This window comes from Schistocerca gregaria, chromosome 7, assembly GCF_023897955.1.
Source record: "Schistocerca gregaria isolate iqSchGreg1 chromosome 7, iqSchGreg1.2, whole genome shotgun sequence".
In the NCBI taxonomy this organism is placed as follows: domain Eukaryota; kingdom Metazoa; phylum Arthropoda; class Insecta; order Orthoptera; family Acrididae; genus Schistocerca; species Schistocerca gregaria.
The window spans coordinates 322,501,776-322,645,954 of NC_064926.1; the positions used below are offsets into that span (position 1 = coordinate 322,501,776).

General features: G+C 39.2%; 1 protein-coding gene across 2 annotated transcripts; it reads right to left on the bottom strand.

The window, feature by feature from the left end:
• Window positions 1-26,387: 26,387 nt before the first annotated feature.
• On the bottom strand, window positions 26,388-100,879 carry LOC126281414 (BTB/POZ domain-containing protein 2-like). Of its 2 annotated transcripts, none has more exons than XM_049980350.1 (7): window positions 100,395-100,879; window positions 99,710-100,285; window positions 83,793-84,128; window positions 71,630-71,789; window positions 52,816-52,973; window positions 42,052-42,286; window positions 26,388-28,460 (listed from the first exon to the last, which is right to left on the bottom strand). In XM_049980350.1, exons 2-7 carry the CDS (start codon window positions 100,282-100,284, stop codon window positions 28,302-28,304), a joined length of 1,623 nt encoding a protein of 540 aa, XP_049836307.1. In that variant the 5' UTR covers window position 100,285; window positions 100,395-100,879; the 3' UTR covers window positions 26,388-28,301. The 2 variants fall into 2 exon arrangements, with proteins under 2 accessions (XP_049836307.1, XP_049836308.1); XM_049980351.1 differs by having other exon boundaries at window positions 99,710-100,304; window positions 100,395-100,814.
• Window positions 100,880-144,179: the final 43,300 nt, after the last annotated feature.

A 144,179-nucleotide genomic window follows, 5' to 3' on the forward strand; every position in this document is an offset into this window, starting at 1 on the left:
CATCTTATGCCTGGGACACAGCGTGAGAATAATGACAGTAGGTATCGACAAATTACTGGAAATTTATCTGCGGTGCCAACATTGGCACATATAAAACACGAGGAATCTTTAATAAAACTCTGCCTGTTCCAAACCTTCTTGAAGAGAAAAAACTTTGCATCCCATGATATTTATTAAGATTTTCCAGAATGTACTGTCTACATCATGGACTGAAAGACAAAAGATCCTCATTTAGAGCTGGTGATGCAGCTCTGTGGGCAATGAAGATTGCTCATAGCTGCCAAACATTTTTCCAATTTGAGAAGGCATTCTTGGGTCACCTCTGGTCAATGTGTGTACAATAATGCTTAAGAAAGCAAGTTCATAATCCTGAGCATTTTGTACAATGATGCTTAAGAACACAAGTTCATAATCCTGAGCCGCAAAACCCAAAGCAAGGAAACATGTGCAATTACTTTAAGAGTAATTCAACAAAACGTGGTACTGGGATAAACTCATGTCTTTGCACGATGTGTTAAGAATTTTAAAAGGTAGATTACTGACTACTATGTGTGAGAAAATAGTCCATGTCCCTGACACAGACTTTAAATTGTTTATGTCCACAGTTGACTTGCTTGTTCTTATCCAAGAGGATGCAAATTAGAGTGAAGCAGTGAACAGTGGTCAAAACAACTACAATAAAATAAACACCAGAATGGCCACAGTCCACATAAGAATGCTCAAAGGGGACATAATGATTATGATGCATGGAATAACAACAATCAATCAATCAAATGGACTTGTAAATCAGCCTAATTATAACAACAATCATAGCAACCAATCAAACGGTACGCATTTCCACAATTGAAATGGTAATATTAACAGAAAAAGGTGGAATGAAGATGGTTATAATGTCCAGTTTCAACGTAAAAACATGCATGAGATGTATGCCCCAAGACAAAGAACAGGTCCAGCCTGTAAACTGACAGTTGACTACACTTTGGGATAGAAACCGCCTGGTAAATAATGTCAATGTAATACCAATGCCACCTCCTAACCAGCAATGACAGTGGATACCACCTGTAAACATGATGCCACCGCAAATGCAGCAGCAGTCTCAAACTGTTAGGATTGTTGAAGCTGTTGACAGACCCCCGCCCAGCATGTCACAAGTGTCAAACTCCACCTACCCATGTGAGCTCCCTGCATGTGATCATAGGGACATGTGGGGGAGAGAGGGGGGGAGGGGGCGGCCAATTGTCAAATAAATGTATCCACACTCAGATACAATAAGGGGTTGGCCCTGGAGGAGGATTTGTGCACTAATACATGCAAATGTGGTCAGTGGAACATTGAACTGGTGCAAGCTGTACTTAAGGGAACTACTCATGGAATGCCTGTGAATATCATTATTGACACTGGTGCAAGTGTATCCTGAAAGATTATGACTTATTCAAGTGCATAAATCAGTTACATAAGTTACTGTGACTGGTGGTGCAGAACAGCAAAATTGTCAGTGGTGTACGTGGATGAATGCAATGAATCCAGAACCAGGTACAGGCTGTTATACAACTAAAAAAGAAGCAATTAAATGCTCACTCGTAGTTGTACAAAACTGGCAGTCCCCTGTATCCTGGGATGGGAATATTTGAGAGAGAGATGCAAAACTAGACCTTTCTCAGGCTGTCTGTTCACTGAAGTATGAATGCAGAATTCTAGAACTGGCAATGATGAAGGCAATCACACTACACAGACAATATTGTAGGGGGTTAAAGGTTACTTATGACCGACCAAAGTTAGTGCAAATCACCTGCAAGTATATGTGGGAAGACTACCTACATATATGTAGGAACGGCGAGAGTGAGATAGAAGTCATAATAAAGGATTCGACACAAGTCGGCAGCACCAACTCGCATAACCGCTAAATCATTATACAGTGGAATCCTCAAAGAAACAGGGCATAATAAAAGGATACATTTATGACATGCAAGTTAAACTGCATGAGACATACTGCCAAGCTACATAATCTGTTCCTTGGAGCAAGAAAGAGGTTGCATCCAAAGAGATACAACAAATGATAAAATGGTGGAAAATAGAGACCTTCTTATCTTCTTTATAGCAGCTACTTGGTCACAGTCCCCAAGTTGGATGGTAGCATTCGTCTTGTGCTTGACATAAACAAGATAATCATTCCTGTGCAAACATGACTGGAAAGTGTGGAGGAACAAACACAGATGTTCCAGGGAGTGAGATACCTTATGAGATTGGAGATAACAAGGCAGGTGGTGACAGAAGGAAAGACTGAGCAAGCTTTAATGTCACTAGGCAAATAGGCACAAAACAGAAGTCCCCAACATAACAAACAACAGGGGACTATTCATGACTAGTGAGAGGGTCATCTTGTCTTGCTGAAAACTCTCCCAAAAGCCTCTAGTCTAAAAAAGAGTCAATAAAAAGTGGCAATTGTTATACACAGGTCCACACTTGATTGTAACAATACCACATGAAGCTTGCTGCCTTCTTGCACACCCAAGTACTTTTAATGGTGAAATGATTATACCCATGCCATGATTTGAAACCTTTCATTACTGCAGAATGAATGAATATTAATATGCCATGTTGTATGACAGAATAAACAAAATTTTTACTCTCAATGGTATTGAAACTGTATCAACAATTTTAAGTTAAAATGAGCCCTCAGTAAGCAACTACTGCATGCTCCAGAAGCACTTTTTGCTTTTATGATTTCGACTTACTAATCGGATCATTCTGATTCTTACCTTGCTTATAATAATGTCTCATCCAGGATAAGACTTGTCCTGATTGTGGACATCTGTATGCTCTATGCAATGTTCTTAACTGTTCACTCATGCATGCGAGTTTTCTGCACATTATAGCGAAGTTTGGCAGGATCCAGCCATTTCCTATATGTGACAGTATTTTGTGGAATGGATCAGTGTGAATGAATATGAAACCACAAGAATTAGTCCAGAACGACCAAATGGTCAAGTTTTCAGCATAAAGGGATGCTACATTACTTCTGATGTGATCAAAAGTAATGAAAGTTTAAAGCATCTTAAATGAAAAAATGTAACATGCAAATGGAAGACACATTTTGCGTATATGCTCATGAACTGCAGGAACTTATATACTTATAGTGCTGCTTTTTCATCAAGTACAATGTACAGACTGAATGATGTGGAAGACATCTTAAGTATGAATTTGTGAATATAAATTGTGCTTTAAGTGCAAGAACACTCTAGTCGAGTGCCAAACTGTGTGTGATGCAGACAGACAAAAACTGCGTAATCACAGAAATCAAGTGACTGATATAATTATCAGTGAGTTCAATTATTCAGTTAAGTATTTACTGGAGAAATGCTTCACCAAACACGTCTATACCTCCAGAATTGTGCATTACAAAAAAGCAACTGGAACTGTGTCACGCAAGTGGAAACCAGCTATGTTAACTCATAAAGCAGACAGTGTCAGTTAAAAATAATGCATCTCACTGCTGCAATGCCAGGTGCACCAACCACGCACTAAAAGCACTACAACCCTACAAGCCTGTTACGAATGCTCACCACAGTGTCCACAGACAGTGCAGGATGTCAGAAGTGATGCCCAAAAATAAAAAGTGCTGCTTTGTGTATGTTCTTGAAAATAATGATTTCCTACGACCCAAATGTGTACAAAACCTGGACTGAAATTCTTCTTCATATTACATACAAGAAAATTTATTCACACACAAGAATAACTGTGGAATGAATGCAGAGAAACAGAACTTCTTTACAGCTAAATTACCATTTCCGATAAAATATTAATCCAGTATTTGGTGCTATTTCATGTACTTGTGGCAGCGTTCACAGCAAAAAACTAGGTGTGTGGAACCAGACTAGCTGACTGTCTCTGGGGGCAGAGCCAGCTGCAACAGCTGATTTACCGAGAGGGGTGTGATCCTGAACTTGAGCTGTCACACCACACCAGCCAGCCATACATCAAACCATGGACTTCTATTCCACACCACCGATATCAATGCAACTAATGAAGAATTATTTATGTATCTGCAAAATAAGACTGTAAAAACTTCATACTTCTGCAAAAATTATCAGCATGAACTGTTTACAAAAGCTTTTTCGACAAAGAATTTTGAATTCATTCACATTCCTGGTATATATAAGACAATCTTGCAAATGACTGTTGTAAAGTTCTTTATATAACAAGTATACTTTTATAAATTTCATAACCATAATGAAATAATTTTTATTTCTCTCTGCATTCTTAATAATTGGAATAACATAACCTGTAAAGGACTTGGTAATTATTATGTAAAGTTCAGTCATTCACAGTCTGAAGACTACGGGCAGTGTTGTTAGTAGTACCTGGTTTTTCATGTTGCCTATGGGGAAGTCAGTCAATACCTTTCCACCGAATGTAAATTTGTCAGACTGTTTTCGTTAACTGTGAAGTATAAGGAGGCCAAAAGTCAAGAATATAGTGCCCATGTAAACTCAAATAATTAAGCAAAGAATGTATATAACAAGTAATATCCAGCATCATCCAATATTTAAAAACTTTGAACACCCGATAAATGTAATCATTCTAAACTAATGATGAACATTCGGAAAAGGAAATGATACACACTCTAATAATGAACTCAAACTAATGTAAAGTGTCTCTTTCACAAGTACGAACAAGGTGATCAATTGTGACAGTGCAGAACCAGCACTAGTGGAATTACTGTCCACAAAAATTATGTGAATTCATGGCACTGGTTGCCTTGGGGAAAACAATATTTATTCATATCAAATTACAGTGCAGTGAATGAAGACTTTTATCATTATTGAAAGACATGGGTAAAAATGTACAGAAAAAAATATCACTAATTCAACATAATTGCACTGAAAAACAATAGTAATTTATTTCATATGTTATTCTTTGTTCTACATTAAAAATATTAATAACTGTGAAACAGTTGAATGATTTTATGTGATTAACTGCTCTGGTCTTGATCTTGGATGTGGATAGACGTCACTCATTGTAAGTGTACTTATGTTGCATTTTTGGTTAAATGTATGTATTCTTTTGCTCTTAAAACCTTTATTAGGTATTTAGCATACCTACATGCCAGGAAACTAATAATTTACTTGTTCAGAGTATCAGGACATGCACTACAGTGTGAGCCTATGATTGATTGTTGTCGGCCAGTTGCACGGCCGCAGTGTTTTATTTGAATATTGCCAATATTGAGCAGCACATAGCTGCAGAAATAACTTACAAATTTGCATTTTAATTATATTATTTAACTTCAGTGTCATTTTAATTTATTTGCAAAGATTAATAGCAGTTTTTCTTAAATTCTTGTGGTTGCTGCATAACAGCTATCTTTTATCTCAGCTACGTACATTCACAGAAATTAATTTACTCAGAAATGATTACTAATAAACATGCCACACAGTAATATTTCTCTGCACGAACACATGACATTAAAGCAGCATTAATTTCAATGAAATTGTTATGCAAAAAGAACCTGAGCTATTTTGTTGATTTAAGAGCTAGTACTGTGCCTCACACCATTCTTTACATGTTTCACATTTCCATAAAACAAAAGGCTGTGTAATTTGCCCATGATAAGTTGTGTTTTCACTTTAGTGTTTGCGGCATCATTTGATGTTTAATATACATATATGTGCCTATAGAGCATATAGTTTAATGAATTGCACATGTAAACACAATTAAAGCGCACCACTTGAAGGAACAGAATGGAACACAACAACTTACATATTATAAACAACACAAGACATTTGATGGTACAAAATCTGGATTAAATGAGCTTGTAAATAATGTGGACATAGCTTTGAACTAATGCATAAAGCAGACAATCCAATATTATAATGGTTTTAAAAACCCGTACTCAGTGTCCCACATGAAGTAAACTGCTCTTCCATAAGAAGTAAGAAATTTCTTGGAAAATTAAGCACATGAGTGTGCTTTTGACTTCTATGCATGTAAAATTTTTCTAGTAGGTGATCACTGGGAAAACTGATTGCAGACTGGATCAGTAAAGTAGATTCACTTCAACATAAATTTCCTGTGGTTGTCCATCAGGGCTGGTGGTATCTTTGTCATTAATAATAGTAAAAAAAAAAAGCAGAGCAGTATTCATTCAGAGGATCTATGATGAAAGCATACAGATAATTGTGCTTGCAAAGGAGCAAAAACATCACCCTGATGGAGGCTGTTCAGGTAGCTTCAGTAGAAGAGGCAGCAGTTATGTCCACCAAAGAAAATGGATTTGGTGAAAAAATCATCAGGGTAAAACAGGAAAGATTACCCTTAAGTTTATCTCACATGGAAGTACAGGATTGGAGAAGTAAAGTTAAGTGTAAAACTTGTAACAAATCAGCATATTTAATGAGGGACTGCAGAGTTGAGAAAAGAATTCATAAAGTAGAATCAGCTCAATCGTGTTGAGCGTTGGAGGCCAAAAACCAGCAGGCGAGAAAGTCGCAATTTTGTTGAAATGCAGACATCCCTGTAAGAAATGAAGCCAGCTGTGTGTTTCGCTTGTCATAGCCCAGGGCATATGGCTAGAGAGTGTACTGAGAATGCAGTGTATTCGGTGAAAAACGAAAAGGTGGGAAATTGAAAAACATAACATTATAGTCACCTTTATACTGAATTGGAAAATATATTTTAAGCTGACTGTGAAAGTAAAAATGAGTTTGTAGACTTGAACTCCTCACAGAATACAGAAAGTCTATTTAAATTGCTTTTAGGTAATGGAAAACAGATTAGCTTGTTCAGTACGAAGTACCTTTCAAGCCAGAACATGAACAGACCTGAAGAAAGTATAAAGATTAAAGGTATTACAAGTCTGGTCATACGCACGTATGGGAAAACAGTTTTAGATGTTAGAATAGATCAGAAATCAAGAGAGAAACGTAAGTTTCATCTGGTAGGAGGGGAATTGGGTGTTCCCTATGGTTATTTATTTTGTAGAGGCTTCTTTATAAAGCATGGTGCAGCAACTGATTATGCCAAGGGAACCCTGTGAATCTGGGGCAGGCACATTAAATTATGTATGGAGACAGAAGCACAAGGCACAACTACACAGGAGCAGGAGCTTAGAAAATCAGGTTTTGAAACTGCAAAATGTGAATACAGTAGAGTTCATAGTTCTCTGAGTAACTCAGAGAAGCCAGCAGACCAAAGTATGTGAAATAAATGGCGAAGTACTGGTAGACAGAAGTGTCCCTGACAGGAAACAACACTACAAAGCCTATGGTAGGCCAGATGACTATAATAAAGTTAGGTCCTCGTGAGGAGAGTATTTTTAAGATAAAGATTTTGCATACTGCTAGCCCAAGAGAAGGAACTGTTGAAAAAAAGAGTTGCAGGAAGGTATGTACCTACTAAAGCACTGGTGGGAGTACAAAAAAGCCCTTGTTTAATACTGTGTTAAACACACAAGAGAAGGTGGTTTCTACTGAGATGCCTTGCATTAGGATGGCAGAAGTTGTGCAGTTTAACCCAAGTCCAACGCAGGATGCATGCAAGGTAGACAAGGTCTCAAGTGAGTAAAAATTGAGTGTCTGTTCATTAAATGAAAATTTGCAGTTAGGTCATTTAAATTCCATAGAAAAACAATCCACAATATAAATGTGTTCTGTGCATAATGATATCTTTCTTTTGCCAGGAGATAAGTTGAATATACAGACATAATTTGGCATCAAATAAAACTGATTCCTGAAGCAGAGGGACAAGTAATTTGCTCTCATCCTTACAGAATACCAGAGGTGAAGAAGGAAACATTACAGCAGGAGATAAATCACACGTTGGAGGATGATATAAGAGTTCCTTCAAAAATCACTTGGAATTTCCTGTTAATCATTATTTCCAAAAACATGGATGCATCTGGTAAAAAGAAATAGAGAGTGGTAGCCGATTACAAAAAACTAAAGACATTCCTGTCAACAGTCTTCCCACTCCTATATATACCAAAAAAAATTTGGATACATTAGGCAAGGCAAAGTATTTTTAACACTTGATTTGGCCAAAGGCATCGCATCAGGTGTTATTAGATGAAAAGGACTGAGAACTTACAGTTTTTAGTACACCATATGCCCATGGCTAAAGACTGCCAATGTAACTCCATTCTGCACTTTCCACATTCCAAAAATTGATGAGTTCAGTTCCAATGGGTTTCCAGGGTTCTTTATTTAAACAATGTAGTAATTTTGGTCCATCACTGGAAGAACACAATGTCCATTTCGGCGAGGCTTTTGAGAGGCTATGGCAACACAATTTGAAATTACAGGTGGATAAATGTGAATTTTTAAGGAAAGAGGGCACACATATATTGGACGTGGCTTAACTGAGTATGGATTAAAGTCAGATCCAAACAAGTTAAAGCAGTGTTGGAATATTCCCAGCCCAATACAATATATGCATTTCCTAAGTGACTTTAGTAAAGTGACAAAACCACTTCATGAGTTGTTGAAGAAAGGTGTTAAATGTGAGTGAGGCACCAAGCAAGAAGATGCATTTCAAATTCTAAAAGAGAGGTACTCAATCCCCCTACATTGTGGTACACAGACTTTTTTAAAAAAGTTTATGATCAAGACTGATATGAGCCAGGATGCTATTGGCGCAGTTTTTAGCCAAGGGGAGGTAGGTAAAGACCTTCCAGTTGCACATGCATCCCAAACTCTGAACAAGGCAGAGCAAAATTATATCACAAGACGAGAGAGTTTGGGCAGTTACATAACGTGTGTTTGGTTCTAAGTTTACCATTTGTACAAATCAAAAACCATTGCAGTGGGTCAGAAATAATAGCAATCTGTCCTCAAATTTAATGATGTTCAGACTGAAATTAGACGAGTATTATTATGAAATTGTATACAAAAAGAACATGAACAACAGTGTAGCAGAGACACTGTTCACGATAATGGAAAAACAATCAGTTGATATCAAAACTGGGACAAATGAAAGTGGGGAATGGCTGATAGTCAAGGAAGATGAACAGCAGGAGATAACTGCTGAAGAAAAGGTGGATATTTTGCAGGAATTATATGATGCACCCATAGGTGGTCATCAGGGAAAAGTGAGAATTTACAATCAAATTAGGAAATACCAAATGCGGTTCAGTACGAAGAAGGCTGTTGAGGACTACATCACAAAATGTATTAGGTGTCAAAAAGAAGATAAAGCAAATATTTAAAAAAAGGTTTTGGTTAGAACACCAACACTAGATGGGTGTTTAAAAGGTGCAATATTGATATAGTAAGTCCCCTGGCTGTATCAGACAGAAATAAGAGACATATATTAACATTCCAGGATGTTTTAACAAAGTTCACTGTAGCATAACCAACAGAAAAGCAAGCCAAAGATACAGTGGCACATGGCCTAGTGAACAGAATTATTCTAAAGTTTGAAATACCCTCATTAACACTCAGTGACAATGGTAGAAATTTTTTGAATGACACACTAAAGACAGCGTGCAGATTGTTAAGGATTGACATGTTACAGGCCTCCTACCACCACCACCACCACCACCACCACCACCACCACCACCTATCAAATGGAGAATTGGAACTATCACAGCAAACTATTACAGAATTCCTGAGACACTATATTAACAGGGCTCAATTAAACTGGGATGAATGGTTCCATTCATAGATTTGTGTATAATACCACACCCCATAGCGCCATAAATTATACACCACGAGTTATTTTTGTTACAGCATGTAATATACCAGGGATATTGCAAAGAGATCCTCAGATGTTACATACAATGATGATGATTATGTACTCAAATTAAAGAAGAAATGAGATAGATGCACCATTGTAACAGAGATTATAATAAACAGTGTAAGGGGAAGAACAAACAGTACTATGTTAGAGACCAGAATGTGAAAGATTTTAAAATGATGATGATGATGAAGATGATGTGATTCTTCAAGCTTTCCCAGTGGATGTGTTGTAAATAGTCTTCACGGGTTTGCCACTGGTGGCAAGCCTTGAAGACTATTTACGATGATGATGATGATGATGTTGGTTTGTGGGGCACTCAACATTGTGGCCATCACCACCCATACAAGTTCCCAATCTTTCCAGTTCCTATCTTATCATTTCCCAAATGATGATGAGACAATGAGGGCAACACAAACATATTGTCCCCGAGGAGAGAAAATTCCCGACCCGGCTGAGAATCAAACCCAGGACACCTTGATGCAGAGGTATCAATGCTAGCCACTAGACCACAAGCTGTGGATGATCTTAGAAAAGATGCAAGTTCTGTTGTATGATGGGAGCATTGAAAGGGGCAGAAGCCATAAGCTAGACATGCAGTGGCATGGTCCATACACTGTTATAAGGACAAAAGGCCCAAATGTGGTCATTTGTTTAAAGAGAAACAAATTTTTTAATAATGAATGCCAATAGGTTATAGTAGTTCTACTGAAAAAGAACTTTTTCTTGAGTTTCAGATGTGGAAACTGACATGACTGTTGCACCCAGTGAGCTGTACTGTAGCAGTGTACACACATGAACAATTTCAAGTCTTATATAATGATACTACTAGCTAGGTACAAATCTATGCTATATTAATTTGGGAGAACTTCAAGGAACAGCTGATGAGACTAAAAGATTGTTTGGGATAAGCAATAAGGAGTGTACTGCTGCAGAGCAAGCTTTAGAATGGCATTTCAAGAAGATCCGGAAATTGCAAGGTTTAATTGGACAAGTAACAAGACATGAGAGCTGTAGGAAAAGATGTGTCTTAAATTTTGTGGGTGAAATTAGTAAAATATTGTTCGGGATGCCTCCTATTTCAAATCAATAATTGATTCAATTGAAAATGAACAGAAGCAATTGCTTAAGTTGATCAAAGAGCAAGCAAAATAACTAAAAGAGCTTTGAAAAGTTTCAGTCACACAGTAGTTAGCCTTTCACATAAAGAGGATGACACTTAAAAACATGGAAAATCTCCATAGATACATGAATAAATATGCTAAAAGCACTGATCAGAAGATACAGCACTTAGCTGTGATCACTACTGTTAATGAACAGTTAATACAGTTGGTATCGATTTACACTGAGTTTTAAAGACAATATGATATGTTAATTTCTGCTATAGTAAATGCACAAAAAGGAATACAGTGGAGCTTTGAGTTTTCCTTCTCTGATTTTACATTTTTCACAATGCTACATCGTAAATTCATAGCCCCTCTGAAAAACCCATAAGACCAATACTAAACATTCTCTGTTTTTATATTTCTTCCTAGTAATGTTTACTCGGTTATACTTTCTTACTCAAAATCTGACCTGACTTTGTTCCATTTTCTTCCTATTGACATTTGAGGTGACTGAATGAGTTATAAGTGACAAAACACAGACAGTTCACATCATGGGTGATGGGGGAGTTAAGGAAATATTTTAGGCTGTTGTGAGGGGGAGGGGGGGGGGCAGACCTCAACAGCAGCAAAGGCAGAGAAGATGGACTTCGGTATGGCAGAGCTGGTGATGGAGAGACACCTTTCCTCTTTGGGTACAAAAAAGTACAAGTAGCGACTGAAACCCAGAGGGGTAGCTACAGACTGTGTCTGACTCATGGCGAGCGGCTGACTTTAGGCTGGGCATCCTCCTGCCTATGTGTAAAGTAATGGGAAACTACCACGTTACATTCCCAAGCAGCACATGGTATGTCTCTCCATGTGAAAGACTCCGGAGTTAAAACTTCCCCTCATTCAGATCTCCGGGAGGGGAACACATTGAGAGTAGATGTATTTTAAAGGAAGAAAGGGACAGTGAAGGGAGGAAAGATAAGGACTGGAACATGGAATGTGAGGACACTACTGCAAGCAGGAAAGCTAGAGAATGCAAAACAGGAGATGAAAAGGAACAGATTAGATGCTCTCAGTTTGTGTGAAATGAGATGGGGAGATAAAAGTGGAGATTATAAGCTCTTTTACTCAGGGGAAATCAAGAGTGGTGAAAATGGAGTGGGAATATCGATAGGGAAAAAGTTGAAAAATAAGGTAACGAAGGTACAATATATTGATGGAAGACTGATGATGATATTACTGAAGGGTAGTTAAAAAGATTTGGTTTTAATACAGGTATATATGCCAACCAGGCAGCATAGAGATGAGGAAGTGGAAGAATATTATGAGAAAATACAAGAACTCATCGAGAAAGAAAATAGAAATGCCTGTGTTATCATCATGGGGGACTGGAATGCAGTGGTGGGTGAAGGAAGAGATGAAGATGCAGTAGGAAAATTTGGATTAGGAATAAGAAATGAGAGAGGTGAATGACTAATTAGTTTCTGTAAAGAAAATGCATTAGCAGTGAGTAAACACATTATTTGAACAGCACAAATGGAGACGTTACACATGGATATCAAATTAGAATAGGGAAAGATATCAGTTGGACTACATCCTGACACAAGAAAGGTTTAGGGACTGTTTGAAGAATGCTAAAGCTTATCCAGGAGTGGATATAAATTCAGATCACAACCTAGTAATGGGAGAAATACAAGTGAAGTTGAAAAAGTCTGGAGAGATAAAGCAAAGGAAAGACTAAATATAGAAAGACTCAAAGAGGTAGGAAAGGCAACAGATCTGGAGAACAGATTTATGGCGAAGAGGTAGTGTTGATGAAAGTGTTAATGACAAATGGATAAAAATGAGGGAAGGACTCATGGACTCTGACAAAGAAGGTCCAGGAAACTGAATAATGAGTTAAGAAGAGAAACTGAAGAAGCAAGAGAAAATGGACGAAACTGAAATGCGACGAAATAGAGAAAATGGAGAAAGAGGGAAAGTATGAAATGATATATAGACTGCCTAGTGAGATAGTTTTTGAACATAAAAGAAAGAGGAATAACATGGAAATAGAAAGAGTGGATGGTACTCTAGCAGAAGAACCACAGGAGGTTTTGAACAGATGGCAAGAATATATTGAATGTCTGTTAAAGGGGTATCAAATGGAAAGCAAAATTAAGGTCGAAAAGGAGCAATATGTGCCAGAAGATGGAAGCAGAAGCAGAAGTAGAAAAGGCTCTGAAGGAGATGAAGAATAGGAAGGCATTTGGAATTGATGATTTGCCAGCAGAACTGTTGAAGAGTCTGGGAAACAAGGCAAGAAAAGAAAAGAAATAGTCTACCTCTGTAATGAGTTATACGACAAAGGGGAGTGGCCGGAGGACTTCTTTGCAACAGTTATGGTACCAATAGAGAAAAAGAGAAACACTAAAAAATGTGAAGAGCATCGGACCATCAGTCTAATTTCTCATGCAGCTAAAGTCTTGCTGAGAGTGTTGAATAGAATTCTATATGGCAAGCTAGATAGAGGGATTGCAGAGGAGCAATTCGGATTTAGAAGAGGAAAAGGAACAAGAGATGCTATTGGCCTGTTAAGAACTACAGGGGAAAGATATATGGAAAAAGGTACATAAATCTTAGCTGTTTTTATTGATTTAGAAAAGGCTTTTGACAGAGTTCAGTGGAACAAGCTGATGGATATTTTGAAGAGGAAAGGAGTAGACCGGAAAGAGAGACGACTGATACAGAATCTATATTTACACCAGAAAGTAAGGAGAATGATTGGAAATGAAAAGTCAGAAGGAAGCAGCATTGGACGAGGTGTTAGACAAGGCTGTTGCCTTTCCCCGCTGTTGTTTATCGTATACCTTGAAGAGATTATTGCGAAAACTTAGATGGGAAAAGAGGAATATGTATTGGTGGAAAGAGAATAGAAAGTATAAGATTTGATGATGACATGGTATCAAGTGGCAGAAAGTGAGTGGACAGTGAACAACATGCTGAAAGATCTGAATGAAGCTTGTGTGAAATATGGGATGCAAATAAACACAGCAAAAACAAACAGTATGGTCATCAGTACAAGACGCAGACTGCCCAACATTAAAATAGGACAATCTACCATTAGCCAAGTACATGCATTTAAATATCTTGGAAGCACAATAACTGAAGATGTCAGATGCCACCAGGAGGTGAAAACTCGAATTGCCATATTGAAGGAGGCATTCAACAGAAAGAGGAGACTCTTACGTGGCAAATTAGATAAAGAACTAAGGAAAAGGCTTGGCAAATGTTTTGTCTGGAGTGTGGCACTATATGGAGCAGAAACATGGATGCTGAGATGAGAGGATGAAAAAAGGTAAAAAGCATTTGTGTGGATGTGGAGGAGACTGGAGAGAATAAGCTGCATGGAAAGAGTGAGTAATGAAAGAGTATTGGAAAGGGTTGGTGAGAGAAGATGTCTGCTGAAGGTTGTAATAGAAAGGAAAAAGAACTGGTTGGGACATTCGTGGAGAAGGGAGTGCTTGCTAGCAGATGCTTTGGAAGGATTGGTTTGTGGGAGAGGAAGAAGGAGATACAAGATGATAGACGACATAAAGGGAAGAGGAAATTATGCAGACCTGGAGAGGACAGCAGAAGACCAGACAGCCTGGATAACTACCATGTGAAAACCTGCCTTTTGGCAGAACACTGATGATGACGATGATAATGGGGGAGGGGGGGGGGGGGGTGGACGTGAGAGAGGAAATGCTGACATAATCCACAGCTGCCGTTGGCAACACAACTTGCAATGTTTAGCTTCGTCGCTCAATGAGGAAGGATTGAGTATGTTTGTATGTTTCACACTACTTTTTGCAGGAACCGACATAATCATGACGTGGTGGTGCTGTGAAGGTGACCAGGAATGAGACTATTGATTTGTCGATCGCTATAGCGTCAAGTTGATATATATTATGGATGTGTTAGTGAGAGGAGAAACTTAGTTGTAGCAAGTACTATTTAGGGGAATATGTCTGTGGTTGTACAAAGTGCGAAATATTTGTGACAAGGAAGAATATGAGCATTATTGCTCATCGTTTCACTTGCAGCAATTTAAGCGGTTGTCTTAGGTTAGCTGCCTAACCACACACTAGGAAACCACGACACATTCAGAAATAAATAGTGAAGTATTTGTGACAAGGAAGACTGTGAATTTTATTGCTGCTCATTTCACTTGCATAAATTTACCTAATCACACAGTCTGAAATGACCACACATTCAGAAATAAACAGGCAAATATTTATTTCATCCTTCATTCTGTAACCAGACAGAGATGTTTAGCAACATCGAATATTGCAGTACATATTGTGTTATAATCATACTGAATGTGATAGCAATGCTAAGAAGGGGAGGGGGGGGGGGAGGGGATAGATAAAAGTTGGCATGCATTGATTTGTGCACCTGTAGCCTCTAACTCAGGTAATCATGACATTATCCACTACATTACAGCTTACTCCTGTGAATCAGGCATTGTGCATTAGCTACCATAAAATCTCCTGAAGCCTCACATCATTAATGCTTTTAAGATTGACGTTTAATGATAGTGTGATGTTTGTGATATATTCAACATTGTTTTGAAATGGCATACTGCACATACTACGAAAGAAATGAATAATTGAAATGCACAAAGTTCACACAGGGGTCATTACCAAGCACTGGCAAAAGTTGATAGTCAAAAGCCTACTAGTGACATCACCACTGCAGAAAGCAGTGTGAAGCCACCTCAACACTGATGATGAAAACATGTTTCTGTTAGAAACATTATTCCCTACAGTGTTTTGCATTTGTTTACTACTTAGTTTTTTGTCTTTATTTCTGTCCATGCTGGCAGCAAACATTTCTCAGTGTATTCACATTGTTTGCAAAAACTATTTGCTGTATTGTTTTGGTACTGTGTCATGTCATGCCTAGAGAAGAGGAAACTGTAATATGTGCTGCTCCCTTATTAAAACTTGAAGGCTCACTCAAACAAAATGAAAGACATCATTGTCCATTTTTAAAAAAAAAATATATTTGTACTGACTTGTGACCTGAAGGTCATAAGCATCTTTCATTGTTTTATAGTTTCATTGCGTAAGGTTGTGTTTATCAAAAAATTTCAGAATAGGTTTAAAAACCATGATATTATTTTGATGGAGAGTTTGTAGAGCAGCTGGTGACCCATGATAAAATCAGATTAGTTGTAGTATGAAACTGATTTGTTGGTTTCCATATAGTCGTCTTTGGTGAGTGAAAACATACTGTAAAACAACTAGGGGGAAAAACTTGCTACATGTAGAAACTGAATATGGAAGACAGCTCCAGTGCCCGTATTATGACTTGGATATCATCTAATGAATTTGAATTTCTGGCAAATACTGGCAATCACTGTCTCTTTAAAAAGAAAAGATAGGCATTTCAGGAAAGCAATCACAACATGACATGCTGTTAGCCTGACTTTTTTGTCAATTCCAGAGCCTTGAGTATTTATTTCACCTTTCAAAGCAATCTACAAGAAACTACTTTATTTTTCTTTTCTATGCTGTCTTTCTCAGTATTCTACTAAATGTAGTGGCAGTTTTCTGCAGAGCGTCTTGTTCTATTACTGTTCTTGTACTACTTGCTTCATATATTCCGCAAGCAGCTGTCAGGTTGGTACAATGATAACAACTCGACAGTCTGCTGCCTCTTCCACTGCACTTTTTATCCCAGAAAAACTTAATACAACATACGAAAACAAAACACCTAAAGACCTCTATATTACAGATGACACAACGCAACACACATACATACACTTGCACTATGCAGTGGTGACATGTTGTAGCTGGCCTGAAACATAGTTTCCTTTGACCTACACGTACACTGCTAGGGATATATGTTTCCAAGTTTTAAAAGATATTTCCAAATGGTGTCCACATCAAGAAGACAGACATATGTTTGGAAAACATGTTTCAAGCCTAGTGTGTATGTGGCTTGACGTATACCCAACCCAATTAAACTGGCATTGGCTACTGAAGGAAAACACACACTCCACATGATAGATGACGCTTTTCATCATACTTCTCAGTTTTCAGTTTAATCCACCATCTTCATCAATTATTGTTTTTTGTTTTTTTTGGATTAACACAAAGGAAAGATATCTAAGACGCATGTTTGGATGTATAATTTGTGTCCATAACACGCCGTAAAAAAAGCTTCATTACCTTGCACCCAGATAACAATTTCAATTTTTTGACGAGTTTTTACTTTGTGTTACACATCTGTGATTTTTTAAGAACTGCGAAATTCATTACCACAAATTATTGTATTAACTTTGTATTTGACATTTAATTTCCTTCACTTGTACAGATTTTATACAGTGTATTGGTCAAGATTATGATTTTTTCTCATATTTTGGGGGTTTTAACATTTAGCGCAATTCTACATTTTACTCAATTTTGCAGTTTTTAAGTCAGGACCTCACACAAACATAAAATAGGGGTTTCACTGTACTGGAAATTCATATAGTTAATCCAGTGCACAAACTTAAATACTTGCATTTAATTTGGGATGATATTAAAGACAAGAAGTTCCAACTGCTCTCACAGAACAGTGCAGATATCGGTTGTTATGCATAACTGATTCTGATGTGTTTATGACTGGCCATATATTATGCTATGTTTTGAATGTCACATCAGTAGAAAATGAGCTGTTTAATTTAACCTTCCAAAGATGATGGAAATCAAAGGTCATTTTTGTACACACAACCACAGAAAGATTATTTGTTAACTGATTAATCGTAGTGGCACTATGCAAAACTGAGTAATGAACAACTGTTGTGAAAAGAAATAAATCGCGTTGACAAAATTTGTAAACAAAAGTTTGTTTTAATTTCTCCATATGATCACAAAATGTGTGAAGCTATGATGTTGTACACCATATGGGAAATTTCCAAGAATTGTTTTGAGAGATTTGTGAAACTAAATAATAGTTTCTAGACTCCACTGAGTCAGGAACAATGGTTATTCATTGTTCCAAAGGTGGAAGGCTTGACAACTTAGTGTTACGAAAACAAGCCAACAGACATATTGGTCACAGGTACAGGAAAACTAATATTTATGGAAGATGTAAATGGTGTGAAACAAAGGCGTTCATTCAATCCGAACAAATAATAAGAATTAATGTGACCAGTAAGACATAGTGCAAGCTTCAAACAAGGAGATTAATTGTTGTATCATAAATCGGGAAAAGAGGAACATTTCTCAGTTACAGTTAGACCTACCATTGGAACATGTAACATAACTTTTAGATGACCTAAAGTAGCAGGTCATAAAATAGCAGAAATAGAAGATTATATAACTTTCCAAGAGCAGCATACACTATGTGATCAAAAGTATCCAGACACCTGGCTGAAAATAACTTACAAGCCCCTGGCGCTCTACATCAGTGATGCTGGAATTCAATATGATGTTGGCCCACCCTTAACTTTCACTCTTGCAGGAATACCTTCAGTCAGGTGCTAGAACGTTTCTTGGGGAATGGCAGCCCATTCTTCACGGAGTGCTGCACTGAATAAAGGTATCGATGTCGGTCAGTGAGGCCTGGCACGAAGACGGTATTCCAAAACATCCCAAAAGTGTTCTATAGGATTCAGGCCAGGACTCCGTGCAGGCCAGTCCATTACATGGATGTTATTGTTATGCAACTACTGTGCCACAGGCCGTGCCTTATTAATAGGAGTTCAATAATGTTGAAAGATGCAATCGTCATTCCCAAGCTGCTTAAAACATAAATGTAGGCCTATGCTGTGATAGTGGCATGCAAAACAACAAAGGGTGCAAGCCCCCTCCATGGATAACATGGCCACACCATATAACCACCACCTCCAAATTTTACTGTTGGCACTACACACAGTGGCAGACAAAGTTCACCGGGCACTTGCCATACCCACACCCTGCCATCTGATCACTACATTGGGTACCGTGATTTGTCACTCCACACGTTTTTCCGCTGTTCAGTCATCCAATGTTTACACTCCTTACACCAAAATGCTTGGCATTTACTGGCAAGATGGGTGGCTTATGAGCACCTGCTCTGTGACATTTGCCTGCTTTATTTCATCGTTGATTGTCCTCGGTGTCGATGTACTGTGTTGCTATACTTGCTTAAAAATGCGGGGTGGGGGTGGACGTTCAACACTGACTATTTTAAATGATGTAGCCGACAGGTGCACATTTGCGTTTCACAGTTCTTTACTTTCACTGTTCACCTGTGTAGGGTTGGTGATGACATGTATTTGTAGCAGGTGGCCTCTTCAGTCAAGCAGAGGAAATAGTGAAGAGTGAGATGAAAGTTACATCATGTTTGAACACAATGAGGAAAGAGCCCCATTGTAAGTGAACTGTCATATCGCTGGTTTAGTTGTGGAGTACCTTTGCGGGCAGCCGCGTCTAGAGAGTCGAGTGCGGGACACGGAACTGTTATATTGTGTAGTGTGTAGCTCTGCATGTGAGAGGCATTGTTTGTATGGAATTTGAAGTGATGCTATTACAGTAAAGTGATAAAATAAGCAAATGATTCAGAGGATAGTGCGTCAATAAGTAATTTAAAAATGAGCAGTGCTCCTGCTAATGTATTTGTGTATTCTCTTGTTGCGTGTCGTACCGTACAGTATCAATCATTCACGCCATGTTCGGTCTCCAAGAATGAACTGAATCAGTAATACTATTTACCACAAAAGAGAGCATTTAAGTGCCAGTGTCTTGTAGCAAGCGTGAGAACGTGCGTTCGATCATCGCGTTCCGCATCATAACAATCAGCCATGCCGCGACGGTTACGTGCATCCTCATACAAGTGAGAACTAAAAAAGTAACTTTACAAACAGTGCCATATAATTACTAGTGTCTGGAAGCACTGGTACCATATATCTGTGTATGCGTGACAAGCGTAAGACCTTTCGTGCGATCAATCGGCTTCCACATCGTCAACAATCACCTGCGTCGTGTTGGTTACGTGTCCGCTTGTCCGAATGAAATTGTGGACTGTTAATCAACCATTAATTGGGATAACACTTCTGAATTAGAATGTAAACAGTGCAACCTGCGACTTTCTTTTATCATCTCAGAATATAGTTGTTCATTCCAGACGTTGGTCTGTGTTGTGTTTTTACGTTGAGTGGCTCCGCTAAACCCGCTTGCGTATTTCGACAGATAATTTCAGGCAAGCAAGCAGCAGTGTGGAGCAGAACAGTATGACTGCTGTGCTATTACCAGGTACGTGGTGTGGACAGGGTGCACGGTCAAGCAGTGACAAACAGTATAAAGTACCCCCCCCCCCCCCCCCCCACCATTAGTACTCCAGGCGTGTTACACTGTTACCTGTGCCAGCTCCACACAGAGATCAAAGATAATCCAAGGCACTGCAAAAGTCCCTACTAGGTAGCAAATTACTATTGCGAATCACATAAGGAAAATGTAAACAAGGATCTTATGCACTCTTTCTCCGATTTATTACTGTAATGACGATATGTAAGGTTCTGTGCTGAAGTGTTTATGTACCTGTAATGTGAAGAAAAATAAATAAATAAATAAATAAATAAATAAATATTGATGTGTGTACGAAATGTGAAAAAAAGAGAGAAAAAATATTTTACCTTTGATGTGTATGAGGTGGGACAATAAAATAATGAGACTGATTTTCTTTGCAAGATGTGGCAATCCTGCAGGCTTGCATAGGCACAACATCTTTGACCTTGGTCTATAAGCAGATACTAGTCCAAGCGGCACAGTGATGCAACTGCTCAGTCATGAGTTGTGCTGTAATAAGTTAACATGTCTTTGTGTCTCTCATCACAGAAATGGAACCCCATAATATCGCGCAATGGTACACCATTTCTTTTTGCATTAAATTGGGTGAAAATGGGATGACAACTTACGGTAAGCTTCAGAAGGCTTTTGGAGGGGCGGTTATGTCAAGAGCTCAAGTTTTTCATTAGCATAAAATGTTTAGTGAAGGCAGAACAAATGTTGAAGATGAAGACCACAGTGGACGACCTCACAGACGGATGTCAACTTGGTCAGGTTACGTGAATTCGTACGATCAGATCAAAGATTATCCATCAAAATGATTGCAGAAGAACTGAACATCAGTTAAGAAACAGTTCGTCTAATCATAACTGAATATCTTGCTATGAGAAAGATTTGTGCGAAAATAGTCCCTAAAAATCCCACACCACAACAGCAAGAAACACTGAAAAATATGGCAGCCAATCTGTTAGAGCAAATGGAAATCAATCCAGAATTGTCGAGCTGTGTTATCACTAGTGATGAAAGTTGGTTTTTTCAGTACAATCCAGAGACAAAATGCCAAAGTTCCCAATGGTGCTCAAACACCCAGACCAAAAAAAGCTCACATGCCAAAGATACAAGTGAAATGTGTGCTTGTGTGCTTCTTTGATTCCAAGGGAATCGCTCATAAAGAGTGCATGCTTCCTGGACAAACAGTTAACCAATATTACTACAAAGAAATTTTATGAAGACTTCCTAGAGTTCTTTGCGTCCGTGCCAACATTGCTGACAATTGGATTCTGCATCACAATAATGTGCCATCCCATACTGCTCTGTCAGTACAGCAATTTTTAACCTCAAAATAAATTTCAGTACTACCACAGCCACCTTATTCACCAGATATCACTCTGTGCGACTTTTTTCTATTTCCAAAAGTCAAAACGGCAGTCAAGGGACACAATTTTCAAACAACACAAGATATCCAAAAAGCTGTGCTGAGGGTCTTGGAGGATATCACAGAAGATGAGTTTCAGAATTGTTACCATCAATGGAAGAAGCACTGGAAAAAGTGTGTGCAATCAGGAGGGAACTACTTTGAAGGAGACAACACTAAACTTGACTAAACCAGTAAGCAACATTTTTTTTTTCAGATCAGTCTCATTACCTTATTGTAACACCTCGTATATTATGCATCTGTGATACGAAGAAACAAGTTATTTAGCCAATGATTTAAATTGAGGTTTCAATGTATTTGTGAAATAAAGAGAAAAATGAAAATGTTTTATACTGATGTATACATGATGTGTGCAAAAGGGCAGTGAAAAATTAACTTTGGGAAGTGCAAAATGTAAAAGTGACTAAAGTGATTAACCAAGAATGTATATAATATTTTAGAACCAAACAATGCAAAATCCAGGATACCTTTTAACAATGTTATAAAAAGGGAAGTTGTTGGAAAGACATCTTAGTTTTAAAAATATTATGAAAAAGAAAGTTGCCACTCACCATATAGCGGAGATGCTTAGTGGCAGGCAGCCGCAACAAAAAGATTGTCACAAGTATGGCCTTCGTCAAAAATAGACCAACAAACACACACGCACATGCACGCAATTGCGCACACGCGTGCATATAAATGCAAATCACACAGACATGACTGCAGTCTCTGGTAATTGAAGCCTGGCAATGTATTGATGCCTGGATTCAGTTGCCAGAGACTGCAATCGTGTGTGTGTGTGTGTGTGTGTGTGTGTGTGTGTGTGTGTGTGTGTGTGTGTGTGTGTTGTCTATTTTTGACAAAGACCATACTGGCCGGAAGATAATTTGTGATAGTCTTTTTGGGGGGCTTACCTGCCACTCAGCATCTCCACTATATGGTGAGTGGCAACTTTCTTTTCCATAATATTTTTAGAACTAATATGTCATTCCCACAACAGAAGCCAGATTAAAAATTTGTTCCCACGTAACTGTCACTAAATTTTTCACATAGGGGAGATATATATTGCCAATGTAATAACTTGCACAGTGTGAAGATTGCTGGAAGCAACCAACAACATTCCAAGGTAAAGTACAGATCAGCCAAAAGTGGTAGGTTATTGGAGATCAACAATTACTGCAAATTGCAGACATTCTGGGCAGCTGTCCCAGGGGAGAAATTTCTCTTCAAATAATTACTCTTTAACTCTTTCCACCGCCTAGATGCTGTTGTAGAGCGCTACAGTAGCAGTCCCCACTGACAAAAGGCCACTGGACAGTGCCAAGAGATGTGAAACACAGTTGTTTCTGGCCATGAGAGTAAGGACAGTGATACTAAAGTTGACAATGTAACACTATATAGTTGGTAACTCCTAAAACACAAATATAAATTTCAAACTCTTGGCAGTGTAAAACTGATTATAGGGAAAACCTTCTTAGAGTGGATACTTAAAAAAATTACTTATTACTACCATTATAGGTATGGACTAGGAGGGTAAATGATGCCTACATGATCCACGAGTAGTAAAATAGAATCTTAGAACTACTTTCTGATTTTTATCATGTGTGAACAGAAAGACACAATAGTCACAACAGTCTCTGCTGTTACCTAGTGTGCCTCACATAAATAAATTTGCTACGTCATAAGGGAGTTTTGCAGTGTTTTTCATCTCTGTGTGGAGCTGGCAGAGGTAATCGAGGCTCTTTCCTCACTGTGTTCAAACACAATGGTGCTTTCATCTCACTCTTTACTATTTCCTGTGAAAATGCTTGGCACTACTGCAAACAATCAACGTGCATTCACTAGACGTTTGTCTTTCTGAATTTTCTCCTAACCACTAGGAAACCGCAGATTAACTTGGAACCCCATCTTCCCTCTCTCCTGAATTATAACATGACATTGCTTAAAATACCTCTTGGCAAACCAAATCATTAGCTATGCTGCGAAGAGCACAGAAAGTTGCAGCAAATTTGGTGGAGCATGTACTCCCAATTCTTTTATAGTCACTGCAGTGCTGTAGTTGTCAAAAAAGTATTTTCTACTTACTGTTACACTCAGATAAATAGTTTATTACTTTGAGATGCATTGGGGCTGCGCTCCCTTGGTTCAGCTTTACTTTAGCCTTAAGTTACTTTTGTGTAATATAGGCTGGGGACTGTCTCTATTGTTCATTACCATATACTTGTACTCCATGACAACTGATTTCATTCTTCCAATACTTAGCTCCTGCTGGAGACGAAATAGTACATGATCAGTTAAAAAATCCTGGTCAAGGGATAGCATTCTAGGGTGGAATTACTAAGTTAATATCCCCCTATAGTGTTATAAGGCCTTGACACATTTCTATAGCAAACAAATACCGTATTTTCTCTAAATCAATGGTTAAACACCATTTCTGATATTCTCTATGCACCTTTCTACTAATTTAGTTTGTGTTCTCCTCAATGTCAAATGACTTTGTCATGAGAAAATGCTAACTGAATAGCTTATTATTTATAGACACATTCATACTACAACAGGAATGTTTCCATAACCTTAAGGCAGAGTTCAAGCATATTTTAAATACTGAAGGTGCTACTGCACATCCTTGGCATTACACATCAGTCACTGAAATCTCTCTAGATAGCTATATAAAGTCTGTCAGCTTGAACATAAGCAACTCATTCACACACTAACATTGTAGCCCACAATTTACGAAGGGGAGAGTTATCATAAGCCTTGTTAAAGTCAGTGGAAACCTTGTGGGTCTCCAGATTCCTGGTCAGTCTTTTTTTCCACTAGCTGTTTTACACAAAATACTTTGAAATTTTAAGCATTTTGTTTCACATCTGGAAGTCCTCTGTTACCAAGACAGGTGAAGTGTGATAAGTCTCATAACGTATTAATTACGAAAAACATACAGGAAAATTTGACACTATACAGTTTTGACTGTGAGGAATATTTGCCAAGTTCCATCACACTCCACTTCCGTAGTCAAATACACACTCTAATAGGGGGTGTGCTGAGGTTATCTGTGTGTCTAGCGATGCGTATTGCCAAAGTTTTATTAAAATTGTCTTTATGGTGATGGTGAGGCACACTAGGTAACAACAAAGACTGTTACGACTATCATGTCTTTCTGTTCAGACATGATAAAGAGACATCATAACAGACCTGAAAGTAGTTCTAAGATTCTATTTTACTACTCATGGTGATGGTGAGCCACACTAGGTAACAACAAAGACTGTTACGACTATCATGTCTTTCTGTTCAGACATGATAAAGAGACATCATAACAGACCTGAAAGTAGTTCTAAGATTCTATTTTACTACTCATCGACCACATTTACGCATAGGGATCATTTACCCCCTAGTCCACACTACAATGATGGTAATAATTTTTTTTTTAGTTTTTTAACAGTTGTTAACTTTATATTGTTACATTGTCAACTTTAGCCTTCAGTTCCAAGAAACAGAATACAGTTACATTTTTACACTGGGAATACCTTTCAAGGCCTCTTCAGTTGACCATTTACTATGTAACATATTCAAGTATGTGTAATTGTGCATATAAGTTAACTTAATTTGTAATTAAGTTTTCTAGTCTTTAATTATGCCCCTTTTCTTTCTTTTCTAAAAGATTACCTTATGACAACTTGCTAATGAGGTGAAATCTGTAATTATGCCACTTAGGTGACCTGAGGCTGAAATAATAATAATAATAATAATAATAATAATAATAATAATAATAATAATAATAATAATAATAATAATAATAATAATAATTTATTATTATTATTACTAATAGTATTAATTACACAACAGTCACAGTATTTCCTTACGGCAGTGGGCCTAGTTGGTTCAAAGATTAAAACATTAATACAAGATAGGAACTGTACCATGATCATGTCTTTAACAGTGACCTAATGCAAAACTAGTGACACGTTTAATGGTACTTGACACTGACATTACACATCTACTGTTTACAACAATGAAATAATGTTATCTTTAAAACAGACCTAAAATTATTTTTAGTCAAACTGATGAAGCTTGTTAGTCAAACTGATGAAGCTTGTTAGTCAAACTGATGAAGCTTGTTAGTCAAACTGATGAAGCTTGTTAGTCAAACTGATGAAGCTTGTTAGTCAAACTGATGAAGCTTGTTAGTCAAACTGATGAAGCTTGTTAGTCAAACTGATGAAGCTTGTTAGTCAAACTGATGAAGCTTGTTAGTCAAACTGATGAAGCTTGTTAGTCAAACTGATGAAGCTTGTTAGTCAAACTGATGAAGCTTGTTAGTCAAACTGATGAAGCTTGTTAGTCAAACTGATGAAGCTTGTTAGTCAAACTGATGAAGCTTGTTAGTCAAACTGATGAAGCTTGTTAGTCAAACTGATGAAGCTTGTTAGTCAAACTGATGAAGCTTGTTAGTCAAACTGATGAAGCTTGTTAGTCAAAGTGATGAAGCTTGTTAGTCAAAGTGATGAAGCTTGTTAGTCAAAGTGATGAAGCTTGTTAGTCAAAGTGATGAAGCTTGTTAGTCAAACTGATGAAGCTTGTTAGTCAAACTGATGAAGCTTGTTAGTCAAAGTGATGAAGCTTGTTAGTCAAAGTGATGAAGCTTGTTAGTCAAAGTGATGAAGCTTGTTAGTCAAAGTGATGAAGCTTGTTAGTCAAAGTGATGAAGCTTGTTAGTCAAAGTGATGAAGCTTGTTAGTCAAAGTGATGAAGCTTGTTAGTCAAAGTGATGAAGCTTGTTAGTCAAAGTGATGAAGCTTGTTAGTCAAAGTGATGAAGCTTGTTAATCAAGATTTACAAAATTTGGTCTCTAAGAAAAGCAAGCAACAATTCTTTTTCTGTGCTATTTATTGAGCAATGTAAATACAGCTCTGATTACAGAAAGCAAGTGCTCTTTCCTCGATAAATCTTTTTAAATACATTATTTCTGTCTAAATCTACAATGCACTCAAAAAATACTGGACAATTGTACACAATCATATGCGTGAATCACCTCTGTACTAAAGAATAACTGAAGTAATAATACTAGGAAATGACGCAGATTTCAATGGCTAAAAATTAAATGTGGAGAGTAGACACCAATTTTAGCTCACTAGTAGAGTAAGTCTTGATTGGCTAGCTAATACTACAAGATACTGAGCCATGTTTGTCAGCCATATACAAACTTTCACTGTCAAGTGAGTTATGACTAAATTCTCCTTTCCACAGTTATGATACTAATGTAACATAATACTTCATACCTCAAACAACTAATTAACAGCCATCATGAGTAAAACAGATATTAATGTAAAAAGATCAGCCTTATGCATGAAAAGTTTTAAAGAAAGTAATTTACAAATACATATATTTTATATACATCTTTTTTTACACATTACTGCTGAATTGTCAGGGAAAGCTTTAAAAGCTAGACAAAATTGAGAATGACTGGTACAAGTAGAAATAGCAATTAAGAGAAGAATTTAACCCAAACAGGCTCCTTAAAAGTGGGCAGAGTTCATTGGATCAGGAACAACTAGAGCAGCACATGTTAAATTTCTAGCTATTGGAAGTTTCTAAAATTCTTTCATTGAATAAAGATGAAAAACAGGAAATAAAAGAGTATTTGCAGAGATGTTGAAGTCAAAAGTAACTTTAAACTGTGGCTGTGCTGCTTTTGATGCACAATTAATGGTGGTTAAATGTGGAAAAAACCTGACAGATTTAATTTGTTGTCTGTGTGGATTCATTCTAATACCATCTTGTAAAGCACAGATCTATTTGGGCAATTTGCTCACAATGTGTTGCACAGAGTTGAACGGAAAAACTGGAAAACTGATGTCTCAACCATTTTCCACAATGCCTTGATTTCAAAACATGATATATTAGACTAAAACAAAATGCCCATTCATGTTTAAAAAAAAAATCAAACTGTAAATAAAAGAACATCACACAATTGGATGACGAAACTATGCTCAATAAACAGCAAGATCAAGATAAACATACTGACTAATGTCTGTTCTTAGAGTGCTTTACAAGAAAGAGGAGTCATGCAGAAGCAACTGACTCTAGTAAGATGCACTTAGATTGTTTATACATGAATCATGGTCGAATGGACTTTTATTTAACATGGGCTATGCACCTGCAATCGCACCATTTCACATTTACAAAAGTCCCACAACTTTGATCTCTTTATGGCTTCTTGACAAAATTATGTGTCATATTTTACGGACTCATGCTCTAGTTTTTCCAACATTCAATCTCCTAACAACCATGTAAGCACATTCCCCCATCCAGACACAAATTACAACCTTTCTTTACATTTAGGTTGTTAAGTTCTTTTATAATTATTTTCTTCTTTCAACTTGCATGTCATCTACTCCAATTTGTTCCTTTTCTTTTAACAGACAAAGTTTGAACAAATAAGTATGCACCAGCCAACATCAAACCTTAGTTTGACATAATTTGAAAAATTTTATACTAACATGTCATATCACAGTTACGTCTCTACTAATTACTCTTCCATTTATTGCTCGGATGTTTTTTTTCTTTTAGTGTGCCCAGCACAATGCACCATTAAATTAGAACACATTTAATGGACAGAATTATATAATAATGATGAACATTCCTATTATTTTACAAAGAGAATACTAATATTTATCACAAGAAGTAGGATATTTACCCTTTAATCTGAGAGAGGAAACTTCCTACTAAAAATACAGTCACACACTTTCAGTCACAGCATCAAAAACTATTTGAAAAGTGATCTTATGTATAAAATATTATTTCTGGAATCTGGCCATCTTCAACTGAAGTTCCATTATTGTTCCCAGCAGCATAGGAAAACTGAAATGTAACTTTGCCGCCACTTGGACAGTCAAGCACCAGCTTCCTCAAACCTTTTGTGCCGTAGTGAGATTCTGGACCCTGGAAAATTGAAGTAATTATGGTAAACACATAGAGAAAATACAAAGAAATAGTTCAGATGACAACTATATCAGCAGGTGGAGTTTTTCCGATACTTTGGTAATTCCTGGCAACTACATGGAACTGTCTATGGCTCAAATCAATAACCGAGTGATTGACAGATTGCAGTAGCTGGAGGCAGTGTTACTGGTGTGCAGCCAGCTACATCTTGGAATGGCTCTGAAGATACCTACCAAACAGGCAACCGGATGAACACATTGCACTTGGCTGGCAGTTTGCTGGTGGCTGACCTCTATCACTCTGATGTCAATCACAAAGTTATTTATTACATCCATTAATGTAGCTTTTACACCCATCAACAATATTACAGAGTCACATTTCTGTTTTGCGTCATAGGATGCAAATGTAATGTATCACACACACATCTGTGTAATTTCACTGCCTGGTTTTCCAGAGTGTTTATGTCTTGTTCCCCTGGTGCTTCAATATGACTTAGCCTAAAACTGGATCACTGTTGCTGTCTTCATTATCTGTCAACTGCCTTGGTTCTTCTCACTGAAGACACAAGTAAATCACAGACATAATGTTATCAGCTAGTATCTGTTGACCTTCCTCCATAACAAAATGAAACATTGTGAAACTACTTTAAGGAAGTGCAAGTGTATCCACTTGACAATCAAATTCTACAATATTGTGCCATGAATCTACCTTAATTACCACTTTTTTTCCTTGTCCATGCACCACCACAGCAAAACTGTTTAGGAAATTAATCAGAAAATACATCTGGTTAACAGTATCTATTTGTACAATGTAAAAAGGATAGACTGCTGCACACCATAAAGACAACACATTGCATTTGAGACAGGCACAACAAAGAAGACTGTTACACATTGATCTTATGGCCAAAGCCTTCTTTGGAAAGCAGAACACACCCACACCAACACCCACACACAACTAGGCACACCTCACGCATACATGACCACTATATCCGCTACTCCAACCAGAATGCAACTGCAGCTTGTTGAATAGAAGCAGCAATATGGAGTGGGGTGCAGAGGGGCAGAGATAGCTGGGTATTGAGGGAGGGGGGGGGGGGGGACAGAAAAGGAGGGGAGAAGGGAGCAGGAAAGGAGAGGAGAGGAGAGGAGAGGAGAGGAGAGGAGAGGAGAGGAGCAGAGCAGTGAAACAGACTGGTGGGAGAAATAGCAGAGAACAGTGCACAACAAGGGTGACAGGTACAGACTGCGAGGAGGTGATAAGGGTTTGGAGGGTGTGGTGTCAATATGTTACCATAGGTTGAGGTCAGAATGTACTGTAAGAGTAACTCGTATCTGTGCAGTTCAGGAATGCTGGTGCTTGAGGGGAGGATCCAGATGGCTCAGGTTGTGGAGCAGCCATTCAAATCAAGCATGATATGGTGCCCTCTTGCCCCTCCAACCCAACAACCTCACTCGCAGCCTCCCAACTCTTTGCCTGGGAGCCTTGTTCTGCCACCATCTACTTCCTGCACACACACTGCTAGGCAATGCCGACTCCTCTCCCCCCCCCCCCCCCCCCCCCCTACCTGTACCCCACTATCCCTCCCCTTTCTCTGCCCTATTTAGGACTGCTGCTCCCGTTTGACACAACACAGTTGTATTCTGGCCAGAGCAGAGTGTGTGTGTGTGTGTGTGTGTGTGTGTGTGTGTGTGTGTGTGTGTGTGTGCGCGCCTTTCTACAATGAAATTTTCACTTTGCAACAGTGGGAAAAATCCTTTTATTAACCTGTTCACAGTGACTCAGTATCTGCCGCACCTTCCTACTCATAGTGAATCCTACTGCTGTTGTACCAATTTCCACTGCTGTTATTACCATATATTCCTACGGCCAGATAGATTTATCTTCTTTCCATTTTGCATCACTGTCCCATACTATATCTACACTGAGACTTGGAATTTCCCTTTTCATATTTTCTAGTTTCTTTATGATGTTCAAACTTCTGACATTCCCCACTTCAACTCAAGTTATAATACCCTTTTGTTACTTATTCAATCTTTTTCTCATGATTCCTCCTCCTTGGTAGTCCACTATGGAGATATAAATGGGGGCTTATTCCTAATCTTCATGGCACTTTTGAACTACATGTGACAAGTCTTTTGGATAGACATGATGTCCTTTTAATGCCATGGTTTGCACCATCTTCTATATCCTCACTGATCACTGCTGATTCTTAAACCTTTTAGGGGCAGTTCCTCACCCCTAGGGCATGAGATTGCTCTGAAATTCCATCCCCTCCTCTATGCTCTTGAACAGGGCTGTAGGCAGAACCAGAGTGACTCCTTATACCGTAAGTCTAAGCAATGGCCGAGTTCAAAGGTGGGAACCAGAATGTTTTTAATATTACTCAGAGACACTATCACACAATCAGCATAACAGCTAATTCATCCAAGCTGCTGACAAGAATAATATACACAAGAATGGAAAAGATAATTGAGGATTTGTTACACAACAATCAGTCTAGCTTTAGACAAAGAAAAAGCACCAGACGAGCAGTTCTGACACTGTGCTTGTTAAAGCAAGATCGATGGAAAACTAACACACCGTCATTGGCTTCGTTGAGCTACAAAAACCTTTTGACAGTGTGAAATGATGCAAGATGTTCAAATTCTGAGAGACATGAGAGTAAGCGGTAGGGAGAGACAGATAACATACAACGTGTACTAGAGGCAAGAAGGAACAACAAGACTGGAAGAACAAAGTGTTCAGATTAAAAAGGGGCTGATATAGAAATGGAGTCTTTCGTTCCTACTGATCAGTCTCTACGCTGAAGAAGTTAAGTTGGAAATACAAGAAAGGTTCAACAGTGGGATTAAAATTCACGGTTAAAGGCTATAATAATATAATTCACTAACAACATTGCTATGCTCAGTGAAAGGGGACAAGTACAGAAGCTGTTGAATGAAATGAAAAGTTTAATTAGTGCAGAATATGGATTGAATGTAGACAAGGAAAAGATAAAAGTAGTGAGAAATAGAAGAAACAAGAATAGTGAGAAACTGAACATCAAAATTGGTGATTACGAAGAAGAAGTAGTGAAGGAACTCTGCTAATGTGAAATGAAAATAACACATGACGGATGAAGCAAGGATGACACAAAAGATGGACTACAATGGCATTCCTAGCAAAGAAATGTGTACTGGTACAGAAATAACACTTAATTTGATGGAGAAATTTCTGAGAATGTACATTTGCAGCGTAGAATTGTATGGGTAATAAATCATGGACAGTGAGGACACTGGTACAGAAGAGAATTGAAGCATTTGAGATATGGTGCTACAAAAGAACACTGAAAATTAGGTGGACTGCTAAGATAAGGACTGAAGAGGTCGTTGCAGACTCAGGGAAGAAAGAACCATGTGGAAAATGCTTACAAGAAGAAGGGACAGGATGATACAACATGTGTTAAAGACATTAAAGAAAAGCCTCCGTGATACTAGAGGGAGCTGGAGAAGGTTAAAAACTGGAGGTGAAAGAGACAGAGAGAGAGAGAGAGAGAGAGAGAGAGAGAGAGAGAGAGAGAGAGAGAGAGAGAGAGGGGGGGGGGGGGGATAAATCCAGCAAATAACTGAGGAGGTAGGGTGCAACTGCTACTTGGAGGTGAAGAGGTTAGCACATTAAAGAAATTCGTGGCACGCCAGAAATGTGACTTGGTACCTCACTGTTCCTACATTTCTGTATGATGATCATCCGGATCATAAACCCTGCACCCATATCAATCAGTCTCACATCTACATCTATGTAATTACTCTGCTATTCACAATAAAGTGCCTGGCAGAGGTTTCAATGAACCACCTTCAAGATGCCTCTCTACCGTTCCACTCATGAATGGCGCGCAGGAAAAATGAGCACTTTTCTCTGTGCAAGCCCTGATTTCTTTTATTTTATCGTAATCACCATTTCTCCCTATGTAGGTGGGTGCCAACAGAATGTTTTCGCAACTGAAGGAGAAAATTGGTGATTGAAATTTCATTCATTTGCTGTCCTGCAATGATTTCCATACGGCAAACAGGCATTTTCTTCTTAGGTGATGATGGAACTCAAGTTCCAGCATTTCCTCTTCATTTATGCCTGACTACAGTGCAATGCTGGTTCTTCGTTTTCAGTCAGGATGACCAAAGTGAAGTATTTTGTCATTGTTAGACAATGTCTCTAGGACAGGCTGTTCCAACACCCACGCCTGCCCCTCAACACACCTGCAGACAGCAGCAGATAATTTAGGCTAACTGCTAGACAACCCAATTGCATGTGTTCTATACATGTGCAATTTGTTTGGTCACCCCTACCAAAATTGCACAACCAGTGTTGTATGGCCTCGAATGCTATGGCCCAGCTGCAAGACTGCCCACACATCAGCAGTTTGCACTCTCCTGCAGCCAATTCCTGGTGGTGTGTGGAGACAGCAGTTATTGATGACCCATATTTGCCAGAACCCCACCTACTTACTTCCCACACATTTATAGTGTCAATGGCATGATTCAGAGTATCTAAAAACACTTGCCATGACTTTCTTTCTTTCTCAAATTGTTATTCATGAACTGCTCTTAATGCTTAACACTTTGGAGACCAGCCACTTAGAGGAATATTGGGCCTATGAAATTGGTCATTTATGCCATTTGTAAGAGGGTGTTTTATCAAATATCCTGGTTCGCTATGGGTATTTGTACCGGATAAAGATGATCATGAGTGTGGATATTTGATAAGCGGTGTACAAGGAAAAAGCAGATACTATGCAACCTCGTCTAGGTGCACTGTAACAACAAGGGCAGCAGCAAGCAGCTGTGTGATGCATGGCATTCACTTATTGCACAGGTCTATACATATGCTTTGGCACTTCAATTTGTCAGTGTCGTCAACAGCTCAGAGTAAGAGGGCCATTGACATTGTCAATGGGGACCCAAAACAAATGAACCACATTTATGTTATAAGGAGCTTTGGTGTTCAGCCTAAGTGTCAGACGTTGTAAGTCAGAATGTGCTATTCTGCATGTCAATCATTGGGCTCTGTCATTGTGAGTTTTGAGGACTTTAAATACATAGAAATGGAAATGAAGGTTCAGAGTTTATTTAGTAGTAGTCATGATCTAACATTTCATCACCACCCACCAACTACAGAAGAAAAGAGAGTTTGTACACAGTGGGGGGGGGGGGGGGGGGGGGGGGGGGGACAGAGTAGCTGGACCACCAGAACAATTTCTAAAGATGATCATTCATCAGCAACCTTTATAACAGATAACTGACAGATCTTACACCATGAAAATATATGAAGCACAGACACCAGCTGATGTATGCCACTGCAAACCCATCTCTTTCACTTCACATTATTTAAAGTGTTTCTGGCACATAAGTAATTGATGTACCTTCAAGAGCAATACATACTAAAAAATGTCCACACACCAAATTTTATTTTTCATATTCATTTCAGTTCTTTGAGAGACTACAATTTTTTTAAAAAAATAATGACCACAGATAGTATAATTATTCACCCAAGAAAGAAGTACAAGTTATTGAGCAATTTCTTCCTCTCGAGCTTCCAAAATTTCACACTCACTCAACTAAGCGACATATTTGTAGCAGAATTACAGCAAACTGGGAAACCTAATGAGTACTTGCATGAAATTATATCAATGTGATTGTGCTGGCTTTGTAATTCACAATAGCAGCTTTAATATTCACTAATGTTTCTTTCAAAATAATTTTAGCAACTGACGACAGAAGGCAGCACCAGTCACAGAGTGTGATACGATACATTGTTCTCATACGAAATGAGTCCAGTTTTCGAGTGACAGATCAGATGGCTTGCACATTGAGAAAGTCATGGCTTGACCTATACTCAGGCGAGGTCTTTTTAACACAAAATTGTGGATAGAGCTATGATCAGGCTTGGTCTACAAAGTGTTAATAGTCTATTAGGTTGGAACACTGGTGGTGTTCGACTCAATCCAAAGCTGGTTCCCTGGCTCTGATTGTGGGATGACTTTTTTCATCAACAGCTGCACTGCTTCTAAAGCTGGCTGTAGGACTCTAGGATAGATGCACCATTGCACTTCAGGTCTTACTATCGCCTAACTCTGTATGATCAGTTGAGAAATAACCAGTTAACTATTTAGTGCCCAGCTCACTCTGGAAAGTGGATCCAGATGGGAAAGTGAATGAATGTCAATTCCCAATGATGTGACTCACTCGACATTAAAGGAATTTGTGGATCAATATGTAGTTGGCACAGTACAATGGCTGAGAAGCTTGGAGTAAAATTTGCCATGCTTTGAAGGTCCCCTTGATAACTCTCAGCTTGCTGAGGATTAAGGTAGCCTACTGACCCATATCTCAGGTTTCCAAAATCTGATTTAACAATTGCAATCTTAGGTCTGTACTCCAAAGTCAAGTTTGTCCCCTGTGTTTGCTCCTTTAGCTAATGTGTCAGTGAGTTCATTTTACAGAATACCGACATAACGCAGTGTCCACATTAATGTTAGAGTGTTTCTGGAGCCATGGAGGTCAACTAACGGAACTTGGATGTCGGCAACCAAAAATTTTCTGGAGCAGCACTGAGATAAGCTGTGTAAGCAGCTCATGGAACTGCTTTAAACCAAGTCCTTTGTAGAGAGAATTTTAAGGTATTGTAAGATATGGTAAGCACCTTCGCAGTCAATACACTGCCTGTAATTTGCGTGTAACACTTGTCATGTTTCCTTGGGCGTTCAAAAGCATAACCAACTCTGTCACTGACTTTTGATCCAACTGTGTAAATGGATGTCAAATTGGGATAGTCATGAAGAACCGAATATAAAATGTGCTTGACAATAGTGGGGTCAGCATTTTCCTTATGGCCATGGAAGAGGTCCACCCAAATCAAGTAACTGGGTACACATCATGAGGAGTGCTGAGAGGGTACTCAATGAACACAGACAAAAGAGTCAACTAACAGGGATAGGCAGGCATCTCACAATGTGACTGCACCAGGAGTTGCTGGCACCTGACCCTCAGAGGTGGTATACCAGATTCCACCAAGAGGCCATCTAGAGTGCTAATATGGAAAACTCAAGGCTGCACATCACTGAGGTGGACACGGTCTAACAAGCTCAGTACTGATAATACTGTTGACCCATAGGTAACACATCCGTAGTACAGGCGGGATAAAATCAAGCTTTTTAGAATCTCAGAACTGTATGGTGCGTGCCCCTGAGAAATCTGTGTGTTAAGTATCCCTGTGCAATATGCCTTGAGCTGGCATACATGGGGTAACAATGTTGACTTATTGTCAAATAAAATGCCTGAAAGTTTGAACCTCTAAATGACTTCAAGTAAATGGTTGCTGACAAAGTTCTGGGTGGTGATGCACAGTCCCTAGTTTATAAAAGCACATCACCTGAGTTTTCATGATAGAAAACTGATATTCAAGATTCAGGTCGAGTCAGATATTTTTTGTGTGACTCTCTGAAGTTTGCATTTTGCCAAGGACAATGATGTAGATCTGCAATACAGACACAAGTTATCCATATACAGTCATGGCGGGACATGGGTCCCACTGCAGTCAAGATACCACAACTGTGATGGCATAGAAGGTTACACTCAGAAATGATCTATGAGGAACGCTAGTTTCCTGTACATATTGGGTTCTGAGGATTGAACCTATCCTGACCCGTAAGATTTGGAGGAATAGGAAATGGTTAAGCACCCACCAGAGACAAACACTGTGATCAGGCATTGGTGATGTATGGAAGCAATGTGCTCTGCTGATTCCAGTCAAATCATTTGGGGGTGCCCAAAACCCATTTCAAAGTTGTGCAAATGCACTCTGGCTTCCCAGCACAAACAATTGCTGAGTGATTATTCTTTCAAATAATTTACACAGGCTATCCATTAGAGAGCTTGGTTGATAATTAGTAAAAATTTGAGTGTATTTTCATAGTTTCAGGATAGAAATAATAATATCCTCCCATCATCTGGATGGAAATTCCCTTCCTGCCAAATGTGATCTGTGTGTTTTATGCTGTCATTGCCAAGATGTTTAAGCATTTAGTTGTGGATTGTATCAGTTTCAAGAGCTGTGTCTCAACACACTGGTGAAACACTGTGAATTCCCATTCACTAAATGGAACATTCTATGATTCAAAGCCTTGGATGAGGATGGATAAGTAGTTTCAACCCACCAGGCATTTTCAGGTCAGGAAATAAGGATGGTAGTTACCGCATGTGGAAAATTTGGCAAAGTGCACCACAAAACATTCATGAGTGCCTGTGGGATCAGTACAGATACCACCACTGAGGGAGATGCCTGCATCTATTGTGAATGGTTGGTGGCTGCAAATGTTGCAGAGTTCGGTCCATACATGAGATGATGGGTTGAAGCCTCTTACAGAAGATACATGATGTTCCTAACACTCTTGTTTTCTCTTTTATTTAAAAAAAAAAATTAAAACCCCTGCCTGAGGCTGAAGTCTCTTGAATACTATTAAATTTTCAGTAGACATCTGGTATTCATGTTATGGATGTCCCTTTTGACACTCTGGATAGCTGGAGCCTTTTCTTCAGACAACCATGGCATGGGTTTCTGGCAGGGAGGTCCCGAAGTATAGGGTATTGCTGCCTCTGCAGCACAAATAATTTGTCAATACTATCTAAAACCACCCTTTGCATATCCTTCTCTTGACTGGCTTCAAAAGTTACTTTGGAGGTGAAAGCTAACCGGTTGGCTTTCTGAAGTGGCCAACATCATGCATATACCATTGATAAGTTATTTGAGAAAAAAAAAAGGTGACAGGAAACTGCTCGCAATCACAGAGGTCACAATGGACATCCCACTGGATTAAGGGGAAGATGCTCAGCTGCAGACTGTGATTTCTATGGCTGAATATGTTCCATGCTGTACTGCAATGTGTTGCAGCTCTAGTGTTATGTAGGCAGACATCCACTTGTGAAATTAATAGCTCTATTATATTGCCCCTACTAGATGCATTTTTGGTGCCACACACAAGATTATGGACACTGAAGTCCACTAGTACCAGTAGCCAGTAGAAGGAAGGGTGGAGGCATCTGCTCTACTAGCTCCTGACATGGACAGACCTATCTGGTTGTAGATGAATATTACACACAGTTACCCTAAGTGACTGGTGAACATGAATAGCCACAACTTCTAAAACAGTGTTTACAACTTCTAATGCAGTGTTCAGTGGCACCTGTTCACTGAAAACAACAGAGTTATGAGTGAGCAGACTCCTCCTCCACATTACCTCCCGATGTTAATGAAATTTTTGCTACAGGATTCGTAATTTTTAAGTTGGGAATTGGGTTTCTGTGAACTGTGTCTGCTGGCGACACACCAACTGCAGAGTAAGTGGCTACAGCTGCCCAAGTTCAGCCAGGTGGCAATGGTTAACTGTCACAATTCCACTGAAGGAACATCAGATTGGGATCTGAGAAAGCAGTAAAGGGTAAACAGGAATGACAATGTGCTGATAACTCATACTCCACTCAATGGTATTCCTATGTTCAACCTTAGGGGGATGGAGGCTGGATTGACCGGAGCAGCAGAATTCAGTTTGAGTTTCTATTTTTCCTTCTTGTCCTTTTGATTTTTGCAAAGATTTTCTTGCTTTGACTTTTGAGACAGGAGAGGACTATTCTTTTCTATGACATGCAGCCTTTTGCTCCTTCCGCCACTGGTCTGTTTCATTGTAAGAGGGAGCACTTCAGTAGTAGTTGTCCTCGTTCCCTGGTTATGTTGGAGAGGGCTGCTGCTTCTTGAGCTGTGCCATTGGTGTGTTACCACTACAGCTGTGGGTTTTGGGGGGGGGGGGGGGGGGGCAAGGAAACTGATGTCCCCTACCCTAACTGAAAAACTGGCATCAACATGTGTCTGGGGCTAGGAGTTTCTTAGCATCTAGATAACACAGATGGTCAATTTTTTATATTCCTGGATTTTTTCTCCCTCTTGTAAACTGAACATTTTGGTGATGAGGGGATGATGATGTGGGCAATTCACACTTGTAGGATGTTGTTTGCAAGGTCTGCCCTTGTGTTTTCCCCATCTACATGCCCAGCAAGTAATCTCATTAGTACAGTGAGAGAACATGTATCCAAATCCCTAGCACCTGACTCAACTCGTAGGAGGAAGAAAACAGGATCTGAGATCACATCTATAAACCATGGCCTTCAATTATTCAAATAAAACATTTCCATTAAAGGCTAGGATAGAAGCTCCAGTGTCCACCATATTATCCTTAGGTCCTCTCTGAATGCTAGTACCACACCACTATGTTAGTGTGAAGTTCTTCAAATCTTGTGTCAGGTCCCAATGGAAGATGACACCTCTAACTCTGTTGAGTTTGTTATGAGGATAGATGATAACTGGTGTATAAACAAAATTGTCACATGTCAGAAGTGCCCATGATTGGATCACAGTCAAAGTTTTGATTCAAAGAGATACATTTCCCAATTTCTGCATTGCAGGAACTTCTCTGAACCTATCCTCAATATTTTCAATGAAAAACAGTGGGTTTATTGTCATGAAACATTCTAATTCAATTCTGGAGCACACCAAGAACTGCGTGAATCCTGTTTACTGTGTGCAAGAGATGGCCTTCTTGGCAAGGCCACCAGTACAATGAGTTTGAAATGTTTCATTGCAGCTCGCCCTTCCTGATGCCACTCACCCCATCTTGGTGTTCTCCCCGTGTGCATCACACCACCATGACAAAGCTGTTGCATAGTGTCTTGGTGCCCCAGACTGGGCAACACCTACTCCTCAGCATATAGCAGGTTACAGCTTGGTTATCAGCGATGTGAGCCTAGGGGATTACAGCTGTAATGGTATTTGATGACACCCCACCCCCACAAAAAAACCATTGGCTGCCATGCTGGATTTCTGATGCAAAAATAATTTCTACCTCCCACAGTTCTGTGAAATTTAGGAAAGGTGAGGTCACACCCTACAAGGGGACCAAAAGTAATTAAACCCAAAAGGTTGTGAAATGAGCTAAGATTGAGAGGTGTCCTAATAATAGTAGAGTTGTCAATGTAAAATGTTGACTAGGTATGAGACTCCATTTAGCCACCTCTAACAGAAGGCGGGGAATTGCAGTGTGTCCATTATAGCCCGCAACCCAAAAGGTGGGATTTCAAAATACAGAAGAGCTCTATTGCTCAGTTCTTTCTGAAGCTTCATTCTGACATTACATGTCTTGTTCTACTCTTCAGTTCTCAACTATGGAAGTGAGGAAAAAATTGAACTACTGGCATTTCTGACTCAAAAATAATCTGACAAATTTCACCAAAGAAAATTGTAAAACATGACAACAAAACTGAAATTTCATTGAGATATACTTCAGTACATGATAATTTAAGGGTGGAATAGATGAAATAGATCCCCTATTCACTTAGACAAGCATGGAAAAGTATAGACCATACTGAGTGATTTAAACACTTCGACACCTCAAAAGTCGCAGCTGTTTGTTTATGTTCAGAAGAGCAATGCGTAATGTACACAATTAAATCAACAAGCTGTCAAGTGTGTCAAAGTGTGGTATGCACCGAATAATTTGTCAAGTATTAGCTGTTAATTCATGTATGAAGAGGAACCCAAAAGTAAAGAGAATTTCTCTCTGCCAGTTGGTAGAACATTAGCTCTGAAGTCTCCTTCAACACACCATTTTTGTATCACTTGCCAGAGCAGCATTTGTCTGCAAATAGTATTGTGGTCAGTGTGACTGTTTCTGCAAACGCTGTTCTAATGTGTTCAATAATTTTTCACATACTGACATGCCAACATTGGGTTCTGTTTCCAGTTAGGGAAATCAACAGCAGAAACTACTTTAATGCTTTCGAGGAAGCTTGGAGTCAGGCTATTGAAGATGAATCAAGACTGAAACGTTCCTCGACTTCCAGAATAGACAAAAACTTTGAAAAAATCATGCTTGATCATTGCAGAACAATTGATTGATGGAAATGACAGGGATATCTTACAGCCCATGCCAGTGAATTCTGACTGAAGGTCTGAAGACAAAACATGTTGCAGCAACCTTTGTTCTGTGTACTCTTTCTGATGCTCAGAGAGCCAATCATTCATGCATGTGCTGAGAACTGAAGCCACAAAACCACAGACAAAAATTGATATGATGTTTGATGCAAAAGTTATCACTGCTGACAAATCGTGGTGTGATGGATAGAACCCACAAACTAAGCAACAATCCTGCCAGTGGGCGGATTCATCATCAAGAAAGCAAAGCAGGTGAGATCCCTTGTGAAGACAATGTTGGTTGGTTTTGTTCAACATCAAAGCGAAACGTCCACCATTAATTCATTCCACCTCCTCAGGGGACACCACCTTAACGTAGCACTGTCCGTGCGGGTGAAGTGGTCTGTGTGCTCTGGATCCAGAGGGCTATGCCTGCGGTAGCGTAGCTACCAGCAGGGTCACCCCTGCCAGACAGGTTGAAGGGGTGGAGCCAGAACAAGTGTGTCCCTCAAGGACCAAATGAAAACCAGTCTCCTATCCTTTTCCCATCCCTAGCCCATCCTTTTTATTTTCCTTCCCATTTCCCCTACATAACCAATGAAGGCAGTTAAACCATGCATAGGGGTGTGGAGGAAATGACAAGCCCATATACCAAACATCAACCAAACTGTCAGTGCCTCGGCGATAAGGTTGCAGCCCCACCAAGGCAATCCGAAGTGGTGGGCCAATCACCCGCCCTTCTTAAATAACCTGATTACTGAAACCGAGATGAGAATACAAAACCGGATGGATAAACTGGTACTGACCTTTGGCATGAAAAGGAATAAGAAAATTGGCTTTTGGAATATAAAAACCTTGAGGGAGAGTAGCAAGCTGAAACAAGTGAAGATGGCTTTGGATTGGAACCCTCAAGGAGTTAGAAAATGTGGTCATGCCAGACAGACATGGAAAAGGATGATTGAGAGAGAAGCTGCAGAGGATGGGAAAAACCTGGAGTGAAGTGAAGAGACTTGCTAGAAATCGTACCAGGCCCTATGTTTCAGAAGGAACGACAGGGACTAAGCAAGCAATTCATTCCACAGAGCACCACAGCTAATTGGCTTTTGCATCACAACACTACTGTTTTCACACAGAACCTTTTGGCCAAAACCCAACTGAAAATGGCTTTTCCCCCACCCTCCTCACCTTACATGGTCTCCAGTGACTTTCCTTTATTAAGAAGAATAAAAATAAACCCAATGAAGATGCATTCTCAAGACAACAAATGCTGCTGGAGGCACTAAATAGTATAACTTACACTAATGTTAAAAATGCTAGGATAAGTGTATTATGTCTTATGGACAATATTTTGGTGTTTTAAGTTTTAAAAATGTTCCATCAATACATAGAATTACACAGTTCTCATTATTTTTGGGTTTTCCCTCACATCCAGAGACTTCATGGGCCACTGGTTTTAGAATTATGACATTGTTATTTTTAAAGCAATCTGTAAATGAAATATATCTGTCTTAAGATAGAACTCCCATCCCCAAACAACATACAATTTTTATAAAATAAAAATTGTTTCTGCATTTTATTTAAATATTTTTGATATACATACCTTTAATGTGACGGATGCAATGTAACTTGTATTGGGAAGTATTTCAATAGGTTCTTTGAACATTACTCTGAAAGTCGAACTGGATCCATCTGAACTAAAACTGGTAGTATTAGTGCCCAGAAGATCACCAGAACCAGTATGTATTATCTGTATATTAACACTGTATTCTGTTGGATTACGAATTGAGCCATAAAGACCAAATCCAACAACAAATATTTGACGATCAACTGTGAACCTGGAAAAATGTACAGAATTATAATTTCAGTGAACTGCTCATATATCAAAAGGTAGTGACATAAGAAAAACATCTTGTTGCTCAAAACACTAAATGCAATAGTAACATTGTGTAATGGGGTTTAAGGCATGACTAACACATTTTTATCTGTGGAGAACGTAAGAGCACATTCCGCCTCATTCACAGTGATGTACCAGACAGAGATAAAGAGCAGGCGAGGGGGAGGAGAGGGGAGTCGGCGCAGAGGGGGGGAGGGGAGCCGGCGCATGGGAGCCGGCGCATGGGAGCCGGGGGAGGGGAGGGGAGGGCAGGGGAGTCGGGGGCGGGGAGGGCAGGGCAGGGAAGTCGGGGGAGGGGAGTCGGGGGAGGGGAGGGCAGGGCAGGGAAGTCGGGGGAGGGGAGGGCAGGGGAGTCTGGGGAGGGGAGGGCAGGGGAGTCTGGGGAGGGGAGGGCAGGGGAGTCTGGGGAGGGGAGGGCAGGGGAGTCTGGGGAGGGGAGGGCAGGGGAGTCTGGGGAGGGGAGGGCAGGGGAGTCTGGGGAGGGGAGGGCAGGGGAGTCTGGGGAGGGGAGGGCAGGGGAGTCTGGGGAGGGGAGGGCAGGGGAGTCTGGGGAGGGGAGGGCAGGGGAGTCTGGGGAGGGGAGGGCAGGGGAGTCTGGGGAGGGGAGGGCAGGGGAGTCTGGGGAGGGGAGGGCAGGGGGGTCTGGGGAGGGGAGGGCAGGGGGGTCTGGGGAGGGGAGGGCAGGGGGGTCTGGGGAGGGGAGGGCAGGGGGGTCGGGGGAGGGGAGGGCAGGGGAGTCTGGGGAGGGGAGGGCAGGGGAGTCTGGGGAGGGGAGGGCAGGGGAGTCTGGGGAGGGGAGGGCAGGGGAGTCTGGGGAGGGGAGGGCAGGGGAGTCTGGGGAGGGGAGGGCAGGGGAGTCTGGGGAGGGGAGGGCAGGGGAGTCTGGGGAGGGGAGGGCAGGGGAGTCTGGGGAGGGGAGGGCAGGGGAGTCTGGGGAGGGGAGGGCAGGGGAGTCTGGGGAGGGGAGGGCAGGGGAGTCTGGGGAGGGGAGGGCAGGGGAGTCGGGGAAGGGGAGGGCAGGGGAGTCGGGGGAGGGGAGGGCAGGGGAGTCGGGGGAGGGGAGGGCAGGGGAGTCGGGGGAGGGGAGGGCAGGGGAGTCGGGGGAGGGGAGGGCAGGGGAGTCGGGGGAGGGGAGGGCAGGGGAGTCGGGGGAGGGGAGGGCAGGGGAGTCGGGGGAGGGGAGGGCAGGGGAGTCGGGGGAGGGGAGGGCAGGGGAGTCGGGGGAGGGGAGGGCAGGGGAGTCGGGGGAGGGGAGGGCAGGGGAGTCGGGGGAGGGGAGGGCAGGGGAGTCGGGGGAGGGGAGGGCACGGGAGTCGGGGGAGGGGAGGGCACGGGAGTCGGGGGAGGGGAGGGCAGGGGAGTCGGGGGAGGGGAGGGGAGTCAGAGTAGGGGAGGGGAGGGGAGTCAGAGTAGGGGAGGGGAGGGTAGTCAGAGTAGGGGAGGGGAGGGTAGTCAGAGCAGGGGAGGGGAGGTGAGTCAGAGCAGGGGAGGGGCTGGGAGGTTTTGACATAGTCTCTTTTTAGCCTTATACACTTCGTCCAATGCTGTTCTCATTTGTTGATCCCTTCCAAATAAGCTATAAGTTACTACAATCATCTCCTCGTTTGAATAAAACCTTTGTCCCACCAGCCATTGCTTCAAATTGCGGAACAAGTAGTAGTCCGAGGGAGCCAAGTCTGGAAAATAGGGAGATGTGAAATGAGTTGGAATCCTATTTCCATTAATTCTGTGACCACAACTGCTGAGATGTGTGCTGGTGCATTGTCGTGATAGAAAAGGACTTTTTTGTGGTTCAATCTCCGGGGTTTTTCTTGCAGCTCAGTTTTCAAACGGTCCAATAACAATGAATAATATGCACCTGCAATAGTTACACCTTTTCCAGATAGTCGATGAGGATTATCTCTTGCAAATCCCAAAAGAAAGTTGCCATAACCTTTCCAGCTGAATGAATGGTCTTCACCTTTTTTTGTGCAGATTCTCCCTTGGTAACCCATTGTTTAGATTTTGTTTGGTCTCAGGAGTATAGTAATGTATCCATGTTTCATCCACAGTGACGAAACAATGCTTGAAGTCCTACAGATTCTTCCTGAACAGCTGCAAACCATGCTTGCAATACTTCACATGATTCCATTTTTGGTCAAGCGTGAGCAATTGCAGAATCCTTCTTGTGGATAGCTTTCTCATTTCCAAATGTTTATGCAAAATATTATGCACCAATTCATTCGACACGCCCACAGCACTAGCAATCCCACACACCCTGACACTTCTGTCATCCATCACCATATCATGGATTTTATCAATGATTTCTAAAGTTGTAATCTTCACATGGCATCCAGAACGTTCAGCATCACATGTGCCCTTATGGCCACTCTGAAAATTTTGAAATCTCTTATAAACTGTTGTATTCAACGATGCAGGGTCAGCGTGATGTTTATCAAGCTTCTCTTTAGTCTCCTAAGGCGTTTTGCCTTTCATAAAGTAATGTTTAATCACCACACAAAATTCTTTATCGACCATTTTTTGAGAATCACTTGCCTTCCTTGATTCACACGAATGCCAAAACAATGAAATAGACCAATATGGCTGAAACTTGGTGTGCATTCCTTGTCCCACCAATATGGCTGAAACTTGGTGTGCATTCCTTTCAAAGATACTATTAATTGAACATGACCTCGATATAAGCCGGTGGTGCCATCTCTTGGACTTTGCACAGACTTATCGAACGCCCCTTGTAATGCACAATTTATTCATTTTTCTGTGGTTTAGAACATAATATGAAAACTCAGAAGTAAGTCAGCAATAAAGATCACTTGGGGACTAAAATCAACCTGATAGCCAAGGAAGCAGAAACAGAGACTAATAACACACAAACGTGAATAATGGAAACAACAGCAAGGCTTACAATTGGAGAAGTGGAAAGTGCCATATAGGCAAATACATTATGAACCAAGCAGAAACCACTGTTGCATAAAGAGGAAAGAATGCAATGAAAAAGTAAATGTTACTGAGGATTTTTCCACTTCTCAAGCTCAATGATCCATCCCAAGACAAACTAGCTGACCATCGCATATTGAAGTTATTGTTAAGTCAAGAAAGTTTGATGTGAATATTATAGGAGAGTGTTCAGTGATGATACCTGATATAAAGTAATTACCACAAGATCTCTCTCTAATTTAGCAGGCAGACTTCAAAGTATTAAAATAAGGAGGAAAATGGAACTAGGAAGCCATTCAAGCTCACTCCTAAAATGTCTAACAACACACAATCTGATGTCCAGAAATGAGTGACGGTCAGCCAAAGCAGAGTCACTGCGCGGTCAGTTTGAATACAAGGCCTTTCTGTTATAAACAGGAGCAAAGCAACGAAGAGTAAGAAGTTAACAAAGGTAAAGAATTGGAAAGATAAAACCCTTACAGTAGCAATTTTATCCAGTTAACAACCTAAGAAATACTCAAGAAAACTGCGACATCTCCATACAATATGTGGCGTTTGTTTGTGTGAAGCAAAACGAGACACTCAGAATTTTGAGACCTGAGGTGAAATATGAACCTAAATTTAACACAACAGAAAAATAATGATCTTAATGGTAAAAGTAACAATACCAGTAGTAATAATAATAATTTCTTCTTTTAACTGTCAAGTCTAGCGGATCAGAGTAGTCCAAAAAGTCTAAGGCCACCATGCATGAACAATCCAGCAAGCCAAATACTACTCTGCCAAACCAAATTTTGCTGTGTGTAAGGAAACACATGGACTTTGGTGGCTCAGCCAGTCCAGTTGATTTCCGGCAGGTTCAAAAACTCTGCACCTTTCTAGTGTGAAAAAATCTGCTGCAGTGAGGTAAGGCAGTTCACCTAAGATTCCCTCACACATGGCACGTTCTTGCTCGCTGTGATGCCATTTGGCAAATTTGAAGTCATGTCTGGCAATCTACAGTAGTGATGTCCAGTGGAAGCACAAACTTACGTTTTTTTTGGCAATTTCATTTTAGGCCATATTTTTTAAGTCACTAGTAATTTTGTATAGGTTTCTGAATGAAGGGAATACTAGAACATTTTATGTTTTTGGCACTTGTTTTCTACCAAGGTTGTAATTTCAATTTTTTGTTGTTTATTAGTTGTGATAAAGTACACAGTCATTTATGGATGGTAAGTAACTGTTATTTGTGGTCACATATTTTATTAATGTACTTTAATCTACAAGATGTACTTGTGCCTAGGCCATGTTTATTTAAGTGCTGGTCTCGCTTATATTTGCTGCTCGTTAGATGTTATGAAACGGAAGGAGCAGGCAAGAAACAGACACAACCATTCACATGATTTGATTTAATACTGCCTTGATTGGAACAGTGTCCTACAAATAGCCATGTGATTTAAATAAAATTAAATTTATTAAAATTTGACAATATTTTGGAGAAGTGAAATTCTGAATTGCAATTTGTTCCTGGTTTCATGGGGTAGCTAGCAGAGTTTCTGTTTCCTGCTGTGTCAATGTCTAATCTTTCTCCTGTCCATTTCTGTCATAAGCAGCAATAATGGTCATCATAATCACAAATACTGGTTCCGTAGTAGTTTACCTTTTTTTTAGGCGTGTTACATATAAATTTAGTATTCAGAGACCTATTTTTTCTTGATTGCCAGATTTACAAATGTTTTGTACTCAATGTGTCTTGCAACTTTCAAATGGTTCACAAACAGTCTTATAGAAGATACATAAAAATAACGTATGGCAATATTATGAAAAGTTGCAGATAGAAACAACAAAACGACTTTCAAACAAAGCTTTTTCTGCCCTGAATTTTCCATTGTTTAAAAAATAATACACGATATGTGCTATATAGGTGATACGTTACAGAAGTTGGCATATGTTTATAAGCAGAAATGTTTCAGGAAGAAGAGGAAGAAGAAGATCATGAAGAATCAAAAACGTAACAAACAATGCAATAACAAACTTCCTGGCAGATTAAAACCTTATGCCAGACCAAGATTCGAACTCGGGTCCTTTACCTCTCATGGACAAATGCTCTACCGGAAGCATACTCTGCTGCAGAGTGAAAATCTCATTCTGGAAACATCTCCCATGCTGTGGCTAAGCCATGTCTGTGCAATAACCTTTCTTTTAGGTGTGCTGGCCTTTCAGTTTCAGCACGAGAGCTTCTGTGAAGTTTAGAAGGTAAGAGATGAGGTACTGATGGAAGTACAGCTGTGAGGACGGGTCGTAAGTTGCGCTTGGGTAGCTCAATCAGTAGTGCACTTGCCTGCAAAAGGCAAAGGTTCTGAGTCCAAGTCTCGATCTTCCAGGAAGTTTTGTGTCAGTGCACACTCCACTGCAAAGTGGAAAGCTCATTCTAGAATACAGTAACAGTCCTCGAACCAGTGAAACTGAAACCATAAACGCTATTAATGAGAAAACAAAAAAGAACAATGCTTCTACAAGCAGACAAAGGAAACGCTGTCATACTAAACAGAAAACAAGAATACATTAATAAAACATTAGAACTTCTAGTGAGAACAAAATGAAATGTACTGGCAAGAAACACCAATAGACAGATTTCAGCACTTATTTAAAAAGCTTCAAACAAGACTGGCACCCAATTCAACAAAACTGTTAAGCAATGATGTGTAACAAAGATGGGTTCACTCCTAAATTATGAGCACAAATAAGAGAGAGAGAGAGAGAGAGGAAAAAACATACTGACCAAGTCTCTCTCTCTCTCTCTCTCTCTCTCTCTCTCTCTCTCTCTCTCTCTCTCTCTCTCTCTCTCTCTCTCTCTCGCTCACACACACATTTGTTTCAGTGTGCATAATTTATGAGTAGGGGGTTAATGGACAAGTGATGCCATTTTGCAGCATGCGGTAAGTTGGAAATTTGGGTCGGTCACGGGCAGTGTTCAGATGGCTGAAGTGGTTAAGTCAACTGCTCATGAGAAAGGGTAAACCTAGGTTTGAGTGCCAGTGTGACACAAATTTTCAACTGTCATCAACGCATTTCCAAAATGCCCTGTGTGACTGGAAGCCACTGTTTCCCAACCACCGTTTCCCATTCCTTTATTTCGTATACAAAATTATGTTTGTGACAAACAATAAACAATCAAAAGTTCAACAGACTTTATTCATCAAATAAAAGACATAAAAACACAGAAAATTCTAAATTATTTTCTTTAGACATTACCAAACAATCCATGTCTCAGTCAATGAAACTATTCACAACACTGAAAAAAACTTTTGTGGGAGGGCCAAGCTAGATGAATTTGGAGGCAGGGCCAAGGTAGATGAATTTATCTCACTACTTAAACTTAGTTGATTTTATTTTTACCACCCAATGAATGCAACAGATAAGACAAAGAACTTACAATCGGAAACTATCTTGCTGGCACTCTAGCAAATATATTCCTTGACAAAATTGAAAATGCTATCTTGAACAGCCACGCAGAAAGGTACAATTGTATACAGTACTACTGAAGATATGTTGATAACACTAGTCACAATAAGTGGAACTAAACAAGAAAGATACACATTCAGTTTGTAATTCAGTTACCTACACTCCAAATCACGTTCGCAATAGAACACGAGAGCAACAAAATATATTTCCTAGAGCTAGAAACACACAAAGAAAATTCAGCAAATACCTTCAACATTTTCAAAAAAGCTATAATTGCACATACAGTTACAAACCACTTAGCTGTTTGTAGATGACAATCTGTAGATTGTGTAGAAGATTTAAAGCTACCAGCACAAACAACCAACCATGTCAGGCATCTATATAAATGTATACATCCACTTCATTTCCAAATCTATTATGAAACTAGTACCTTTACACATATCACAAATAAACAACACAGAATGCCTCAATTCAGTGATACATGTCTCAATTCTGTGCTGAATGCAAATGAATGTAAGATATTTGTCAACCATTGCTCATTTCACCAATGTAAATATTTTGAACCAAAAGTTTCCTTAGAGGTTAACATGTGGCAACGAAGAAAGTAAACTAATAAACTCACTGACGATAGTGCAAAAAGTTCTTAAACATATTTGGGTGAAAACAAAACTACAAAACTGTCTCTTTCATGAAGCAGAATTCCTCCTCATTTTTTCTTAGCTAGCACAGAAGTAAGAATTGCAGCAGTCATAAGATAATCATTTCTATGCCAGGTCCTTTCTTCGCAGCTCTTCAACAAATTCCACAATATATCAATCAAATTTCAGAAAACTATACTTAACCCTTTCACTGCTGTGGATGTATACGCATATCCTGCTCTGGCATTTCCCAGGTGCTGTGGAAGTGTATATGCGTGCCGTTTGGGATTTCCTACTGTACAACTGACAGTGGTATGCACCCTGAGCCACTGTCCACTCAATGCTGTGGATGACTTACATCCATATCTTGGTGAATAAAAAGATTCAAATATTTATCACACAACATATGTCCCTCTTTGCATGCTATCAGTTGCAAAAATATTAATTTCAATATCTCCAACGGTTAATGAAATATGATAACTGTTATGACCACATAATTCCTGACCAGCAGGGATGGTAATGGATTTCTTGTGCACAACTGTTCATTGGATATAAAAATCAACAACTGGAGCATGAAATGAGATATTGTTCTGCTCTGAATTTTAAATAAAATTTAGATATCTTATCTACATGCTGCAATGATGTGGCAAAAGCAACAAAGCAAAGTTTAAGGAATGTGTTTTTACCTCTGTAAACTCTTTAAAATAACATTAATGTTTTACTTAATTTGATGGAATACAGTAACTAAGAAGAATAACAAAAAGAAATTCAATCCTTTACTGAGCAAAGTAATCAGAGTGTAAGATGTACAAAAATCAATTTTTTCAGCAAACAGTTTACTTAATATTGGGTGATAAGTACTTCATACGAGCCGGGATGCCATCTCTCACCACATTTCACTATGTGGCAAGCAAAACAGCCACAACAAAGCTGCACTCAGCATGGAATGCAGACAGTGTGTCTGTAGTAGCCAATGGGTTGGTATAACATTCAGAAAAGTATGTTTGGCCTAAAAGTAATACCCAGTTATGTAATCACAACTGTAAACAACATGCCATCTGCAGCACAACAGACAAGACATAAAGCTGAAATCATATGGATAAAGCAAGAAGTCCGGTCTCTGTATTCCGAAGAACAAGCATTTAACACTGAACTATACATACTGCTTATAGGAGCTAGCAACTCATATAAAGTATACACCAGTTTTGATGAATTAATGCACAGGTTTAGAACAGACACAGATACTGTAATAGAAAGAAAACAAATAATCCCGCAAAAGAAACACCAAAATTCACACAATTAGTCATCAATCAAAACATCAATATAACAAACACACTTTTCACAAAAGAGTGATTAATCTAACAGATAAATTTCTCTGAACAAGAAAGCAGTCCGACTGAAAAGGATCCCAAAAATAACAAACACAATGGTCCCATAGAACAACACAGAATCTCATAACAGAAACTGAACACATCATAAAGCAACAATGACTGAACACACCTGAATTAAATGCAAATGTAACAAAAGAACTAGTCGCTGAGGAAATAAAACACAAAGACAACATAATCACCGTAGCAGAAAATGCAATGACAAAAAACCTACAGAAAAAAATTAATACAGGAAAACGCCATTACCCCAAAATCTGTCACGGGTAATTAAATTTTATTTTACAAGAAAAGGAACACACTAACAAAACATTAGAATTCATCCAAAGCAACAACATCACAGAATTAACAAGTGACCCAACAAAGCAACACCAAATAAATTTGCCAAAAACTTTGAAAAACAAAAACAATTTTCAAAGACACAGAGATTAAAAGAATGATACAGAAACATCCCAAGGCCCCCACTCTAAAATCATTGCCTAAAATTCACGAACCAGATACACCACTATGCCCAATAATAAACTTTCCCAATGCACCAATATACTACTTAGCCAAACAGACACGTTGCTACAAACAATATGCAAACACACTGAAAACAGATGCCTAAAGAACTCAAATGACTTAACAGAAAATAATAAGAAATGAAAAAATACCAAACACAGCAACATTAATTTCATTTGACATAATTACCATGTACACACACATTCCAACAGGAGAAACCATCAACATCATAGAAATCTGCAACTACAAGGAAACATACCTGCAACAAACATACAAGAAATATCAGCCATACTGAAGCTCATCATAGAGCAAAACTATTTCACATTCAGCAAGAAGTTTTACTCTCAAGAAGGACTACCTATGGGATGACTAATCAGTGGCCTCTTAGCTGACATTTCCATCAATCACATAGAAAATCAAATCTTCGACAAAATAGTTAAACCAAAGCAGTACAAAATAAAATACTGGTACAGATATGCAGATGATATAATTTGTCTAACAGATGAATCACAGCTTCGTATTAAAGAAGGTCAGGAGGACATAACACTATCCAACCATAAATACAGTTAACTATTAAAACACAAACAGATGAAAAACTAAATTTCTTGGATCTCACCATATATGAGAGAAACCTCAAACATGACTCCATGATTTCTAGGAATGACAAGCACCAACATTCGTAAGTCATAAGTTATGGATAATGACCAATCCAATCAGCCCATAAATCATAAGGAGGCCAGTTTCAGACAGTTCCTACACAAACTGGACATAACACCTATGAATAAACATGACTACACACAGAACTGAAAACTACAAAATGAATTTCATAGGAAAATAGATATGGTGCAAATACAGTAAAAATAAACAATAAAATACAAAAGCAGGCAACATTTAACCAGGAAACACACACACACACACACACAATAAATCAGCAGACAGTAATTTTTACTCACATGACAAAATATCCAAGTGGTAATATAAATGAACAAATAGACCTAAAAACTAAACATTTTATAAAAAAAATTACAAATATCTTCATCCAATAATGAAGCAATCTTTTAAACAAAACAGACTTTATACAATTTATGCTGAGACAATTTATTTTTACACTACCTATATTTTTATATATTTGTTAGCAATGGGCAAAACACAGGTCACATACATAACCAAAACAAAGATGAAGTACACAAGAATTGTTACCATCAACAACAAAATGTCACTGATATAAAGTACAATGAGGCTCATTTGAGCTCACATGATAATGTGGTAGAAACTGTATAATATTCATAGACGATCAGCAAAAAATAATACGAAGAATTAAAAGCAAAATATAAGTAAGTACTACACCATCTAACATAACATTATAAACACACTCCAATTCTCATAGCATATATCCTACAACATGTATTACATACTATTTTTATGTATCTTCTACTGGTCTGGTAAGTGTATGCTGGATACTGGTCCAAAAAATTATATAATAATATACAAAAAAATGTCGTAGGCCTTCTCAATATAACAAAGTGTATCAATAATAATGTGACCTTAATTAATCTTTGACTCACCTGATGCGGTCACTTGTGCCACTGTAGCCCCAACGACTCTCAACCACCTGGAAACGATTGACTACCTGCTCCTTGCCTGTCATGCAGCAGCGAGGTGCTTCAAGGAATCCAACTGCTGGTTTTGGGTTAAGCGTAAAATAAAGGAATAGTGATACCACCTGAGAAAAACAGTGATCAAAATCACACACTTCACAGAAAACTATGTTAATATGGTCTATTAACCTAATCATACTTTTCATCTTCAATAAATGTTGAATACACTATTTCCTGGAATTACAAACACTGAAGATGTACACACTGAGACAGGAGATTCAAATACATGAAAGTAAATAGTACAAGCTGTACCATATCATTTGCAACCTGTTACCATCATTACATCAAAGAACAAGCAAATGAGGGCATTTAGGTTTTGCCTCGAGAATTGGAAGCCAAAATATCAATAATGCCAAATAGTATAAGGTGTGATCAGAAAGTTTCCATTTGAAGTCTTTACAGTATAGGATCATTATGCCAAGCAGGAAAATCACCGTGAGCACTGAGGCAATAATCCTACCAATGCCCCAGGTTGAAGATACCCATTTGCTGTAACGCTGTATCCTTCTGGATGAAGAAGTCCATAACTGCCTGCTGCACATCCTTGTCTAACAGGAATTGTTGAGCCTTCAAGGCCTTTTGTAATGGCCCGAAGGCACGATAATCACATGGGGAGAGATCAGGAATTTAGGGCAAGGGCTCGACTGTCTCCTAGTTGAGTTAGTGTAACTTCTGCATTATGAAATTTGTGGTATGGTGACATGCATTATCATGAAGCACCAGCACCACTTGTCACAGTTTTCCCAGATATTTCAGCCTAATTGTACACAATGATTATGCCAGCTTTACATATCCCTGTTCCCCAGTAAGAAGAAACAGGTTCCCTGAAATCAATATGCAATGGGTACTAGTAATCAAAGAACAGGGTGAGTGTCACGCGTTTCCAGCAGGTGGCTGTCTTTTGGGAGGGTGGGAAAGGGGGGGGGGGGGGAGGGGGATGATGGATGACACAACTGCATCTTCAAAGCTTATGACTCCAGTTCTCAGTGGTGGCACCAGCTTTCACTGCTGCAATAATTCGCTCACTCAGGAAATGTGTTGCCTTCAACACAGCTGCAGCTACTGAACAACTTAAGTTTTCCAGATATTATATTTGATGGGTGGTTTTAAGTAACTGGCTTTTCAGGCTTGCCCTGTCTTGTGAGCTAGTGTAACAAACCTACGAATCTATCTTCTGTGCTCGAGTTTAAAAACATTTACTATGCTTAAGTTTTCAAATGTTTAAATTCCATCGTTAATTCACTGATTGCTCACTTCTTTTAACTCTTTGGGAGATTATCAAACTTAAATTCGCCTTCTTTATTTGAGGACTCATTCTTGTTCTTGGTTGTTGTGCAATTTAATTTACGAACCTTTACTTAATTCCACTGTTATACTTGTGTGTGCTTTATTTAAGGGCCTTACAGACATTTAAATTTTGGGTTACTTTAACTTGTTGTCTACAGAGTCTTAAGAGTGGCCTCTGCAGGGGTAATGGTGGCTTCAGCCTGCTTATTGTGATAAACAGTAGTTATTTCTATTATTGTTCCTCCCTTTTAAATTTGCCAGGGTAAGTGAAGCATGTCATTTAAATTGATATTTGTCTTGCTTTAAAGGACTGCTTAAGAAAGAGAAACTTTCTGTTCATTATTATAAATCAGGTTCAAGAGAAGACAGTGGTTTGAATTCTTATTCTGACCATTGGCATATTTTGAAACTAATTTGTAATTTCTTAAGGAAAAATGATGTGCTCAACCTGGGTTTGCCCTTCCACATTTCCTATCCTTTGTCCCTCTTATGTTTGGACATTTCAGTAACCATTACAATTCCACTGGAGAAGGGTAGTACAAGATGTGGGTGGATGTCAAATGGGCCAAAATCGATCATTGTGCTGAGTCACTGTCCATCACCGGTAAGGATGGAGTGACATCCTTGAGTGTAAGATTGGACCCTGATTGAGATGGAGGGGACAATATCCTCTGGAATGTCAAAGGGGTGGGGGACTTCACCTGTGCCTTACGCATCTCCTTCTCTTCCTTTGAGGGGCTAGAAGAAGCAACTTGCAGCAATATCTGGACATGAAAAAGAAAGAGTGGCCTTGAGACCCACAGAGAAAGATTCCCATTCTGACTCTGAAGTAACAGGTTGGTTGGTTGAATTAAAAGGGGGAGGGGGGGGGGACCAAAGGAGGGACCAAACTATGAGGTCATCAGTCCCTTGTTCCAAATAAAACACAAAACGGAATGAAAGGAAAAATCACAAGAACAATGAAGAGCAACAAACATGTAAATGGACAAAAGGGGGAAAGAAAACCACAGAAACGCAATAAATTAGATGATGAGAGTAAAACAACAAAGCAGATGCCCATGGCTGGCCATGAGAATAAAAAGGAGAAGCCAGCCACTCTGCAACACATTGAAACCTCCACCGTAAAAGCACTAGGGTGGAAGAAACACAGGGACAAAAGAAATGTGCTAAAACTTAGATCAAATGATAAAACCCATCCTCACAAATAAACCGTAAAACTAAATCAACCAATGAGGCGTTGTCAGATAAAATTAGTGGCAACGAGCCCGGTAACCCAAGATTCTGTTGCTGGGCAGTCAACATGGTACAGTGCACCAGAAGACGGGTCATTGTCAACCGGGAGGCGCACCGACACTGACACGGGTCTTCACGGCGCAGGAGGTAACCATGGGTCACTCAAGCGTGGCTAATGCAGAGCCGGCAGAGGACAACTGATTCCTTGCAAGAGGCCCGCATGGAAGACTTCCACACATTTGTAGTCTCCTTAATGACGTGTAGTTTGTTGTGCGTACTATTATGCCATTCCGTCTCCCAAAACCAAAACACCCTACGGTGTAAGTCAGAACGCAGGTCAGGTTCAGAGATGCCCATCTCCAGAAGCAGTTTCCACATAGCCTTTTTGGCCAGCCTGTCAGCGAGTTTGTTGCCTGGGATTACAATGTGACCTGGGATCCAAACAAACACCACTGAACAACTGGACTGTTCCAGGGCATTGATGGACTCCTGGATGGTCACTACCAAAGGATGACAAGGGCAGCACTGGTCGATAGCTAAAGGAGTCAGTACACAGGAGAAATGACTCACCTGGGCATGAGCGGATGTGCTCAAGAGCACGAAATATGCCCGCCAGCACTGCAGTGAAAACACTGCAGCCCTAGGGCAAGGAGTGCTGTTCTACACGTCCTCCATGAACATAAGCAAAGCCAATGTAACATCAGCTATAAAGTCATCAGTGTAAACCATTTCATGGCCCTGGTACATGTCGAGAATCGAGAGGAAGTGACAGTGGAGAGTTGCGGGGTTAACTGAGTCCTTAGGGCCATGTGAATGGTCCAGGCGAAGCCGCGGCCTAGGTGTACACCATGGAGGTGTATGTGAATGGACCTCAAGTATAGGTGGTAAAGGGAAGGACTCCAGTCCAGACAGTAGCGATCGCACGCAAACTGCAATCATTAGCCCTGAGCTGGGCCTCCAATGTGGGAGACGGGCTGCTGTGGGTCGGAAAAGAAAAGGGTAATCCGGATGCACAGGAGTTTTATGAATGTGTGCAACATAACTGGCAAGCAGTTGTGCACGCCTAACCTTCAATGGAGGGACTCCGGCCTCCACCAGGACACTGGTCACTGAACTCGTTCTAAAAGAACCTGTTGTTAGGCAAACACCACAGTGGTGCACTGGATCGAGTAAACGCAACACCGAGGGTGCTGCTGAACCATAAACCACACTCCCATAGTCAAGGCGGGATTGAACAAGAGCTCTGTAGAGCTGCGGCAGCATAGAGCAATCTGCACCCCAGTCGGTGTTGCTCAGATAGCAGACAACATTGAGGTGCTGCCAGCACTCTCACTTAAGCTGACAAAGGTAAGATAGCCAAGTCAACCGGGCACCGAAAACCAGTCCTAAGAATTGATATGCCTCCACTACAGTGAGTGGATCATCATTAAGATGAAGTTCTGGTTCTGGATGAATGGTACGACGCCGACAGAAGTGCATGACACACGACTTCGCGGCTGAAAACTGGAAGCTGTGGGCTAGAACCCATGACTCCGCCTTGTGAATGTCTCGCCGTTCAGCAACACCAGTACTGGAGGAGCAATAAGAAATGCAGAAGACATCTGCATACAGAGAAGGTGAGATAGATGGCCCTACAGCTGCTGCAAGACCATTAATGGCCACTAAAAATAGAGAGACACTCAATACAGAGCCCTGTAGGACTCCATTCTCCTTGATTTGGATGGACCTATGGGAGGCACAAACTTGGACACTGAAAGTAGGAAGCAACAGGAAATTTTGGATAAAAATCGGGAGCGGGCCTCAGAGACCCCACTCGTATAAAGTGGCAAGGATATGATGTTGCCAGGTCATGTCGTACGTTTTTCGTAAATCAAAAAAGATGGCAACCAGGTATTGGCATCTGGAAAAGGCTGTGCGAATGGCAGACTTGAGGGACACAAGATTATCAGTGGTAGAGCAACCTTGGCAGAAGCCACCCTGACATGGAGCCAGTAGGCCATGTGACTTCACGACCCAAACCAACCACCAACACACCACATGTTCCAGAAGCTTACAAAGAACGTTAATGAGGCTGACGGGCCGATAGCTATCCATCAGGTGGGTTTTTACCAGGTCTGAGCACCGGAATAATGGTGCTCTCCCACCACTGTGATGGAAAGATGCCATCGCACCAGATCCGGTTGAAGACGACAATGAGATGTCACTTATAGTTAGATGAGAGATGTTTAATCATCTGACTGTGGATCTGATCTGGCCCAGGAGCTGTGTCGGGGCAATGTGTCGGGGCAATGTACTGGGGCAATATGCCAGGGCAATGAGGAGCTCTCACTCTGTAAATGGGGCCTGTAGTGAACGACATCACTTTACCTTCCAGCCACCGTTTGAGATGCAAAAGGCTGGGAGGTCATTCTCCGATGCAGAGGCTCAAGCATTGTGCTCAGCAAAGTGCTCGGCAATCGCGTATTCGTCGGTAGATTACACGCCATTTATGTTAACACCGGGAACATCTGTTGGGGTCTGGTACCTGAAAACACGTTTTATCATTTCCAAGACTTGGGAAGGTGACGATGGCACCCAATGGTCAAGACGTATCTCTACCAACACTCCTGCTTCCATCACTTGATAAGATGGTGAACACGGGCACAGAGCTGTTTAGAAGCTAGGAGGTGTTCCAGGGAAGGGTGCCACTCATGTCGCTGTAGAGCTCGCCAATGTTCCTTAATTGCTTCAGCGATTACGGGCGACCACCAAGGGACTGCCTTTCACCGTGGGCACCCTACAGAGCAAGGGATCAAATTTTCTGACACAGAAATGACAGTTGTAGTCACCTGCTCAAGCATCACATCGATGTTACCAGGTGCCAGAGATTCAATAGTGACAGCAGAGGTGATAGTTTCCTAGTCCGCCTCGTTTAAAGCCCATCTGGGCAGGCGCCCATGGGCCTGACGCCGGGGCAGTGACAAGAAGATGGGGAAGTGATCACTACCACACAGGTTGTCATGTGCTTTCCAGCAGACAGATGGGAGAAGGCCAGGACTGCAAACAGAGAGATTAATGGCCAAATATGTGCCATGTGCCACACTGAAATTTGTGGGGGTACCTGTATTTAAGAGGCAGAGATTGAGTTGTGACAGTAATTTTTTGACATATCTGCCTCTGCCACTAAGCACAGTGCCACCCCAGAAGGCTTTATGAGTGTTAAAATCTCCCAAAAGTATGGAAGGTTTAGGGAGTTGACCAATCACTGCAGCTCCCGAGGTAGGTGGTGTGGGAGCAACAGGGAGGGAAGTCCCCCAGACCATCAAGGGGGCAGGTGTAGTCCTGTGGCTTGGAGAGTCAATGGGAATTCGCAGAACAGATGGGGTTCAACTGTTCTCGTAGTGGCGGTGTATGAGGAGGTTCACAGTCACAGGATGTAGACGCTCAAATTCCCTCTTAGCCTCAGTGTTGATCAGTTGGTCCAAGGCCTTGTATTCCATGATTTTCCTTTCGCGCTGTAAAATCCTGCAGTCTGGCGAGCAAGGGGAATGATGCTCTCTGCAGTTGACACAGATGGGAGGTGGGGCACATGGACTACTGGGATGTGACGGACGACCACAATCTTGACAAGTGACGCTGGGAGTATTACGGAAAGACATATGGCCAGAACTTAAAGCACTGCATAGGGAGAGGGATACATGGCTTTACATCACAGTGGTAGACTATCACCTTGACCTTCTCGGGCAATGTGTCACCCTCGAAGGCCAAGATGAAGGCACTAGTAGCAACCCATCGGACCCCGATGGATGCGCTGGACAAAATTAATGCCTCGTCACTCTATAAGTTTACGCACAGCTCACTGTCAGAATGCAAAAGAGGGTCCCTGTGGAATATAATACCCTGGACCATATTAAAGCTCTTATGGGCCATGATGGTAACTTAAACATCCCCCAGCTTGACACAAGCAAGTAACGCCCTTGATTGGGCAGAGGATACTGGCCCTGACCACATATTGGACAAGCCTTCTATCCTCCCAAACTTGTCTTCTACATGGTCTACGAGGTATTGCGGTGAATAAGGTTTGCTGCCATGCTTAGCCTGTGTTCATCCCATTGGTGTGGCCTGGAAGGGAAATAATTTAGGGTCGTACTTCCTTGCATTGTACCGAGTCTTAGAACGCTTAGAGACTGCTGGTGTTTGATCACCAGTAAGTGATGATGTGGTACGCTTCATTGCGCATCATCCACCCTGATGCCATCCCCTCTGACCAGGGGACCTCCCCACGGGTGCCACCCAGTTGCAGCAAAAGCCACCTGTCAGGATGGCCATTGCCGGCAGTCCAGATGCCCTAGGGTGACAGGCATCTACTCCTTGGCATACTTGGGGAGTTAATGGCGCAGGCATCAGCAGAGCACTCCCTGTGTTGTCAGAGGGCTACAACCAACAGGGTACATGGTGGTCCCACTACAACAGACTGGCTACCGTGCTGGATTTAGGTGCATCATCAGCGCATAAAGCAACACTGCACAGTGCACGCTTGCCCAAGAGATGGAGCATGAGGGGACTGCAATGTGACTATGAGAAAGCGGCCTATAGATCTCAAGGCACGATGGACGGGATGCACCATGTAAGGCGCCCTTCCCCAATTGGCTTGCTCTTTGGAAAAGTTTTGATGAATGGAGTTCAAACCCTGCAGGGGCAGGCCGAAATGTGAGAGACTCCTTTTAGTCACCTCTTATGACAGGCAGGAATACCTCGGGCCTATTCTTACTCCCGGACCCACAGAAGTAATATGCTTATTACTGGCGGAAGTAAAGCCGTGAGGATGGAGCGCAAGTCGTACTTGGGTAGCTCAGTTGGTAGAGCACTTGCCTGTGAAAGGCAAAGGTCCCGAGTTCGAGTCTCGGTCCTGCACACAGTTTTAATCTGCCAGGAAGTTTCATATCAGCGCACACTCCGCTGCACAGTGAAAATCTCATTCTGGGAATATGCTTATTGTTCTGGAGACACCAGGGTGAGGGAATTCTTGAGGGAGACAAATCACTGGTAGGTGTCAGAGAGGAGGGTTTCTTCTGAGGAGGAGCAGTTCCATGAGAGGAGGGAATGGGAACCACTCAGGGGGAGGAAAGGGAAGAGGTATGGGGTATAGGGTATAGGAGAGAGGACGACGACGACGTGGATGCAGTGTAGCAGCAGCTGCCGAGCCGAGAGGATGTGCAGCAGCAGCACTTGTGTGATAAACTGTAAATTAATTTAGTCTTTGGTTTTTGTTCATGTGCTTCTGCAAAGTGACCTGTACATGTGTATTTTACTGTGTTAGAAAATTAACCATAGTTTTTGTTTCTATGTAAGTCTTCTGAATATCATTGTGCAGGGTGGCTTCGTAGTTTAAATTTTCCGTGTAGAGAAATTTATTTCTGTTTAATAGCTTGCAGTCTCAGAGAACAGTGAGAAATCTACACACCATCTTTTAGTGTTTCTTTATTCTCCTTTGGTATATTTTCAAAGTCAGTAGCACCGTTTGAGACCTTATACCTATTTTACCATTTGAGACCTTATATCTATTTTATACACAGTACAATATGGCTAGGGACTGTGCTTGTTGTGAGCAGACACAAGGAGAGTTGGCTGCCATCCATAAACAGCTGGAAGCTGCATTGGCTGCCATTAACAAGCTTCTAGTTAATGCTCGAAGTTGCAGTGACATCGGGGTGCCAGTGACAAGACCTGTGACACCTTTGGTGTCACTGGAATCCCCTGGTGACCCAGATGTCGCTGCGGCTTCTGATACACAACATCTCACCGGCCTGTCCTCACTCCATAGTGGGTGGCAGACAGTGGAGGGTTTGCGTGGCACTGGGCAGAAGGTGGAAGTGGGAATAGGCTGGCTCCCTACAATTAGCAACAAGTACAGGTACTTCCCAGCGTTGTTGATAACTCTGAGCCAGCACGGGATGCCTCTCCTGTTGGGTCAGCGGTCGATTTTCCTGCCCTTCCAGAAAAGTACAGAGGGTGGGTATGCTAATCATTGGGAGCTACAATGTCAGGCAGGTGAAGGAGCACCACAGGGAGATAGCAGGCAAGTTGGGAAAGAATTACAGTGCGCATTCAGTATGCTTGCCGGGAGGTCTCATCTGTGATGTGGAGGAGGCCCTGCTGGTGGCTATCAAGCACACTGGGTGCAACTGGCTGCATGTAGTTGCACATTTCGGCACGAATAACGCCTGCCACTTGAGTTCTGAGGCCATCCTCGGATCCTTTTCGCAACTGTCTGATTTGGTGAAGGCAACTAGCAATGCACATAGGGTGAAGGCTAAACTGTCTATTTGTAGCATCGTACCCAGGGTTGATTGTGGCCTCTAGTTTGGAGCAAAGTGGAAGCTCTAAACCAGAGGCTCAGATGCCTCTGCAATTGTATTGGATGCGAATTTCTCCACCTCCGCTATTGGGTGCAGAATTTTAGGGTTCCCCTTAAAAGGTCAGGTGTGCAATACACGCTGGAAGTGGAGTACGTGTGGCATGCACTTGGAGCTTTTTTAGGTTAGAGGACCCCTCCATTGGAGCAAATGATTTGCCTACTAATTCAGCCACAGTGACCTGAGAGAATCTCGGTTCTTGCAGATCAGAGATAAAATAGATTAATACGATTTTCATAAACTACAGGAGCATCCAAGAAAAGGCCCCAGAATTAGTATCGCTTACTGAATGTTTTAATGCACAGATAGTATTAGGAACAGAAAGCTGGTTGAAGCCAGACAACAAAATCCTAAGTCCAGACGGGAAAGTTTATGGTAAGGACAGGTTAGTCGCCATAGGTGGCGGCGTGTTTATTGCAGTAAAAAATTAGATAAAATCTAGCGATGTTATCATGGATTCTAAATGTGAATTAATCTGGGTGAAATTGAGTATCAAAGAATGGTCAAAAATGGTGATCGGATGCTTTCACAGACCACCTGGGTTAGGATCTGTAGTTGTAGAGTGCTTCAGACAGAACTTTCAGAATATCATTAATATTTTCCTAATCATGTAGTTGTAATAAGGAGTGACTTCAATTTGCCAGGTATAGATTGGGAGTATTATATGCTATCAAAACTGGTGCCAGAAACAGGGAATCGTGTGGCATTGTTCTGGATGTCTTGTCCGAAAATTACCTTGGCAGGTAGATAGAGAACCAACTCGTTAGAGTAATGTCTTAGACGTCCAATCAACAAAAAGACCTGAACTTATTGAATCACTTAACGTAGAGGAAGTTATCAGTGATTATATGGCTGTGACAGCGTCTATGATGACAGATCCTACAAGGAATGTTAAGAAATGTAGGAAGATACATTTGCTCAGCAAGGGTGACAGAATACAAATTTCAGAATCTCTCAGCAGTCAGCACCAAATATTCATTGATGAGGATGAAGATGTGGAGAACAAGTGGAAAAAATTCAAAGGCATCATCCAATATGCCCTCGACAAGTACATTCTGGGTAAGGTTTTAAGGGATGGGAAAGACCCACCATGGTTTAATAGCAGTGTTAGAAGAGCGCTACATAAACAAAGAGCTCTTCATTTCAGATTCAAGATAAGTAAAAACCTAGCTGACAAACAAAAGTTGAACGAAGCAAAAATGTGTGTAAGGAGAGAAGCGCTCAATGATTTTGAAAGTAATACATTATCAACCAACCTGAGTAAAAACCATAAGAGATATTGTCGTATGTAAAATCAGTAAGTGGGTCAAAATCATCTATTCATTCTTTCAGCAAACACATTGGCACCAAAATGAAAGAGAGAAGGCCAAAATACGGAATTCGGTCTTCTGAAGTTGTTTCACTGTGGAAGATCATAGCACTGTCCCTCCCTTCAATCGTCGTGTGAACATCAAAATGGCAGATATTGAAATAACCAAATGCAGAATAGAAAAGCAGCTACAATTTCTTAGTAGTGGAAAGGCTTCAGGGACTAGATGAGACACCTATAATATTCTATAAAGATTATGCAAAAGAACTTGCTTCCCTTCTAGCAGTAATTTATCATAGATCGCTTGGGCAACGAATGGTATCTAACGACTGGAAAAAAGCGCAGGTAATTCCAATTTTTAAGAAAGGCCGTAAGCCAGATCCACACAATTATAGACCTATATCGTTCATGTCAATCTGTTGTAGAATTATTAGAATTATGGAACATGTTTTATGCTCAAGAATTGGGACATTCTTGGAAAATGAACACCTCCTCTATAAAAATCAACATGGATTCTACAAACAGAGATCCTGTGAAACTAAGCTTGTTATATTCCTCCATTAGATCCACAGTGCAGTGGACAATGGTGCTCAGGTTTGCCATGCTCCTTGGTTTCAAGTAAGGCATCTCACAATGACCCACATTACCGTTTAACGGAAAAAAAAAAAAAGCTTACAGTGTATCGGAGCAGACCTGCGACTGGATTCAAGACTTTCTTGCAGATAGAACTCACCATGTCGCTCTTAATGGAACTAAATTGACAAATGTAAAGGTAATATCCGAAGTACCACGTGGAAGTTTGATAGGACCACTGCTGTTTACAATATATATAAATGATTATTTGAATGTGTGATATGCTCTTTTAAGTCTATTCACAGATGATGTAGTTGTTTATACCAAAGTATCAATGCCAGAAGATAGTAAGAATTTGCAGAACAACATGCAGAGAATTGATGAATAGTGCAGACTCTGGCAGTTGACCCTGAATGTAAATAAATGTAACATATTGCGCATACATAGGAAAAGACAAACACTTGGAAACAACACCTGCTGTAAAATATCTAGGCATAACTATCCAGAGCGACCTTAAGTGGAATGACAATATAAAACAGATAGTGGGAAAAGCAGACACCACACTCAGAATCATCATCATAAGAATCTTAAGTAAATGTAAATCATTCATGAAAGAAGTGACTTTCTCACCAGATTCTTGAGTATTGTTCATTATCTGGGATCCCTATCACATAGGACTGATAGAGGAGATAGAGAAGATCCAACGAAGAGTGGCGTGTTTCGTCACGGGATCGTTTAGCTGGCAAGAGAGTGTTACAGAGATGCTAAACAAACTCCACTGGCAGAAATTACAAGAGAGGTGTTGTACATCACGGAGAGATTTATTATTGAAATTTCCAGACACCACTTTTCAGGAGGAGTCATACGACATATTGCTTACCCCCAAACACATCTTGCATATTGACCACAAGGAGAAAATTCGAGAAATGCAGAGGCTTACTGACAATCATTCTTCCCATGCACTATTTGCAAATGGAACAGGGTTGGAGGAATCAGATAGTGGTACCGAAAGTACGCTCCCCCACACACCATTAGGTGGCTTGCGGAGTATGTTATAGATGTAGATGCAACAAAAGAGAAGGGTGACAAAGACACCGGGTCAGAGTAAGATGGACAGTCAAGAGTTTACTATTCTGAACCTTCCTTTCCATTTCATTGCTCAGGCAATCCAGAGAGTAAGGAGAGTAAAAGTCAGATCAGTTCATGCATTTGGAAGGTGGGGTGTGAGGCTCTCCATGTGGAGAGTGCACCCACAATTGCCTTATCACACTGTGAAGACGTGTGACCAAAACAGATATGCTGGTAACAGTGTATTGAGGTGGATAAAGGGTTTCACATCACAATGTTAAACCATAAACTCTATTTCTTTCAGATGGTATCCCCCTCAAAAGTCAGAATGAAAAGGTCAGTATCAACACAATTGTCCTTAGAAACTTTGGACTCACCAGATGAAATGAATGTTGTGCAGTGCCAGATTGGTCCTTGGTTCCTAACCAGACTGAAGGACGAGATACGCATGGAAGATAATAACCTGGATAATATTTAAGGACTAGTGAGGAGTGATGACCACCAGGATGTCTTAAGTGCCCACAAACACAAAGAGAGGCTGACTGACTGGCAGAACCTCATTTAATCAGCTTCACCAAACTTATCTTCTGTGTGTTCGACAAAGAGAGGAGTTTAATAGTGGTGAAAGTTTTCCCATCTGTCCTGAAACAAACCAGGTAAGGGGAAAAGCATTTAACCCCGATCTGGAAGACCTGGCCTTCCTCCTAGGGGATGGCCAGTGATGAGAAGGCAGAGGAACCAAGAGTAGGGCCAGGCAGAGAACTGGTCCTTTCTGATGAGATGGACCGAGACAAGTGGGCGGAAGTGTGGAGCTTAACATGCTACATGTGCAGAGCATGTGGCCTGGTACAACCCCTCTGATCAGGAGTCACCCCATGGGTGCCACCCAGTCCCAGCCAGGGGTACCTGGCATCGTGGTACTTGCCCTGGCTGGGGGAGCAACCAACACTGGAGATGCTAGGGAGAGAGTTCTTCCCCAAGTGGCTCACACTATCGAAACAATTTAGAAAAAAAAAGGGGGGGCGTCAAACACCAAGGGCAACCTGAAAAAGACAAAACAAAAAAATAAAAGGGAGAGTGAATAAGCATGACAAGAGCATAAAGGAATGGCTGGGTTGTCATACAGGGAAACACCAAAGGAGATAGAGGGGGTGGAGGGGGAGGAGCTAGGATGGAAAGCAGTGGACATCGGGATGGGAAAGCAGCATGGGAGAGAAGAGAGGTAGCAACAACTTGAACCCTTTGTGCACCACACACATAGCCACAAAAGAGCTTATGGGAAGATGGGACGGGGACGGGAGGGTAGATGGCGGAGGGAGGGGGGGGGAGGGGGGAGGTATATCACATTCACAAGATTGGAGGCAGACCCAGGACTTTCCAGAAGCTTTCTGCACCACAAAAATGAGCATACGGAGAGCAACAAGACATCTTTTCAATGACTTTGAAAGGGTTTTGGTCTTACATAAAATCAGTAAATTGTTCTAAATCATCTATTGAGTCCCTCAGTGACCATAAAAGCACCAAAATGAGAGACAACAGAGGTAAGACCGGATACGGAATTCGATCATCCATAGTTGTTTCACCGTGGAAGATCGTAATATGGTCCACCCTTTCAATCATCATACAAATCTTAAAATGGCAGATACTGAGATAATTGAACACAGAATAGTAAAACAACTACAATCGGTCAGTAGCAGAAAGGCATCAGGGTTAGATGAGATACCTGAATGATCCTACAAAGATTATGTGAAAGAACATGCTCCTCTTACATCTGCAGTTTATCACAGAACAGAGGAGAAATGAAGGGAACCTAGAGACTGAAAAAAATATCACAGGTCATTCCTTTTTTTCAAGAAGGGTCATAGGACAGATTCGCATAATTACAGGCCTATATCACTGACATCAATCAGCTGTAAAATTATGGAACCAGTTTTGTGCTCAAGAATTGACCAATTCTTGAGTGTTATTCATCAATCTGGGACTCATACCACATAGGACTGATAGAAGAGAGAAAATGCGATACAATGAAGAGTAGCGCGTTACATCACAGGATCATTCAGTCGGTACAGAGATGCTGTACAAACTCCAGTCGCATACGCTACAAGAGAGCATTGTCCAATGCAGAGGGGTTTATTATCGAAATTTCAAAACACTGGGAAGAGTCTGACAACATATTACTTCCCCCCACTTACATCTCTCAAAACGACTGTGATGAGAAAATTTGAGATATTAGAGCTAAAACAGGATCTTACGAACAATTAATCTTCCCACATGCCTTTCGCAGGCAGAAAGGGAGGAACCACTTAATGGCATCAGAAGTACCCCCGCCACACACTGTCAGCTGGCTTGTGAAGTACTGATGTAGAGTTAGACAGAACATTAAAAACTTACACTTAGAAAGGTGTTCCATATCCCCAAATGCATCACAAACACAACAATGCAAGGATGTATGCAATGACCTTCAATAGTGCAATCAAGATCCACAAGGTTTCATATCCAAACTCTAGAATGGCAATGAGATTTGGCCCCACTACTATGAGCCAGAGAGCAAAGGCCAATGAATGCACTGTAGGCGTACAGCCAGGATTGGCTAAAGTAGTTCTGTACAGCACCTTCAATACAAAAACACATAGCCACAGCCTTTTGGAACAAGGATGGAAACAGGGACCACTATTAACAGAATGGTGTAAGTTGAGACTCTTCGGAGGCTGCACTGTGCAGCTCAAAAGTTACTGCCAAGGAAATGGATGAAAGAAGTGCTCCTGCATCAAGATAATGCTTTTCCCCATACAAGGTGGAGAACAATTGCTGCCACTACGAACAGTGGTTTCCCCATACTGCCACATTCGTCGTATTCTCCTGAATTGGCCCTTTCTGACTGTCACTACTGATTGTGGCTATGAGGAAAATTGGAACAGACATAATTTCGCAGATGTCATGGAACTGCGAGTAGCTGTCCTGTGGTGGGTATGATGTACTCCAAAAAACTGGTTAGAAGAGGGTCGACAGAGGTTAGAGGATACGAGATAGTTAGCACGATTGTCTGTAACTTAATGGAGACTGTGTTGAGAAAGAGCATGTAACTGCCAAGGGGTACAGGATCTTAATGACAGAGAGAGAGAGAGAGAGAGAGAGAGAGAGAGAGAGAGAGAGAGAGAGAGAGAGAGAGAGACTGGCCTTTAAATAGATTACCATGATAATATTCTGAAAGAAGTGTACCATGCAAAGCTTCAAAGGAAGACATCAGAATATTTTGGAGACTGTAACACTAGTAAAAAAAAATTCACAAATATTAGAAATTTCACAAGCCAAGAACTTTCAATGGTCAGAAGAAATTTATCTGGACACCATACAAAACTGCACTCTACTTGCTGGAATGAAAAACAGAAGATGTATCCTTTTTTAACCTTTTTTTAACTTTATCTCCATATTTACAGCACTCACTCAATGTTTTTACTCATAATTAAATAATGTGTCCCAGACTTTAGAATATGCTCAATGTCATAGATCATTATCCACTCTACCACAGGGCAGCAACTGACCAAAGTCAATTATAATTAGCTACCTGCCAACTCATAATAAATAAGACATTGAAGATGCTATCAACCAGAAATTGAAGAGACTCACAAGCAGCAAAGAATGAAAACATTTCTAAAAACATGTAGAAGGTAATTTTATTAATGAATGATACCACTACAGAAATGCATTTTTTTTTTTTTTTTTTTTTTTTACTGTCTGTTCATCATATGGCACATATTTAGTAGTTATTATTATTAAATGCAGAAACATGTGATGGGGAGTATTACTTTCAACCTAGATTCCTGAAAGAAAGTGCACTGCCCACAACTATGCGCATAAAAATAAAATGATAAAATTTAACACTTGTTTTCGCATTGTTGCTGTTGTCAAGGTCTTCAATCCAGAGACTTGTCTGATGCATCAATCCATCCTACCCTATCCTGTGCAAGCTTCTTTATCTTTGAGTAATTACTGCAAACTACATTCTTCTTAATCTGCTTTTTGTATTAATCTCTTGGTCACCCTCTATGATTTTTACCCTCCAGGCTTCCCTCCACTACTAAATTGGTGATCCCCTGATGCCTCAGAAAGTGTCCTATCAACCTATCCCTTCTTCCAGTCAAGTTGTGCCACAAATTCCTCTTCTCCCCAATTCTATTCAGTACCTCCTCATTAGTTTCATGATCTACCCATCTTCTTAGCACCACATTTCAAAAGCTTCAATGCTCATTGTGTGTAAACTATTTATTGTCCATGTTTCACTTCCATACATGGATACATGCCAAATACATTCAGGAGAGACTTCTTGACCTTTAAATCTATACACAATGTTTACAAATTTCTCTTCAGAAACCGCTTTCCTTGCCATAGCCAGCCTACATTTTATACTCTCTCTACTTCAACCATCATGAGTTATTTTGTTCCCCAAATAGCAAAACTCATTTACTACTTTAAGTGCCTCATTTCCTATGTAATACCCTCAGCATCACCTGATTCAATTTGACTACATTCAATTATCCTCATTTTACTCTTGTTCATGTTCATCTTGTATCCTCCTTTTGAGACACTGTTCATTCCGTTCAACTGCTCTTCCATGTCCTCTGCTGTCTTTGACAGAATTACAATGTCATCAGCAAACCTTAAAGTTTTTATTTCTTCTCCTCAGATTTTAATTCCTTCCCCAAATTTTAGTTGTTTGCTTTAATACTTGCTCAATATGCAGATTGAATAGTATTGGTGATAGGCTACAATCCTGTCTCACTCCCTTCTCAACCACTGCTACCCTTTCATGCCCCTCGACTCTTGTAACTGCCATCTGGTTTCTGTACAAATTGAAAATAGCCTTTCACTCCCTGTATTTTACCCCTGTCACCTTCAGAATTTGAAAGAGAGTATTCCAGTCAACATTGTCAAAAGCTTTCTCAAAGTCTACAAATGCTAGAAACTTAGGTTTGCCCTTCCTTAATCTATTTTCTAAGATAAGTCATAGGTTCAGTATCGCTCACATGTTCCAACATTTCTACGGAATCCAAATTGATCTTCCACGAGGTCGGCTTCTACCAGTTTTTCCATTCGCCTGTAAAGAATTCGCGTTAGTATTTTGCAGCTGTGACTTATTAAACTGATGGTTCGGTAATTTTCACATCTGTCAACACCTGCTTTCTTTGGGATTGGAATTATTATATTCTTCTTTAAGTCTGAGGGTATTTCGCCTGTCTCGTACATCTTGCTCACTAGATGGTAAAGTTTTGTTAGGCCTGGCTCTCCCAAGGCTGTCAGTAGTTCTAATGGAATGTTGTCTACTCCCGAGGCCTTGTTTCGACTTACGTGTTTCAGTGCTCAGTCAAACTCTTCACGTTGTATCATATCTCCCATTTCATCTTCATCTACATCCTCTTCCATTTCCTAATATTGTCCTAGTATAGACCCTCTATATACTCCTTCCACCTTTCTGCTTTCCCTTCTTTGCTTAGAACTGGGTTTTCATCTGAGCTCTTGATATTCATGCAAGTGGTTCTCTTTTCTCCAAAGGTTACTCTAATTTTCCTGTAGGCACTATCTATCTCACCCCTCATGAGACAAGCCTCTACATCCTTACATTTGTCCTCTACCCACCCCTACTTAGCTATTTCGCACTTTCTGTCGATCCTAGTTTTGAGGCATTTGTTTCCTGTTTGTCTGCTTCATTTACTAAATTTTTATATTTTCTCTACAACCTCTGGTTCTTTCAGTTTATCCTGGTCCCATCTCTTTAAATTCCTACCTTTTTGCACTTTCTTCAGTTTTAATCTACATTTAATAACCAAACAAATTGTGGTCATAGTCCACATCTGCCCCTGGAAATGTCTTACAATTTAAAACATGTTTCCTAAATCTCTGTCTTACCATTATATAATCTATCTGAAACCTTCCAGTGTCTCCAGGCCCCTTCCACACATACAACCTTCTTCTTAAACCAAGTGTTATCTATGATTAGATTATGCTCTGTCCAAAATTCTAACAGGCAGTCCTCTTTTATTCCTTATCCCCAGTTCATATTCACCAATTACTTTTTCTTCTCTTCCTTTCCCTGCTATCGAATTCCAGTCCCCCATGACTATTAAATTTTTGTCTCCCTGAACTATCTGAATAATTCCTTGTCCTATTTGATTTTGTATTTATAATCCTGTATTCACCTGACCAGAAATCTTGTTCCTCCTGCCACTTAATTCACTAATTCCCACTATATGTAACTGTAACCTATCCATTTCCCTTTTTAAATTTTCTAACCTACCTGACCAATTAAGGGATCTGACATTCCATGTTCCGATGCATAGAACACCAGTTTTCTTTCTCCTGATAACGGTGTCCTCCTGAGTAGTCCCTGCCTGGAGATCCGAATGGGGAACTATTTTACCTCCAGAATATTTTCCTGGAGAGGACACCATCATCACTTAATGATACAGTAAAGCTGCATACCCTCAGAAAAAATTATAGCTATAGTTCCCCCTTGCTTTCAGCCATTCAGAATAGCACTACAGCAAGGCCGTTTTGGTTGATGTTACAAGGCAAGATCAATCATCCAGACTGTTACCCTTTCAACTACTGAAAAGGCTGCTGCCCCTCTTCAGGTACCTCACGTTTGTTTGGCCCCTCAAAAGATACACCTCAATTGTGGTTGCTCCTATGGTACAGCTATCTGTATAGCTGAGGCATGGAAGCCTTCCCACCAACAGCAAGGTCAATGGTTCATGGGGGGTTTTCACATTATTTATCAGGTAATGAGCCCGAAGTTAAACAAATAGCCTATGAATATGTATCAGGGCAAAACAGAACAAAATTAAACTACTCCACTTACCTCTCTGTCAGTAAGCAATCCTGACTGTGCAGCCCCAATGGCAAACTCTTCCACAGTCATAAGAGGAAAGCGTACCAATGACAGAGCACGGCCAAGTACAGATCGCTGATTTTCTGGGGTGATAGGCAGCTGTTGTCTCGCGCATTCACATTCAGACCACCTGTCACATTTTAAGTAACGGTTAATTTCAAACTTGGAGAGTAGAATTATAAGCATCTACATTATGACACATTACATATAAAGGTTAGCAACACCGAGTACATAAGCTGAAAATACATAAACAATTCATCCCCCCTCCCTCCACCCCGCATCTTACAGGTATACTATCTTTTATGGAAATGAAGCTTCAATGAAAACATAACAACATATCGTAACACCTATTACAGAAAGTAAATGAAACCTTCGAACATGTAATTCGATTAACAAATTAATATTGAACATAAAAGAAAAAACAAACAGTATGCACTTCAGCATAAGGAGAGAAAAACAACTTTGTCACTTTAAGGATATATGAAAAAATTATAAACTGTTTAACAAACTTGAAGTTTCAAGAATGAACTTGTCAACTAACATGGGATGAGAATACAAAGATACTGGCAAAAAGAACGTTATCAGTATGTTATGCTCTCAGGGTCTTAGAACCCGTTTGCAACAGCCAATATCTTTTAACATACTAAGCCTATGTACACTCAACCCTCAGTTATGGGATTCTTTTTTGGAGTTCAAAGGTGCAAAACATGGACAAAGTTTTAGAACTGTGTAAAAGAGCCATATGAATAATAACTAGAAGTTGTTCCTGAACTCATTGTAAATAGCTGTTTAAAAAATTGGGCAGCCTTGTTGCACCAAGTTATTGCACCCTCCAGTCTGTGGCGCACAGCAGAAAAAATCTTACCAATTATTTAACTAATAGTTCTATATATAATTGTTGAACAAGAGACAGTGTGGACTTACCTAAAAAAAACTCTAAACAGCATTTTCTATCGTAGAACAAAATTATGAACAAACATCCAAAGGGAATGAAAAAGATACATCTGTTAACAAAGGCAGCTAAAACATTCTTCATAACCAATGCACACTACACAACTGAAGTTTACTTAGAGGTCTCAGAGAAAGCAGTAAACCGTGATCATGTATTGAAATGTGACAGGGTATTGTAATTATGCCCTTTCATTGCTAATCCCTGAATCATTGTGAAATGATGGCTGGATGAGTAAAGGCAGATAAATACATAAATAATTAATAAATTCCTTTGTATGTTTTTAGTTAACCTGCACAGTACTGAGGTCCCATTGCAGGGCCATAGAACCTTAACACTTTGGTACTTTTTACTGTAATTTTAAACATTCTTTGTGTATAATAATAAATCAGCATAATGAAACAAAGCATAATGAAAACAAATCACAAGGGTTATGCTGATGGTTGTAATTATTGTCTGCATAGTGATCTGACAATGGCAACCAAAACTAAAGATGTGACCATCTCATTATCTGGTTGGTCATTGTTACAGTAGCTCTTTTGTTAACAACTACCTGTCAATCACAATGTTTTTCTGATCCATGTATGTCCCTGTTCATTTGCATTTTCTTACAATTTAGTACTCTGTGTTATCCCTCCAAACCAGTGCACAAATATTATAGCTCAACTGAATCATTACAAAGGCTATTTAGTTACATCACCTCTCTCTTTGATTGCATGTTATAACAAGACCACTGGGTGCATTACAATGCCGCCACCACCTCTCTCAACGGCATTAATTAAAATATTCATATTCCCATGACTGATAATTTAATAAAGTAGATAATGACAGGTTTGACTAAAAACAAATATCTTTATGCGCGATGATTTAAAAAAAATGGTTCAAGTGGCTCTGAGTACTATGGGACTCAACTGCTGTGGTCATTAGTCCCCTAGAACTTAGAACTACTTAAACCTAACTAACCTAAAGACGTCACACATATCCATGCCCGAGGCAGGATTCGAACCTGCGACCGTAGCAGTCACATGGTTCCGGACTGCGCGCCTAGAACCGCAAGACCACCGCGAAGATTTAGGATCCTAACAATGTGACACATGAAAACTGTATGCAAAGTTGGCTTTCCATCCAGATTACAGCCTTTTTCAGGCAGTGTACTAAGAATTACTTCAATTCTGTTGGGCATAAGCTGGGAACCCCTTCATAATTTCCCTTCAAGGTGCTAGTCTCATGACACTATGGGAGAGTCTCTACAGAATTCATGAAGAAAAGTACAAATCCTGTGTTCAAGTGTGCTGTCAATAGAACAATATATGTGTACTTTAAATGGGAGAATGCTGTTAACCTTCAACAAGTTGGAGACATTGTGCTACTATGCGCTCTCTCTCTCTCTCTCTCTCTCTCTCTCTCTCTCTCTCTCTCTCTCTCTCTCCCCCTCCCACCCACCCCCAAGGATCAGCCCACAGACATCTTGACCATACGACTCATATGTGGTGCTGCACGTAAAACAACAATACGAGGGTGCCTGCCTCACATGATGAGTGTTCCCGGTGGCACACCGGCAGTGCAGGCTTCATTCTTGTGCAACAGCTGTGCTAAGTGAAAGGTCATCTCACAGACTGGGGAAGTTAGTTACCTGTCATTATAGGATGACAGAGCACATGATCTTGGACTTGTATTCTGCAATTAATGTTCTCTGTTGCTTGTGTAGTACTGTGCTCAGCTCACTTCTGTGTTGTTGTTAATAAAAAACTGCAGTTACTACAAAAAATGCACCTAAAATAATTCTGTAAACCACAGTATGCCAGGATAGCAGCGGGTAATAATGAGGTTATTGATGCTGGCTGCCATGACCACAAATAGCTGCTGTCAATCATTGTCACTCTGCTGTCAGTATCACACTTGCAAACGAAATCACCATTTCCAAGGCAATTGATGACTATCTTCCAACTGCACCATTATCAGATGATACCACCAGAGCAACATGACAATGTTTTATTAAGTTTAAGCTCTAGCACTAACTACAGCATCCACAACATCCCTCTTCCACACACCTACTCTTTAGCTTACAGCTGAGTGGCAGAGGCAGCAAGGGAAACAATGGGAAAGGAAAGGAACACAATGTAAAATAGTGGGTTTGGTGGGAGCAGGACGACACAACAGGACAAGACTATGCAGACAGCGGAAAGGAAAGTATTACCGTTTAAAGGAGTGAAGAGGGAGACACGTCTTACATCCAACTCCAGCCCAGTCACCTTGCCTCCCAAGTCACTTGATTAACTCATTCACACTATTCCCTCTGAAATCTATCCTGTCCTCTGTTCCACCTTTCCCTACCTCCCTTCCCAACCCATTCCTCTACTTCAAGTGCCATACCCAACTTCCCCCACATTTTGTGACTGGGTAGAAATACCAATGTCCCATTCCAGTCTCTTTCCTTGCTGACACTGCCTCCCCAGCATGATACTTCAATTTCCTCCATCCCTTCCACATTCCTTGTTCCACTCACTCCACAGATCAGAGACACACTTCGCAGGTTTATATACTAAATGAGCACTCGCGTGAAACACTGTTCAGATAAATAACTTAACCGTCATAAGCAAATAACTGCAGGGGTACAATAGTTATATTAATCATTAAAACTGCACAGATGTGCAGACAAATACTTCCATAAAAGATTCCGGAATGTTTAAATTTATATTCAATGTTAACCTATTCCTTTTTTAAAAGCTTTTTTTGCAACTAAATGTCTGCATTTTAAATCTTCTCTACTTTAGCTATTGTCAATTATTTTGCTCCCCTAATAGCAAAATTCATCTACTAATTTAAGTGTTGCATCCCGATCTAATTCACTTAGGATTTCCCAATTTAATCTGACTATGTTTCATTACTCGCGGTTTAGAGCTCCATGTCTTCATAAAATACACGATTAGTTTCACCTCGCTTTCAGCAGAAGTACAGTTCCTATTGAACAACACAAATATTATAAGTACAGATCACAGATATCAATATGCACAGTCTACTGTAATTGGATACATAAAAATATCTACTCACCAAGTGGTGGCAGGACAACACACACATAAAAAAGGTTTTACTTACGCAAGGTTTTGGAGCCAGTGGCCCCCCTCCTGGCAGAAGAGCTGAAGGGGAAGGAAGAAGGGTGAAGGGAAAGAACTGGAGAGTTTTAGGAAAAGGGGTAGAGTTCAGAAAAATCACCCAGAACCCCAGGTCATGGGAGACTTACCGGACGGGAGAAGAAGGAAAGACTAATTGTTGTAGATAAGGCTTTCCTTCTCATTCCATGCAGTAAAGTCTCCCATGATCCGGGGTTTAGGATGACTTTTCCAAACTCTACACCTTTTCTTAAATCTCTCTTCACCCCTCTTCAACCCTTATGCTGGAAGAAGGAGCCACTGGCTCCAAAACCTTGTGTAAGTAAAATATTTTTGTGTGTGTGATGTCTTACCACCACTTGGTGAGTAGGTTTTTTATCTATCCAATTATATTGTCAAAAATTGATTATTTTCATTGTTATAATATGCACAGTCTGTCACTCTAGTTGCGGAACCTGACATTTGGGGTTTATGAGTTGGATCTTCAGCTCATCAACATAAAGCAGAGAGATATTTTCACAAGCATCAATTCATTAGTTCAGTGCTGATTTACATAAAAGTTTTTTCTAAACAAATTAAGACATTAAAGAAAAGACAGCTCAAATAAAGCTGTGTGTGTCACAAATAATAACCAACAAAAATAGTAAAACAAATTAAAATCTCAATAATCATTGAGTACATGGAGTCAGTATTTGAAGTCTCTTGGAAATAATTTTTGACCCATCCCAAGTAGGACAGTAACTGATGATCACTGGAGCACTAATCCCATGACGAGTAATTTCTGTTCAGTAGATAAGAGGTGTTTGAACTATACCACGATAATCTGATCTTGACTTTTTAGACAAAAAAAGAACAGGTGTAAAGTTTCATCCATTTTTCAAAGTGTTCCATGTGTAATGGGACATGCTCCTCTAGCATTACTTTTCCTCAATAGTAGTTGTCGATATCAATGTTACTTTTCAAATTTTGGACAGGTCAATATTAGCTCAATTGTTTTTCTGAAAACTTTCATATAATTTTACACATCTACATCCACATCCATACTCTGCAAGCCACCTGATGGCTAAAATTTATGAAAAGGAATTACTTTATAAAATATTTTAGTTTCAATGTTGTAATCGATAAGTACTAGTTCTGAATGTACAGTTCATTTTTTTTTTAAATATCGGGAATTACAAATTATATGCACACTTAAAACTTCTATTACACAATCCTGTACTGTTTATTATGTTTATTTATGGATTCATTTATGAAATAATAATTGAAATTAATAATATAATGAAAACTAGTAGGAATTCATTTGTTAAGAAAAATTGAAAACCCTCTGGAATATTGATATTTCTGTGAAGTGTGAGAGTCTTAAGCTTGCCTCTGGTGTGATCAGATGTACTTTTGTGTAATAGATGTGAAGAATGTAATTTCAGCTTAGTTAATGTGAAAGATCAAAATACTGTAAAATATACTAAAATGTGAGAAAATCAATGGAAAATCTACATAAAAAATTTCACAGCAACGATCTTCCAATTTATTTAGTTCAAACCAACCATGAGGACCTGATGTTAGATTTTCAGCTTCAAGAATCAGACCCCTAGGTCAACAAAACAAGCTAAGTTAACATGAAATTTTACTGTAGTCTTGACTCCTCTCAAATCTTCATAAAAGACTATGCTTATTAATGGCTTGGACTGGACATTGCTTAATGTGGACAATAGCAGGAAGGAGGAGGGAAGGAAGGAAGGAAGGAAGGAAGGAAGGAAGAGGGGAGATTACACCCGTTACAACAGTCTCATAGAGAAGTGTATTTTGACATACCATCCTTCTGAAAATACAATAAATGAAGAAATATGTCCATGGATGACCATGTAAGATTTTGTGTACATGAAAGACCACATAAACATGATAAGGCTGCACACTGTACTGGACTAAGTAGTGGCTATGTAATAAATTTTGAGGCACGAGTCAAAGGAGGTTCTCAAACAATGCCTGATAAATTGTTGTGAGGCTGGTATCTGCCCATAAACTGCTGAACAAAGTCATACTGATCCTTCATACTGATTCTTCAGTTTCTCCCTGCATATTTTTTGATCAAACAGTCCACAAGCATACTGCCAATCTATAGTGCTCAGTGGGGACAATATTTATGCAATCAGACATCAACATGTACACTGATGAAATGAGCTCATCCGGGCACACAGCAGACTTAGAACCCCTCCATCCACAAGCCATTCCCTACAAAATCCAAACCGGAGGACACAAATCAGCAGCTGCAGAGATGATGTTTGTCCCTCTGTAGTAGTATAGGTGCATTTACTCTGTGTTCCGGGGAGGAGACTTCCCAGCCATCACAGATATCACCAATGTAGCTGAGAAGATTGCAGCACAACTACCACCTAAAGCTGCCAAAGAGGTGTGTTGTGAAACTTGTCATGTTCTGATGAGAACTAGGCCTACAAAGTCAAACATTACTGCTAAGAGAGGGACCCGAGTTTGTTGTCAGAACTTTCGACAAAGACAATGCTACTGATGTTCTCTTCCACAAGGACTACACTGAGAGGATCCAGTACCTACTAAATGACTCTTACGGAAAGTTAAGTGCTGACATCACCAAGAAGATGGAGAACAGAACGTGAGCACGTCTCATGAACTTGGATTTATCAGAGAAGATCATTAAGCACTTGTTACCCAAAGAAGCGATTCCACCACGATTTTATGGACTCCCTAAGATCCACAAAGATGGAGTACTATTATGCCCCAATGTCAGCAACATCAGAGCTTCCACATATTTCTTGGCAAAACACCCAACAGAAATACTAAGCCCTCTTGTGGGTAAATGGCCACATCTCATCTGCAACCCTGTTGATTTTGTGAATCACCTCAAACTTTAAGCTGAAGGACTCGAAGATATCCTGGTGAGCTTTAATGTCATTTCATTATTCACCATGATGCCTCAATAAGAGTCACTACAATTCATTGGCCGGAAATTTGACAGGAAGACACCAGCCCATTCAAGCATGTGCTAACCTCCATGTATTTTCTATTTGCTGTAAAATACTATGAACAAACAGCGTAATGGGCAGCCCTCTCTCAACTGTGATTGTGCACGAAGAAGAAACCCTGATGTCATCCAAATGGAAATCCACCCACTGCTTTTTTCCTTTATGTGGATGACATATGTCATCTGGCCCCATGGATGAGACAAACTTCTTGAATTTTTTGCACATCTAAACACCACACATCCCAACATCAAATTCACAAGAGAGACTGAAGCAGAAGGAAGATTACCATCCACGAATGTTATGGTCAAGGGAGGAGCTGATGGCAACCTAGGCCACAGTGTATATTGGAAGAAAACTGGCCTGTATTTGCAGGCAAACAACTGTCACAATCTCACACAGAAGACTGGCATTCTACACAGAGTGTACACCATCTCTGATGCAGAGTGTCTGCCCCAGGAAGTGGAACACCTCAGAAAATTGGTAAAAAGAGAGAGAGAGAGAGAGAGAGAGAGAGAGAGAGAGAGAGAGAGAGAGAGAGAGAGAGAGAGAGAGAGAGAGGAGAAGAAGAAGAATAAGAATGGTTACCGTATTTACTCGAATCTAAACCGCACTCGATCTAAGCCGCACCTGAAAAATGAGACTTGAAATAAACAAAACAAAATTCCCGAATCTAAGCCGCACCTGAAATTTGAGACTCGAAATTCAAGGGGAGAGAAAAGTTTTAGGCCGCACCTCCAAATTGAAATAAAGTCGATCCATTGTAATATGAGACACAATTTAGGTCGAATGATTGACGATACAGCTACAGTAGTTTGGTTCAAGTCGTAAGCTTAGCAGTTAAGCTTTACCAGGTAGCCATTGCTATGCGTCAGGCGCTCTGTCCGTATTTATATGGGTACCCTTCTTTTTTCACGTGCTTCGTCTGGTTTGAATCGATTGCTTATTTTGCTTTGATCTGATAAGTGTCGTTTTCTTTGTTATAGGTGTTTATGTCACTCTAAGCTGAAAATGCATTACTGTACTGTGTCATGCATTGTTTGTCACATTCTGATAGTGCATATTTACGGCTTGCTTTTGTGCGCACTACCATCGCTTACAATTAAAAAAAAAAAGAGAGAGGAATCGGCTCATTTGCAAAACAATGGGAAGAGACTGCGATTTTTTGTTACTTATACTGCCGCTTTCTTTGATAATGATCAACAAGAACCAAATAATAGACTGCGCATGATAGAACGTGTTCTGAACGAGAGTTAGGGGAAACTTTTTCTCCATTTGAAAATTTTTGTGGCCGCTTCCTTAGTACATCAAATTCTGCACAGAAATGAGTCATCTTAGATTTAAAAATCCAGTCAGTTGCCGTGCTTCATTTCTGTCTGTATCAGTATTAGGCATAAGAATAATACGAATATAAACATGATATGATATGTACATTCTACCACGTTTGCTGTTGTCTCACTGTAGTTTCGTAGTTTAAATGAGATAGCAGCAAACACGAAAGAATACATGGCAAGATGTTTATATTCGTATTATTCTTATGGTGAAGAGAATACTGCATGTGATTCACATTTCATCAGGTTCCTATTAGCAACCATCTCTTCTCACAGGTATGAAAAAATTCAGAACGTAGATTTGGCCATATTGACAAACATCCCAGTCGGATTTTCGTAGTACATTGAAATTCTGCTACATCCGAAGATGAACAATACAGAATTTGTATTTACTTTGTTGGATAATGTATGAAAATGCAGTGGTCGAAACTCGGGGCAGAGAAAAAAGCTCGTATTCCAACTTTTCTTTAACTTTCTTTACTGATGCAGAGGTTTTGGTGCCACTATTTATCTTTGTGCCTATAAAATGCCTGTGTAACGCTACATATATTCGACGACAGCAGTTAGTTGTGGCGGCACCTACCAACATTTTTCAGAACTTCCTCTTGCTTTGCACTCTATTCTAAGCCGCAGGCTTAGATTCGAGTAAATACGGTACTCAGTATGGCAGATTAGGCATGCTCTCCATTCCATCACTATGGAGATGGAAGAAGTCACAGAGAAAGAGGTAGCCACTGCCTTTATACACAGTACATTTGTGCACTATTTGGAAAAATGCGTCACAGAGAAAGAGGTAGCCACTGCCTTTATACACAGTACATTTGTGCACTATTTGGAAAAATGCATTATCGGACAGCGTTAAAGATGACCTCTGTTTGTGGAAGGCAAGGGTATATTAGATTCCAAGCCAATGTGCCAAGAGATACATTGAACAGACAGTGATCACCATTGAAGATCAATGCCAAAAATACCAGCAGCACACTCAACTAATGTACCCCAACAAGCCACCAGCTGCAGAGAACTGTTTCCCCAAGAAACGTGATGGAATGCGAATGTACCATGATTTTAGCACATACTTTGAAATACTGGGGCAGTGTTGGTAGACAAGCCATCAAAATTCGCACCAGGGCCAATCTCATCAACTGGGACTGTGGCTATAATCTCAACAAGTCTTGGGCGCCAGCACTGCATCCAATTAAGAAGTAATTCGGCAAACACAATGATCTGGTGGCCAGGGTGGACAGAGTAACTACACCTACACTACCTCAGGCACTGGATCGATCGCCTCCACAGTTGCCAACAAGCATTCTTGGCATGGACAACATAGGGAATGGCTCGCAGTGGGAGGGGATATACATCGGCTGCATGCCCCCAGGAGCTCATCATCAGCTCATCTGATGATGGTGACATGTCTGACCACCAAAATATTTTTTTTACTTGATGGACATTATGAACGACAGTACACACATGGAGCATTCAGAAAAAAAATAATTAATTAAAAAAAAAGCCCACCAGATTTCAGCCAACTTCACATTTCTTCAAGCACAGAGCTCAAGACGGGATCTAAGCTGTGGGTACTGTAAGCAAATTAAGGAGATCAATCTTCAAAGATTTAGTTAACTAACAAGAAAAAACATGAAATCATCTAAAGAGGTAATATCAATGTGTTGGCAATGAAATGGAGTAACAATAATATTTCACATTCATTACCCAGAAGGTAAAATGTGTCATTTGGAACAAATAAATGAAGATAGTTGTGCTAAAGCCACTTCTATTATTAAATCAGTCCATGCAAACAGTGCATGGTACCATTATGTTCCAAAAAGCCAAGCAAAATTTTTCAGGGGGTCATATCTTGGCTTCTATTGGTCACAGATATAAGGGATCAAGAGTATTTGACAGCCCTTAGCCTTGTGACTATTTGCATACTGACTGGAAGAATGGGCATACTGCAGCTACCCTAAGTACAGGATCAAAATTTAAACATTACACACTTGCTCCAGGCAAACTGAGCAAATCAGTTGGTTCTTCTGTGTTGGGTATGGTCTAAGTCGGCCCTCAGGCACCTTTTGTTCAAGGGCAGTTTCTAAGAAAATCACAAAAAATTGCTGATATAGCTACATTTTTGATTTATATTCATGGCAAATCGTCAAAATTTTTGCTGTATACTCTTAAGATGAACTCAGGGAACCCTGAACCTTTTTTTCAAAACCACTATCCATTAAGAGGTTCAAAGGTACTGTACTAATGCACACAATATTCAGTCTGAGGCACAAATGCAGTTTTAATTGATATAATGAACAAATGGTAAGGATTCTGAGGTCACCAAACTATGTTTTCAATTTCCAATTCTTCAAAAAAAAAAAACTATACGACAAGTACTTCATGTGTATACAGTCTGTCTTGGCATGGAAAATGTTAGAGGGCCTCACCAGCAGAGTGATGTGAATTTATTTGTAAATAGTCTAAAGTGAAGTTGCATTGGATGGAAGACCTGTGCTCACTTTAAACAAGAGGAAGTATCTATTTTGTAGAGTGGTCACTTTACACTGTACATTTGTAGCACTGCTTTAGTTTTTTCCCCCTTGGGTGGAGGTTTTTTTGTATTTGGATGAAAATATGGTGATTTCCATTTAGACAAAAAGAACTCTTGTGTTCTTAGTTAATATTCTATTATGTATACTTATTTGTTGTTTATATGCAACAAAGTATGTAATGTGGCGACTCAGTGGGTGATGTTTGAAGTGGTCACTGCAGCAAGTATATATCTACTAATACCAATATTGCTGGCCCCTACTTCAATCACAAGTGAGGTAGATTATTCCTACATATCAGTCAGGGGCCTGAAGATGGTGTAATAAAGTACAAAAACTGGTTGCCTAATAAAATAAGGTTGAAATTTGATGGCTGGAAGGTGTTTAATATGACATCATCCACTGAAGATGGTGTGCAACAAGTAACTAGTAGAACTGTAAAATTTAAAACTGTCGTAATGTGAACACAGATGCACTGTCTGCAACACGTATAATCCATAACTGACAGTATGCTTCTCATGGCTCTTAAAGATACAATATCAATGACAGCAATGAGGTTTTGCTTAGTGTATTAAAGAAATGTTTTTCAACATCCACAACCCAAACAATACAACTTTGTGTTAAGAAATGATATGAAGCTCATCCTAAGTGCAAAAAAATAAAATGCTTGTATTTAAAAATGCACTTTCTTTAATTTTTTACAATATAAAATATTCAAAAATAGAATAACTCATTACATCATTATTTTCAAAATATTGTTACTGTATTACAGTCACTTCTACAGAATGCAAAAGCAAAAGAAAGCAGTGCTGAAAATAGCAAATTATTTGCAAAAAATGTAAACTATGATGCAAGACCACCTACTTGAAAATTGTTAAAACTGTAGTATCTACAACCTTGTATTACCAGTCAGTATCCAGATATTAATTTTTTTTAAGTAACCCATTTGCGTATGTCAAAGAAAAGAGAAGGGAGGTGGGCGAAGAGAGGATAGAGAAACTATTTACAAAGGAAAATCTCACGTTCCAAATAGTGTGTAAGGTTCTGAGCATACGGTCCCTAATTTTCCCACATTTGGAATAATCTGGCCCATTCCACCTTTCTACTTTGACAGAAAATATAAAAAAAAAAAACTGTAAAAAATAAAGCAGTTGATAGGTACTAATACAGTGCAAACCAGCTGTAAAAAACTGAACAGAAAACATGTTTCACGTACCTGACTACATGTTGGAACAGTTTAGCTTCCCGAATGCGAAGTGTGTCTCTTTCGAGAACAACACTGAGTGTATCAAGATCAATATCTGTAAAACCATCAGCGGCTAAAGCCTCTGCTGTATTTTTGTCAATCATCTCTAAGCAGAGAGCAGTCAACTGTGGTTCATCAAAGAGGCGTGCTTGAGTGAGTAACATAAATGCATTATCACTACCTAAATTCCGTTTCAAGAAGTCAACACAGTGGCGTTCGAGTGCAGGTACAGCATACTTCTTGGCAGTATAAAGAGTGGTCATAACAGTTTCAGGTCCAATTTGCACTTCATCTGAGTACAGGAACCTACAAAAAATAAAACACTAGGTTTACTTTAGAAATATAAGCAGCTGACAAAAGATCATAATCTTTTGCTAATAAAAGCTTATATTTTAGTTTTCCATGAAATTTGGTATAGGGAAGTTCAGTCAGCTCAGATGCACATTATGATAGTAAATTACTAAGCATGGAAAAATGTTTTTCATGTAAGTTTCATTTGTCACATGGTTGAACTGATACCTTTAAGTGATACAGACTATTAAGCAAAACTATTCTGTAATAATATGATGAATAAGATTTGAAGTGCTTTACTTCAAAATAAATAAAAACGCTTCTGGAGTAAATGAAGCTGTAAGCAGTCACTACATATCAAGTGAATTAATTAAATTTCTTGAGGGACATCATTTTCCTGTATAGGCTGCTGTTTTATTTTGAAACAACCACTTTATTTCATAATTTAATGATTAGCTAATTTTTCCAACTTGGACATTATCAAACTAATATATTAGTCATGGAATCCATAAGTAAAGTGCAACCCTTATATAGGTTTTGTGACTGTGCCAGCATTCAACACATTAAAATATGTTAGTGTAATGTAATGTAACACAGTGTAGTGTAGTTATAAAATCCATGTAAGTGTTGGCTAGTCAGTTTCATACAGTATGTTTCATTTGTATAATTAGCAAAATTACATGGAATGAGTCATTTTACATTCAAATTACACATTAATGTGAAAATATGGCTACATACTCATCATCTACCATTTTTCTAAGTACAGTTGTGATTTAGTAAATCCTAACTGTTGCCTTATGAAATAAAGTGGTTACTTAAAAATAAAACAATAGCCCACACAGGTAAACGACTTCCCTCAAGAAATTCACAACTGTTGTTCACCCATATATACAAAATACTACCAATGTAACAAAAGATGGCACAGGTCCACCCTGGCTTTAATGACACTTTTCTGAGAATGTTGGTAAAACAATGACTGTAGAGAAATTGATAAAGGAAACTTCATAGTATCTCATTCATCAATGAGAAAGGCTACGGATGTAGCCTACAACAGTTTGCAGTTAGATGGTATAAAAAAGAGTCTGTTAGGAAATCTTAGAATGTTTTTGCTACATGTAAAGTCAACAGATAGATCCTCACAAGGGTAACCCCCCCCCCCCCCCCCCCCAAATTTAATGGGAAGCCCAGTGGATAGTTCATTAAAAACTGAACATTATTCAAGCACGAAAACAGGTAGAAGGCATACTGAACTATGGAAAAAGAAGCGAAACAGAAACAACGAACAGTCCAAGCCCAAGAGTGCTAGCCACGACATCGTGGTTATATGGTCACAGTACTGAACTGCGACAGGAGAGATCCACGTTCTAATCTTCCACGTGACCACTCCCCCCCCTCCAATAAGAGATTCATTACACAAATACATCAAGACAGAATTCAGCTCTTGTGATCACTCTTTAATCAATGTTGTTGATATTTTATCATAACCAATAGGATATTTAGATTTTAAGGATTTTATGATGGATGCTACTTCTTTGGGAGACATGAGTGTTATTTCCTTTTTACTGAAGTTAATTGTGAAGACTGGCCCCAGGTACTGCACTGCACTGTTTACCAAACCTTATAAAATTGGAAATTTGCGGTAAGATCTTATGGGACCAAACTGCTGAGGTCATCGGTATCTAAGAAGCTTACATACTACTTAATCTAACTATGCTAAGGACAACACACACACCCATGCCCAAGGGAGGACTTGAGCCTCCGACGGGAGGATCTGCGTGAGCTGTGACAAGACGCCTCAATCCATGAGGCTACCCTGCACGACCCAAACCTGATAACCACAAGCTGTCAGTACTAGAAGCAAAGCACTTGTTTAAGAGGTTTGCAACACTATATGCACTTGTTACCAATGTCTCACTTATTTTTAGAGCTACTCTACCTGTCCTCCTTCCTTTTTGGCCCCATCTGTCTCCGTCTTCACTAAATTCCATATAGCTTTTATTTTGCTGCCTGATGTAATTATTCTCTTCTCATAACAAACCTGCTTAGCCTTCTGGATTACTTACTTCAGTATTTTGCAGTATTCTTTGTAATGCATTACAATGATTTGATTTGATTTTTTATTGGTCCAGTTTTATCATATAGCACAAATTGTACAATTGATATTGGACAGGTCAAAGATAAGTTACAATAATACATAGTATTAGCAATTAAAACTAAGTACCTACTACAATTAATTTTGTTACTTATTCAGAAATTCTGACAGAATAGAAACAGTGCTTTATTAGAAATGCCTTTAGTTTAGCTGTAAATATTGGATGAGTAGTATTTTTTATTTCCTCTGGTATCTTATTGTGTAGTATTACACCAATGTTAATTATGCTCCTCTGACAGGTGGTTGCCCTGTGATATTTTTGATGTATATTTTATTCCCCTCTGGTACTACAATTGTGTACACTTTTGTTCTGTAGCAGTTTGCCTGTTTTCAGGAGGTAGTCCCTAGTGAACAAGATAGTTTCAAAAATGAATAAACTTGGAACATTTAGAACACCAAGCTCAGTAAAATGGGATTTACAGGACTCAATCTTTTTAAGGCCACAAATTATTCTTAAAGCTCCTTTTTGCATTCCAAAAACCTTTACACTGAGAGTTGAATATCCCCAGAAAATGATCCCGTATCAGATTAGTGAGTGGAACTGTGCATAGTATGCCTGCAGTAAGGTTGTTTTGCTTGTTGTAGGCTTTAAAATTCTTAGGCCATAGCACACAGATGATAGTTTTCTACTCAAGTTATTTATATGTGTGTCCCACTTTAAGTCTTACTGAACCCAAAGACCCAAGAATTTTGTGACACATTTGATTAGTTGGAGGAATTAAATGAAAATACACACACACAGTTTTTTCAATATTTATAATGAGTTTGTTTTTTGTGAACCACTCAGAAAGTCTTTTCATATAACTTTCTGCTGTGGACCGCAAAGTTTCTAGACTGGATCCAGTGAGCAATATGCTGGTGTCATCAGCAAACAGGATAGTTTTTGTAGGACTAATATATTCAACTAAGTTGTCCACATAAATCAAGAAGAGTAGTGGACCTAAGATTGAGCCCTGTGGTACACAATATTTTATTGGTAATTCCCTAGAAAGAAAGGAGTTGATTCTTGTTTTATTCATTTTGTTGAATTCATACTGAAGTGATACCTTCTACCTGCAGTTTTTTAGATATGAACACAATCAGCTATCTGCTACACCTCTTACTACTCGTATTTCTAATTTTTCGAGCAAAATGTTATGGTCCAGAACGTCAAAGGCTTTTGATAGATCTAGAAAAATACCTGCAGATAATTTATGTTGACCAAGGGATTTTAAAATGCAGTCTAAGAATTCGAAAATTGCTGTCTGCGTAGATTTAGACTTTCTAAAACCATGATGTTGTACTGTAAGAGGTGCATATTTATTTATGAAACTTAAAAGCCTGTCATAGTAGAGTTTTTCTAGAATTTTTGAGAAGGAACTTAACTGTGACACAGGTCGGTAGTTTAATATTTTTTTCAAAAGAACCTTTTTTTAGCAGTGGTGAAACTTTTGCTATTTTAAAAATATCTGGGAATACACCAGTTTTTAAAGAGAGGTTGAAAATTTTTGCCAAGGGTTTACTATGTGGTGAGCACATGATTTTAAATATGAAATCAGGTACTTCATCAAGACCACTTGACATTTTATTGCTTAATGATTTAATGTTACTTATAATTTCATTGGGGGTTTGTTTCATACACATACATAGAAGCAATGAAGGTCACTGACTTGGTGGAGAAACTTGGGACTGGTCCTCGACAGTGTACTTGAATGAGGTCTTCAGCTAATGAGGTGAAGTATTCATTGAATTTTTCCACAACTGAATTTGGGTCTGTTACTTTTGAGCCTCCTAGTGTTAATGATATATTCTTTTTCTTTGGCACTGAACTAGAAGTTTCTTTCTTTATAACTCTCCATGTGGATCTCATTTTGTTAGATAGATGAGTTTCTTATCAAATTGTCATTCCACATAATTTTTGCCTCTTTGACTACTCTAACATGGATTCTTTTGTGGGCTTTTGAATAATCTGCGAATTCTTGGGTCACTCTATATTTTTTACAAGAGTACTGCAGAAATCTGTTTCTCTCACTCGAAATTTTTATGCCTTTAGTTACCCATTGCTTATTATTGTTAGGTTTTACTGTTTTTACTACTTTTGGAAATGCTACATTAAAATAGTGAAGAAAGATGCTCTGAAAACTCATGTACATGCTATCAACATTGTTCTGAGTCGCGATGCTTTCCCAGTTCTCCTTCGCCAGTAAGAGATTAAAAATTCTAATGTTATCTTCAGAAAAGGTTCTTTTTTCAACTACTTTTCCGGAACTGCTACCACTTGTTGTTGGCATTTCTATACACAGCAGCTGTGCCACATGATCACTATAACCCATGTTCAGTACTCTGCTTGTGAATCTGTAAGTTCTTTCTGAGATGAATATTTGGTCAATAATGGAATTTGCTAACATCAGAGATGTTCCTACATGGTAGATACAGTCTCCTTTTTGTCCCACAGGATATATTTATTCCTTGTGTAATCCATGGTTTATTTTTAGGCTTCTGTTTGATTTGAGTTACCTTTAGGTGCAAACAATTTTCAAAAGATGAAGCAACTTTACTAATGAATGCTTTTTATTGTCCATTTGAGTCAGAAGTATTGTAAACATCCATCCAGTTCATATCATTGAACAATCTCCTAAAATTTTCAATTTTTTTACTGGTTTATTGCCCTCCTATACTCAGATTTAATAGATTTTTTATCCTGACCAGTTTCAACATTTAACGCAAGATGGTGCATGTCAAAATCAGATAATCCATTTACCGCTAGTTTTGTGACATGATTTTTTTCCTTGATTTGTCTACGACAACATTATCAATAGCAGTCTCTGAGTATTTACATACCCTAGTTGCAAAGAGGATGGAGGAGCGGACAGTGGTTTGGGGCACACACACTTGTCCTTGGGGTGGGAAACTGCCCCTAAAGGTGGAAGAATCACCAACGGCCAATGACACGAGAATGCAGAGGGCAGTGGAAACCACTGCATTAAAGACACATAACATGTCTCCACAGGACCTGTGGCTTGTAACTGAAAAAGTGTCATGATGATCTCTCCACTGGCAAAAGATTACGGCATAGTCCGCCATTTGGATCTCCGGCAGGGGACAGCCAATGAGTAAAAGACTGAATAACTAATTACAAGTTGGGGCACGGAATGTCAGAAGCTTGAATGTAGTACAGAAGCTATACAATCTGAAAATGCAAATGCAAAGGCTCAATCCAGATACAGTTGGGGTCAGTGAAGCGAAATGGAAAGAAGACAAGGATTTCTGGTCATAAGAGCATAGGGTAATATCAACAGTAGCAGAAAATGGTATAGTGGGCATAGGATTCAATACAAATAGGAAAAAAGTGCAGAGTGTTTTTTTACTGAGAATGGTTCAGTGACAGGATTTCTCGTATCATAATCGACAGCAAACCAACATCAACAATGATAGTTCAAGTACACATGCAGACATTGCATGTTCAAGATGAAAAGAAGAGAAAGTATATGAGGATATTCAAAGGGTAATACAATACACAAATAGAGATGAAAATCTAATAGTCATGCTGAGCTGGAATGCAGTTGTAAGGGAAGGAGTAGAAGAAAAAGTTACAAGAGAGTATGGGCTTCGGACAAGGAACAAGAGAGGAGAAAGACTAATTGAGTGCTGTAATAAATTTCAGCTAGTAATAGTGAATACTCTGTTCAAGAATCACAAGAGCATGAGGTATACACGGATAAGGCCACGTGATACAGGAAGATTTCAGTTAGATTACATCATGGTCAGACAGAGATTCTGAAATCAGATACTGGATTGTAAGGCGTACCCAGGAGCAGATATAGACCCAGTTCACAATGTAGTAGTGATGAAGAGTAGGCTGAAGTTTAAGAGATTAGTCAGGAAGAATCAGAACGCAAAGAAGTGGGCTATGTAAGTACTAAGGAATGACGAGATGCACTTTAAGTTCTCTAGGGCTATAGATACAGCCATAAGGAATAGTTCAGTGGGCAGTATGGTTGAGGAGGAATGGACATCTCTAAAATGGGGCAATCACAGAAGATTGAAAAAAAAAAAAAAAAACATAGGCACAAAGAAAGTAACTGCGAAGTGACTATGGGGAACAAAAGAAATACTTCAGTTAATCGATGAAAGAAGGGAAACTTAGGAACAGGGAAGTACAAGTCACTGAGGAATGAACTAAATAGGAAGTGCAGGTAAAAGGTAGATAAATCAAAATAGAAATGACTGTCGGAAGGACTGACTCAGCCGATAGGAAAATCAAAACAGCCTTTGGTGAAATTAAAAGCAAGGGTGGTAATATTAAGAGTGCAATGGGAATTCCACTGTTAAATGCTGAAGAGAGAGCAGATAGGTGGGAAGAGTACACTGAAGGCCTCTATGAAGGGAAGGATTTGTCTGATGTGATAGAAGAAGAAAGACATGTCAATTTCCAGGACATGGGGGATTCAGTATTAGAATTGGAATTTAAAAAAGCTCTGAAGGACTTAATATCAATAAGGCAGAAGGAATAGATAACATTCCAACAGAATTTCTACAATCATTGAGGGAAATGGTAACAAAACAACTATTCACATTGGTGTGTAGAATATACGAGGTTGGTAACGTACCATCAATTTTCGGAAAAATATCACCCACACAATTCCAAAGACTGCAAGAGCTGACAAGTACAAGAATTATCGCACAATCAGCTAAATAGCTCACGCATCCAAGTTGCTTACAAGAACAATATACAGAAGAATGGGAAAACAAATTGAGGATGTGCTAGATGACGATCAGTTTGGCTTTAGAAAAGTTAAAGACGTGCAAAAGACAGCTTTGACGTTGTGGTTGATAATGGAAGCAAGACTAAACAAAAATAAAGACATGTTCACAAGATTTGTCGACCTGGAAAAAGCATTCAACAATGTAAAATGGTGCAAGATATTCAAAATTCTGAGAAAAATAGGGTTAAACTATAAGGAGAGATGGATCATATACAATATGTACAAGAGCCAAGAGAGAATAATAAGAGTGGATGACCAAGAACAAAATGTTCGGATTAAAAAGAGTGTAAGATGGGGATGTAGCATTTCGCCAATACTGTTCAATCTGTACACTGAAGAAGAAATGATAGAAATAAAGGAAAGGTTCTGGAGAGGAATTAAAATTCAAGGTGAAAGGCTACTGATGATATGATGCACTGGTGACATTGCTATCCTGAGTGAAAGTGAGAAAGAACTACGTGATCTGCTGAATGGAATGAACAGTCGGACTGAGAGTAAATAAAAGAAAAACTAAAGTAATGAGAAGTAGCAGACATGAGAACAGTAAGAAACTTAACATTAGGATTGATGGTCACGAAGTAGACGAAGTAAAGGAATTAAACTACTTAGGCAGAAAAATAACAAATGACAGACGCAGTGAGGAGGACATCAAAAGCAGACTACCACTGGCAAAAAGGGCTTTCCTGGCCAAGAGAAGTCTACTGGTATCAAACAGATGCCTTAATTTGAGGAAGAAATTTCTGAGAAAGTACATTTGGAGCACAGCATCATATGGTAGTGAAACATGGACTGTGGGAAAAATGGAACAGAGATGCAGCGTTACAGACGAATGTTGAATATTATGTGGACAGATAAAATAAGGAATGAGGTGCTTCTGTGCAGAATTGTGGACGAAAGGAATATGCAGAAAACAATGACAAGGAGAAGAGATAAGATGATAGAACATGTTATGACATCACGGAATGACTTCCACGGAACTCGAGGGATCTGTAGAGAGCAAAAGCCATAAAGGAAGACACAGATTGGAATACATGCACCAAATAGTTGAGGATATAGTTTGCAAGTGCTACTCTAAGATGAAGAGGATGGCACAGGGGAAGAGTTCGGGGTGGGCCACATCAGACTAGTCAAAAGACTGGTGACTTGAGAAAAGTTGCGAAGTTCACAGTAGGAATTTAATTGAATGGCAGAATTACTCAATCAGTAGTTGTTCACTGGCAGAAATTTTCAATAAATCTACATTAAAATCACCAGCAACCACTATTTCCTTTTTTCTACAGTGAGGTAGGACAGCAGAGCTTCCAGATTTTTTATGAAGAGGTTAAAGTTGTGCTCTGTATATATTTACCATTATAAAGTACTTATTGTGAAATACTACTACTGTTGCACAAGCTTGTAAGTGCTGCTCTGAGCAAAATTTATTAATATTCTGGACATGAAAACAGATTGTGACAAATGTGGTAACTACTCCTTTCTGCATGTATTCTCTACAGAAGCCAACTCAAATCTTGTAACATTTTGCATATCTATACCAGTGCTCACATAATGTTCACTTAAGCTGATTATATTAACTGTTTTTCTCAAATCTAATTCTTCAACATAAATAAGCAACTCGTTAAACTTACCCCTTAGTCCTTGGATATTCTGATGCAATACGGATAACCGATTTTGTGCACTGGCTGAATTATAACTGGATGAAACTAATTTTTCTGCCAATTTTTGAATACCTCCAGTTTCAATCAGAGGCTGCCTGCATGAATTGTGTACATTAAAATTTGCTTTCTGGCTACCTGCTTTAACAGTGTGAATGTCATTTTTCAGACTGTCTCTAAACATCTTTTGTTTCTGCCCTCCCTACCCCAAAAACTGCTATTCTGTCACTCGTAACCACTGATGCTTTACCACTTGTGATAGTGACCCATTTAAGTTATTTGCTGTTAGCCCCGACAGTTTTTGCTCCCCTTTCCTGCTAATGCGAAGGCCATGCCTAGTACAGTCCCACCTATTGATAGAGTCAAAAGGAAGCACACCAATATGAGACCCCATACCTGATCCAAGGATATGGATATGGATATGATGATCAAGTTCAATAGCGCAAGGTTGCGGGCGGACATGATGTCCTCGATTAAGTTCCTGCAGATGTTTGGATTGATAGCAAAGATTGTCAAATGTAGTGTCTGCCGAGAAAATATGAGGTTGGCAAGAGTTCTGGTGTCTCAGACCAGGGACAAGTACATGTGGCAGTGTCTAAAGGACAACCTTTGGTGCTGCATTACACACGGTACCTGGTTTGATAAACTAGGTTGGCCATGAGAGAGATTGTTTTGATGACTTACTATTTCTGTTATATGTCCTCTATTAGTTTATGTGAACATGAGACTGGAGTGAGTGAGAGGACGGTGTTAGATTGGTTTCCTTTTTGTAGGGAAGTGTGTTCCGAGTATGTTAAGTATAGGGATAAGTTGTGTGAGCCGGGGATGATGGTTGAGACAGACGAATCATGGATTGGAAACAGGAAGTATGGGAGGGGTAAGTCTCTGGTTGGTTTATGGGTGTGGGGGGTTGCTATTCGGGGGTTGCGTATGCTGATAGTGTTTTCAGGGATTTGGAGGGGAGCTTTAAGAGCGAATTGGTGGGGTTAATTGAAGAGTATACTGAGGAGGTGAATACTGTAGTTTCACATGCTTTTTCGTCATACAGGAGTTTGGAGAAGAGGGGTTATAATGATTTAGTTGCAAACATAGTTTTGAGTTTAAAAATTACGAAACTGGAACTTGTACTAATACAATAAAGGGCTTTGGAGGGTGGTTTAATGAGTCATAGGGAAGGGGAAGAGGCACTGTTCTAACTGTTTCAGTTGTAGGTGTTCGTGTTTTGGTGTCATCAGCTGTAGCTGACCTATATAGGTTAAGGGAAGTGCCCGATTCCAATTTTTGTTGTTTTAGGTGTTGGGCTTGTGGTATTGATGGTTACAGTTGAGCTGCAAGGGTCACTCCAAAGTAAATGCACAATATATTTTTTAATCCATCTTTTATTCTATGTGTGTGAAAGTTTTACAGTGTGTAGATAGATCCTTTAAGAGAAATATTTTTATTCCTCCACACAAGTTCCATCCCTCTCAATTGCCTTACACTATCTTGGAACCAGCGCCTGTATACCCGCATGGTAAAATTCTGGACCAACTTGTTGAAGCCATTGTTTGGCAGTCTGCACAAAGGAGCATCTTCAAACCTTGTTCCACGAAGAGGGTCTTTCAGTTTCCCAAAGAGATGATAGTCATGGAGCCAAGTCAGGACTGTAAGGCGGGTGTTTCACTATTTTCCATCCGAGTTTTGTGATTGCTTCCATGGTTTTTCGACTTACATGTGGCCGTGCATTGTCGTACAACAGCAAAACATCCTGCTTTTGCTGATGTGGTCGAACATGACTCAACCGAGCTTGAAGTTTCTTCAGTGTCGTCACATATGCATCAGAATTTATGGTGGTTCCACTTGGCATGATGTGCACAAGCAAGAGTCCTTCAAAATTGAAAAACACTGTAGCCATAACTTTTCCAGCAGAAGGTGTGGTTTTGATTCCGCCCCCCCCCCCCCCCCTTGGGTGAATTTGCATGATGCCACTCCACTGATTGCCTCTTTGTCTCTGGTGAAAAATGATGGGGCCATGTTTCATCACTTGTCACAATTCTTCCAAGAACTTCATCTCCACCATTCTCGTACTGTTCCAAAAGTTCGTTGCAAACCATTTTTCTTGTTTCTTTGTGAGCCACTGTCAACATCCTGGGAACCCACCCGGCACAAACCTTTTTTAACGCAAACACTTTCAGTATTCTGCAAACACTTCCTTCCCCTATGCCAACGTAGCGTGACAATTCGTTCACTGTGATGCATCTGCCAGCAGTCACCAATTCATTAACTCTCAGCACACTGTCTGGAGTGTGTGCAGCACGGGGCCTGCCACTGCAAGGACAATCCTCTATATTGCCGTGCATGCTTTCATCACATAACCTGCTTTCCCACCGACTAACAGTACTGCGATCGACAGCAGCATCTCCATACACCTTTTTCAACCTTTTGTGGATGTATCTCACTGTCTTGTTTTCACAGCACAAGAATTCTATGACAGCACAGTGGTTCTGACAAACGTCAACTGTAGCAGCTATCTTGAGGACCTGCTGTGTCGGCACCACTCACAGGAACAGGTTGAACTAAGTTTGAAAACAAGCGGGAAGGATGTATATACACACTGTAAAAGGGCAATTCCATGTCTAATCAACAAGTGCTACAACCTGAACCTCTCAGATTTTTTTGAAATGAATTATGCATACACCAGTCATAAATCATGACAAATTAATTTTTTCACATTTTTCTGACTAAAAGTTACCGAGTAATGGACCTTCAAAAATTGAAAAGATGACAAATTTTTGACTTGCAGAACAATGTTATTTTCTTTACAACTCGTGTTCTAATTAAGCTAGAACAATAAAATTTACTTCATTGGAAAGCTCTTTTAAAGAGCTTTTATATGATACCAAACATCATTAGTTTAATACATAAATACACATTGTTTATAAAAATAACATTGTTGAATTTATCGAATTTTGAGAAACTGTATTTTTAAAATTCTCAAAAAAATATTTATGTGAAAGATACACTTTACATCTACATATTGTGAAAGTTTCAACTTGGGATGACCATGGGATCACTATCAAAAGCAATTTTACGTTAAGGGTGGTGATTTAAATTCCTAAAAACTAGATTATTTTAGATATTAGGCCTACTTCTCACCAGCTATATGTTGTTGTGGAAATTAAAAATAACTTATAATTGGCAAAAGAACATATGCTTTATGCTTCTGTAATTAATAAATACAAAATGTAAACTTAAAAAAACAGAGAGAAATGAATACCTGAGAGCAGACCTAAATTCAATTAGTAATTACTATTATTTACAAATAGGTGTCTTATTAGTGCACTTCTTCATACTTCGAATTAATCAGTCTGTTGCACATCATCATTTCTGCACTGGATAACTTATATGTTCGCCTTGTGGCAGTTTCAGGGTTCACAATTGACACTACTTCAATACTGCTTATGGAAAGAATGTCTCGATGACTCGGAAATGTAAAAGATGGTGATGGTCCATGTGGATGTAAGAAACCAACTGTGATTTCAATCTTCTCCTGATTTTTTTCAAGTACACAGGTTAACCACCTGTGTCCATTATAATCACAAGCAACATATCCTTTTATGTCTTTGAACAGTATTGTATCACTGTCAGAAACTGTCACCAGTTCAATTTTACTATCATCAGAGTTTGAATACACTTTTGTTATTATTTTGTCCTTGTTAAAAGAATAAAAGTGTGAAGTTTTTGTGTCCCTACAATTTTGCAGCATTTCTCAAATCTCTCCGTAAGTTTCGTTTCTTCATTTTTGTGATCTTCTTTAGTAGCATACTTGAAGTTCATTTCCTTTATGTTATCCTTGGCAAACATATAAAGTTGTTTTGGTGCCATTATTTGATCAGTGTTTGGCCGTTGCAGACTTGCTTGAGCTGCAAGTCGTTTAACTGTTCCACCAACACCATCACTAGCTCCCTCCCCATGCGAGATGGCTGAAAAATGCCACTCAGCTTCAGGTTGGAAATCTTCTTCATGATGGCACAGGTTGATAAAGTTCTTCCTATTTTTATAATAAGCTGCTGCTCCATCAGAGAAATAATATATTTTTTCTTGCTTTTCTAGTGAATGTAACAGTCAGGAAGTCCATCAAGTACGATTGGAACAAATGCACAGCAACAGTGTCATGTGTTAGGCATTCTGATATGATTACAAGACTTGTGTGCTCGAGTTTGTTCCCATCCTTGTAATAAGCAACAATGGGGTGAATCGTTGCTAGCATGTTTGTCCAGTGATAGCCTTGAACTTCGTCCTGCATGACAGAGGAGTAATTCTCAGAAAAGTCACAGATCGCTAAGACCTCGCCTTCTTTAAGTTCATTTCTCAGACTCTTTTGGAAGGTTGATTGTTGACTAGCAACAAAGGAAACATTCCATGTGGGAAAAATATATCTAAAAACAAAGATGACGTGACTTACCAAACAAAAGCGCTGGCAGGTCGATAAGACACACAAATATACACACAAAATTCTAGCTTTTGCAACCAACGGTTGCTTCTTCAGGAAAGAGGGAAGGAGAGGGAAAGACGAAAGGATGTGGGTTTTAAGGGAGAGGGTAAGAATGTGTGGGTCACTTTCAACAATAGGTGAAAATTGCTGACAATATTAACCAGAGATAAAATACTGAATAGATTGCAGATAATAACACCAAAGAATCATTTTATATATAATCTTTGAAATGAGAGATAGCTCTCTGTCCGCCCCCTCCCCCCCCCGGTTTTACAGCTATTAATAAATAAGGTAGCACTAAAGTTTAATAAGCAGTTATTCGTTTCAAAAGTACAATTTTTGGACCATGTAACAAAATCCAACACTGTAATATTTTCATGTGTAGCAAAATAATAGAAATTCACCTATCTGACTGTGATTTTGGAGAATCATGGTAAACATAAAATTGCTTTTGATAGTGATCCCATGCTCATCCCAAGTTGAAACTTTCACAATATGTAGATGTAAATTACCTTTCACATTTATTTTTTTGAGAATTTTAAAAATACAGTTTTTTCAAAACTCGATACATTCAACAATGTTGTTTTTATAAACAATGTGTATCTATATATTAAACTAATGATGTTTGGTATCATATAAAAGCTTTTTAAAAGAGCTTTCCAATGAAGTAAATTTTATTGTTCTACCTTAATTAGAGCACGAGTTATAAACAAACCAACAGTGTTCCACGAGTCAAAAATTTGTCGTTTTTTCAATTTTCGAAAGTCCATTACTCAGTAACTTTTTATCAGAAATATGTGAAAAAATTAATTTGTGGGACTATTTACGAGTTCTATAGGCATACTTAATTTCATTTAAATCCAAGAGGGTAAGGTTGAAAACAAAGGTTTCATTTGTTGATTTGACAGGGAATGACCCAAAACTTTCATAATACAGAATATTGGCACTAGCAGGTGAGGGGAATATCCTAATGGTTTTGTGGGTGTAGTGGAAAGTGGGATTTTTTTTTTTTTTTTTTGTTGTTGTCTTGTGTGGTTCAGGATTGTAGTGTGCTTTTTTCTATGTTTATATTTAGCTTGTCCCCATCCTAAAACTCCCAGTTCGCAACGTGCTTGTCCCATTAGTTTCATTATATTTTTGGAGGGAGATGATATTGTACTTACATGTATTTTCATGTTTGTCGCCATGTTATATAGTGATGTCTAAGGCGCCAGATTGGAGATGCTGAGAATGGTCATTTCTGCCATACTGATGATGTCACAGGTCAAAGCAGACAGGTGGAATCAGTTGCTCCTGTAATCCCCTACGTACTGAAAATCCGCATGAGATCTTAGCTCCTGATAATAAAGAACAGTACTGAACATCCATGTTATTTCGTACCCCTGTCTAGAGTATGGTGAAATTGTATTTAACAAAACCGTAGAAGTTAAGAAGTCTGAATCGCTTGTGTAATTTTTTGGATTTTATCTAAAACTATCCTTAACTCTCAAATAACTTATGTTGTTGTTTTCGTTGCTGAAATCCACAAACAAAACAATCCTTACTTGCTACTCACAGTAGTCCTTTATAAGAGCGTAAAATGGCCATGTAATGCAATGACATCTTTGGAAGGGTAAAGGCGTAAAGCCACAGTTTGTAGTTAAATTACGTATGTACCTCATGGCAAACAGTAGTTCGTTATCCTTCTCACACAAGCAGAAAATATGTATGGGAAAAAAGTGAGACTAGAATTTAACAAGGTCATTACAAACTTAGCATGAGCTCAATAGGTCAGAACTGGGAGGGAAATCAACTATCCAGCTTTTCAAAGGAGAAAATCTGAGTTGTGCCTTAAGGGATATGGCAAAGAAATTGGATAGCCAAACAAGGATATTAAATGCACCCTCCCAAACACAATCCTAGTGCTTTAAACCAATCACATCAAATGATGATATGTAGTCGCAGAGGAGAAAGCAGTAAATACAAATGGCAATGTAAAAGTGTGGTTTTGCTCTACGTTTAGAAAACTGTATTCAGGTCTATCATATCGAACAAAATGGCTCTGAGCACTATCAGACTCAATTGCTGTGGTCATTAGTCCCCTAGAACTTAGAACTACTTAAACCTAACTAACCTAAGGACATCACACACATCCTTGCCCGAGGCAGGATTCGAACCTGCGACCGTAGTAGTCGCATGGTTCCGGACTGCGCGCTTAGAACCGCAAGACCACCGCGGCCAGCATATCCAACAATCATACTTGCTGGTAAGTATTAAATCTGATTTCACAGTAACCAGTAGGATATTTAAATACAGTATTATTAAGGTAAGTACCACTAAATGTCACTCTGCACAGTCCAAAAGTACAACTGTTGACAATTTGATTCCCTTCATCACAGACAGCAGTACAAATATCTGACACACCCACAAAACAAGAATTCATTCATAACATATTTAATGTGATTCAAATATTCTAATGCAAAAATACATAACAAGCTTAAAAAATGTTAATAGCATTTTAAAAACTACTGCAAATTGAACATTCCACACAAACTTTTATCTTACATTCATGCTATAAGGTTCATCATACTTACTTCAACAAGGCAAGGAAAGCCGCAGGCTCCACATCAGGTAATTCAATCTCATCAGCTTTTGTGGCCAATGTACCATTGAACATGGCATCGAACACCGCACTTCCCACAGAAAGAACGAATTTGTGCGCAGGGATACGCTGTTGCTGTATATCACGTCCAACTATAAAGTGGACATCACAAAGAATTTCATTATTAAACATAAAAGCAAATCGCTCTTTCACAGTTGTTTTCGTTGCCTGCCAATTGTAAACAGTATGACTATTTGAACTGTGGGCCGACGTATTCGTTAGGCTTTGTGCTACTGACATTCCATTTGATGCGCTACCGTTACTATTGACACTGCCATGCCTTGCACATGCAGAAAAACCGTTTACATTGCATGGAGAACTGTCTCGTTCCGCAGAATTTGAGTGAAGGTGATTCTGTGGGCCTGAAGCTCCAAGAGTTAACATATTCTGAGGGACGTCTGCATGCTCCGTATAACCGTCCGATTCATCCATTCTTACGTTTCTGGCAGGTCTTTCTAATGGATTGAGTATGTTGTATAAATCCTTCGTTGAAACTCCCGGCGACATACTGCAAAATGACACACCAGCTAAGTGACAAATACAAATTATTGTTAATGTTTCATAATTACCAATATATGGGCGTTGCCAAATAACAAATCACAAAACAAACGCATCACCTGTAAATGGTACCCTTCTAATTTCTTCAAATATGATCCTCCACAAACTTTAACTTACAAGAGACAGGGCGTGAATGAACAAATTTACAGGGATTCGCTAACCATACAGACTGTACAGCTTTGAAAGCTGTAGTTCAGTTGGAGAACTAAGGCACGGCGAGTTCTATCGTATAGTTTTTCAATAGTTCAGGGCTGAAGAAAATTTGCTTCATGAAGCAGCATACTTCGATTATCGTAACAGTAACATTAACGAATTAACACAGTTTTCTTGATAACGTATTCGTTTCATTCAACTGAAATCCAATAAGCTTCCTTCACCACCAAAAGTGTACAATTGTTTGTACAACATTAATACCGACACTCTTTGGTTCACTCACAAACACCTCCCACTTGACAATCACGAAACAAAACATTACGCGCAAAGATATTATACGTACAATAAACGGCAGTACGTCAATCAAAGGTGATAAAGTTACGACTGGTGTCAGTTAACAATGGTCTTGCTAAACATTTATATATACGTTAATTCAGTATCTTCAAACAAAGGCTACTGATAAAGTCATTCATGAAGGAATAAAACAGCTACAAAGATAGACCATTTCGTGCCCTTCAATTAAACGAATGTGGCCAATTAGCATTTTCACTCTCTTGAATTCATGCATTCTCTGTTATTCTGAAACTATAATAAGTATAATGACTCAAACGCTACTAAACAATATATAGATACAGCAAGAAATACTTTCTACTTCTATAGTATAATGTATAGTATGATCACTATAAAGTATTAAAAGTAGGAGGCAGAGGGTTATGTACGAATGTTTATTTTATTTTGCCTCAGTGTTTCTACAGTTAAGCCAAGGATTTATTTTTATTATATAAATATTTAAGTTTTCTCTCCATTATATTTACAGATACTGCACGTGAAAATCTCTGCTCATACACCCAATTTTATTCTCACGATATTTGTGCCTACAGGATCTACGTCCACGGGACTTCAGATTTTTCAGAAGTTCAGCTCCGAAACCAGCTTGTCGGAGTTACCTAGGAGATTTATCGTGTTCCTACCTACTTCGAATTTCTCTGGTAAGTAAGCATGTATTCTACATTTATTTATTTATTATCATCCCAATGATCACATTTGTGATGTAGGATTTGTCTGGATACTTTTCAACAACTATATAATATCACTGTAAAAAAAAAAAATTCTGGGCTGAATTCATATGAACCTATCTTATATTTAATACAATATTCAACTAATAAGTGATTTTATAACGTAATATCATATGTGCTTGACAGACCTATTCCTTGATGTTGTGATTTCATTTGTCACATTTATGATATCATATATTCTTATACATTTGAGCAGAGCTATTCACTTATACTGTAGTGACATATATTAATCATGTGGTCCTTAATCTTCTTATGTGCTTGAGAGACATATTCATTGAGGTAACTTAATTTGTCTCATTAATTTAAACATTTATTCTTATACAGTTGCATAGAGATATTCACTTATGCTGTAATAACATTTGTCAAGCATACGGTTCTTGATATTCTAATACCACTGAGCATAGAAATTCACTTACACTGTAATAACATTTGTCAAGCATGTGATTGTTTACAATAGTTTAAAATTTATCCTCTTTTTCCAACACTTTGATATATTTTGGTAGTGCATTAAAAAGTTTGATACCTTGATTACATACAAGTTTCTGACTTTGGGTCCTTGTTACAGCTTGTAAGTGAAGATCTTTACAGTGCTGTGTATCGTAATTATGGTAGTCTCTGTTGGTTTTCATTATGTTATGTCCTGATTTTTTTTGATCACCAACAGACATTTCAGAATGTATAATCATGGAACTGTTAAAATTTTCAATGCTTTAAAAAGGGGTCTACAATGTGTTTGAGGTGGGGTCTGGGTCATTATCCAAATAGCTCGTTTTTGTAATTTGAAAATTTCATTTAGATGACAATTTTTTCCCCAGAATACCATCCCATAGGATGCAATGGACTGAAAGTACGCAAAATATACTAATCTGGTACAGGCATTACTACAAACTGTTGAAATTATTCCAAGTACAAAACATGCTGAATATAGTTTTAGTGCTAAAGTCACAACATGGTCCTTCCAGTTTATGTTCTCATCAGTGTGCATACCCAGGAATTTTGCAGACAGTACTCTTTCAAGTTGTTTGCCCTCCATGGTGGCACTGAGGTCGTCATGTTCACTTATTTTTCCATATTGCACAGAATTAGGTTTTTTCCATACAGTGTTAACTTGTTTGCACTAAACCATTTTTGTATATCTTGTAGGACATGGTCCACAGTACTGTCCAGTGACTGCTTCATATCACTAACTATTAAACTAGTATCATCAGTAAATAACAAGATTCTAGCTTTTCTCTCTGACACCTGAATATCATTAATGTAAATGACGAACAGGAAGGGGCCTAATACACTTCCTTGGGGTACTCCTACTGTGACGTCCCTTGTATCTGATCTTAGTTTAATTTTTTGGTCAATTTTTGGTGCTGTAATTTCAACCATATACATCCTCCTTTCTAGATACGACTCAAACCACTTTTTTACCGGTCCTCTGATACCTATAGCTTCAAGCTTTTCGAAAAGTATTCTGTGGTCAACAGTTTCAAAGGCTTTTGACAGATCTAGATTTGTTGCGACTACACTTTTTCCCTCTTCCAATTTATTGATTATTTCTTTTGTGTATTCCAGTACAGCTGTTTCAGTACTTCTCCCACCTTGAAATCCATGCTGATTACTGTTTATCAGATTGTGGATATTAAGATATTGCGTGACTATATTTCATTAGTATCTCTAAAGCCTTAGAGAAAGTTGGAAGAAGTGAGACAGGTCTGTAGTTTTCCTTTTTTTTAGCTTATCACACTTTTTCAACAGGGGAACGACATTAGAAATTTTCAGTGTCTGTGGGAACCACTGTTACTAGCACTTCATCTACTCCAGCTGACATCTTGGACTTCCTTTTCGTTTGTTGGGACTGCCATCATACCTGCTGGTTCCCTTGGGTCCTGTTCTCTTAATCTGCTCCCCAAAATTCCTGCTTAATGTCTGGGGTATATTTAAAAAGTAATTATTTATATACACTCCTGGAAATTGAAATAAGAACACCGTGAATTCATTGTCCCAGGAAGGGGAAACTTTATTGACACTTTCCTGGGGTCAGATACATCACATGATCACACTGACAGAACCACAGGCACATAGACACAGGCAACAGAGCATGCACAATGTCGGCACTAGTACAGTGTATATCCACCTTTCGCAGCAATGCAGGCTGCTATTCTCCCATGGAGACGATCGTAGAGATGCTGGATGTAGTCCTGTGGAACAGCTTGCCATGCCATTTCCACCTGGCGCCTCAGTTGGACCAGCGTTCGTGCTGGACGTGCAGACCGCGTGAGACGACGCTTCATCCAGTCCCAAACATGCTCAATGGGGGACAGATCCGGAGATCTTGCTGGCCAGGGTAGTTGACTTACACCTTCTAGAGCACGTTGGGTGGCACGGGATACATGCGGACGTGCATTGTCCTGTTGGAACAGCAAGTTCCCTTGCCGGTCTAGGAATGGTAGAACGATAGGATCGATGACGGTTTGGATGTACCGTGCACTATTCAGTGTCCCCTCGACGATCACCAGAGCTGTACGACCAGTGTAGGAGATCGCTCCCCACACCATGGTGCCGGGTGTTGGCCCTGTGTGCCTCGGTCGTATGCAGTCCTGATTGTGGCGCTCACCTGCATGGTGCCAAACACGCATACGACCATCATTGGCACCAAGGCAGAAGCGACTCTCATCGCTGAAGACGACACGTCTCCATTCGTCCCTCCATTCACGCCTGTCGCGACACCACTGGAGGCGGGCTGCACGATGTTGGGGCGTGAGCGGAAGTTGGCCTAACGGTGTGCGGGACCGTAGCCCAGCTTCATGGAGACGGTTGCGAATGGCCCTCGCTGATACCCCAGGAGCAACAGTGTCCCTAATTTGCTGGGAAGTGGCGCTGCGGTCCCCTACGGCACTGCGTAGGATCCTACAGTCTTGGCGTGCATCCGTGTGTCGCTGCGGTCCGGTCCCAGGTCGACGGGCACGTGCACCTTCCGCCGACCACTGGCGACAACATCGATGTACTGTGGAGACCTCACGCCCCACGTGTTGAGCAATTCGGCGGTACGTCCACCCGGCCTCCCGCATGCCCACTATACGCCCTCGCTCAAAGTCCGTCAACTGCACATACGGTTCACGTCCACGCTGTCGCGGAATGCTACCAGTGTTAAAGACTGCGATGGAGTTCCGTATGCCACAGCAAACTGGCTGACACTGACGGCGGCGGTGCACAAATGCTGCGCAGCTAGCACCATTCGACGGCCAACACCGCGGTTCCTGGTGTGTCCGCTGTGCCGTGCGTGTGATCATTGCTTGTACAGCCCTCTCGCAGTGTCCGGAGCAAGTATGGTGGGTCTGACACACCGGTGTCAATGTGTTCTTTTTTCCATTTCCAGGAGTGTAGTTTGTTCTATAAATTTTATTGTCCTCATCTTTTAGAATAATTTCCTTATTTTGATAGGTACCCCAGTTTCTCTTCTCACAATTTCCCATGCTATTTTAGCATATTTCTGGACTGTTTTATTTCCATGTCTTTACTTAGTAACTGTGCATTTACAATTACTCTGCGGTGTATTTTCCTATACCTTTTTACATATTCCACATATGACAGTTAATGGCATTGTAAGTACTAGATATAACATCTATATAAAACAGTAAACGCTGGTTTTTGTTTCACTTTCAACGAAAACAGGTATGTGAATTTTCAAACTTATTAAGTTATCAGAATGAGATTTTCACTCTGCAGCAGAGTGTGCGGTGGTATTTCCTGGCAGATTAAAACTGTGTGCTGGACTGAGACTCGAACTCGGGACCTTTGCCTTTCGCGGGCTAGTGCTCTACCAACTGAGCCACCCATTCACGACTCACACCCCGTCCTCACAGCTTTACTTCTGCCAGTACCTCATCTCCTACCTTCCAAACTTTACAGAAGCTCTCCTGCTAACCTTGCAGAACTAGCACTCCTAAAGAAAGGATATTGTGGAGACATGGCTTAGCCACAGCCTGGGGGATGTTTCCAGAATGAGATTTTCACTCTGCAGGGGAGTGTGCGCTGATATGAAACTTCCTGGCAGATTAAAACTGTGTGCCAGACCGAGACTCGAACTTGAGACCTTTGCCTTTTGCAGGCAAGTACTCCACCAACTGAGCTACCCAAGCACAACTCACGGCCTGTCCTCACAGCTTTACTTCTTCCAGTACCTCGTCTCCTATCTTCCAAACTTTACAGAAACTCTCCTGAAAACCTTTCAGAACTAGCACTCCTGAAAGAAAGGATATTGTGGAGATATGGCTTAGCCACAGCCTCGGCGATGTTTTCAGAATGAGATTTTCACTCTGCAGCAGAGTGTGTGCTGATACGAAACTTTCTGACAGATTAAAACTGCAGAGTGAAAATCTCATTCTGGAAACATCCTCAAGGCTGTGGCTAAGCCACGTCTCCACAATATTCTTTCTTTCAGGATGCTAGTTCTGCAAGGTTCACAGAAGAGCTTCTGTGAATTTTGGAAAGTAGGAGACGAGGTACTGGCAGAGGTAAAGCTGTGAGGAGGGGGCGTGAGTTGTGCTTGGGTAGCTTAGTTGCTAGAGCCCTTGTCCGCCAAAGGCAGAGGTCCTGAGTTCGAGTCCTGGTCTGACACACAATTTTAATCTGCCAGGAGGTTTCATATCAGCGCACACTCCGCTGAAAAGTGAAAATCTCATTCAGAAAACTTCTCGATTCATCATCCAAGGATGATGCATACTCAGTGCAGGACAGTGATGAAGACTTGATTTTGTCCTCATCTGATTCTAAGGATCAAGATGAAAATACTGGTATCTCCATAAGCCAAGTTGAATATGTGGTGGTCAAAGTGTATGGTAAAACATCATCTTTTCGATGTTATGTTTGCAAAGTTAATTACCTTATTGAAAATGGTTTTGTTGAAACATTTTTAAAAAGAGTTCCTGAAATCAAAAGGTTCACATTGGAAGAAAAAGAATCTTGTCATCCTAAAATTGTCGTCGCAGGTTCTCAGTTCAAGTGCTCGTTTCAAAGGCATGCTATGTTTTGAGGATGAGCTGTCTGATTGAACAATTTATTAATAATACAGTACCAGACTTGTGGTAAACAGCTGTGTTCTGTTCTTTCACCTTACGTTTGCATAGATTATCCATGTGACACAAACATTTTTGTATATTTTACTTACTTTTAAAATTAATAAAACATTATCTTTTGAAATAAATGTTTATCTGTTTATTTTATAATAGAATAAATTTACATGAGACACATTTTCTGAGAGACGAAAACCGAATTAGGGAAAATGTTTCTCGCTGTTGTTTTTACATGTTAAGGTTTGAAGCGAATTTTCTAACCCACTTATGGTGCCTGGAAAACAGCTACGAAAGTTTCTGATTTTGTCAGCACTATCGCTATTTCTCTTCAGTTAAACAAGGTGTAAACGACTTCAGTCTAATATTTCCACATATCCTTCAGAGTTTAAAGAGCCACTCAATCCATATTAGCCAATTCTTTTTTTTAAAAAAAGGAAGAAGACAATACCTGACAGCCCATGACCGTTTCAAAACCAGTTGCGTTTACATGGAGGCGGAAATGGATTGTAGAATTAGAAAATCGGCAACTAGAAGCGAATTTCCAGAATAATAATAATAATAATGTAGTGTGGCGAGGGCCTCCCGTCAGGTAGACCGTTCGCCTGGTGCAAGTCTTTCGATTTGACGCTACTTAGGCTTGAGGGTCGATGGGGGTGAAATGATGATGGTTAGGACAACACAACACCCAGTCCCTGAGCAGAGAAAATCTCCGACCCAGCTGGGAATGGAACCAGGGCCCTTAGGATTGACATTATGTCGCTCTGACCACTCAACTATCGAAGGGGGCGGACATTTCCAGAATTGAATTAGCGGTATTTACTTGAGCAACCAAAAGCAGTATTAGGAAATCGATTTACGACATTCAGTTTTGGGAGCCCCATGTAAATGGAGCGATTGAAACTGTACGTAAGGACTACCAAGTTCTATGTTTTGAAAAGTGCGTAATTTTGTGTCACTCTGTATTAAGATTTAGATGCTGCTGTCACTCAAGGCTTATAGTTTATAAAATTACAATAGTATTTACCAGATAGAAAAATATGGCATTACAACTGATGCTCTCTGTTAAAACATTAATACGCAGCTCCAGACATGGTCAGTAATGTATGAAGTAGCAGATAACGCCAGAAGCTCCTTGAGCTGTTTTCAGAGATGCTGTCCTGTGTAGGAAATCTGCAAGGCCAGAAGACTAGCACATGGAGCAAAATGCAGCAGACCTGTGGAAATTCAGTGACTGGTACAGCGGCTGGCAGCTGACTCTGAACGACATATTGCATGTAAATAGGTGACAGCATCTGTAACTGTTTGATTACACTCTTGGTGATCAATCACCAACAACAGTAACAATGGCAAAAAAGCTTCCAGTAACTGCATGGAACGACCCAAATTGGAATGGCTACAAAAAACTAGTTGTAGGAAAGCAGATGAAGCTTATAATTCAGTGGAAGAATGTTAAAGAAATGTAAGATGTCAATGATAGAAATTGTTCATCAGCCTGGGACCTGTAATGGGGTGGATTAATGTATGAGATACAGTAAATCTGATGAAAAGCGACATATTTCGTCATAGGATCGTTTAGTAAGCATGAGAGCGCTATAGAAATGCTCCTCAAACTCTAGCAGCAAACATTGTACAAGAGAGGTACTGTTCATATTGGATATTTTGATATTGAACTTCTGTGAGTGTACATTCCAAGAAGAGTTGGGCAATACATTACACCCTAGCACATGTGCCTCACAAAATGACCATAAAGGCAAAATCAGAAAACATGAACTCCATTTGGAGGTTTACCGAAAGTTGTTCTTATCACACACTATTCACAAATGTAAAGGGAAGCTCTGAAATGATAGTAGTAATAAAGGAAACCTCACATCACAAACTGCAAGCTAAGTTTTTGAGTACTGACCTAAATATAGACACTACAATATTCCTCTTTCCCCTATCCCAGCCAAACAACGTTATATTATAGTTTTATACAGTCTATATGAATAATACAACAATTGTAATGTATCATAAGTGGCTTTAGCAAACAATTGCGAGAGAATAATGAAGGAGAAAACCAACAATGCAACAGACGCTATTGAAGTGTCAGACTAAAGAGAAATCAAGAAGTTAAAATAACAATGCACCTGTCATGTGACAACAATGTAAAATGTGAGGAATCATATAGTTAACCACGTTAATCAGTGTTTCAACGTTCTTTGGAGCCAAAATCTTGGGTTTAAATTTTTCTGTGCTTCACTTAGATACACCCAGAGCCTTTTTTTTAGAGATTGTATTCTTATTTCACATGGTGTGTTTCTGAGCATGAGTTTAAAAAATTACCAAATACTTCCTCTTTTGGTCTCAGCCGATGGCTGATCAGCAGCAGTTCCTGTTCTCCATCTTCCCCATCGTCTGCATTTCTATTCAGTTCCAAGTGAGTTGACAGTATCAGATTTTGTTTTATCTGCCTGATGCAATGAAGTGTTGGTCTCCTCACCTACTCTACCCAGGCATTTTACTTTTATTAATTTCGCAATGAGATGCAATGCCTATGTAGGTGTCCAAAACACTGGTCCCTCTGTTCCTTGACAATTCCCAATCAAGATTTTTTCTACTTTGTTTTTGAAAACTTTTTAGCTGGTCATTCTCTTTGTTCATGAAATCTATAGCACTCTTCTCCAACAATATGCCTCAAAATCCTGTAGACTTTTCTGTTCTGGTTGTACTACTTTACATGACTCTGAGTAGTAAACAGTTTTTGTGTACTGTGCAATTAAACAATTTTTTTAGATATTAGTAGCTTCTCTTTTATTGAATGCCGTTTTAGCGTGCGCGTTTCTGGATTTAATCACTTGGCATGATCTACCATCCTCTGTTAATTTAATACCAAGATACAGGACTTAAAGCTAGTCATTTCCTCCAGATAATCTTAATTCATAGACAGGTTTGCTGCTATTGGAGCTTTACTACATATGAGGTTTTTGATTTTCTTCTACCTTATTTTCATATCTTCCTCAAAATACACTGTTTGTGCCGTCTATAGCATTTCGAAGATTACGATATTGCAGTGCCTGAGTTTGTAAAAATTGTGATACAGTGTGCCTGCACGAGTGTACATAGTAACAGGTTCTGTGGCGACTACAACTGTTATGAAATACTGGGAATGTATTCGCAGTTGTGAATACAGGAAACCTCTAATGTAGAAAGGAATGATCTCAGAGAAAATTTGTGCCAGACCAGGACTCGAACCTGGATTTCCCACTTGTCACAAGCAGTCCCCTTAATCATTTCAGCTATCCATACTTGCTTCACAGGCACTCCCAAACATCCATACATCATCATACATGTGTCATTACACTTCACTCATACACCTCCTCCAATTCCTGAACAGGGAAGATATTTAAGCGAAAGTCGCTAGCCTGGTATCCTCAGATAAATATGATACTACAGTGCTTGTGTTTGTAAGAAGTGCAACATGATGTTCCTTCAGACATGCTTGCCACAGACTAAATGCATGCATGCACCCAAGTCCAAAGGAACATAGAATTGCACTTCTTATGATCTGTAATACAGTACTTATACGCCAGTGTGTAGCTAGCGACTTTTGATGAAAGGTCTCCCTTGAACTGAAATTACGTTAAGCATATGAATGCAGATTAATAACACATGGATGACAATATCGACATATGGAAGTTTGGATCTGGCCGTGAAGCATGCATGGGTAACGAAAATGGTTAAGGCAACTACTTGTGACAAGTGGGAGATCTGGGATCAAGTCCTCGACCATCACAAATTTTCAACGTCATTATTCTATTTTACAGTTGGAGGTTGCCTGTATTCACAACTGAAAATACATGTCATCTATTTTGGGGATCGTTTTCAGATTTAGCTACCACTGTTGTACCATATGTGAATCTAAACATTTTTATATTTTCCCACATATAGCTATTCCCTCAACATATAGACCTTTCTATTTGTTTATTGCATTCTCACAGTATAAGTTGAAGAGTGATGGGGAATGGTTACATCCCTGCTACCCACCTTATTTATTTTTAATTATTAAGCATCTATTCATCATATCTTTGAAGTAGGATACAGGTTGTAATTATGTAATAGGCGTATTTAAACTGTTTTAGCATGTAATTATCTGAACTGTTTCTTATTTAAATTGTTTTGTTAATTAAATTACATTGTGTATTATTGAGAAAGAGCGGGAAACCGCGCATAGATACATTTTGAGAAAGAGCGGGAAACAGCGCGCAGTAATACATCTGTAATGGTAGCAGGGATTGTCTGCACCAAAAACCATTGTTGGCGGCGAGACCGCACTTTTGTAGCATTGAGCGTTGGAAGCGAGCAGTTGCGAGTAAGATGTGAGACGAGGCAGTCGTAGCTAGCGAGACATGAGAGGAGGTCGCTGTAAGCGAGGTATGAATTAACACTTTGAAAGAAGCGGTGTGCTCGCCAGCCACTCGCTATATGTAGCGCAATGCTAGTTTTTAAGAATTTTTGTAAAGAACTATGCCCCTTGTAATTGTTTGTCAAGATCGTTCTCAGAATATAGTTATGTAATTTTGATGGAAAATTAGGTATGTAGCGCAACGCTACTTTTTAAGAATTTTTGTAAAGAACTATACCCCTTGTAATTGTTTGTCAAGATCGTTCTCAGAATATAGTTAACTTCTACCAGATTAAATGCATTAACAATTTTCTATCCCAAAATCATTCACGTAAATGCTTTACGGAATTTATTGTTATCTTAAAAGAAAAGTCTAAACTGAGCTTCAGCTTTTATCAAATCTAAATTAACTTCAACTTAAAGAATTCCAGTCACAAAGTATTATGAAACTCCACCAGCAGCTTATAATTATGTTAAAGAGAAGTAAGTATATTCATTCCACAGTTTGCTGTAGCAGTCAGATGGCGATCCAGTATAAATAATTAAAGGTAAGAATCAGTCTTAATAATTTCAGGTAACGACTGAGGGCCACGGCGACAACACATTTTATGTTTCGTCGTAATAATCAGCAGGTAGTCTTGACAGAGCAGCAGTTAAAAGATTTTAAGAGATGCAGCGTTCAGTCAGCAAGCAAACGTTCATCGAATATTAGACGGGAAGGTTTCACTTGGCGATATCCATTCAGTACGACATTTTAGTGAATCTACTGTGGATATGAATATACTGACTTTGATAATAGTGTGAATAAGTTACTGTTAAGTGGCGCAACGCATATACTAAAGTGTATAACTTTTATTCACAGGTCATCGGCAATTCTGTTTGCTTTATTGATTCGGCGTTGAAAAGTGTTTGTTCAGTGTTGAATCCGCTTTGAACAGTGATATATTTTGTTGCGTGTGATGATTATAGGCAATGTCCCGCAGAATAATTACTCGTTCTCAAACTGATAAAACTTTTTGTTGCGTGTGATGATTATAGACAATGTCCCGCAGAATAATTACTCGTTCTCAAACTGATAAAACTTTTTGTTGCGTATGATGATTATAGACAATGTCCCGCAGAATAATTACTCGTTCTCAAACTGATAAAACTGTACAAAATACTGACGAGAGATTCTTTTCTGGAATAGGCAGTAATAATACGTGTGAAAACCCTGATTCTGAAACGTTAGGTGAACAGACATTTAATAACTGTAACAATATGGAAGCGTTTAACGAACAAGTAACTTCAGAAATGCCCACTGACAATGAAACGGTAGTGCAAAATAATTTGGCATTAAATGCAACAGACGGTACACAGTCACAAATTCCGCATAGTAGACATAACAGTTTCAGTAACGAAACCACTACAATGCAGTCAGACAGAGAGACTCCATTAAGCACTGATTTAGATTCAAACTGTACACAGCTACACAACCTGCGTAGCAGATCCAACAGTTCTCATGACCAAAATTCCGAAATTACGGAAAACGTGACGCAGTCACAATCATCTGAGGATGTTCAAATGAACACAGATCTACAGCCTTTAACAACGAATACAAATACACACAGAAGTCAATCCGAAACGGATCCAATAATGGCATTTTTGCTACAAATGAGACAAGACATGAATCAAAACTTTAACAGAGGGTCACAAGAATTAGAAAAAAGGTCACAAGATCTAAAAAACGAAATTAAGGCAGAACACGCACACACAGATCAGAAATTAGACAACATGTACCAAAATCTAAAACACGAAATCAAAGTAGAAATTCAAACAGTCGCTGAAAAATGTTCACAATCAACACAAGAATTACGCGACAAAATTCAAGAAATATCCGATAACCAAGCAACATTTGCAGTTAGTATACGGGAAACAATGACAGAAAACTTTGCTAAACAAAACGCTCAGATTGATGAACGTTTTAACAATCACACAGAAAACTGTTTGATACGTCACCGTAAACTGGTGCGATCGCAGGATAAAGAACGAAAAGAATTACTACAAACAATCACTAAACAGCGTCAGGACGACAAAAAGAAAGTGTTTGCCCAGGGCAAAACATATGTAGACAATCACATACAGTCGATCTCGGAAGAAATCGAAACGGTCAAAGAAACAAATAATCAAATACAAGACAGGCTTACAGAAATCCAAACACAGACAATCGATGTGAAAACTTCTACAGACACTGAAATCCAGAATGTTAAAGATAAATTAACAGAGGACGTTCAGACACTAACTGACAAAATAGAACACATAGAAATTAACCATGACACAGAAAATTTAAAGGCAGATTTTAAGAAAGTCACCAAAAGCAACCGTAAATTACGAAACGAACTGACAGAAAAGATCAATGAACTCACTACAAGAATAGATCTTTTAGATACTAACAATGACGAGAGATCAGACGACACTGCACCAGTCCCAGTGCAACAGAACTCTAATAGTAATAACACGCCATTGACAAATATACAACAAACTATCACAGATCTAAAATCGCGTAATGATTCATTGCATCAGCAAATAAATTCTCTACAGCAAGAGATAGCGGACGCACAAGAAACCGCCGCACATAATCATTTTCAACAGAACACACACCGTTACGAAATGCCTCAGATCCATAATACATATAATGTTGGTAGACTTCAGAGAGTAAGAGATTTTACCCAGGAAGAAAGACACCCGAATCCATATTCAAGACAATACAACACTTACACACACAGACATGACAGTTTTGATCACAAACATTTTCTTTCAGTTAGAAAGTTTAAAACATTTAAAAACGACAGGGCGCAAATACATCCGTTGGATTTCATCCAACAGTTCAGGGGAGCACTTCCACCATCATGGCCAGTACAACATAAGTTAGAATTTATTGTCAGTTTTCTTGAAGGAGAACCAGCACGACGAATGCGACCAATTGCTAGACAATGTTTTTCCGTAGAAGCATTTGAGGAAGCATTTTTATCAGCATATTGGTCTGACACTACACAAAACAGCATCAAAGATCGGCTACTTAGTTTGCCAAACTTTGAAAATTCTACCTTTCCAACAATCACACAATTTTTCGAGTACATGGTGGAACAGAACCAGTACCTCAACGAGCCATACAGTCAATCGGCATTAATACAGCTTTGCATTTCAAAACTGCCCAGAGCTTTGAAAGTGTCATTACTGACAGGGCAACAAAAGGACAATGTATCCGCTTTTAGAGACATCTTACAACTATTAGAAGCACACCAGGCAGACTACGCATTTGTTAACAAAAATTTTTCACGACAGAACGGAAAACAAACAAACTCAGCTACTTTTGAACAAACACGATTTGGTAATAACAATCCGAGTAAACGCTTTCGCAGCGAAAATGACAACGAAAACAGGAGTAATGAAAAACATTATGCTGACACGGTAAATTTATATTCAGGACAGCAACAGAATCCGAGACTTAACACGCAACCGAATAGGTCAAATTTCCATATGAATCATCGCTCAGATAATGCGACCGGGGAAGGCCATTACGCGGGTCGACCGCAAAATGAACAAAAACAAACGTTTCTACGGGGTGCAGGTGGGCTGCCGTACAGTCACAGTTATAACGACAGGAGAAAAGAAAACGAACACAGACCGCCGAGGACGTTCCACAATGACAATTTTAACGGAAACTACAACAGGGCCCAACAGCTGCGTTACCGTATGAATGTACCAGACACCAGATTTCATCCACCAGACACTGCTAATAATCAAAACGGCAGAACTGTACAGTTGATAGAACACATACCAAACTCCCAAGCTGAAAATCACATATCGGAAGAATTATGACTAGAGAAAACCTGCAATGAATCTCTTAATGTCGATACTATGAAATCACACAGAGAAAACATAACGACCGAAAATGCCATTACATTTGACGACGTGAGAGACACATTGTTACAGGAAAAACCAATCCTACAGAAAACAATATATCACCCAATAATAGAGATAAATTTACAGTCGCACAATATTTTAGCGATAATTGATTCAGGTTCACCTATGTGCGTAATTAACGAAGACACATTTAACAGATGCAATAGCAATAATGATTACCCAGTATTTCCTTTAAACAGAACGAAGGTCAAGGGAGCTTTTGCAGGAAAAGGCATTGAAGTTAAAAGACAGACACAATTAACATTTGTTTTTGCAGGGGAAACGTTCCACAGTGATTGTTGGATAGTTCCGAATTTAACAACAGACATGATATTAGGAATAAATTTTCTTGTTCAGTACGATGCGAAGATTGACTTCAAATCGTCATACCTCACACTACAAAAGGAAAACAGGGAAGTGATCGTAAGATTTCAAAACACAGTATCCTCCGAAGAACAAAATATGCACAGGATCGAGATTATTACTGATTCTCAAGATAACGATTGTTATATCGCACTATACACGAACACACTTAATAATGACTTGGTAGAGGAACAGGAGTACAATATGTTCGAGACAATTACACGCAAGGTAGACAATAGTGTAGCAAAATGCGACGCAGAACGCACAGAACTTGAAAATATTCTGGTACAACACAAAGCAGTTTTTGCCAATGTTCCAGGAACAATGGTAGGATTTATGTACGAATTTCAGGTGAAACCACACGAGACTTTCAAAGCAAAGCATTATCCAATCCCACACATACACACAGAAGCAGTTAAGAAAGAATTACGAGCAATGATCGATCAAGGAATAATAGAACCAGCAGCCAGCCAATATATAAATCCACTACACATTGTTGAAAAGAAGGATGGATCACTACGTTTAGTTTTCGATTCACGTCAAGTTAATAAAATAATCATTACAGAAACCGACCGACAGACGTTAGAAGAGTTACTGCAAAAATTTCATGGCACCTCCATTTATACTACACTCGACCTCAAATCAGGGTTTTGGCAAATCCAACTACACCCAAATTGCCGAAAATATACGGCATTCCTTTGCTTTGGGGAATGCTATCAATTTTGTAAACTTCCGTTTGGACTAACGATTTCGTCTGCCGCCTTTATACGAGGCATGAATACTATTCTACCACAAGATCTGAAAAACAAAATTACAACATATGTCGATGACATTTTAATTGCAGCAGAAAACTGGGAACAACACAATCATACTCTTCAAGAATTACTGAATACATTCGAGCAGAATGGTATAACTATAAACTTGCGTAAATCTGAATTTGGTAAAGCGTCAATAAAATTTCTAGGGCACATTATCTCACAAACAGGTATCGCACCAGACCCTGACAAATTGCAAGCACTGAAAGACATCGACGTGCCAACAAACAAAAAGGAACTTCGGAGCTTTTTAGGTCTTATCAATTATTTTAGAAAATTTATCCACTACAAAGCATTAGACACGCCCTTGCTATACCAGCTTACAAGTAAAAACACACTTTGGTCATGGAATGAAGACGTTGAAGCTGAATTCGAGAACTTGAAAGAAGCATTATTAAAAGCACCTTTGTTATCACACCCTGACCCAACACAAAACTTTTCCGTTGCAACAGATAGTTCAACCACAGCACTAGGAGTACATATTTTCCAAGAAATAAAGGAAGAAGATAAGACAGTCGTGAAACACATTGCTTTTGCAAGCAGGATACTTTCTCCAGCAGAGCGCAATTATTCTGTAACAGAATTAGAGACACTATGTGTAATTTACGCTTTTAAGCGATTCCGTCATTTTCTATATGGCCGACATACAACAATATATACCGATCACCGAGCAATCCAGTTTTTATTGTCAGCAAAACTTACGCACGATAGATTAAGTCGCTGGAAATTATACTTACAAGAGTTTGATTTTACCATTATACACATTCCAGGCACGCAGAATACTGTTGCCGACGCATTGTCGAGGTCCATTCACAATAAACGCATGGAGAAAGAAAATACCTTTTGCTACAACAACCATAGTATTATGTATATTAAACAAGTAGCTTTCGAAAACTTTATATCAGCAGCATTACAGGATATAGAGAGAGAACAGCAGAAAGATGAAACACTGAAAGAGATTGCAACGCTTTGGAAAGACAGAAGTAACGCTAAAGTCAGACTTCATTACACTGTACATCAAAATATACTCTTTATTCGATCATACCGAGACGGTAATAATTGGCTTTTATGCATTCCGGAAGGGATCGTAAATAAACTGATATGGTATACACATCTAAGTTATGGACACTACGGAGCGAGGAAATGCTTTCTGATTCTGCGACAAAATTGCCACTTTAATAACATGGAAAAACACATAAGAAAAGTAATAGCATCATGCAAGATATGTCAAAAAGCTAAATCATCAACAGTGTCACACATTCCACCATTGTATCCCATCATACCGGTTAAGTTAAGACACATGGCAGCAGTGGATCTTTTCGGTCCAATCCCCAGAACAAATAATGGTTATAGTTATATTTTTGTAGCTGTAGAACTAACATCCAAATTTGTAACATTTTCTCCACTAAGGAAAGCAACAGCAAGAACAGTATCAAGAGCGTTTGTAAGAGATTTTCTATCAGTAGTAGGACGTGTACAGAAGGTTATTTCGGATAACGGTCCGCAGTTTAGGTCAGATGTATGGAAGAAAATGTTAGAAAGTAAGAACATAACACCTATTTACATATCAAGATATCACAGTTCTTCCAACCCATCAGAAAGAATAATGAAAGAGATCGGGAAGTTATGCAGAATTTATTGTCATAAAAGACATACAACATGGGATAAATATATTTTACAGTTTCAAGAAGTGATAAATGCAATACCCAATGAATCTACGATGCTATCACCAACCGTAATACTGACAAATAAAGACCCACCGAACAAAATTACCGAACTAATTACTTTTCCTAAGACGCGTAGGCTTCGACATTGTGAAATAATAGACACAGCATTAGCAAATACTAAAAGAGCTGCAGATCGGCGGAAGAAACAACAGAAGCAGGTAAGTCGACTACAGAAGTACGACATTGGCGACAAAGTACTGATTCGCACTCATTTTCTTTCCAACAAAGGTAAGCACAGATGCCGTAAATTCGAACTTCTGTATGCAGGCCCTTACAGAGTTCGTAATATTCCACACGCTAATGTAGTGCATGTGGAAACGCTACGTAAGAAGAAATCATTAGGGAATCATCATGTATCCAACGTGAAACATTTCTTGACTTAAATTTTTGCATTTCAGCTGACGAAAGGACGGCGTGACACGTAAGTATGCAACAATGGTAGTTTCAGCGCGCTTCAGTAACAAACAAAGCCGCGACACGCAGCGGGCCGCTAATATTTCACCGTACCTTAAAGAACACAGCAGTACTTAATGATGCTACGCCAGCCAAGACAAATAAAAACACGAGAAACATTTCCTAACTTAAAGAGAACATGCAGACAACGACACGACGTATGAATTTGTGCACTGAGAGCTCATAAATGAAAGAAATTTTTTTTTATAACGTGACATAATTACTTAAGAAAATGTCGATTTTTGCAATAGCTAAACTGATAATATAGATCGTTCATTAATCAATTATTTTAGTGGTAACATTAACATGTACTCTTTATTCCAGAATGCAGCATTGTTGTCACACGTCATCAAAATGAAACGTAGTTTTAGTTAGAATAAGGATGTGAATCTTTAGGTCACGCAGATAGCTGACGCTAATTGTCATTACAGAAATTTTATAGGTCATGCCGGGAGCTGACGTGATTTTGCAGCAGTTAATATTATGATAAAGTGTTTTATAGGTCATGCCAGGAGCGGACGAGAAGTACCAGAAGATGTTTATTGAAGTCATGCCGTGCACTGACGATAATTAATACTGAATGTTTTATAATAAGTCATGCCGTGCGCTGACGTTAGTTAATGCTGAATGTTTATAACAGGTTATGCAGAGAGTTGACACAGATGCAGAAGAAGAATGTGTATGTTATGTTAGTATATAAGAAATGTATAATGTTAAGAAATAATTTTGCTAGCATGTGACACATTGCAACACTATGGATGGGGACCACACATTACAATGTCTAACCAGAATAATGTTTACCTTAATTTTCAGCTGCAAAAGAATACTTTAAATAATTTTATGACAGTAATTTTATTGTATATTATGACCTGACGTTTGACGACTCATAACTGACGACTACACCCCTGAATGGAAGATAAAATTTTAGGACAGTAAGTCAAGAAATGCATTGTCAACAAAATTTATAATTTATGATGTAAGAAACTAAGATATGTAAATACAGAATAAGTAATAATGTACTTGTCTATAACAAATCTGTATACTATCAAATACTGAATAAGTAGGAACTTTTATGTCTTTTATATATGGGAATAATTTTCTGGAAGAATTCTTAAATTAAAACTACATATTGTTACAAATTACGACACAACATATTTTGTCATAGGGAAAATTATTTGGTAGTCAAATTATGGTACCAACAATGTCCGTGAACCCATTGCCAAAACAATTTTACCCGTACCTTAATTCCTGTGCATCCCCATGGTTATTGAGCACAGAATCAGTGAATTGCGAAACACGTGACTTCAACCAATGATGTTCTCGATGAGGTGTTTGCATACCTAGATGCACACCACAGCCCGATGTATGTCAATTGGTGCCTGCATACCTAGATACACACCACAGTATGATGTACGACAATAGGTGTTTGCATACCAAGATGCACACCACCAACCTTAATGGACCATTGGAGATGGAACTTAATCCTGATGTGGCTGCGGCAACTCAGGCTATTCGACGACGTACTTAGTGTTTGGGTACACTAAAACTATGGAGCAAGGCGATGATGGAACCACATGGCGAAACCTGGTGTTGTGCTATGTGAGGGAAAGGAACAGACTTTTGAGTGCATTCACAGACAGTTGCCAGTGCTTTGACAATGCTATCCAATTCCTTTTGTACCTTCCTTAATTGTGGTACTAAGAGATGCCAATTTGAATTAAATGTTTCATAATGTAAACTTTCAATTGCTTCATATGATCTGTATATTGATTTTCACATTTACTCTTATTCTTGTTGATAAATTTAAGGGAACCAAATTTTACTTGATGTACAATTCCTACTAAAACCCTTTCTATTTACATATTCTCTTTATTAGAGATAGACAAATCATTTCGTATGACAGCATTTGTGTATACACTTTGTTCAAACTATTTTCTATAATCAAATTTTATACTTATGTTGAGTCCATATGACTCAACAACGTAGGAAAATTTTAAGAAAGCCGAGTAGCGGCATATGTAATTATGTAATAGGCGTATTTAAACTGTTTTAGCATGTAATTATCTGAACTGTTTCTTATTTAAATTGTTTTGTTAATTAAATTGCATTGTGTATTATTGAGAAAGAGCGGGAAACCGCGCATAGATACATTTTGAGAAAGAGCGGGAAACAGCGCGCAGTAATACATCTGTAATGGTAGCAGGGATTGTCTGCACCAAAAACCATTGTTGGCGGCGAGACCGCACTTTTGTAGCATTGAGCGTTGGAAGCGAGCAGTTGCGAGTAAGATGTGAGACGAGGCAGTCGTAGCTAGCGAGACATGAGAGGAGGTCGCTGTAAGCGAGGTATGAATTAACACTTTGAAAGAAGCGGTGTGCTCGCCAGCCACTCGCTATATGTAGCGCAATGCTAGTTTTTAAGAATTTTTGTAAAGAACTATGCCCCTTGTAATTGTTTGTCAAGATCGTTCTCAGAATATAGTTATGTAATTTTGATGGAAAATTAGGTATGTAGCGCAACGCTACTTTTTAAGAATTTTTGTAAAGAACTATACCCCTTGTAATTGTTTGTCAAGATCGTTCTCAGAATATAGTTAACTTCTACCAGATTAAATGCATTAACAATTTTCTATCCCAAAATCATTCACGTAAATGCTTTACGGAATTTATTGTTATCTTAAAAGAAAAGTCTAAACTGAGCTTCAGCTTTTATCAAATCTAAATTAACTTCAACTTAAAGAATTCCAGTCACAAAGTATTATGAAACTCCACCAGCAGCTTATAATTATGTTAAAGAGAAGTAAGTATATTCATTCCACAGTTTGCTGTAGCAGTCAGATGGCGATCCAGTATAAATAATTAAAGGTAAGAATCAGTCTTAATAATTTCAGGGAACGACTGAGGGCCACGGCGACAACACATTTTATGTTTCGTCGTAATAATCAGCAGGTAGTCTTGACAGAGCAGCAGTTAAAAGATTTTAAGAGACGCAGCGTTCAGTCAGCAAGCAAACGTACATCGAATATTAGACGGGAAGGTTTCAAGGTTACTTTGTACATTGGTACACAGTCTTAAATACATGATACATAACAGTAGAAGTAAGAGTACAATAAATCACTAAAATGTAATACATTAAAATAATAGTTTAATCTAATAAGTAGTACAATAGATAACAAATACAATTTTAGATGTATGATGCAATAAATGACTTAATTTAAATTTATGTTAAAAGATATTCATTTATAGGGAATAGCACCTGCCTTGCACATGTGTTTTAGAGCTGCTTAGAATTTTTGTATTTCTTTTAATATCATGGTGTAGTAAGAACGTTAATTGTAGAGTTTTTTTACCTGATTACAGTGGTCCTTTTTGTCTGAGTGACATGCTTGCATACTCACGGTGAAAGTCCAGTTTTTGCGTTGTGTCGTATGTGTGGACTGCTTGATTTGTACAAACTAAGTTGTTTTAAGGCTCTGAAATTGTCTTTGTGCAAGTAACTATCTCAGAAGTATATAGTTGTGGCAGTGGTAGTTCTGGGGTACTTTAACCCTAGGATGCATGGTGCCGAAAACACACATGAATGCCCTGCCATAAACTGTATTAATTTAAAAATACTATGAGAGTGAATTTTTATTAGTTACATCCATTTACGTACAACATATACAAATAATTTTATTAACTCACTTATAAGTTGCAGTGTACATTTTATAACATTTATTACAACCAATTTCTTCAATTAAAACATCCTCATTATTCAAAATATTATGTATATAGGCAATATTTTGACAAAAAGTTATTATTCATTGTTCACATAAAATTGCATTTTTCTTAGTTTTCGACATGTGACAAACAAGAAGTACATAGAACGCCACTGTGTTCCTTACAAATGTTGGTTTCACACTTAATGCATGTCATAGCACTTTTCCTGTGTTTATTGTATGAACAATAATTGCATCTTCTTCTTTTTCCTGAAACAGGTAGTTGGTTCAGCAATATGACATCTTTTTGAACACCACATCTTTGCATGGCATCAACGATTTTCTTTGGAAGATTAGGGATCTGAATACGAAGTGCCATTAGTGGTCTTAACATTTCCTCTGCTAAATCTCTTAGGACCAAACGCCTCATGTAACTTCTTCCACTATCATATGTCAGATGTTGTGCGGAAAATAATATTTCACTGTTCATTGCTGCGACGTCCATCATATTCATCCATAATGCAAATGGCCATCTTCTTGTTTGTCTCTTTCAAGTGTAATAACGAATTTTCTGGTCCATTTGATCTACTCCAACCTTTGTAGAGTTATAGAACTTTATTATATGTGGTTTCTTTTTAGCATGAGTTTCATCAATGTTTCTGTCGTGATGCATTGTGTTAATGAGAACTACAGACTTTTTCTTATTGGGAACATAACTCACCATCGTAATGTCACCTCTAAATGCAAACAAAGAGGAATGAATCGCTCTTGAGGCAGATGGTTTCATCTCATTAGGAATTTCTGGTTTATTTTGTTTGATTGTTGCCACCACTTTAATTTACTTCTGAAGCATCTCTTCTGCCAGCTGCACACTAGTAAAGAAGTTGTCAACAGTAATATTTTTTGATGATCCTTCAATGCTTTTAGCAAGATCTTTCACCACATTCAATCCAAGATTTTTCTAAATAGTTTCATGGGGCTGCCTTCCCGTGTAAACAATTCCATCTTAAGCCTATGCAGATGTAACATCACATAACCAAAATATTTTTATGCCATACTTGGCTGGTTTAGAGGGCATATACTGGGTGAAGCTGGATCTTCCACGGAATGGGACTAGCTGTTCATCAACTGTGAGCGAATCATTGGGAATCATTCTATTTCTACACTTTTCAAGGAATAGTTGCCATACATAGCAAACAGCTTCAACTTTGTCATCTGCAGATCGAGCTTCACGGGTACGCTTGTCATCAAATCTAAACATTCTCCTTTCCTCGAATCTATTTACTGACATGGTGGCGTTATATGTAGGATTTGCATTTTCATCCAAGAATAATTCTCCAGAATGGACATCCCAACTCTTCTCAACACCAGAAAGCAGTAAAAGACCAAGAAAATCCACCATTTCAGCAAGAAAAACGTTTTTCCACGTTTTACCACGTAAAGCAGCCACTCTTCTGCCTTCAATATTTGTGCAATATTTGTACATATCCTCGGAGATGAAATAGTCCCAGACATCCTTAGGTTTTCAGGTTTTCAAACCATAGGCTAGACCAGGTGCCTTCTTTACGATATTATGGACAGGCGTACAAAAAGTTGCAGGAGGATCTAATTTCCGAACTGTTCCATTTCGACTAATGTATGTTTGATCTTCTATACCTTTTTGTGGTGGTTCTTCATTTTCAGACTTTGATGAACTAATATTATTGGAAGGACTGTCATCTGTCTCAATATTCACATCTGCAGGTTCATTGGCTGATTCTTCACTACTTGCATCTTCAAAAATATATCCTTCCTCGCAAGAATCATCTTCTTTAAACCACTAAGCCACAAAACTTTCAAAATTAGCTGCATTTGCACGTACTGACTCTCTTGCTTTGCGTGTCGAAGCCATAGCAAAACGCGTGTCTCTCGAACAGCAGCTTGTGCAACACTAAACGAGACATACTCGTAACAATATGGGCCTTGCAGCAACAAACAAAAAACAGTAACAATGAGGCTGACAAGAGCAGCATAGGATAACAATACTATGCAATAATAAAACATTTGACAGCAAAAAGATCAATAATACAGCGACGTTGCCAATATGTGAAAGTAGTGTATATTATTTTTTAGTTACACTATTACTACTACAGCTACTACTGCTGTTGGCACTCCTGTTGCTGGAAATACCACTACAGCTATTGTTGAATTAATAACTGCACCCAAACAAATCTTGAAGACAATATAGGCTAAAGAACATTTATAAATGTGTGAGGGCTTCTAAAGCCCTCCTTATGCATTCATGGTGTATGGGTAAACGTATTGAATTACACAAAAAACTCAAAAAGGTATCTCGTTCAGACTTAATAGGAGGAATGTCACAGTGTTAAAAAGAGTACTGAAAAGTAGTTTGAAATCAAACAAAAAGGAAGACGTACAAGGGCCTCGGAGGCCCTGTATATGCATCCTAGGGTTAAAAAGCAGTTTGCAAGATCGTATGGGTGTAGTATTTTCAGTTACTGTTAAGATTCTCTTCTGTGCTATGAAACACCTTTTGCTTATTGGTGAGCTGCCTCAAAAAAGTAACCTATATCGTAGCAGCTATTCCCCTTTGGCACAATAGACATATTTTAATGTTTCTTTTTTGCACATCTTGCAAGTATTTTTATGTCATTACATATTGTGCTTAGCTCCTTGCTCATGTATTTGAAGCATGTGTGCCACCTCATGTTGTCCTGAATCCATATTCCTAGAAATTTTGTTGACTTTACTATTTCAAATTGTTTATTAAATAGATTTATGGTGGGTGCTAAAGGATGTTTCATTGGTGGTAATGAAGGTGTATTGCAAAGGTTTCCTGTGTCAACAATAAGACTGTTAGTGGTGAACCATTCCACAAAGTGTTTGGCGCAATTCTGTATTTCATATTGTAGTTCTACAGCAGCAGTGCCTTTTATGAACACATTTTATTAGCGACAACTGGCTGAAGATATGCTTTGTTGGTGCTGCACAGTTGATCGATTTTGAGCGAGATTAGCTCAAGCTGCAGTGTTCCTCTTCGGCAAGCCAGTGTAGCATTATGCACAAGAACAGCTAAGTGAACAATCCATGCAACAGGCACGTTTATTTATACATACATAAAATCTGACTTCAGAATTTTCCTATATGTCAGACCACATGTACAAGATTTACGTGCCAATTTGAATCCCGAGATTCATATATGTTACTATTCATGTCGCTTCTAAATAATCTGCCATTGATTGCGTCAATACCCATTTGTATTGTAATATATTCTGAAATTTCGAACATTCGCGAGTATAAACTTATAGTGTTGTCGTTGGTTTTAGATTTTAACTTAATTTTGATGTTTTAAATTTTGATAACAGTATGCCTACCATCATTCAAAACAATCGTTCCCTAATTTCATTGTATAATTTCGTGAGAAATAGATTCTTTTTACAAAGCTTACCAATACGACTGTTGTGGACATGTAACCCAACTATCAAAGAATACATCACATGTGAATTTCATTGTATACCGAAGCAAATAAACATGTGTTTCTGAGAATTTTCGCAAGGTGTCACTGCATAATTTATGAGTAATTTGTACTAAATCGGCGTTTGTGATTTAGCCACACACAAAAATAAAATCTCGGCCAATTTTTTAGGGTAAGTGCTGTGTCACAAATACCTTTAGAAAAGAAATTAATTAAACCCTTAACTGAAAAGTCACAAAGTTCATCATTTCTTGTATTACACCATAATTTCCAGTCATTCAGAAATAAGATTCAAATGCTGGAAGTGTTACTTCAGTCTCAAATAAATCCAGATGTAATATGTATTACCGAACACTGGCTGTCTAAAGAAGAAATTCAGTCAACCTCTATTCCAAGGTATTCATTAACAAGCTTCTATTGTAGGAATTTCCCCACACATGGCGGTACTGCTACATTTGTAAAGGACCAGATAAAATTCAGTGAGGTAGGCCTAAATGAACAGATTGCATTATCTGAAGATAAGGAATTTGAGCTTTCTATGGTAGGCTGCCTGAACTAAACTTTATAAATATAAATGTATACAGAGCACCAAGTAGTAATATTACAAATTTTATGACCAAATTAGAAGTTCTGCTGAATAGTGTCAGCTCATTAAATATGAGAATAATACTTTGTGGCGATTTTAACATTGATTTATCAAAATGAATAATGCTAAACTTGATTTGTTAAACATGACCAAATCCTTTAATATGATCCCCACAATACACTCTCCAACAAGATCAACAGAGCATACTGATTCAATAATTGATCAAATCTTCATAACTGATACTTGTTACAAATTCACTGGCGAAGTACTGAGCATGGGCTACAGTGACCATGATGCTCAGCTACTGAGTGTTAATATGGAAAATAGTAAAATCAGCCCCAAAAAAGTATTTCAAAGAAGAAACTTTTCAGATGGCAATATTAGGATTTGTAACTTCCTATTAGCTAAGGAAAATTGGGACAGTGTTTACATGCAAACAACTGTTGATAATATGTTCTTAAGTTTCCATAACACCTTCATTTATTACTTTAATACAGAATTTCCTTTTGAAACAAAAACTTCAAGCAATCAAAATATAAAGTCATGGGTAACAAAAGGAATCAAAATTTCTAGTGAGAGAAACAGATTTCTCCAATATTGCTCCAAAACAGACACTGAAGAATTTTCTGACTATTGTAAGGCGTACAAAAAAACTTATCTTAGAGTGATTAGACAGGCAAAACTTTTATGGAATGACAATTTCATAAGAAACTCTTCAAACAAAATGAAAGCTATGTGGAAAGTTGTTAAAAAAGAAACTTGTACTTCAACACCTAAAAAGGAAAACATTTCTCTAACACTTAATGACTCTAAGGTCACAGATCCATACACAGTTGTAAACAAGTTCAATGAATATTTCACCTCACTAGCAGAAGATCTCATTCAGGCAAACTGCAGGGTATCACTCTTCAAATCCACCAATACATCAAACAGCACTAATCCTACAATGTTTGTTTATGAAACAAACCCTGATGAAATTATGAAGATAATAAAATTGTTATGCAATAAAATCTGTAGTGGCTATGATGAAGTACCTGATCTCATATTAAAGGTGTGCTCCCCATATAGTAAAGCCATTATCAACCATCTACAACCAATCATTAAAAACTGGCATTTTTCCAGATGCTCTCAAAATAGCTAAAGTCTCACCATTACTAAAGAAAGGTTCCCCTGATTTAGTATCCAATTATAGACCATTATCCATATTAAGCATCTTTCAAAAGTCCTGGAAAAACTTTTTTTATGATGGGCTTATAAATTTCATAAAAAACCACGCACCAATCAGCATTCAACAACATGGTTTTAGAAAATTTTTATCCACCCAGACAGTAATTTTTGAACTGTTGGACCACATACTGAAATCAATTGACCAACATAATATAGCTGCAGGTATCTTCTTAGATCTCTCTAAAGCCTTTGATCTACTAGATAATAAAATACTGCTTGCTAAATTGGAAAGAAGAGGAATAAGAGGCGTGGCTCACAACTGGCTATGCTCTTACCTACAAAACCACAGACAGAAGGTATCACTTCAATACGATATTAATGTACAGAATAAAATAAATAACACAGTTTTCCTCTTGTAGGAAAGAACAATAAGATATGGTGTTCCCCAGGGTTCTGTTATAGGACCATTACTTTTCCTTATTTACATAGATGATCTTGTTGAACGTATGAGCCCACAAAAAACTATCCTGTATGCTGATGATACAAGCATAGTGTTGACTGAATCTAGCCCTGAATCCCTTCAGACAATATCTGATAACTCTATGAAAAACTTTCTGAGTGGTTTAACAAAAATGGCCTAATTGTTAATAGTGGAAAAACTGTATGTATCAACTTCCATCTAATTCCCACATCCAGTCAAAAAAACTATCCAAGTAAAGTTAAATAATGATAAAATTGAAAATGTAAATGCAACAAAATTTTTGGGTCTATGGGTCCAACAAAATTTAAAATGGGACACACATATAAACAATTTATCAAAGAAGCATAATTGTGCTATGGACTAAGAATACTAAAATCTACTACAAGTAAATCCACACTAATGCAAGCATACCATGAGCAGTTCCACTCATTGCTTCGCTATGGAATCATCTTTTGGGGAAATTCAACTCACAGCACAAATATGTTTAAACTACAAAAAAGAGCTCTGAGGATAATCTGTGGCCTCAAAAAGCTGGAATCCTGTAAATGTCAATTTATAAAACTTAATGTTCTAAGCATCCCATCCCTATTCATTCAAGAAACAATCCTATTCTCCAGGGAATACCTCTCAAGAACAGGCAAATTAGTCCAAAACAATGATATACACGCTCATTATACCAGAGGGCAATCTAATATCCATCAAATTTTTTCAAGGACATCATCATACCAAAAATATATAACTCATCTGGGTGTCGTATTACACAATAAAATTCCAGAACATATAAAAATATTTACAAATAAACTAATGCCATTTCTGACAAAGCACTGTTTCTATTCAGTACAAGAATTCCTGGAAATGAAAAATTATAAAGTTCCTTTGTAAAATACTGTGATTAGAATAAAACATTCTGTAGGCAAAATAATAACCTAATTTCTACTATACACAACTATGTTTCAGTTTCACTTCCCAAAATTTTTCAATTCGCTTTATGAATGTACAAGTACACATTCTATTAGTATTAAAACTTAATTGTCTGTGAAATCTCAATGTTAATTTCATGTTTAATGTAGTTTTTAAATGACGTTGTCCTTCTGTTGTGTTTCCAGTTGACATTTTCACTATTCTGTAATCTCAGTGATTATTTGTGTAAATTTAAAGTAGCACTACATTGCCTATATGTTTCTTAGTTCCCCATGTAAATTGTTTGTATTCTCTGTATGTGAAGTTACTATATTCATCAATGAACAATTTTGTGTACATTTTTTTAAATGGCAGTCCATTGCCTATTTTTTTCTTTCTCCAAACTATATATTTGTTAAGAAAAATGACTTGTCCTATATCATGTGTACTTTGTGCAATATGTGATCCACAGGATGAATAAATAAATACAAATACAAATACAATTACAAATACATAGTTACTGTAGCAGATATTCTAGCTTGCACATTGTATTACATCTATTTTTCCTTTAAAGAGGAGTAGCCCTATATATTATCTACATTTATCGTAAATTAACTCTATTGTTGAGCTTGCTAAAAACTAAAATTAACTCAAAATTTTTTAGGAAACTTGTAATTTTAATCACAGATTTTTGTGTTGCATTAACAGAAATCTCGATTTGTGCATTTTCTTCAATTCAAACAGGGAATTAGCAACTTTTTAGCTCAACAGATTAAATGATAATCAGTAGACTTAATTTAAGGCCCTTTAATACACTGTACCAGCTCAACTGCAGCTCCTCTATGAATGCTGTTCTCGAAAACGGGATGAGTTGGTTGACGTTCGTAAGCAGCTGGAAATTACTCTGACTACTGTCAAACGATTGGCAGTTGCTACAAACTGATGTGTTGGAAGAGTTCCCGATTGTCATGTACTGTGATACTTGTACCACAGGTACCTTGAGTACTATCCTTTCCTGTGGATCATATATCCTCTGCAGAAAGTTCAGGATATGCCATTACTCGTCCACTTCACTGCAAGCTGCTTGCGAATGGTAGATCTAGGCGTCCTTTACAGGGACGGATGGAGGCCAGGAAGGACTCAGGGTGTTGTACGGATCCCCATAACTAACAAGTTTAAGGTGCTGGCTTGAACTATAACTGAAACTGACGCAGTGGGACTCTCTTCACCTGTTTTGGGGAAACCTGTTTTGTCTGGTGTCAGGAGGAGGCAAAAGCAAAAGTGTAGCGGTCTATTAATCGTCAGAAGTTCAAACATGGGGCAAATGATCATCCTCCTTAAGGAAATGGCAGCAAGGGACGAAAGGACACCCGATGCAGTCAGTGTGTATGCCTGGGGGCCTCATTCAACGTGTTGAAGAGGCTATTCCGACAGCCATTGAGGAAACAGGTTGCAACCAACTGTAGATTGTGATGTACGTTGGAACAAATGAAGCCAGTCGTCTGGGCTCTGAAATTCTTGGTTAATTCCAGCGACTGGCAGTGAAGGTTGAGAAGACCAGCCTTGTGCATAGAGTTTCAACTAAGCTCGCAATTTGCAACACTGTCTTCAGAACTGATTGTGGCTCTTTGGTTCTGAGTTGAGCAGAAGATCTGAACCAGAGACTTCAAAGATTCTATGACAAGCTAGGCTGTGACTTCCTTGACTTGCGCCAAAGGGTTGAGAATCGTAGGGCCCCTAAATGGGTCAGGAGTGCACATGTCAGAGGCTGCTAATGGGGCGCACTGAAGGGTTTTTAGATTAGGCGACACTCCACACGATAGCTGTACGAAACCTAGAAGTATCTCAGAGGTGAAAATGTTAAAATTCTATTGGGTAACTGCCAAAGCATTCACAAAAAAGAATCAGAGTTTGGAGTGCTCTTGAAGTGCAGTAAACCTCATTATACTAGGTGCAGAAAGCTGGCTGAAACCTGAAATTGGCAGCAGTGAGATTCTTTGAGAAAATTTGAGTATATATCGAATGGATAGGCCAATGGGAAATGGATGTGGTGTATTTGTTGCATATCAAATCCACCAAGGTAGAAACTGAAGCTGTGTGTGAGAGCATTTGGACACGACTCAGTATGAGTGGTGAGCGTAAAATGATAAGTGGATCTTTCTATCAGCCACCAGATTCATCTCCTGATGTAACCAAAAACTTCAGAGAAAACCTCATTTCACTCGTACCTAAGTTCCCCGATTGTACCATAATCATCCCTGTAGACTTTAATCATCTAACAGTTAACAGGGACCAAGCGAGATGGCGCAGTGGTTTACACACTGGACTCACATTTGAGGGATGGCGGTTCAAGCCTGCTTCGGGCCATCCTGGTTTAGGTTTTCCCTGATTTTCCTACATTGCTTCAGGCAAAGGCCATCGTGGTTCCTTTGAAAGGGCACAGTCAGTGTTCCCTAATCCAATGGGACCAATGACCTCGCTATTTGGTCTCCTCCCCCCAAATCAACTAACCAAACAATTCAGAAAATTACAGTTTTCTTAGTGGTGAGGGTCATAAGACATCCTGTGAAACATTACTAAATGTCTTCTCTGAAAACTACATAGAACAATAGGAATCCCCCTGCATGATGGAAATGTATTTGATATAGTGGCAACAAATAGACTCTTTGAGGAGGTCCTCGTCAAATCTGATGTCAGTGAGCATGATGTGGTTGTGCCAACAGCGATTAGCAAAATACAAAGTACAACTACCACAAGCAGAAAGATATACAAGGTGATTTTTTCAACCATCTACAAACTGTGGGGATTGATCAGTAAGAGGATATATGGGACAAAAAAGGTCTAATGAAGTTACGTCTGGAAATGCATGGTTTCCATGCAAGAGACCATTTAGTCAATCACACTTTGTTACAGGTAATGCAGTCTGACATGTACTGTACCACGCAACCACAGTTAAATTATGCATGGTTTCCTCCTAGAGAGTGGTACTGTTCCTCATACATCATACCCTAGTGCCTCTACTGCCATAGTAATTGGTAATTTTGTGCCTGATTCACGTCATTTTGCCAACTCACCTAGTAGTGGGTGTGATACAGCGTTGTACACAATGGTTCCGTATTGGAATCGACATCTTACTCATCTGTGGGATAGTACGCAGAACTCCAGTGTATGGTGACAGGGAATCATCAGCATCAGTGAAGCGAGAATGTGTGGGCAGGGATAATTGGAGACCATACTTTTGGACCAGTTTTCCTTCCACGTCGCCTAACAGGCCTCAACCATCTTACAGGTGACTTTACCTCCTCTGCTGAAAGAAGTGCCATTGATGATTCGAAGGATTACTGGTCTGTTACATGATGGTGCTCCAGCCCACTTCGTCATTAATGTCTGAACACATCTCAATCGTCTCTTCCCTGGTCGATGGATCGGACAAGGGGGTCCAGCTGCATGGCCTGCTTGTCCACTAGGACATGGAAACCATTTTTAACACATGCAGTAACTTTAGCTGCGTAGTACCATGAATGGTAGACTGCAGTCTATGTAACAATGTATGTTTCAATAAATGGTCTTTAGCAAGGCAACCGTCCACTTCCATGCATAAGTTCATTAGATCTTTCTTGTTGTGTATTCTCGTATCAATCAATCCTTAGAGTTTGTACACTGTGGAAAGAATCACCCTGTATATGTTCAGTGAACTAGACAAAAGATCAGTAGTGTCATTCCTCAATGAAGAACTTGAAACTTTCATCCCAGGGCAGTAGTACGTAGAGGTACTATGGTTCAAGGATAAAAGAATAGTTCATCATGTGCTGGGTAGATACGTACCCAGTTGAGTAGTTCATAATGGGAGAGATCGTCTGTCGTATACAATCACTCTAAAGAAACTTCTAAAGAAATAGAGATAACTGCATAATAGGTGTAAAACAAAGTGTAGGACTATAGGTAGAGAGAACCTGCATGAAACACGTTTGACTGTCGAGAGTGCAATGCATGATATCTCCAATAACTACCAAAGGAAAATATTGTGAAATGATATGTCACAAACACAAAGAAAATCAGCTTTTATGTAAAGGCTGTTAGTGGCACTAAAATTAGTGTCCAGTCACGGGGGGATGAGACACTAAGTGATATTGAGGATAGCAAACCAAAAGCTTAAATATTTAACTCGGTTTTCTAATGTTCTTTTACAAAGGAAAACCCCAATTTAATCCTTATAGCACTGAAAAGATGAATGAAATACGTGTTAGTGTCAGCGGTGTCGAGAAACAGCTGAACTCATTAAAACTGAGCTAAGCTCCAGGGCCTGATGGAATCACTGTGAGATTGTATACTGAATTTTCGTCTGAATTAGCCCCTCTTCTAACTATAATCTATTGTAGATCACTCAAACAAAAATTCATGCCCAGGTCTTGGAAAATCATGGATCACACCCATCTACAAGAAGGATGGTAGAAGTGAGCCCCACAACTATCGTGCAATACCCTTCACATCGATTTGTTGTAGAATCATAGAACATATTCTAACCTCAGACATAATGAAATATCTTAAAGAGAATGTACTCCTCAATGCCAAACAGCACAGATTCCAAAATCATCAATCATGTGAATCCGAACTCGCACTTTTCTCACATGATATGGTGAAAGTTTTGAATCAAGGTATTCAGGTAGATGCAGTATTTCTTGATTTCCGAAAAGCGTTTCACTAAGTACCACATGTATGCTTATTGTCAAAAGTATCATCATATGGAGTATCAAGTGAAATTTGTGACTGGACTGAGGACTTTCTCCCAGAGAGGGTGCAACATATTATCTTGGATAGAGCGTCATCGTCAGATGTAGAAGTAATTTCAGGTAGGCCCCAGGGAAGTGTGTTGGGCCCCTTGCTGTTCATGTTGTCTATCAGTGACCTTGCAGGCAATATTAATAGTAAGCTCTGATTTTTTCAGATGGTGTTGGTATCTATGAAGAAGTACTGTTTGAAAGAAGCTGCACTAATAGTCAGTCAGGTCTTGATAAGATGTCAACGTACTGCAAAGATTGGCAACTTGCTTTAAATGTTCAAAAATGTAAAACTGTGCACTTCACAAAATGAAAAACGACTATAATATAAGTGAGGTCAAGTGAGTTAAAGTGGACCAACTCATATAAAATCCTAGGTGTAACCTTTTGTAGGGATCTGAAATGGAATGCTCACACATGATCAGTTGTGGGTAAAGCTAGTGATAGGCTTCGGCTTGTTGGTAGAATACTGGGAGAATGCAATCAGTCTACATATGAGATTGTTTACAAACCTTTTATGTGACCAGAACCAGGATATTGCTCAAGTGTGTGGGAACTATATCAAATAGGACTAACAGGAAATATTGAACATATACAGAGAAAGGCAACATGAATGGTCACATGGGAGAGTGTCACAGAGATATGGAAGGAATTGAACTGGAAGGCTCCGATAGATAGCTGTAATCTATCCCGAGAAAGTCTGTTAACAAAGTCTCAAAAACTGGCTTTACATCATGACACTAGGTATATACTAATACCTCCTACATATTGGTCACATAGGGATCATGAGGATAAGATTAGAATACTTACTGCACCTATAGAGGCATTCAAACAATCATTATTCCCATGCTTGATACATGAATGGAATAGGAAGAAACCCTAATAACTTATACAATGGGATGTGCCATCTACCATGCACCTCATGGTGGTTTGCAGAGTATAAATGTAGATATTGATGTAGGTGTTCACTTGTGTTATCTGCAATTTATATATATTTTATGGAGTTGCTAGATGAGTCTAGGTCATTGATAAATATGAAGAACAACACTTGACCGAAAATAGAATCTTGGAACACAACATACTTAATTTCTTTTCTTTTAGATTCGTTAGCATACATAATTCTTTCTTACATGGTGCATCATTTCTACTATCTGCTTTCTGTTTTTCAGGCTTGATGTCAACCATTTGTCTGTCAAGCCCTTGCTTCCTACATATTCCAGTTTTCAGGCAGTAAGTTGTGGTCTGTCACATCAAAACTTTCGTGAGGTCCAGAAATATTGTCGGTACATGTTTCTTCTGGTTTATAGTAGTCAAGGCTTAACTAACAAAATCACAAATGGCAGTTTCTATTAAGTTTTTCTGAATCCATTTTGAATACTTCATTCAAAATTATTTTTCTATATGAATAAAATAAGTCTTTTGTAAAATATTTTTTACAGTGTTTTAGAAAAGCCAGAGAGCACAGACATTGGTTGGTAATTCTTTTCATGTCTTGTCTCCATTCTTGAACAGGGGCCTTATATTGCCTATTTTTAGTTTTTCTGGAAAAACACCACCAGATAATGAAGAGTTGCAAAGATGAGTTAGGGGTTTAGTCAATACTGTTGCACATTTTATTAAATATGTAATCATAAATCCTGTCTATGCCTGAAGAAAATTTTGACTTTAATTCTTTCATAGTATTCAGAATTTTCTTTCATCTGTTGGACACAAAAAAATTGTTTCTTCATTTAAATAGATTTTTTGTGCACCTCTGTTTCCAGAAGATGCGTTTTGGCATTTGCCTATCACATTATCTGCTATTTCTGTGAAATATAGATTAAATACATCAGATACTATGTGTGGATAATTATTTTGTCTCTGTTTTCAAAGATATTAATGTTTAGGGGTTTTCCAGTTTTTTTGCTAGTTTCTCTCCTGATAACAGACCACACTGCTTTATTTTTATTTGTAGCTCTGAATACTAATTAGGAGTGATGCCAGCTGGCTGAATGAAATATGCTTGATGTCTCCAATCAGTTCAATTAATTTTTTTTTTACTGTTGACTTTAATAAAACTGCTACAACAAAATTTTAATGCTGCCTTTGTTTTAACATATTGTGATCCTAGTGATGTGTCAGCCAACTTAATCCTGGGGGAAAGATTCTCGCAAATTCGTAAGTTGTCCACTTCTTGGAAAGAATTTATCAGAAACTGTGGTGACTAAATCCTGAATTCAAAACCAAAGATACTAAAAGCACTAAGTCAAAGACGTTTTTGGATTTTATATATTTATTTAATCATTTTTCATTTACAAAGGGAGTCATCAGAAAATGTATTAACTGAATTACGATATACCTTACATGTATTCTTATAATACTATACAAAATTACAAATGTTCTTGAGACACTCTATGGCAGAGTCAGAGAGTCTGTATATGTCCACCAGTTTACCCCATAGCTTGTCAACATCCGACAAAAGAGTTGCTAGTTCTTGAAGATTTAGTTTCCACTATCACTAAGTATTATGAGGATGAGATATGGGTTTCTGTAGTTAATTACAAGTTCTTTCGATTGTGGGAAAAACCGGAACAGACACACCATGAGTGGGTCACTGAACTTCAGAGTTTGGCACAACAGTGTCGTTTTCAATGCAGCAGTGGGCAATAATGTAGTTACACAATGACTCGTGATGAAGTTACGTACAATGTGCCAGACAGTAGCATTTGTGAACAAATTCTCAGAGATTTTGATGCTGTTTTGCCGTGTTACAAATTATTGAACACTAGCACCAAGTGAGGTAGCTTTGAGGCAGTTACAATTTTCAGTCCAACACAACGTGACAAAGAGGTATGACCTTGTGACCGAACGCTTTGCACAATCAGATCACCAGGCCTTGGACAGAGTAAATAAGTGTCAATGCATGGGTTTGCTGTGAAATCATGTACATGCTGTTTTTTCACACATAAAAGACAGAATTTCACTTCACAGAACGCAACTTGCTTTACCTGTGGAGAGCCAGGTCGTAAATAGACTGTGTGCTTGAAACGGAAAAAGAACTCTACCTACGCCTCACTCTCACAAGCACGGAGCATGTTCTCATTGAGTGAATGTTGTTTTTTCGAAGGCGGCTACCGGCACTAGTAATGACCAAATGCAGGATACGCCTTCACCCTGCCCAAGTGCCGTGCAACAACAGTGTAACAAACTGTTTGTGAACTTAGTCGTTGCAAGATGCTGTGTGCAACTTCAATTACACATTGGAATATCTGTTACATTCCTTAATCGTGTCATTTATGAACAGTTGGGCTCACCACAATTGCCAAAATCTTTCACGTAACTTACTGTGAATAATGGTCAGGACATTCTAGTGCTTGGTACGTATAATTTGCTTGCCACATTCCAGTCTCATACTAGAAACATTTAAAATCTTGCGTTCGTGAAACTGTGAAAATATTTTAGGGTTAGATTCATTTGATGTGTTTAGTTTTCATATTCAGGGAAATGTAATTTCTGTATCTGCTTTCAACCTAAAAGATAGTGTTACTCATTTGGTTGAGGTTTTTCTTGACTTATTTTCCGAAGGACTCAGCAGAGCGAATAATTTTGTGGCGCATATTACAATGAAAGTCAATGCACAGCCTAAGTTGTTTCAGGCGCGTCCTGTGCCTCGTGCAATTAGAGACAGAGTTGCAAGTGAACTTAAGGAATGGCAATGGTGTTATTGCTGCTGTCCACACTAATCCATGTGCTTCTCCTTAGTAATCATACCAAAGCCTTCTGTAAGACTTCGTCTTCGTGTTGACTTTAAAGCCACTGTGACTCCACAAACAATAACTGATATTTATCCTTTGCCTCGCCCTGAGGACAGGACCTTGGTACAGGCAGCTATTTCTCAAAAATTGACTTACGTGATGTGCATTTGCAAATACTGCTAGATGAGGAGTCTCAAAAAGAGTTTGTGATCAACACACATTTAGGAGTGTTCAAATTTTGTCGCTTACCCTTGGCAGCGCTTCTGCGCTTTTCATATTCCAATTCTACTTACAAGGGAATGGTCCAACAAGACATGTCGAAACATACCCCGTAATATTTTCCACAAGAAGAAGACAACGAAAAAATGCACTACCAAATTTTAGCTCCTAAGAGGCACTGGCAGTGTTAACAATATAGCTGAACATTGCCAAATTCGTGCAAGGTGGCGGTAGAAATGTGCAACCCTACTGCGGCTGTAGCAACCGCGCATGCGCAACTAAGCGCGCGCACATACACACACACACACACACACACACACACACACACACACACAGCCGAGGTCGGCGGCTCATTTGTAAACAGGAAACACGACACAATCCGATCGTAATTTGTGAAGGACGTTTCAGGTTACCATTTGTTGGTAGTTTCTCTGACACTACAGTACACATTACTGTTCTTCCGAATTAGCCACCCAAGTAACATCTATTACAAATTATCATTTGCTTTTTGCAGTATTGGTAAGTATTGATAATACAGATAAAGCTGAATTAATATTTATTGTGCTTTCGTAAGGCATGCCTGCTAATAGTACCTTTTTTCCTTCCAGTTTCACAGTAACGTGGAATCCAATTAACATTCTCAATTTAGCAATGATGAAATATGAAGAGCGTGGTTCCAGCCAAAATCACCCACTTCTTCTGAGGACGTACATATGTGTCATTTGGTACTTGATTTCCTTGACATCCATTCGGATGAGATCGACATTTCGTTTGAAATTGTGGATGCGTTAGAAGAAATAGGAAATAACTGTGACCATCCCATTAATTGTGCTTCGGAACATGTCAGTTGTGCCAATAACAGTTCTGAATAAGAATACCTATACCTTCTAAGACTAAAAGAAATTGTACTGCAACAGCTTTCAGCGACAGAAAAGGCAGTGAAATATTGATTTAACAAAGGAAGGGAAAAACCCTTGAAGTTATGCAGTGTGCAAAGGCGTTTTCGTTTCGTAAAATCGGAGAATGAGCTGTACAAATGGAAGAATGAATTACGTAAAGTAAGAAATATACGCCAAATGGAAACCCAAAACCATCTGAATTAAAAACTGTTTGAGAGATTTCGAACTGCTCGTGAGAGGCTACGCACCTTTACCATTTGAGATCTACGAGACTGAGCCCTCCGATTTGCGTCTGACGTAAACATTGTGTGGTGTGCGTACTGTAAGACCTTCGGTACACACACCATCAGATTATTTGACTTGTCGCATAACGAAGTAGGCGATTGTCAGCAACATGTCTCATGGTCTTATAGTGGCGTGTTTCTCTTCTGCCGTTAGGTCAGACGATAGAAATGCCACTTGCATGCTTAGAGTAGCAGATTGACGGCGACCAGCTTTAAACAGAACTTGATTAAAATTTCACACACATTTATTAAAATAATAACCATCATAAACCTTACTTAACTTGATTCTGGATGCTATTTATAATTGACAATCTGAAGTTCCTTTGGTCTTGGTACATTAATCTTATTCTCACATATCTCTGATACTTGACAAAGTGTCTATACATTTATATTCATGGCTACGTACAGGAATATGATAATGTTCTTAGGTGCAGACTGAAACTTGACTATAGACTGGTACAGACTATTGCAGACTCGTACAGACTGGTGCATACAAATGCAGACTGACTAATCAGAGGTCTATACACTCGTTATAATACCTCACGCATTCAGGTGTGATCCGCGAGGAGAAAATGGTTCTACGTTAGCAGCAATCTCATTGGCTGCGTCACATATTAATACGCGAATCGGCGGAAGCAGAATTTGGTCCGTCTCTAAGATAGCACCATCTCGTAGTGTGGAGACGGACGAGCACTGTACCTGCGCTGTTGTACTTAGCGGGGCGCGCTCTAGGGGGAAATTTGTGTACGCGCTGACTATGTGGAACTATGTACACAACACTTTGCTAATTTCCAGGCTTCGTCGATCTGGCTATGCAGGTTGAAGAAATTGCACAGAGTAAAGTCGGAAAATTACGAAGTTTGCGTCACATAAACTTGTAGAGCAGCTGCCAGTGCAGTCCTAGCAACTTCTCTCTTAGCCTTCCGTTCTTATTGTCTCTTCTTGGTTAGATACACATTTTACACTGAAGAGCCATATAAACTGGTACACCTGCCTAATATCGTGTAGGGCCCCTGCAAGCATGCAGAAGTGCCGCAAAGCGACGTGGCATGGACCTGACTAATGTCTGAAGTAGTGCTGGAGGGAACTGACCCCATGAGTCCTACAGGGCTGTCCATAAATCCGTAGGAGTAGGAAGGGGTGGAGATCCCTTCTGGACAGCACGTTGCAAGGCATCCCCGATGTGCTCAATAATATTCATGTCTGGGGAGTTTGGTTGCCAGCGGAAGTGTTTAAATTCATAAGAGTGTTGCTCGAGCCACTCTGTAGAAATTATGGGCGTGTGGGGTGTCGCATTGTCCTACTGGAATTGCCCAAGTCCGTCGAAATGCACAAGGCACATGAATGGATATAGATGATCAGACATGATGCTTACGTACATGTCACAAGTCAGAGTCGTATCTAGACATATCAGGGGTCCCATATCACTCCAACTGCACACGTCCCACGCCATTACAGAGCCTTCACCAGCTTGAACAGTCGCCTGTCGACATGCAGGGTCCATGGATTCATGAGGTTGTCTTCATACCCATACATGTCCATCCCCCTGATACAATTTGAAACAAGAGTCGTCTGATCAGGCAACATGTTTCCAGTGATCAACAATCCAATGTCGGTGTTGACAGGCCCAGGCGAGGCATAAAGCTTTGTGTCGTAGAGTCATCAAGGCTACACGAGTGACCTTCGACTCCAAAAGCCCATATCGATGATTTTTCGATGAATGCTTCGTACACTGACACTTGTTGATAGCCCAGCATTGTAACCTGCAGCAGTTTGCTGATAGGTTGCACTTCTGTCACGTTGAGCGATTCTCTTCAGTTGTCGTTGGCTCCATTCTTATGGGATCTTTTTCCGGCCGCATCGATGTCGGTGATTTGGTATTTTACTGTATTCCTGATATTCACGATACACTCGTGAAATGGTCGTATGGGAAAATCCCCTCTTCATCGCTACCTCAGTGATGCTGTGTCCCATCGCTCGTGCGCCGACTATAACACCACGTTCAAACTCACTTAAATCTGCCATTGTAGCAGCAGTAGCCGATCTAACAACTGCGCCAGACACTTGTTGACTTATATAGGTTTTGCCGACCGCAGCGCCATATTCTTCCTGTTTATGTATCTCTGCATTTGAATACGCATGCCTATAGCAGTTTCTTTGGCGCTTCAGTGTACATTAGTTGTCATTAGCTGTGCTGTAATTCTATTTCACTGAGGATTTCGAATCATTTTGCTCCTCTTTATGTTATTACAGTCTTTTTCTAGGTTGACAGCCCTATGATAGTGTCTTGAGTGTTCTTAATTCTTGCTTTCATTATCTAGTGTAGAGTCAGAACTGTCTCAATGTCAAACAAAACGTAAAATAACAGACCTTCGATTTTATTTCCTATTTTACTATGTGTTATTCTAGTCAGTGCATATATTAGTTCCCATGTTTGTATGCCCTTGGTATCATTGGACTGTGTTGATGCTATTCTTCAGTAAATTTGATTGTATGCCGCCAGTGTCATAGGTTTTATGCACTAACATGAGTGAAAGTTTGGTTACCACTTTCCACACTTATTTTAGAAGTTCAAATGTGTTCTGCCTTGTGAGACGGCAACTATTCCAAAATTCTGTCAAATTCTAATACTCTGATAGTTATCCAAATTAATATGCATTCCTGTAATGAGTTCTGATGTACTCTGTCCACCAGCCCACTTTCTCCTCTGCTTTTAACCAGGGCATATTAGCCAATTCTTAATGTTTGTGTCTGTACTTTTAAATTCTCTGAAAGTTGTTTTAAGTATTTTAAATGCTGAATATCTTCTTCAACAACCATTTCTTTGTCTATTTCTTCATAATTTTCCTCTTCCTCTTCAATTTTTTGCTCTACTTGCTGATTTCAATGTTAAGATATTTTTTTGCTATATTTCTTTCATTTCTTTGAAATTTTTGTATTATTTCTTCTGTTGGTCAATTGTATTTCTTCTGTAACCCTTGGTTTCTTCACTGTTTTTTATACTTTCATTTGTCTGTTGAACATCTGTGGCTACCCCTTACCTTAGCTGAACTATCTGCTGTGGTATTCACTTTCAGAGTATCTACAGTGGCAACCTTGAATCCTCGAATGAATATCGTAAATCCACAGTGTTATACTATCTTAGTTTCTAGCACCCTGATTTTTTTTCTGATGATTTTCTAATGGGATCACTCATGACCAAATTCGATTTTCTAAGGTTTTTAGCTCTTTGGAATCTTGTTTGTATATTTTCCAAAGGATTTTCGTAAAAAACAGTAACATTAGTTCTTATAATTTGAATTTGGTTTAACATTGTGTTATCATCTCCTGAGCTCAATTTTGTTGTTACACTAAGATTTTGCAACACAAACACACAAAAAACTTTGCACCTGCTGCATATTAAGTAATCGTTTCATTTTTTCTTGTTTGTAATAAAATGATTCACATTGATATTAAATATTTGCTTAGAGTATTTCATATCATAAAATTGTTTACCTTGAAAAATCTAATTGTGAATATGTTGTTTTCACTGGTACCTTGTTCAGATTAGATAGATCAGACTTGCATTATATAATTAATCTCTGAGAAACAGAGTAGATAGATAGGGGAACTAAATACCTCAAGGGAAGTTAGACAGGTGGAGGAGCAATCAGAATGTGGAACAAAGTCAGACAGATGCACTTACAATGAGCAGATGTGTATGATGCTCCCAAGCACGCCGAAGTCTTTTTGATGCAGTGCATGGAATGGCTCAGTATCTGAGTTTCAGAGCTCTGCAATGGTTGAAAAGATGTTGCCACTATAAATATCACTGACGTCGCCAAATATATATGTGTGTGAACCAGTAGCAAATGCTGCGACTACACCTGTCACACATAACTGCAGCCAGTAGGACCAGCGAATTTTATTTTACTTAGCTTCTTCAAATCGATTTCTAATCGGAACCTTAACACCTATGTGATGTCCTTTACACAATCTTTAAGTGCAGCGGCAATGTATCTTATTAACGTTTCAGATGGAAGATACATACAAGATAGTAATAACTGCTGTGTGTAACTCTGTCTTTTGCTGAATTTAATAGTGAGTCTGTAACAAACTGATACTTTCAGATACTGCTGTTGCCCCCCCCCCCCAAGAACCACGGACATTGCCATTGGTGGGGAGGCTTGCGTGCCTCACCGATACAGATAGCCATACCGGAGGTGCAACCACAACGGAGGGGTATCAGTTGAGAGGCCAGACAAACGTATGGTTCCTGAAGAGGGGCAGCAGCCTTTTCAGTAGTTGCAGGGATAACAGTCTGGATGATTGACTGATCTGGCCTTGTAACACTAACCAAAATGGCCTTGCTGTGCTGGTACTGCGAACAGCTGAAAGCAAGGGGAAACTACGGCCGTAATTTTTCCCGAAGGCATGCAGCTTTACTGTATGGGTAAATGATGACGGCGTCCTCTTGGGTAAAATATTCCGGAGGTAAAATAGTCCCCCTTTCGGATCTCTGGGCGGGGACTACTCAGGAGGACGTCGTTATCAAGAGAAAGAAAACTGGCGTTCTACGGATCGGAGTATGGAATGTCAGATCTCTTAATCGGGCAGGTAGGTTAGAAAATTTAAAAAAGGAAATGGATAGGTTAAAATTAGATATAGTAGGAATTAGTGAAGTTCGCTGGCAGGAGAAACAAGACTTCTGGTCAGTCGAATACAGGGTTATAAGTAAAAAATCAAATAGGGGTAATGCAGGCGTAGGTTTAATAATGAATAAAAAATAGGAGGGCGGGTAAACTACTACAAACAGCATAGTGAACGTCTTTTTGTGGCCAAGATAGACACGAAGCCCACGCCTACTACAGTAGTACAAGTTTATATGCCAACTAGCTCTGGAGACGACGAAGAAATTGAAGAAATGTATGATGAAATAAAAGAAATTACTCAGATAGTGAAGGGAGACGAAAATTTAATAGTCATAGGTGCCTGGAATTCGGTAGTAGGAAAAGGAAGAGAAGAAAACGTAGTAGGTGAATATGGATTGGGGCTAAGAAATGAAAGAGGAAGCTGCGTGGTAGAATTTTGCACAGAGCACAACTTAATCGTAGCTAACACTTCGTTCAAGAATCATAAAAGAAGGTTGTATAAATGGAAGAAGCCTGGAGATACTGACAGGTTTCAGATAGATTATATAATGGTAATACAGAGGTTTAGGAACCAGGTTTTTAATTGTAAGACATTTCCAGGGGCAGATGTGGATTATGACCACAATCTGTTGGTTATGAACTGTAGATTAAAACTGAAGAAACTGCAAAAAGGTGGGACATGGATAAACTGACTACACCACAGGTTGTACAGAGTTTCAGGGAGAGCATAAGGGAACAATTGACAGGAATGGGGGAAAGAAATACAGTAGAAGAAGAATGGGTAGCTTTGAGAGATGAATTAGTGAAGGCAGCAGAGGATCAAGTAGGTAAAAAGACGAGGGCTAGTAGAAATCCTTGGGTAACAGAAGAAATATTGAATTTAATTGATAAAAGGAGAAAATATAAAAATGCAGTAAATGATGCAGGCAAAAAGGAATACAAACGTCTCAAAAATAAGATCGACAGCAAGTGCAAAATGGCTAAGCAGGGATGGCTAGAGGACAAGTGTAAGGATGT

Bases quoted from the DNA above. Each gene is read 5' to 3' on its own strand.
- LOC126281414 (XM_049980350.1), bottom strand. From the start codon at position 100,284: ATGTCGCCGGGAGTTTCAACGAAGGATTTATACAACATACTCAATCCA. The intron at 42,287-52,815 runs GTGAGTCAAAGA...ACATTTTTCCAG, and splicing joins GGCACAAGTGACCGCATCAG to GTTCACAGTTGATCGTCAAA. The intron at 28,461-42,051 runs GTATGTATATCA...TCAATTTTCCAG, and splicing joins TTGCATCCGTCACATTAAAG to GGTCCAGAATCTCACTACGG.